The sequence below is a fragment of the Ambystoma mexicanum genome, chromosome 2q (assembly GCF_040938575.1).
Source record: "Ambystoma mexicanum isolate Mex_15411 chromosome 2q, UKY_AmexF1_1, whole genome shotgun sequence".
NCBI classification, from domain to species: domain Eukaryota; kingdom Metazoa; phylum Chordata; class Amphibia; order Caudata; family Ambystomatidae; genus Ambystoma; species Ambystoma mexicanum.
The window spans coordinates 1,335,501,379-1,335,645,557 of record NC_090924.1 but is presented as its reverse complement, the minus strand read 5'-3'; positions in this window follow the sequence as shown (position 1 = coordinate 1,335,645,557).

The following is a 144,179-nucleotide window of genomic DNA, read 5'->3' as shown; positions in this document are numbered from 1 at the left end:
CAAAAGGAGTAAAAGGGCAAGTTTGACTTTGTCTTTTAGATCTTCAATCTGTGTTTTTAGATCTATGAGGGCAGTTTCAGTGCCCTGACGTGGCCGAAACCCAGATTTCCTAAGTCCCAGAAGTTTGTTGGATTCAATGTAATCTTGAATTTGTAGATATGCTGCACGGTCGAGGATTTTTAGTAAAAACGGGACCGTGGTGATTGGCCTGTAGTTTGTGGGAATGCTAGCGTCCAGGGTAGGTTTTTTCAATAGGGGGATGACCCACGCATCCTTTAGATTGTCAGGTACAATCCCAGAGCGAAAGGAAGAGTTGATGAGCGTAGTGATGAATGGCGCAAGGTCATGAGCTGCTTCCTTAAAAATGGGCGCCGGGCGGAGGTTGCCTTGGCAATTGGACGGTTTAAGGCTGGCGATGATCTTTTCCACTTCGGAAATGGAAAGTGGAGAGAAGCTGAAGGGAGTCAGAGAATCTAGGGTGGAGTGGTTGAGGGTGGGGATGGGGTTGGGTTGTGGGTTGGATTATAGGCTTGTTTGTTTGTTATTGATTTTGATTTGGAGAGTGGCAATCTTACCTAGGCGAGCCTCTTGGATTATGGTGCACTATGTGATGTCTTTGATGCAGGTATCTGGTGCAGTGACAGGAGTTTCAAGTTCTTTTAGGATTCTAAACAATTCTTTGGTGTTGGATTTGGCTTGTTCGATACGTTTATTGTAAGTGTCTTTTTTGCCTGGAATATGGCGCCCTTATAATTAAGGGTGGCCAGGAAGAGACACGATTTGTTGGCTGCGAACTGGTTGCTTTTCCAATGTGATTCCGCAATTCGTTTTTCTTTGCGCAGGGTTCTGAGCTGGGGTATGAACCAAGAGTTCAGGTGGGCTCGAGGTTTGGGTTTTCTCAGTTTAGATGGGGCGATGATGTCTAAGGCTTTTTGCATAGCGAGGTTAAAGGTGTCAACCATAGCCGTGGGGTCGGAGCATGAGCGAACCTGGTCATTGAGAGCAGGAAGGAGGAGGGGGAGGAGTCTGTCACAGGTGATGTCGCGTTTATTGCGGGTGGCAGTAGCCGATGCAATGATAGGAGAGAGGCTGGCAGGTTTGGGCTGAATGTTAAACGTAATTAAATTGTGGTCAGTCCATACATACTGTTGCTTAGAGATGATATGGATGGGGCAATTGTGGGAGGCTAGCCAATCGAGGGTTCTGCCTTTAGCGTGGGTGGATTGGTTGATAAGCTGTATGAATCCTGCATTCATAAGCATATTATCAACAGTTGTGGCAGCAGTGTCATTGAGATCAGTAAGGCCAATGTTAAAGTCCCCTAATATTGAGGCTTGGGATTTGGTTTTGGTATTATGAGTGATGATGTTAGAGAGGTCCTCAGCGAAGGTGGATAGTGGTCCTGGTGGCCGGTAGAGTAAATGGAAGGTGATGAAATGGTTGGGGGTGACAGCTAGTTTGGCTGTCAGTGCTTCCATAGAGGAGAAGTGATGCACAGAGGAGAGGTGGAAGTTTAGAGCACTGGCCCTCATTATAAGTTTGCCGGTCTGTAAACAACGGGCACCGTTGTTTCTGGACTGGCAAACTACAAGTCTGTCTGCTGGAGCCGCTGTGCCCGACTGGTCTGACCCTGCCGGGCGCATCGGCCACGGTAGGCAGACTTGTCACGTGAGCACCGGCCCCGTTGTTAATAGTGCCGGTGCTGCCGTGTCCCCAGTTCCATAGGATTCTAAAGGGAATGAGTATTAACAAAATTGACGGCGCTGACTTCCCAGCTGCCGGACTTAGAATAGCCCGGTGGCACAGGATAGTCAGGCACTGGTAATTAATTCTGAGTCCGGCGGCAACCTGCATGGTAGCCCCGCCATGGTTACCGCCGGACTCGGAATGAGGTCCACTATTGTGAGCGGAGAGGAAGAGGACGGGAATAAAAGAAGATGAGAATAGAGAAATAAGGATAGGCTAGACCATGATAGGATTTAAAAACAAAACAAGTTGAAAAGGAGGTGAGAATCATAGGCGAGTAGAAAGAGTGTTCAAAAAGACAGGGTAATAGAGGAAGGTGGGGGAAGAAGAAAAAGCAAACAAATAGCAGATTTAAAAGCTGAGCGTAATGGGGTGAGGTGAGAGAGGTGAGAGGAGGGTAAACCTACAAGGAGAGCAGAGCAGTAGTTAAGGCGAGAAAAAACAGAGATGATGAGAAGTTTTACAGCATGGTAAGACAATAGTGGGTGAATACAGTGAATGTTATTAATGTGGAAATGACAGATCCAAGCATTTTGTGAGATGTGAGAGGAAAAGGAAAGTGAAGGACCAAAGACTACACCGAGATTTCGAGAAAGAGGTTGAACAAGCTAACAAAGACAGAGGGAAGTAACGATTTGAAGGGTAACTGAAGGGGTGTGGTATGAAGGACAGAAGAAAATAACCTTGGTTTTAGAAGGATCTAGATGCAAAGATTTTGATGACACCCAGGACTGAACGACAGAGAGGCAGGATGAGATAGAGGAATGGAGAGAGTCAGAAAAAGTTGTGAGGGAGAAAAACAATCTGGGTATCGTCTGCATACAAATGGGAAGGCAGCTTAAAAAAATCAATGAGGGAAACGAGGGCATAGTCAAAACGAGAAGAACAGGGGACCTAGAACTCACCCTTGAGGAAAACCATAATAGAGAGGAAGTTAAGAAGAGGAACTACCATACCAAGATACTGAGTAAGTGCAGCCAGAGAGCAGAATGATGCAGAAATATAAAGAAGAATAAGAATAGAAGAGCAGAAGTTTTATTGTGACAGGATGCGAGGAGTAAGGAGTGAGTTAGTAACATGTAGAAGAGGACTTTCCGGCGAGTGCCAAGGGCAAAAACCAGATTACGTTAGTTGTAGAAAAGAGTGTGTATTCACATATTGAGAGATTTGCATGTGGACAACTTTATTGAGAAGTTTAGCAAGAAAAGGGAGAAGGGAAAACTGTCTGAAATTGGAGAGCACAGATGAATGCAGGAGAGACGTTTTGAGCATAAGGATAACAGTGGTGTGTTTGAAAAGTGCAGAGAATAAAAAGCTGGACAAGGAACAGTTAAAGGGGGAAGTTAAGAAGGCAATCAGCAAATATATATACCAAGGGAACAAAAATGAGTCGATATGGTTGGAGAGTATAGGCAGTAGGATAGGAATGGGCAAGGATAGACGCTGTGTCAGAGAGAGTTGAAAAGGGAGGAAACCCGGGGGTTGCGAGAGTGCAGGAAGTGAGGCAGAGGAGAAAAAGGGTGTTTTGGGAGGAGCAACTGGAGAATAGGCAACACACTGACATGAAGAGCGAAGTGTAGAGACCTTGCAGTTGAAAATGTCAGCAAAGTAGAAGAGGAAATGACTGCTGAAGCTGAAGGCTTGAGAGAAGTAGAGGAAAGCAAGTAGTTGATAACTTGATTGAGGCTGTAACAGTGTTGGGAAAGAGAAGAAGTAAGGGTATTGAAGAAACTCTTTTTAGCACTAAGAAGTGAAGAATCATAAAAGAAGTGGATAGCAGATTGATAGGCTAGATCAATGTGATTCTGAGTTTTCTTTCAGCATCCTTTGGCATGGAGCAGAGAGGAACGAAGCGTGCAAAGCATGCACAACTCAACGACAACAGGGGTAGAGGGATTTGCAAGAAGGCCAGAAAGGAAGGGTTGTTGGAGAAGAACAAGAGGGTTTACAAGATAGACGTGGAGACAAAAGGATGCTTGGTCAGAAGACAAGGTAGAATAAAGATCAGGAGAGGGAGGAGAGTAGAAAGTGAAGCAAGGAAGGAGGATATGAGATGGTTCAGAGGTTGGGATGTAAAAAACTCACAGGGGAAACAGAAGGGGCAGGATTAGTAGGCAGAGAGAATGAGAAAGAGAAAAGAATGTGGTCAGAGGTGTAAGGTGCAGAAGGAGGAGACTGACGGACAGGTGGCATGGTAGTTGGCAGAACCCTTTAGTATACCAGAAATAAAAGAGAAAACCTATCCCTAACTCTAAAAGGGGTTTCCCAACCTCAACTAAAATACTATGGGTTCAGTCAGCATGTCTATGTAAATCAAATGTCCACCATCATGTGTCAAAAATCTATTTCTGTCTCTTACACTAATAACTAAACTAAAGACGTAGAGGATCCTCTTGGTCCAGAAAAATGGTTCTCTTCTTCTGAACAATGGATCACAGTTCCCAGTCTTTGGTGGGATTTTTACCTGAGGGAATGACTCTGTTCCCCAGGTATCAATCCCTTTCCAAGGCACAAAACAAGGTCACTGGTTGAAATGTTATAACGCAGTAAGGTTCTGAGTTCAAACTCAAAAGGAAGACCTGGTTCACTCTCCTGCCAGGAACTGCCACAAAGAAGATTCATTGTGCTGATCTTCTTTTGTGGGTGCAGGTTTCGTGTTTCTCTTTGTTTTTCTTCTAGCAGACTTGGCTCAATCCTTTGCCAAGTACTGCCACGAGGAAAATAATTGTCGATGATCTTCCTTTTTGGTTGAGGATCCCAGACCCTGTTCTCTGTGCTTTCTTCTGCGTGATTATTAATGTTCTTTGATGTACTACAGGAACGTTCCCTCTTTCCCTCGTATTGGGAAACATTTCTTTGGTTCCTCTCTTGCCTCAGTGACCATTTTGGGCACCCACCACCATTCCAGTAGCCCATGTACCTTCATGGTTGGACCCGGAGTCTCCTCGTGAATCTCATGATTATCGATCTCTGTGTTTGGATCTTGCGCGGTTTCCCTGTTTCCTTGGCGTGAAGCAGCAGCTTATCAGTTGTTGGTCCCTTGCAGGCAATGCATCTTCCTTCGACAGCGCTGTCAGACTCCTGCACTCGCCTGGACCTCTGCTATGCCAGCTTCTTGCCCGGTCCATCACTGTAGGCCTGCATGTGGACTCTCTCTGGGGATCCTGATCACCAGCCTCTTCTTCCGACTCTGAATCGCTGTCTTGTTCTGGGCTCCTCTAGGGAGGGACTGACAATATTGTGAGGCCTTCCTTTATTTTATGGTTCCTGTGCTCAGATGACTAGAATGCTAATTGAGGTATATCCATGGTGCTTTTCATTGCTCCACACCTCCCCATCATCCTAGTACCTGTCATAGATAGTCTATGCTATTCTTCAGTTTAGTACTTCTGCTTTGTCTACATGATACATATTCATGAGATGACAAGGCAAGGGTGGGGTAGGTGAGGGGGATTGAAGTGGACAATATCGCAATCTCCTTGGATAGTCATCACTCCTCCCAAAAGGGGTATCCCATCCCACAAGATCCTCCCACTGAGTACCAACACCTGGGGGACTATCGGCTAGCAGCCTCACCTCCCTGGTCTCATGGGAAGGGGCTCTTATTCAGGGATTACTCCATACATCAGAGTAAAGTAGATGGGATAATCATGGATCAATGATCAATGATAATAGAAGCAAAGAAAATATCCAGAGAGAATCCCGATATATGGGATGGAGGTGTAGGTAGTGTAAAGGAAATTGCAACACAAAACCTGAATGGTAAAACTAATCCAAAATGCCAACTAATCTCTTTACTACTTTGCAGGGCAAAAGAAGTTGTATTATATGCACACTGACACAGTACCGAACTGCCACAGAGCTTGTCAGTTCCCATGAAGTTATAGGTTATAAAGCGGTAAACTACAGAATTTGAATTCATATTTTACAATGTTATCCCACTACCCTCATCGGCTACTGCCTATAGAACATGCTAATACCCTGTATAGTCCCCGGACCAATTGGCCACACCTTATCTAAACACATTCCCCATGACACGTGGTCCAGTAATGGTATTGGTGATTTGAACTTTTTGACACATTAATGAATCTAGACTGCTACGTGATGTGCACCTCTCCAATCCAGATGCACTAAAAGTAAACCTTCCAAGGCCACCTGTGCTTTGATAAGACAGTAGGCCTTCTTATTATACCAGACATCATGATGTACACAAGCTGCCTCCCCAAGCTTATACTAAATGTATTGGCATCAACTCTGCTTCTCTTATCCCAAATCATGGAGCATGCCAGACACTGCTCCCCCTTATCTCCTTGATACCCGTTGCCCACTAATGATGTGACTGGGGCACCACTCTTTTTTGTATTTAAAAAAAGAAAACATGTTTCTTGCCAATTCTGTTTTAAAACACAAACTGTTCCCCTCCCTCCCTTGACTCCAACTACTCCCCTAACTCCCAGCCTCTGTCCTCACCTGCATACAACCAGATTAATACAATTCTGTGGACAATACCACCATACTGTTTTTCCATAGTTCAGCATATAAAGCAATGCCCAGTAGGCACAGTTTTTAGGGGCAATACTGAATGTTAAAGGGCCTCATTACGACCCAGGCGGTAAGTTACCGCCTGGGCCGTGACTTTACCACCATGGCGTAAACTATGTTTACGCCATGGTGGTTGGCGGATTTACCGCCCCATTCCGACCTTGGCGGGGCGGTAAATCCCCATTTTCCCATTTACCCTTCCCCATTCCCATTTTGCCCCATAGGGCATAATGGGAGTGGGGAAGGCGTTAATTACGCCACCGTAAATTACGGTGGCGTAATTAACTCCATGGTCCCTTAGCGCCATGGATTTTAACACCTGCTAAAAGCAGGTGTTAAAACCTCCATGGCGCTAAGGGACCTCGTACTCAGGCGGTAAGGGTCGGCGCTGTTTACGCCGCCCTAAAACCCTTACCGCCTGAGTTGTAATGAGGCCCAAAGTCTTTATATAGAAAATGTAGAACAGCCTTCCATTCTTCGATAAGTAAGGAGTGAGGATTATGTCATCTCTAGTGACAGGAAGTTCCATACGTTGGAAAACCATTCTGTGACTTGAGGTGGGTCTCTTTGTTTCCAGTTCTGAGCGATAACAGGTAGTGCTGCTCGTTGCAATATTGCCTGCGCTTTATGAATGGCTTTCATCCTTCGTTCGTCTTTATTAGTAAACTGGCTCGTAGAGAACGGGGTGAACGATTGGAGAACATTTCATATGCGTTCAAATCTTCCCAGTGCTTTGTCAATTTTGTACAATTCAGACATATGTGTGCCCAGTTCCCCACATGACCACATTCCCTCCAGCATTTATCAGATATAGTAGGTTTCATTTGAGCAAGGCGAGCTAGTGTGTAGTGCCAATGCATCATGAGTTTGAGCCAACATTCTGTAATGTGAATTGATCTGGTAAGTTTGGGAATTGTTTTTCACAGTGTCTCCCATTCTTGATCGGTGACCTCGTCACCCAGTTTGGCCTGCCAATGTTTTTTTTATAACTGAACATCAATTTGGGTGAAACCTCATGCAATATATTATATAAATTAGCGATAAGGGCTGTATTCCCTGGATTAGATGTCACACATTGCTCAAAGGATGCTAATTCCCTAGTGGCCACCACCTTGATCAGAGGAGCTAGAATCCAGTGTCTAACCTGGACATATTGAAACCTAGATTTTTCATGGAGGCCCAATTCCTGTGAATGGTTTTACTGTTTCCACCAGAAACATATCTCGGAGCTTCTTGCACTCAACCACCTTCCATTTCCTGAATATTTTTGTATCGGAGCCCGCAATGAACTGGGGATTGTGGAATAGGGGTATGAGAGGTGAGGGAAACGTTGTTATACCGTGCTTGTTGACTGCTTCATCCCACGTTTTTTCCACTGTATTCATAATCGCACTCTTGTGTATGTTGGCCGAGAGGTCGGATTTCGGTAACCATAGTGCCTCACTTAATCTAGGTCCGCCCATAGCTAATTTCATGTGCACCCAACGCTTCTCGAGTTTACCCGTGGACCATTCCTTAATCACCCGAATTTGAGCCATACGATAGTAAGACCAGAAATTAGGAACTCCCATCCCTCCCTTATTGGATGGTAACATTAACTTAGTTAAAGCTATCTGTGGGCTGTCGTTTTGCCACACAAAGACAGAAACTACACTGTTTACTTTACAGAAAAAAGATTGTGGAACCTTGATAGGTAATGCCTGAAATAAGTGGAGTTCTCTGGGGAGAGTAACCATTTTCCCAGAGTTAATTCTGCCCAGCCATGAGATCATAAATTGGGCCCATTTTTAAAGTTGAGATTCAATATCTTTTAATAGGGAAGGATCATTTGCTTTGAATAATCCTTTGAGTGATGGAGTGATTTTTACCCCTAATAATGTTACTGCTTCTTTTGCCCAACCGAATCGTGTCCTTGCCTGCAAGTCTAAGGTTTTCTCGAAAGATAATTATTCATTTAAAATCTCAGATTTATGTATATTTATTTATTTATTATTATAGTTGATTTGGTCGCAAACAGAATTCGAGACCTTTCAACTTAAAACACATACCACATCTACAAACATTTACAAAAATGGTATATGAATAAAAAGTGTATATCTATTTTCAAACCCGCCACAGACCCAAATTTTTCAAATGCATATGGCACCTCCCGTATTGTGTTTGATGGTTCTGTTGCCATAAGCAGCATTTCATCAGTGTAAGCCATTATTTTGTGTTGTACTCCGCCGAACGTGAACCCTTTTATTCCCTCGGTTTGTCTAACTTTGGCTAATAGGGGTTGAAATGTAGCGCTTATAACATAGGGGAGAGAGGACATCCTTGCTTAGAACCATATAGAAGAGACATTTGAGAAGATAAATGGCCATTTATTGACAATCTAGCTGTAGGATTCTTATAGTTTTCCCTGATCCACCTTATGTAGTTTGGTCCAAATCCCATTCTCTCTAGGGTCAAAAGTGAAATGACCATTACACTCATTCAAATGCCTTTTCAGCGTTTATGGAAACAAGAATTGGGCAATAAGACCGGCAGATTGTTGGCTCCTTGCCCGGTTTAGTGAACACAATTATTTTTGCTTCTTCCATGGTGGGTGATATTTGTCCCATGCCCAAAAAGAAGTTGAACAATTTGGTTAGGATGGGGGCTAATATGTTACCATATGTTTTGTAAAACCTGGCCGGAAATCCATCCATGGGTGCTCCCGGATAACCCCTATCACTTTGTCTGAAGTAATAGCTTTACTTAAAATTTGAGCATCTGTCGGTGTGAGTCTAAGGAGTTCAACCGACTCCAAGTATATTGTTTGTATAAGCCGGTCTGGCATGTCGGATTTGTATAATTCAGAGTAAAATATATGAATTGTTTGAGATTTCCGTTAGTTTCAGAGACCATCTCCCCTGAAGGCAACTTGATTTCTTGTATAATCCTAGAGGCCACCCTTTGGCAAAGTTTAGCTGCCAAAAGGTGGTCCATTTTATTAGCTTTAATTTAATACCACAGTTTAAGTAATAGGAGGGATTTTTCACATTTCTTTGTCAGGTGAAGATTTAACTTGCCAGAAAGCTGCCCTGAATACTTTCTGCAACGCAGGGCCTGTATCGGTTTCCCTTGTTTTCATAATGTGGGATAGTTCCTCCTCTAATTCTAACTTGGGAAGCATGAGCTGTTTAGCTCTTTTGACTTCTGTGGCTATAAGGATATCTCTCGTGGTAGCTATAAACACGTTCCAGATGATATTTACTGTGGTCTCCCCCCATTGATTTAGGTCAAAATATTCAATAATAGACGAACCAATTTATTCTCTGACAATTTGGTCTTGTAGTAGACCTAACAGGAATTTCCATGACCAGAGCTTCAGATTATCTCTTGTGATTTCTAATATTATCATGATTGGGGCGTGATCCGAGAGGGTGATTGGGTGTGTTGTAATCTGTGTTATTATTCCCAACAGTGGAGTAGAGGACCAAGCATAATCTATGCAGTAGAATGACCGGTGCATATGTGAGTCGAAAGAATATCCCTTGTCCTCTCCCTTGAGGGTAAGCCAGATATCTACTGAGGACAGATATTCAAATATACTTTTCAACCCACTCGAGGGGGAAGGTGAAACGCATTGGGTACCCTACTTCTGTCCCGTATTGGATCCCAGGTTAAATTGAAGTACCTCATTATTATTAGTTTGCCATCCATGAATAACTCCAATAAGCCCATAACATGTTTTAGAAATCCGTCTTGGCCTGTATTGGGGAAATATATTGATGCAACTGTTAGCTTGATTGAGGATTCCTTGAGGACCGCAAATGCATATCTGCTCTCCCTGTTCATTTTGGCACAGATTATTTGAAGATAACATCCCTCCTTTATTGCTATCAACCAGCAGTTTTAATCACTGCGCATGCCTGTATTAATGTGGCATAATAGCATAAGCAGAATTTGCTTCTGTCTATTTTACAGATGTGAGTTTCTTGAAGCGCCACCAAATGCCTATAGTATACATGCAAAAAAGGCATACATTTACGCTGCAGGAGAGACCCACCCCCAATCCAGCTTCCCCAACAAAACCCCTAATAGCCCCTTAACATAACTACTAACGAGTATAGCTTGCCCCCAGCCCCTTATTACCCCACTTCCAAGTATTCACAGGTGTGAATCAGTTCCTAATAATTTCTGGGGCAAAATCACCTGCCTGCGATCCATCTTTGAACCCAGGAAGAAATGTGGGAAGTCCTAGCTTCGCCATCTGTAACTAAGAATAGATAGATTAAAAAAAAGAAAGTTGTGCTTTGTGTAACTGCGTATCAGAGATCCACTGATCCATAATAATTCCATCCGGAAGAAGCTCACGGCAAAGTCCAACCAATAGTAGCCTTAGGGTGATGCTTTAGGAATCAGCTCTATCAAATGCGAGTGCCAATCCTCTTTTTGCAGATCCCTGCGATTCTATTTTTGCTGTTTGTTAATTTGCCATTCCCTGGATTTTATTCCTTTTGTTGATGCGTTAAGTTGGGTAATTTCCGAGGATGCCCCCATAGAGTCTTCTTCTATTTGTAGCAGGGTAATTCCTGCCTCCCTGTACGTTATTCTTTGATGCCTTCCCTCCCGAGCAAACAATAGTCCAAAAGGGAAAGTACACCTGCATCTTATACCCAGATTTGGAGGGCTCTCACCACTTCCTGCATATCACAATGCTTTTGGAGAGTATCCTTGACAGATCTTGATATAATTGGATTTCTGCACCGTTGTACAAGATTGTTGCTGATGCCCTCGCCGCTTTAAGAATTTGTTCTTTTTGATGATATGATGCACAATCCACCAGAACATCTCGGGGGCATGAGCGAAGATCAACCCTCCTCGGTCCGATTCCGTGGACCCTGTCGAGTGGTATATCTATGAGTTGTGCTCCTGCAATAAGGTTTGCGAATATCTGAACCTTTAGTTCTGAGACCAGAATTGTTTCGGGAAGATTCCTGATCCGGATATTAAATGGACGTGATCTATTTTCAAGATCCTCATTTAGGTTCCAGATTATGTGTAGTTCTGGACAGTTCTTCAATTGCAACTTCTGTTTGTTTACAGTCTGCATCAAGAGTTTGAATGACTTGTTTATTCAGATTACCTTGTTCAGGTAAGGATGTGATTTCTTTGCTTACTTCAGCAAGTGAGCTCCTAATGTCAGCCGTGAATGCCATAAATTGTGTTTGGAAGTTCAAGGTGAACCAGTACTGAAACTCCTGGAAACCTTTTGTAAAGTCTTCGCAGAAGGCCACCATATCGGGGGTTGTTCATTGCTGTGTTAGTGAGGTGGGCTGCTTTGGTGTGGTGGTGGACCAAGGGAGGATTTTATTACTTGCCCAAAGTAGTTCCAGCATTTTTTGTAATTTTTTCTGAGGCAGGGTTTGCCCAGCTTGACTATGTTTATCTTCACTTCCCGACATATATCGACTGGTGTGAAATGCCTTGTGCTGTTATGTTTAGGCTGTCAGAGCACTTCTTGGACCCTCCGTTTTTTTTTTATCACCGTCCCTGGTGCCTGTGGAGGTGTATACCAATAAGCACTTAACCCGCTGGGGGGGGCACCTTTACTGTCCTGATTACTACGGTATCACACTCCCTCAACTAATGTGCGCCAGCCCAAATATTCCTGGTAGCAAATTGTGCAGCTTTCTATTTGACACAAGTTAGTGCCTTGCTTTCTAGGGATCAGATGGCGAGGAGTGGCCAAGTTGTGAAGAGCAGTAGTTTCTCCCCCACTGGATAGGGTTCTAATTATTCATATAAGTGGGTCATGATTAAAGATTCAGTTGCTTACTGAATAATGGTTCCATGTGGGGCTATTTTGGCAGTGTGCTTATCCGGCAGTCAGGTCCCTGTGCCTGAGTCTCCTGGGAAGCCTCATTTTGCTCCGTATCTTTGAGGTTTATTACCGTTGTGGAGCCTGCCTGGTGAGCGCTTTTGTCTTATGGCTGTCCCTCACCGTAGGCTGGTATGGATAGTATGCATGTTTTGTCTGCTGATTCCTATCAGGGTGCCCATATCTTTTTTGTGGTAACGATGTGGCTACGTGATCCTGCATATACGGGCGTGGTCAATCTTTGTGCTGGGTTATTCAGCAGTTGCTGGTTTATCCGGCAGAAATCCGCTGCTGTCAGCAGTGTCGGAGGGAGGTGGCAAGTATCCCTCGCTACAGCTACCCGAGCACTGGAGAGTTTTTCTGCAATGAGTTCTGGCTAATTTCTTTTCAACGGAAGACGGAGAGTGCTCCAACACATCTTGTCTATGTGCCGGGCACTTTGGATTCCTCGGGCACCACTCTTGACTCTGAATTGAAGGGATTTAATTGTTTCGGTTTTACGTTTGTTTGCAATTCAAAATTAATGACCACTCTTGGGTGAGGGCTCTCAAACTTCTCCTTGCCCATTAGCATCACAAAACCTTGTGCCATATTCTCATGAATTTGTACTTCAAAGGGTGCATCCCTTCCTGCTCTCCCCTCAGTCAACATTCCATTCACACCATGTTCAGGGCCTGTTTCATGGATACAATTAGTGTTTATCTGTGCACCGCCAGTGCCTCTGGCCTCAGCTTTTCTCCTGGGGAATGAGAAAGGGGATTACATTTTGGAGCTGAGCTCCACAGATCTGCAGCGCCACTTCAGGGCCTGCATTCTATTTGGTTCATGGTATATTAAGCCTTAACATCCAATATGGCAACACTTCAGCCATGTTAACACACTGACCTTGATTCTACCACAGTACCAGTCTGACTCCATTTTCCACTTGTTTCAGCTCTTCCTGCACACCTCGCTTCAGATCATAACTTTGGATACAACAACTAAGCACAGGGCCTATAATAATTGCCTACCTATAACCTCTCCAACTGCAACAGTAGTACATTTGTTGCACTTTCTGTGTTTCTATATGTGACTATATGTGTCAGACCTAACTAAAAACAAGCTCTGTTCCTTCTGCTGCACAAAACTCAGTCTGCTCCCACCATGGTACCTGCTAATAGGTTTTTTTGAAGCTGAACATTTTTGACTAACTGGGATGCTGTACATGTATCTCAACAACTCACTTTAGTTAATACTCCATTAACGAACGCTGCTGCCTCCTTACTTCTAGAGTCATCATCCTTGGGTACCCGTGCCCTGCACACATGATGTAAGTTGCCCCCCGGGGCATATTCATCCAGGATATCTATCATAAAACAACTCCCTCCATCTCCTGCTAAATTAATCTAGTATTCTACGAAGTTCTCTGGGTCTGGTGGGGGTCTGGTCAAGGTACCCGGGGTTCCATGGCTTTCTCTATTTTCACCATCCTCGGTCTTTCAACCACGTCACATCTATAAGTCTGGGTGTACATGTGTTTTGTGAGAGGAGGAGCTTTACCCGCTGTTATTGACACCATCATCATGGCACTCTTCGGCAACGTCTTCGTACAGCATGCCAGGATCAACTGAGATGAACAAAAAAGTACGAGCAGAAAAACCACGATGGGAAAGGGCAATTGTACAGATATTTCTAACCATGAAGGGGCCCACAAAAACATTGAATCCAGTCTTCAGTACTAAATCCTGCTTCTACCTCATGCCAATCCTTAAATTGTGCACGGTCCCTATCATATGGGTCAAAGATCCATGGTCTGCACCATTTGGGTGGGAAATACCTGCAGCAAGACGGACCAATTTTTTTGCACACACCCCTTCCATAGCCATGCACAAAGCCAGAACGTATCTGTTCTGGAGGGTCATAAGCCTGATTGCCCATAACTTAGTCTTTATTGAATTAAGACCCTGCTCTGTCTGGTTAGCCAACTGCAGAGCAGTGTCTCCCACCTGGTGATCTGCAGCCACTTGTTATTTGCTGTTGTTTGGGTGGTGAAAAAAGTCTCAATTTTAGCAAATAGTTTGTATTGTTTCGGGATCGCTTTAGTTTATTGACAGATAATTTGATCTTGTCGGATGGGGGATTGGTTGGTTCAGGGGATGGCTCAATTATAACAGTCAGATGGATTCAGCAACTACCAGAACTGTTGAGTGCAGGTTGGTCAGTGAACTTACGCACCTCCAGGATGGTAGGAGGTGTAGGTATGAGTGTTTCCCACACACCCAGTACACATCCATCAACACCTCTGTGCTTTTGGTCCGGTCAGGGATGAAGAGGGTTTTATTACAATGAATGTTTGTTCCTAAAGATATACTGACATTTCTTCAGAAGCAAAAGGAATACTCAGCTGGCCTCTGTATGTTTGCTGGTGTTTCACTTAACACGATCAATTTACCCATGTCCTACCACAGTCCTGATTCACATGTGCCATTACAACTTCTGAAAACCCCAGTAATCCCACCACTGAACAGCTCACTACTCCTTGGACCCATCTATTGCCAGAAAACAATGCTCCTTCCATCTGCAGCAATGGCCTTATTTTACAACGGGCCTGTTCTTTCTTCTTGACACATTCTTTATCATCTCTGTCCATTATTGCCACTTGGACCATGTGCCCTTGGGAAAGACTTATGACTCTGCATTGGGCCAAGTGTACAAAACACTGGGCTAAAAGAGGTGGTATTTCATGAGGTATAAAAAACTTGGGTGTGTCCCATCACTTGAGGTATCAAAGAGCATACATAGCAGCTCTCATATGACCTCTCCCTCCCCACTTCACACAAGTGATTATACCACAAGCCCGATTTGTGGTGGCGCACATCCACCACAGTGTAATGTATTACCCCTTTTTATTGATTATATTCTATCTTTGCCTCCGTTTCCCTCCTGGTTCTTATCATCCACAAAGATAGATCTGTTTCGTTCCCATACCCCCCTTTATATGCATCAACCATATAAAATAACCACACAAGACACTATACCTACACCAGAAAAGAAACCAATATATACAACATACCATACATATATTACATGACACTTATAGAGGTGAGCCTGCAGAGGAAGAGAAAAAACAGACACCCATGAAATAAAATGCAAACTTTTCATCATGGAATAAGGATTGACCAACTGCAATATCATAAGGCAACGTGCTGCAACGTATACTTTAATATCACTCAATATTGTAGTAATTCTCGTGAAAAGGTGGAGTACTGTGGGGTGCTTTTCAAACATCAGAAAAGTGGACACAGTGCTGAAACTCCTTGAAACCAATTGCCAATGGCATGGCATAGCTAACAGTGAATGGCCCCTGGAACCCCTGATCATCCCACTTACTGAGCAACTCATAGTGATTGTTGAGGATTTTTCAATGGCAAAGGCTGCCGCGGTGAAATTCACGGTTTTACCTACCCACAGGAGGGCCTTTAATCACTGCTCCTTCAATGCTCAGCGTCCCTAATTTCTTCTGTACTAACTTCGCTTCAGCCTTCTGCTCATTGTCCTCACTCCCTTCTCTTTCTCCTGCCTTCGCCTATAGTTATGTACTATGATTGCCTTAATCTCTGCCTATCCCTTAGCCTCGATCCTCACTACCTTATCCAAATCATTCTGCACCTCCTTCTCTTGTATAGAATATTGCTACAGTTTTATTGACATGGGTCTCACCCCTCCACATCACTTGAATCTGTAGTATGGATTGCGCGGGTCTTCAGCCTCTTTCATAGTCCGTGCCATTATCAAATGTTTGTCCGGTGTATTTGGATATGCTGCTCTTAGGGCAGCTCACACTTTAGCCTGACAATTGTTAAAATGCACCCCATCATGATTGTCATCACACATTTGTATCCCTGGATAATTCGCTCTTTTCAAACTATCATCCGCTTGATCTCCTAATAATGCGGTGAACAAACCTTTCATCTCTCCTATCACTTGTGTAATGCCTCTGGTCTGTTTTTTAAGTGCATATATCCATCTGTCTGCTCCTGCTGCGAATGATTGCAAGGCCGCCATCAAATTGTTTCTGACATTGTGTGGCCAGGGCACGTAGGGTGCCATGCCGGGACCTTTATGTAACAATGGAAACTGTGTTCCCATCTGATTAGCCAGTGATTTTTTCCCCACTCACTTTCCCTTCACCACCTCCATGTGATCTGCTCACGCTCTCAGTCTTGGAACACACAACCCCTCTACTCTCGGTGACACCGTAGGCAGCATCTCATTTCCCTATTCCTCATCTGTGCCCCATTCCTTCTCCTCTGCTGTTCTTACATCAACATCTGATCTGATTGTCTTGTACTATAGACTGTCTGCCCGTGGGGATCCCACTCAATACCTCTCATCGTTGTGACCCTCATTCTTCTTTTCAACATCAATGTCACTAATCGTGGTGCTATCAACCCTAAATAAAATATCAACGGCTCTCCATTCATTAGTGCCTATCGGCGCTCTTTGCCAGTCTTCCCTTTCTTGCTTTACTCGCCAAACTCTGCCTCTGTCCTTGGCAGTTGTAATTCTAAATCACGTGTTGCCCTGTTTTCAGTTTCCGTCACTAATGGGTGGCACGTGGTATCTGCTACTGGGGGTTGTGGGACGTTTTCATAGGTTGCGGGAATCTCTGTCATGGGGCTGCATGGGGCACATACTCAGTGTAACCTCCGGCTGCTTGAATAGATTAACATCCATGTGTGGGGGGTGTAAGACTATAACAGGTATCAGGGCTACACTAGGTGTGGGAGTGACACAGGGTGCTTGTATTACAATGTCTCCCTTTTTAGTGCTCTTAGGGACATCTTCCAAATCCTCAATCATTCTACAAAGCTCCAACATGCCTTTGTATTCTTCAGATTTTTCCCCTTATATTTCATAGCTAAATATGTTTACATGTGGCCCAGAACATCTTTATTACTCATTCCTTCTTCGGGCCACATCTTTTACATCCCTCCTCTCATATCAGCGACCCACCCCCTTGGTACATCATAATTTTCTCCCGGTACAGCGGCAACACTGCACCAATATATTCAAGTGGGGTAAGGGAACTCAAAGTTGCGTCTGATCCTGCACTCCCTGGCCTCTCAACACTGACCGTACTCCCAGCTACCCACATTCTCTTTGCCTCACACACTACACACTTATTACACCACCACTCTCTTCACACCACTCACACACCACCAATCCAAACTATAAAATCTCTAAAACACTGTAAATCTCAAATCCATAATGCTACAAATATATAAACAATGGTTAAGACCCTTCCTCAGTCTCCTCATCGAGATGTGGGAATTTACCTGCTTATGCCCACTTATGCCAGGTGAAGGGATACCAGGCCCGCCATATAATGGGTCTACACAACAGAATCACACTAATTTACACAATGGGATAGACCATTCATCTATTCTATTGCCTCAGGAATCGGAAATGTACCTCCTCACACTCCCTATGGCCAAGTGGAGGGATACCCGGTCCTTCATTTACTGGACCTGCCTTTTCTCCACAATGGAGTAGATCCAGTTTCTTCTCTCTTCTCTTTTCCTCACAATATCTACTGTGACTTCACCTTACCTCTCAATGGAGGAGATCTCACTGGCCACTTCTATATATATAAAAACCACTATATATTGCCACTTGGCCATTTACAAACAACACACTCACCATCAATTCACTCCATACATACACACTCTCCCCTTGTTTCTCCTGCAAAGGTGCACTTACATCTATGCGTTCCAAGGAGCAGGCAGGGCCTCTGGCAACACAGAGCCTGCAAACCTCTTCAGCCCGTGCACAGGGGACTGGTCACTGTAGATGGGTTCTACACCCAAGGATGCACGGCTGGGACACACCCAACTTCAGGGAGAGTATGGGATCCCTTTGGGGTCACCAATTTGTAAAGAAATTAGCAACCCAAAACCTGAGTGGTAAAAATAATCCAAAAGACCAAATAATCACTGCACCTCTTTGCATGGGAAACAAGTTACATGCAAAAAAGTCTCAGACTGTCCCATAGAACCAAACTGGCATGAAGCTTATCACTTTCCACAAAGTTATAGTTTATATAGCGGTAAACCACATAACAATTTGTATACATAGGTTACGATGCTATCCCAACACCCTCTTTGTCTACCGCCGTCCTTTAAACATGAATACATGAATACACCCTCTTGCTTGGCTTGTTTTTTACATGCAGGGCATGGTGTGACTTCATTTAGATAACACTTCTTGATGGAATGGACATGTGTAAAGATTGCTCATAAATTGAGTTGAGACTAAGGTGATAATGTCACTGTCTTGTTCCTTTTATATGCCAAGCCACTGAAAGGATGGCAGCCCACACAATGTAGAATAAAAACAATCCAAACAAACACAATATTCACTGCATTTCTGCAAGAAAAACTAGGTTTATTACATGCAAAAAGGGTCTCAGATGGTTCCATAGAACCAAACTGACATGGAGCTCGTCTTATCTCAAGACGTTACACCTTTAATAGCAGAAGAAACGCAGATTTAACAATACTATGCATAATGATGAATACAACATAATCCCACCACCCTCATGGCTACCACCCATAGAACATGCTAAACCCCCACTATAGTCCTTTGACCAATTGGCAACACCTGCACTATCCCCATTCCCCTAGACATGTGGTCCTACATCATCACTGCTGAACCCAAAGGTGTAATTGGCAGGTTCTCATCAATAAGCTTGTAAATTTAGGACTGTCACTTGATGCGCACCCTCCTGTTCCAGACGGGATCAAAGAAACTTGTGAGGCCAACCATGCTTTTGATAAGACAATAGGCCTCCTCATTAACCCAGACACCATGGCACACACGAGCTGCACCACCGGCCTTGTGCTAAAATTATCAGCATCACCGCTGCTTGTCCCATTTCGAAACTCTAGATGTTCCAGAAACAGCTCCCCCATATCTCCTCGCTACCCCAGGTACCCAGGGATGACATGACCAGGGCACTGCTCTTGAGTTTAAATTTCGAGGATTTGTTTGCTTATGTTGTGTGTCTAGGTGTAATTCATATGGAGTGTTGGCCCTGGGATGAGGGCAGTGGTGTTCTAAATCTTTGCTTGCCTCATTGGCATCACAGAGCCTCATGCCTTATTCTCATAAAGTTGTCCTTCAAAGGGCGCATCCATTCCTGCTCTTTTATCAACTAGCATTGCATTCCCATCACACCCAGGCCTTGCAGATACATACAATTAGTGCTTATCTGTGCACCATGGGTGCCTCTGACCTTGGCTTCTCTCCTGGGGAACAGGAAAGTGGATTTGTTTTTGAAGTTGAAATAACAAAGATGCAGCTTCCCACCTAAGCATGTGTTCTCATCTGTTCATTGTCTACTAGGCCTCAACATCTAAAATAGTGTTACTTCTGTCTAATGGACACACCAACCTCACTGTTGCCATACCACCTTGTGACTGCAGCTTCTGCTTATTTCCATCCTTCCCGCCCATCACGCTATCCTACGTCATATTGTTGCCCTCTCTATAACCTCTGGAACAGCAACATTAATACATCTGTTGCTCTTTCTGTGTTGCTACATGTGGGTATAAAATAAGTGTCAGACCTAACCTCCTTAACCTGAACTGCTTTGCCTGGCTAGGATGCTGTATGTGCATCCCAACACCACACCCGCATGCTCCACAGGCCACCACCACATCATTCTGAGAAGAAAGAGTTAAGCCACTATCAAAGAAGAGAAACTATAGACATTTTCCGGGACTCTCATGAGACATTTAGCAAAGTCAAAGAGAGTAGAGTGTTGGAGGAGAATCAAAAGTCTATGATGTAGGTCAGTAAACAGCGGAAGTCCAATATTTTGAGCTACAAATCCCATGATGCCTTACCATGGACTATGCTAGAGCTAATGGAAGTTGTAGTCCAAAATATCTGGAGGACCAAAGCCTGCATCAACTTAGTTTAAGGCCTAGATCTTGGCACTGTTGAGTGAAAACAGTTGACTTTCAACACTCCTAAATGGTAAGCATAGTTATGGATTGCATGACTCTGCCAAAAGAGGCCACTCCCTCCAGGTCTTTGAAAGGTGTCAATCCTTGTGTTTCACCTGCATACATTTATTAATACAGAAGTGCTTTATAACCTCTTCCATTGTTCTGGATGCAGTGGGCATGTGCAAGGATGATGGAGACGCCACAGGAATACGTGGCTAAGATTCAGTGCCAGTTGAAGATCTTGGTAGGTTTGACATTGTGACCTTGGGGTTCTAGTTTGGAGTTGGTGGAACAGGTTGTGCCACTCACAATGAAAATGATGTTAGGTTTTGCTGTATTGCTTATAATATTATAGGGCATTGAAATGTTTAGGATTTGATGTACTATTTAGTGTGGCAAAAGAAGATATGTGTACTACGCAGCATGGGTTTACCCAAGCCCTTATCCAGAAATATGACCCATCTGGCCCATCCTAGTCATAGTTTGTGATGCGGTTAATCAGTCACCATGATGGATGCCTTTGATAAGCAGTGAAGGAACAACCTGCCCAGAGTAACAGTAGGCTTTTGGTTGCCTTATGTGTGGAGTGGCTGTGATTTGATTGGAGAGCGGAGAGTATAACCAAAGGGGGAGCTGGAAGAGGACTCTGAGAGGCGGTTTCAGTGATTGCTTGGGGATTATGTTTTTGATTTTGTCCAGCATTTGACTCAATAGCATGTATTACTGCTCCTGTACCAAAGTCTTACAGTTTGAGATAGCTGCTTAAAGCTATTGTGCATGCATACACTGGCAATTGCGGAGCTTGTAGATGCCAGGTTCTGATTTGAAGGTGGCTGGCCTTAGACTAGAGTCCCTCTACTACACGTGTCCCCTGATGGGGGCACCTCTGGCTTGGACTATGAGTCAGCGTGTTGCCCCATGATGCTGATGGTAGTAGGGCTGGTCTGGCTGAAAGTAGCCTTTGCATGACTTCCTAAAATGGCAGCATAACGCTGTAGAAGGATAGTCCCAGTTACACGACTTAACATGTCAAGTGACACTTTTTCAACTGAAACATGGTGTCCTGTTGATGGTAAGGTCATGTTGTGGAGATGCAGGATAGACGTCTGAAACCCTTGGCTTGCCTGGTGTTCCGGACTACAACTCGCATCTGCTCTAATCAGCAGAGACAACAGTGAGGGATCCCAGAAGTCAGAGTCCACAATGTCTGGGGAAGAGCAGGTGGCACCAAAAAGGGTGTGACTAATGCAGTGTGCACATGACTTCCATGCGGACTGCAGAAACATGCATTCCCTGCTCCTGTCCATCTGTGACCACAGCAAAGCAAAACCACTCTGCTTCTGCTGGAACTAAACCTGGGAGGATAGCTCAGGGGCAACGTGCTCGCCTTGGAAGCAAGACGACACAGGCAACACAGGTTCGATCCCCGGCTCCCCATTTAGAAACTTCTGGGTATTAAGCGTGTTATAAATATCATATCAAAAGCATTTCCTACAGTGGGACCTTGGAGTTTGAAAACGTGTTTGTAAATCCAGTGAGCTTGTAATAGTCTAGAACGTCAAATCCTGACAGGCCTATTTTGAACTTTGCCTCTATTTTTGTAACTCAAGCGTTGATGGGAGTTTCCATGGCATAGCTGACCAAGGGAGTGATTTCCTGTTCCCTGCAGAGACCATAGACAGGGCTCCTTTGGTGAGAACAGGTACAAAAATAAGTCCAACTTTGTTTTATCACATTTTGAAAAACAGGAAATCGAAAGAAAAACATGTTCAGAAACCCTAGCTTTGGGAATAGCCCTATTCTGAAATATTAATCAACCCGTTCTTTAGAGCCGTCCAGTACAGTTAGTGTAGTCTTGATGGCCCACCCGAAGGCCGAGAATGGAATTCTGCGACTGAGAAACGTGCATGTTAGGGACCCATTGTAATTACTGTGTTGAAGTAGTGCAGTATACAACAGTAGCATACTCAACAAACCTAAGACTTTTGCTTGTTTCGTCTTACTTTCTTGACATGCAAAATACATGCACATGTCAAGTGAGCACTGCTGTATACTTTACAATGGCACCAACGGGATGTGCAAGGACACCTTCTTCTGTAGATTTAGTGTTGCCTAGACGTAGGGGTGCCAACTTTGGATTTTCACTGCGAGGCCAGAATTGCCCCCACCTCTGTCCCCAATATGAGCAAGCGATGAAGCAAAAGGCGGAGCTCAACTCTTCCCCAGGTTTAAATGCTACATTTTACAGCACATTTTGTAGAAGGAATTGAAAAAAAAGGCCATAGATTTACTGGTAGCTCTGAACATATAACATTCCAGAAACAGTCACTCAATCTGCTGAGCAACATTTGCAGTTTTCTGCTTCAAGGGGCATCACGCAACTTTCGAAATCACTGAATTGCCAGCTTCGCAGTTCAGGTACATGCAGCCTGGGACTGGCCTATAGGGCAACGGAGCAATGCCCGAACGAAAGCAAAATGCTAGTGTGGGCCACTTTTGTGGGTAAAATAGGCCACTTTTTTTGGCCAGAGTGTGCTAGTCTGATGAGTTACGTAACTATGCGGCTAGTAGTTTTGACCAGTGTTGCTACATAAATATTCTTTAAAATCAACAATTTGCATCACATTGTTTCAGAAACTCCCCCTTTGATACTACCCAAACAGACTGTCACAAAAGGAATAAATTCACATTTGCCCCAGTCCGACTCTGCAAGAAGCCAATAGTGCTTAATCTCCAGTAACATTGACACTGTGCACGGTCTCATTTAGGGTGTACAGTAGGATACTGAAATGTGTGTACATCACTACACTACAGAGGTTCCAACCCCCTGGTCGAAAAGGGAATCAGGAGGCCGTTTCCACCTTCAACCTTGCGTATATGGCGCCTGTGTCTATACAAACCATGAATAGCAGCTTCAGCACCCATTACTGCTATCCTCTTCTCCCTTTAGCCGTCATTTTATTGGTGCTGGTATCAGCATCACATATGTCAGGTTTAGTGCCATCAATGAGCTGTCATGTGGCGTGCATTGCATAGGGTGATGGTTATGGCTAGATTGAGAAGCCTGGCTGGCACGTTTTAGTCCATCTTGGGCTTTACATTGAAAGCAAAGCTTCTTTTTTTTTTTACTTGTGTATATCTAAATCAAATGATTTTACAAGGTTCTTGCTTTTGTTTGTGGTGAGTCTTCAGTTTTCAGTTTTCAGTTTTACGGTGAGTCTTCAGAGGCCAATCTTCATTCACTTGATGGTTTGCTGCATTTGACCAGATCGGCTTGAAGTATCTTGGCTGTTGCAATGGTCCAGGATGTTCTAGCGCCACCAATTAGGCGCGGCAACCACTGCTCTTCTTCGGGGTCAGTGAGAGGTCCCAGCACTTGTCGTACGTATGCTGATCGCAGGGCAAAAAACCTCGGGGTCATCTTCTTCTCCACACTCTCCTTCTCTCCTCACATATCCGACGTCTCTAAGAAGTCACACTACCAGCTACACGTCCTCAGAGGTATCCTTCCTTTCCTCTCCTTCCCCAGAAGCTCACTGTCTCTAGAGCCCTGGTTCTCTCGAAGCTGGACTACTGTAAAAACCTCTATCTAACTCTACCTGCCCCTACTCTCCGCCCTTTGCAACTCATCCAGAACAGGACTGTGAGACTTGTCCTTGGCCTCAAGCCCAGGGACCGTATCTCTCCAGGACTGAAATCACTACACTGGCTCCCAGTGACGGTGAGGATTCAGTTCAAAACCCTCTGCATTGTCCACAAGGCCTTCTGGGGCCTTGGGCCAAAATACCTTCAACTCTCTCTTCCTAAATTTCTTCCTTCTCAAGCTCTTCGCTCATCCACCTCCAACTCCCTCAGGGTCAGCCGCTTCTCCAAACAACGAGTTGGGGGCAGATCTCTCTCCGCTGAACAGCCTTCCTGCCTCCCTGAAACTTGAGGAGAACCATTTCCGGTTCCGGAAGCACCTCAAAACCTTCCTCTTCGCCTCTGCTTTCTCTCCCCCTCTCCCCTGCTAAAGTTACTGAAACTGCACTAAATCTGAAACTGGTGCCACTCACCGTTCTCGGTCCTTGGCCCAGCCACTCTCCCCTGCACTGCCTCCCTGGCACCCCCTGCACTACGGGACTGTGTCTGTATCCCTACAGCCCCCCTTCCCAGCAATTGTCTGCACTTACCTCGCACTTGCCACCAGCTGGCCCTTGTTATTTATCCTGCATGCTATTAACTCTGTACTGCACTTTCCCCTCTCCCTTTCCACTTTGCACTTTCCCTTCCCCTCTACCCTTGCACTTGCGCAATCTGAATGACACCTGGCCTAGTAGGATCGCTATTTGTCACCCCGTTTTCCCCCCCTGCCTTGTCACGCCTCGAAACAATTGTGTATAGGCGCGTTACAAATGCCATATCATATCATATCATATCATATCATGGTGGCCGTTTCCTGGCAGCCAGTTAGCAAATGGCTCACATTTTCAATTTGGTCTGGTCTTTTGCACAATCTGCAGATTTTGGTTTCTGATTGGCCTCTGATTTGCAGAATCTCATTGGTAGGTAATAAGTTTAAATATACTCTTAAAAAGAGTTGACGAAGAGGTATGCTCGGGAATCTTCTTAGGAATTGGGTAATTTCGTTCCGTTTTAGTGTGTGAGGTGGGAGCGTTTTTCTGTACAGGGCGATGCTGTTGGATTCTACTATTGCTTTCAGTGAGACCAGTCCCAGTTCCCCCCTTATACCGGCCATTGCCCCAAAGCTTAAAAAAATGGACATTCATTGATTATTTTTGATGGTTTGTACCCATGCCCTGAGCTCTTTCCACCTACCTCCAATTCGCACAAGCCCTGGCCACTGGCATCCACCTATGAGTGTTGTGACTTCAGCACCGTGCAAAAGGGCTCATGCTGAGTCAGGCGTTTTGGGTCACATGTGTGACCATGTGGTTAGTTGAATAAAAAGGCAGAGCTGTTTCCCGGCCTTCAGTATGAAGTCCATCACCCTGCCTGGAGTGCATCATTTCGGCGCTGCGCCAGCACCACCACTTAAGCAGCGAGTCTTCCCAGCAGAGGCCTCACAAGAGAAGGCCTGCCACCCTGGGCCACCCAAAAACTGGTGATGAAGGTTGGATACGACCCCACCTATCTCCTGACATCAGTGGACACAGCCTTGCCCTGCCCTGACAGCGAAGCTCGCTCCTGAATGGGAAGTTCACGCATGGCTGATGGGGATGTGGCCTTGCCCCTGCACTGCAGCACTACAGTTCCCATGCTGGCCTTCCCAGCGACCATCGGTCTTCCCGGCGATACATTTGTTACGTTGGACTTTACCTAATGACCGTTGGCTCCTCCTGAGAGGTCCTGTGACCCATGGGCTGCTGCTGCCAGAGGGCCCGGAATGTTTTTGGAGACTGTCCGCTCCTGCATGGGTTAGAAGAACTGCACATCAAGGACCACCATCGCCGCAATACTGTGTATAGTGAAATTCTGACTGGGGGGTTAAAACGCTGCAAAGAAGACTGCCACTAGAGTGACTCTACAAAGCTCCCAACAATGACCTGCCTTTCCTCGGGCCTCTGCTGGGCAGTGTGGGGGTGAGGAGTTGGTTAGTCTATGTGCCCGCACCACGTGGACCTTGCCTATCCTTGCAGCCACGCAGCACAGTATGGGTCACAAGCATGTCTGCATCTTCAGTTCTCACCAGTTTGGCCCTGGCCTTCCCTGCGGCCCCACTGCGCAGCATGGGCCTGGAGCAGGTCCTGCTTTCTGTGTGCCTGGAAGGGCAATAAGAAGAGAAAGCCCTGTCGCCTGGACGGTGGAAGAGCGGACTCCGGTGATCACCACGATGTTCTACTTGCTGTGAGTCCGACTGGAGTCCGTCATTGCCTCCCCCTGTTTGCTGCCAAGGCATCGGTATGGCCTGTGTGCCGCCAGCATCATCAGGGATTGCCATGGTCCAAGACTGACCCTGCAGAGCAGATGTGGCCACCAGTGACGTGGGTGTGGCTTTGCCTGCATGCGGCCTACGGACATTTTGCGCAAGGACTAACAAAGATGTCAATCCTTTGAGATGTGAGTCCCTTTAAGGGAGGCATGGTTTCAACAGAAAGATAGACAATGGTGTTAATTGAACTTCAACAATGGTGTGATAAATGCCTATTTAACCCTAAATCTACAGGCGGGAGCAAGCTACCACCGTAAAATAATAATAATGCAGTCATAGTGGAGTCTTGTCAAAGTAAAAAGGCCTATACAAAAATAAAAACTATTGCCAATCTTTACCACTAAATACAAATAGTGTGGGGTAGTGTTCATGGAAAAGAAAGAAGTGTTCTCAAAATTATATGTCAGGATATTTAGGCCGTTGGCCTCCCTGCCCCATGTTTTCAGCACGGGACAAGGCAGTTCACTCGAGTAAAGCACACTCTGACTTCTTCAGTACAAGAATACAGTTTCATTATCAGCATTAGGGCCTTCTGTACCCAAGACTCTTTACTTCAAAGTCTTCTGATTCAGAGAGCCTGATGTACCAAAACAAAACACAAAGTTAATTTCCTCCTATGTGTAATCAATACTTGTGATTCACCCTGGATCCCCTCACCTGGGCTCAGATCCCTTTTATATCATGATTGTTACTGTGATCCCCCTCTTCCGGGCTAAATTCCCCCTTTTCACAATTTTCCTTTCTCTTAAACAATTAGTCTCCCTCATTCGGGCTCAGACCATTTTCAGTTTGCATTAAACTATCGAAGACTGTCCAATGTGCACAGGGTTTAGCTTGGCCTGTGCAGGACCACTTTGATCTTCAATTTCCCTTTTTACAGTTGCCAAACCGTTGGACACCTAACAGAGACCTTTGAATGAGCACCCACATGGCACCAGACCACACTGTCTGCAGTATCTTTCTTGGCTTCCAAAAGTTCAGTCACTCCTCTGGTTTTCAGTTATATTTGTGTAGCTCGTTACATACTTTTCACCCACAGTTCTCTTTAGATTTCTTCATACAATGTTGCTGCTTGCAACCTTGGTTCTAACACAGGTTATGATATGATATGACATTTATAACACGCCTATACACAAGTTCAAGGCATGACGAGGCAAGGGAGGGGGAACAAAGGGAAGACAGATAGCGATCTTACTAGGCCAGGTGTCATTCAGATCGTGCAAGTGTATGGGAAGGGGGAAAGGGAAAGGTGCGAGGGGGAAGGGAGAGGGGAAAGTGCAGTACATGGGATAGCAGAATAAATAAGAATAAATAAAATGGCCAGCTGGTGGCAAGTGCAAGGTAAGTGCAGGCATACGTGCAGTTAGGGATACTGTAGGGATACAGAAACAGTCCCCAGGTGCAGGGGTTTCCAGGGAGGCAGTGCAGGTGAGCAACTCAGATCAGAAAGGGTGGCCAGGAAACCAGTGCAGTTTCAGCCAGGAATTCAGCAGGGCACAGGAGGAGAGAAAGCAGAAGCAAAGAGGAAGGTTTTGAGGTGCTCCCGGAACTGGAGATGGTTCTCCTCAAGTTTCAGGGAGGCAGGAAGGCTGTTCCAGATTGAGGCACCTGCCGAAGAGAAAGGTCTACCACCAACTTGTTGTTTGGAGAAGCGACTGACCCTGAGGTAGTTGGAAGTGGATGAGCGAAGTGCTCAGGAAGGAAGATATTTAGGAAGAGAGAGTTGAAGGTATTGCGGCCCCAGCCCTCAGAAAGCCTTGTGGACAATGCAGAGGGTTGCTCTGGTATCAGTCTCTCTGACTCACTGGCTCAGCTGTCTTTACTGGCGCTGCTTTGTTTTAGGAGCAAAGGACAGAACCACTGCAGCAACCGTTCCTCCCTGCCTTGGTTATTGACATGGGAGAGGCCCGGGTACCTCCGATACACAATGCAGGTTTCTTCAGTTTTAGTCACCGGTCTTAGGTTTCTTATTTTCCAAGGTGCACATGAGTAACAGTCTAAAAAGGTCAAGGTCACTTCCCTCCTTGCAACCCTCTCTGGCCTCACCGTCTTTCTTCTTGTATTAAACTGCCATCTTGGAACTGCTGCTTCATTGTGTGCCTTGCCTTGCTCAGAGTGTGCTTTTGTGCTCTGTCTTTTATCCATGTGGGGAAGTGTGATGTAAGTCAGGTGTGCATAATGAATAGTAATTAACTGACCTTGCCTGACCATTGTATTAGGACATGTCAGGTATATGGCTCTGGTCTTAGTTGGTTTTCACTCATGGTGAGCTGTCCATGAGAAAGTGTTCATGTCGGGAAAAGGGACGGGGGTGAGTTTCTAAGTATCCTACCTCTCAACATCTCATGATGGTTTGGTGTCAATCTGTCGAACGTTTTTTGGAGTAGGTGAGAGCAAATATTACCTATGGAGATTTATTTGTATTTGAATGTTTTGAAACTACAGACTAGCCTGTATGCGATGAAACCTAGATACACACAGACACACACACACAGACAAGCACACTTGCATGTTTTTATCAGCAACCTATAACATTTTTTTTTTTAAAAACGCTGTTACTGATACTGGCTAAAATGCATGTTAGAGTGTTGATATCTGAATGTATTCACTGTCATATCTTTAACATACCATCCGGTTCTGGGAGAAATCCTGTGTTTGTATGGAAATATTTCCAGACAACGACAACCAAAGGTAAATCTATCCGGCTGTCTGCTGAGGATGCAAGTTCTGTTCAATAATGTTGTTACATCACTAAATTACCAGTACACTGTCTTTCTCCTCTATACTATGAGAAAACAGGGGGAACACAAACTGCCTCCTACTCCTGCCTTGAGTGTGCAAACAAAACACTAGTGATTCAGTTTTGGTGAACCATGTCAGGGGGAACCACCCGTCATTTTTGCGGGTCCATCATCTGCCTTACTGTGCCACATAAAATTAAATTAAAACACATAGCCTTTTTTAACATACAAGAAAGGCAAAAAACACACTGTGAGTGGTGAATACCCCCAGGTTACATATATTTTTATTTGCCTGTTCTGGTTTAATTCCCATTCATCAAAAAGAGGTAAACAAGTGTCTCTTTGTTCGAGACACCATTACACAGAGGTCAACATTTATAACATATAACATCTAAATCAGGGCGTATACTAATATACATACACAAATATACCAAATAAAAATGTATCACAACATTGATTGAATATATTACTTCTCAATCACTCAAAGTTTCTGACAGTTTTCAGAGTAGGTGGTTGTTTGTAGGTTTACTCTTAACCTCTCTCCTCTCAGGGATGCTAGTGGGGAGTGGATGAGGCTGCTAGGTAAACGTGTCAACGTGGTGAGTTTCGGCCCTACTGGCATAAGATAGACCGCATCCATCCGTGGTCTTCTCCTTTAATGATGCCGGGCCTTCATCAGGACGGGGAGTAAATTGTCTAGCGCTCTTCATGGTGCTGTTTCTGATTGCTCAAGCAAGATATTTTAACATATGATTCTAGTACTGGGAACCATTTCCAATACGACACAGCTTTGAGTTTAATAGAGTGGCGTTGTTCTCCACCCAATCGAATGCTTTTATTAGAGATTTAACTTTCATTTGTTTATCTTTTAGGGTTTGTAACGAAATGTCTAGATTTAAGAATGTGCATTCAACTCCATCATTCAACAAACGCATAAAATAACCAGCGTTGTCATCGGCTAAATAGCGAAATATGTTTTTATTTTCACTAATCAGACATTTCCTAAATAAAGCAGCTTTTTTCCATAACATACAACTTTTTAGTGAGGACAACACAAGCTTGTACCAAATTATTTATAATGGAATACATTTTGGCATGAAAAACAATACATTTCTCCATATCTTTGTTTCAATTAAATTTAATTATGGTGTTAGTAAATCCGGGAGAAACTCTATACCATAGCTAAAATGAGGGATATTTTTTTAACTATAGAATTCAATGCATGCGCACATGGAATAACTCCTGTATTTTCTTTCAATAACTTTCAGCTGATTTGCAGCGTCAGAGGCCTTCTGCTTCAAGCAATTTTTAGTGAAGTTATTCGATGGCACACTTGAAAAAGCAAAGCCTAAATATTTCATCATTTGTGCTGCTTAGTTCCAGCTCCATCGCAGTACCATTTAAAGGCCACAGATTTTTTAGTACTATGGGCCAAATTAATTATCAAAGTTTTTGATGCATTTATTTTCAAATTCAATTCCTTTATAAACGTGGCAAATTCGTTAATTAATCGCTGCAGCCCAATTTTTGTGGTATCGAATAACAGGAAATCATCTGCATAAGCAACCCATTGCACGGTTATATTACTCAATTTTGGAGATACTAGTCCCCTCCCATCCAGGTACTTCCCAGCCAAAGAAACGTATAGATTGAATAAAATTGTGGCAAGCGCGCAGGCCTGCTTTAAACCATCACAGGCCTTCATTGAAGCTTACACGAATCACAATGTTTGAGTATAGATTTACCAATATGTCCAATAGATCATAGTCAATTCCCAACTCCATGAGTCTTCTCCAAAGAGTTGGTCTATCGACCATATCGAAAGCCGTAGATAGATCCATTGATGCGGCTTAGAGAGCTGTTTGCCCCTTAGAATGTGCATTTAGTTGTAACTGAGTCACTAGCATCCATCCAGCATCCGTACCAATACCCTTTCTGAACCCGATTTGTCTAAAGTCAAGTATGTCATTGTCTTTAATCCCCAGGAGTAATGTATCCAATACGATGGATGAGAAGATATTGACATCGACATTCATCAATGAAATAGGACGATAATTCAGGGTACTCATTCTATTGCCCTTCTTAAATACCACCAGGATAAAGGACAATAACCAGGACTCATGTATTGTCTCCTTAGCTAGCACAACACTAAACAGAATGTGCAGGATACGTGCCCATAGCACCACATTCTGCTTTAGTGTCATAAAGGACAAATTATTGGGACCCGGAATATTAGATGCCTTTGATTTTAGGATGTATCCCTTTATGCTTTTAATGGATACATCTAATTTCCATTTTATTTTATTTTTTTCCAATTCAATTTTTGCTGAGGTTGATTCCCTATATAAGTTTTCAAAGTGCTCAGTCCAAGCCTTAGCATTTATTGGATTCGTTGCTAGCTGAGTTTGAGCTACTTCCATGCTGTTAATTAGTGAACAGAAAGATCTGAAGTTTGAATCCTTGATTGTTACAAACAGGGCTTCCGCATCCTTTTGTTGGATGACGACTCAGTGATTAATAGACCAGTTTTTATAACGTTGCCTACATCTTTTCAATTGCATTTTAGCGATCTCCACTGTCCGATTTTGTTTTTTTATCTCTCAAATTTCTTTATTTAGTAAAGCTTTTCGATGCTTTGTTTCTTGGTCGTATATATGCTTATGAGTGATTTTTGTCTTTACTCGGGCGGAGTCATTCATACAATTTTTAAGCAACACATTCTCCAGGCGGTCACTAAATTTATCAGCTGTATGGGTCTTGAATTTACTCTCCAGTGTCAGAGAATCATACTCATATAACAGCATAACAGCAAGGTGTTACGTTTTTCAATTTTACCCGGGTTCTATTTTATTCGTGGACCTTTAACATTCATTTCAACGTTCTCACAATAAATATTTAATAGATCACCTTTTTTGTCGATGGGAAAATACAAGAAATTCTTTAGGGAGAACCTCCATGTTATCATGTGTAAGGTATAATTCAGTGCTGACAAACATATAATCTATTATGGAGGCCTCTCCTCTTGTCTGCCATGTTGGTTTCAAATTATGCATGATATTGGGGCCCCAACTTTTTGCAAACACCAACCATAGACTACCTCTATACATTTTGCTTCTATCAGAATTGCGATCACCCTGGGAGGTCAGTGCCCAAACCATGCCACTATTTGCCATGTTACAGTCTGCATTCAAATCACCAGCAAGAATGTTTGATCCACCCGGTTTCAACCCCAACCAATCGTCTATTAGGGTGTCCAATTTTCCAATAGCCAATTACAAGTTACTGTCTGTGTGTTCCAAAGCATTCCAATAGGTGTTAATTAACATTGAATACAATGTACCCATTTCAGTTAGTATTTTAAGTGCCACAATCATGATCGAATCAAAAATGTGGACTTCTGATTCCACTATTATTGATTCATCATTTCGCAGTGCAAGGGCACGACCTCCTTTTGGGCGACCCCTAATTCCGGATTTAGCTTGAATACACAGAACCCCAAATCCATCCCATACCAAGTCATGATGTGCCAAAATTCACATAGTTTCTTATTTGAAGCAAGATGGGAGCTTCCTCTTGAGTTCCATGATACTATACTGAAGGTACCCTTTGTGCCAACGGGATTTCCCCAAAGCCTTCAATTGCGCGATTGAATCTTTTAAAGATAATGCCAATGCACGCCATTCAAGCATATCTTTAATGATTCCACTATCTGGATCTTGTGTTTTCCAAGTTTCTACTCTCAAATATCCCGGCAGTTCCATTCTTTCCATATTTCCGGTTCCGTGTACAATATTGGAGGTGATATGCTGATAGTTGAAAATATAAAAGCCTATTTTCTGTAAGGTACCGGCTTCTTTCAGTAACAGAGCTCTTACGAGAGGTGATGGTATCACCAGTCGTACATAATCAAGTCTATATGCATGGATGTAATCTACAACTTTATGTCTGCTGACATAATTAGATTTAATTCTGGAATGTCTGCGAACAGACTTAGAATATATGGGGGGTCATTCCGAGTTGGGTGGCAGCCATGGTGCTATCAGACCGCACGTCCTTTACGGTTCCCGCTAAGGGACCTCGGAATTGGGCGGCAAGGGATTACCTGCACCGGTCTCCTTACCCGTGCCCGGTATCCCTTACCGCCCAACTCAGAATGACCCCCATGGTCTGTTCAGTGACCAGGGATGAGCCTCATCAAATATGTACTGTAGTATAACACTTGGTTCTTGAGGGAATGTAACTTTCTGTAAGTAATTTGCCTGGTCATTAGGGAATCGGAACTCATCAACTTTATAGTCAAGTATTTTTTTCGCTGTTCATCTCCTTTTACGTAGTTTACATCTAAACTATTATTTGGTTCCTGACAATGAAGAGGTACAGTTTGGGGCGGCTTTATGCCATTACTGCCTGTATGAGATGATATAGGGCTCCTATTGTTGCTAATTGGTTTTACTTCCAGACTCTTTCTATTCAAAATCTCCTCAATAATCATTTGTACTGAATTCTCAGTCATATGCAACTGTCCTATGGGTTCCGCAATGGTACTTGCTACATTAGTGTTTAAGCTTTGTACACATACTTCTGCATAAGTTGTTTCTTGCTGTCCGATTAACCCAGGCAAATCTCATTTTGGGGGTACATTACAGACTCTCTGTGACTGTTTATTTATGCAGAAGTCACTATCTTGCCCAGGAAATTTAAATCGAGTTTCAGCTAAGCTACTGACTTTCTTGCTTAATTTATTTTTGTTCCTACTTTTTCATTCTAATTGAGTGGCTGGGCCTGATTGTGCAACGGTTTCAATTAATTCAGAGCCAGATGTTGTTAGTGAGTTCAGGTGTTTATCAATCCAAACCACTGCTTTGCAAATTGCCCACCTGCCTTCCCATAGGGCTCCATGGCGGGATTGCCAGTATTACCACACGGCTGGAGGTCAATCAGTCAACCCCCACCGGCAAACTTGTTCTCTGCCAGTCCGGAAAAGTGCCGGTATACAGAAATACCTGCACCTTTTTTTCCGGACCGACCCTTTGAATCTGCCATTGGAGTATCTTTGTCAGTTCACGTGTTTTTTTCGGTTCGGTTTCTAAAATTAACATTTCAGATGGCCTAGGTTTATCACATTAAACGTAAGTATTTGTATGATACTGGCATACAATTCATTATTTCAGTAATCCATTGCATACTTCCAAACATGTGCATAACCTCTTCTTTTGATGTACAATTTTAGAACGTTCTAAAGTTTCTTTATTACCTAACTATGATAGCAAAATAAAAATACACAATTAGTGATATCTCTTTACAAGGTCTAGAGGTTGCGATATACCAATTTATCTAAAGGTGCCTCTTATCCCACAACAGAACTTATTTATTTGCCTGACATAAACCAAACTTCTCTGAAACGTTACATTCCCAAGTTACTGTACATATATTGAGCAGGAATCATAAAAAATGTGGGCTTCCGAGCATTGATTGAAAGAATATCTTCTCAATTATGGTAGCAAATAATTGTTACACAACTACATAAAAAATGATGAAAGAGAATAAAGTGCAACATGATTTCTACTGATACATTATCATGGGACAAATATATTTTGTTTTTGATTTTCCACTGCATCTTCCATGTATCATTTTTATGGACAGTTTGTGAAATATCACTTTATGAACACATACTCAGATTGAGGGTTCTTTGTGTTATACTAAATGAGGTTACAGACTTTCATATTTTTTAATTTGCAAAAAAACATGCATCAAAGGGACTGTAGTAACATGCAGCCATTAATAATGATTTTCAACTCTTTAATGAATATCTTTAAAAGTCGCTTGGCTCCCTTTCCATCTTTGTCTACTTATCTACACAGCAATGGGATTTTCTCACCCAGTCCAATTCCAATTAATATATATTAAAAGAACAGTCAGTCACTTTTTGACAAAATTGATGTAAGCGTTATTATACCACTTTGGGCTTACAACATTAATGGGGCAAATTTCAGTAGATGGAGTAACCACACAACACCTGAAGAAGCCCTCAATTTGAGATCAGTTTCACCTTAATAACACTTGCATTTTCTGTATCTCCTTTTCAGGCGGATAGTCAAGACTCAAATATTCCCACATTCATGAAAACAAGCTATAGTCATCCCCATCTATAAGAAGGGCATAATATATGATCTTGCAAATTACCAACCTATTGCCTTAATGGATGCCAATAGCAAAATCTTCACCAGGCTTGTTATGCAGGACCTTGAAGCTTGGGCACAGAGTAAGGAAACATTGTCAAAATTTCAGGTTGGATTTTGTAAGGGTCTCTCTACACTGCTCAATGGTTTAATCTTTAACACCCTAAAGGCTCAGTCCCAAAAGAAAAATTCAAGACCTACATTCATTTCTTTAATCAATCTTTACCAAGCTTTTCAACTATTAAATAGGTCAAAACTTTGACAAAAATTAAGATTGTGGGACATTCCCAAATATTTGCTGCATATCATCATTGCCCTACACACAAATACAACAATCAAGATTTGGTTAAATGAAATAGGTGACTTATCCTCCCCCATTTCAATTGCAAAAGGAGCACATCAAGGTTTGCCTTCTTGCTGCCTTCCTTTTTAATTTATACCTTTCTGATTGAGCTCCTTCTCTAAAAAAATTCAACTTTTGTATCTCCTGTCATCGGCAAATGTAAAATCCACTTCTTGGCATATGCCGATGTATTAGCCCTAATTGACAATACTCCAGTAGGGCTGCAACATCTTCTTAATGCTCTAGAGGTCTATGTAACTAAATACAAGCTTGTCATCAAGCCAAACAAAAAAACTCGTAAAAAAACCCACCTAATTCACATTGGTTATTAACTGTCCAAGTAATCCCAATAGAGAAAAATATCAAATATTTAGGATTTAACATTCACACTAATCACTCAGTAATGGACCTTACTAAGGAGCTGGATGGTAAGGTTCTGCAATTCACATGCCAAATGAAAAATTATTCATTTTGTAGATTCTCCCTCATTTACCTTATCAGATTCTATAAGGGTAAGATTTTCCCCTCAATCTTATATGGCTTGGAATGCATTCCCAGCGCCAATAAAAATCATTTGACCGGCTTGAAGGCCGTATTTGGAAGAAGTGCTTATCTTTAACACCGTCTCTCCCTATTGCAAAAATAAGGTATGAGTCAGGCCTTCACTCTTTACAGTCATTGGAAGGTCCTTGCTCTTTATAGAGTTATTCCTATACCTCAAGATCAGTTGTTATATGTAGATATCAATGCTGATCTCTTCATACATCAGAATTCAAATTTGCCAACTATACACACTGCTGCTGAACTGATTTTACAAAATTGTGATTGCAATAGTGATACTCTGCTAGCCAATCCGGACAAGGTAAAGCATGCCTTGATGCGTGCTAATTGGATTCAGACCAGAGCATTGATCAGCAGCCTGAAACGCACCAAAAATTAAACACAACTTAATTTGCTTAAGACTAACGAAAAGCAATGCTTTTAGCAAAAATTAGATCCTGCAGCCTCTGAATGTACTCTGTGTGGTGAAAGGTTTATACACGATTCACACCATTTACTCATATCCTGTTCTGCCACCTTCGCACAGCGATTAGAATACTTTGAACACTTCATCCATGATCCCTCTTGGCTTCTCACCCAGTCCTTTTGGCATAGGATATCTTTTGGGAAAGAGATTCCGCTATCAATTGCTCTGCTAAAATTCTTAAATGAATACAATTTTATAAAAATATCCTTATGACTGATAAAAACTGTGATATAATGATGTTTATATCTTTTAGATTATGTGTTTACCTGTTCGACGGAAATTAAATGATTATGTGTTTATTTTGTGAGATGAGAAATTATTGTTACCTTCTTGATTGTTGTTTATATGTCATTTTAGGTGTCATGATTTATGTGAGAAATAATGTGTAAAAAGGTCATTTTTTGTGACTAATTCACAATAATACCCCACCTCTCTCAAGACACATGGAGCATCATCACGAGTTCGGCTGCATTCCCGGCGTAATATCCTCCAAGCGATATTTGCGTTTACGCCACAATGTGTGGCATAGAGAATGCCATATCAAGAGTTGGTGTGATTGCGCACATGGCCTTGGCGTTAACGCAAATAGGTCCAGTGGAAAAAGTCGCTGTGAACCCAAAAACCCAGCGTGCATTATGCTACCGTCGGGATAACACGGTATTGGCGCGTGCTGTAAGCCGGAACTGGAAATAAAGTGGCAGACATTTTGGAAATCACAATCCACGGAAAATCGCAGCCCCTGTAAGCCATCCACTCTTGAACATCTGTAAAGATGCGACAGGAGCGTACCAGGGGAAAGTCAGCCTTGGACAGGGTCAGAAAACCCAAGTTCTCTGACCAAGAACTTGCTATACTTGTGGAGGAGATCATGGCCCATCAAGATGAGCTGTATGGGCCACAGCAGCGTAAGACCAGTGCACAGTGGCGAACACAGAGCTGGCAAGAAGTGAGCCAGAAGGTGACAGCGGTGCGCCGTGTGCCCAGGGAGGGAGAGGACTGCCAGAAGGGGGTCAATGACTTGCGGGTCTGTGTCTGTGGGCTCCTGGCCCAGCACAAGAGCATGAGCATGGGGACTGAAGGAGGGCCAGCACCACTACCACCGGAGCTCACACAGTGGGAGGAGCAGATGACCACCCTAAAAGACATGGGTACAATTGAGGGAGTCAGAGGAGCGGAGGCTGGCACTGGCACCCAGGAGGCTGCAGGTGAGAACCCTCCCGCCCCTTTGATAATGCATTATTTTTCCATGCCGGCCCTCAATTCCCAGTGTGAATGTATTTGTTTGCAATGTCTGTGATGCACCACAGCCACCCATGAGTGCTCCATTGTACCAGCATATCTTAGCACCCCCAGGTATCCTGAATAGCCTGAAGTACCTCCAATGTATCAATGTTAACCCCAAGGAAAACAGATCGATGGCCAAGCCACAGCAACGTGATGTGCGCATGCTTATCAAAGCCCCCCCCCCACGCACAGTACCAAGGGAGCTGTGCATTCACAACAGACATCAAAAGATGACACACCAACATATCTGAGCAGTTTCCCTCCCCTGTAGCACGTTCCAGTAATCACAACATGGTGAATAACAAATATGTAATGGCCAAGCATGATACAAAAGTTTCGCTAACCCTCTGTAAAGCATGAATTGCATGATACAAATTTAAGTTGCCCTCTCCTCATACCACACACTATGCACCCTACAGGCACGCAGCAATCATCGCAGGGCAATGTTGATGCAGAAGAAGCAGGCAAATCCAGATGCACATCGACCAGCACCACCACCCTGCAAAGGTACCATCCTGAGAAGTCAAAGCGCAGGACACCTCCCAGGTCACCCCACCGCAACCCAGTCAGACTGGCTTAACGTCCACAAGACACCAGGGTTTCACTGCCTCAAACGCCCGAAGCCACCAGGGGGTTGCAGGATGTGGAGGTAGCCAACAGTGAGACAAACACAGATGAGGGCCACACATCCACTGAGGAACAACACAGTGCATCGTGTTCTTACACATCCAGAGTGGCAATCAGGATATGGGAACACCCCAAGGGACCCCGGAGCAGGTGACAGTGGAAATGCACACTCCCCATGTACCTGCACGTCAACGTCATGCCCACACACCATTGACCGATGTTGACACCCCTTCTTATGGCTTCCCTGAAGGCAGCCCATCCAACCACGGCAGCCCCACCAGACAGGCCGCCATGTCCACCGACAGCTCCCCTACCACCCCACGCAGACGTGGCAGGCCAATGAACACCATACCTGACAGACCCAGAGTCACGGGTCCTGCTGTAATGGGACAGCTGGACATCATAGAGGAATACCAGAGGAAAATTGAGGCCATGGTGGCTGACCACAACTGCCACATTAAGGCAATAAGTCGTGCCATTTGTGATGCAGCCCAGACCATGGTGTGTGACAAAGCCCGTGCCTGTAGAGTGGTTGAGGGGTGTACAGCAGCCCTGACTGGATATGGAGAGAGAGTCTGTGAGCTGTGTGAGGGCCAATTTGCTCATGCAGAGCAGATGCGGGAGGCGAACAATCTAACCCACCAACAGCTGCAGTTGGCAGGAGCAATCCCATCAAGCTCTGCGACACCCACAGAAGGATCCCTGCAGGGTTTTCCCAGGTGACGTTCCATGCGCAATCTCCAGCGCTGCTCACCAGAGGGACCCCGACGTGGGAACCGTCCACAACCATCATAGATGGACATAGCACAGTTGGGCCGAGGCCTGTACACATGGACCCACATGCACTCTTTTGGGGTGTTGGTGGGGTGAGGGGGAATTGTGTGCTGGGGTTTTGGTGGGTGAGTGGGGATTGTGTGCTGGAGTTTTGGTGGGGGAAGCGGATTGTATGGTGAGGTGTTGGTGGGGGGAGGGAGGATTGTGTACTGGGGTGTTGATGGGGGGCATGGGGTTTGTTCCACACAAAATAAATGTGGTTCATACTTCATAGAAAGCTTGGACATTCTTGATTGTGTTAATGTTTTCTTTTTATTTCACAAGTGATGTTTGTGACATGTACCCATCCACCAGATCAAAAATAATTGTCAATCAACACCTGTCTGGCCAATCTCCCCTCCGTCTCCCCATCCCTATGTGCATTTGCCCCAGCTACGGGCACATGCTCATCGTCACTCACATCCCCAGGTGGTTGTCCATCAGTACCCGGGGCAGTGGCACATGCCTGCGGCAACAGATGTTGTGCAACATGGCACAGGTGAGTACAATTTTCCCCACTTTCTCTGGTGCATACACCAATGCCCCTCCCGTATGGTCTAGGCACCGGAAACGTGCCTTCAGCAATCAAAATGCCATTTCCACACAGATGCGTGTACACGTATGGGCAATGTTATATGCCAGCTCTGAAGGAGTTTGTCGATTACGCCCCGGGGTCATGAGTCATGTGTACTGCGGGTATCAAGAATCACCTGTAGGGGACAACACGTTTACAGTAGGCCTAGTTTGGTTCTGTGGATGTGCAAGGGTTACACTTCAATTCATTAAGCACTATGGTCATGTATGTGTGCAACAGGTACATGCTATGTCATTACAATATTGGTATACATCCATATTAATTAAGGACATGCATGTGGTGCCCTATACCTGCAGTCTGTGTAAATGAGTAAGGTGTTATGTGGCAGGTTGAATTTGGATGCACTAGGTGCCAATGTACATGCAGCAGTGTATCAAAGACTATGTTAATGGATATGTGTGACACTCATGCTGAACAAGTACGGTCATGTTTACATTTTGCATTTCAATATGGTGTCTTCATGTGCACTGTGTGTGGTCTGCAATGTGCGCCATTTGCCTTATGGGAAACTCAGTGCATGCACCACCCCCTGTGTCTCATTGCGACAGTGGTGCACCCTTTACTTCAGGATGCAGCTCCCGTCTTATCTGCCTGTTCACGTTCTGTATTGTTAGCTGATGGGTTGTGTCCGCTCCTATTGCTGGTGTTGCGTGTTATACTTTGCACATTATCAACATTTGGCCAGTCATGTCAATGGCCATTCAGGGGTCACTATCTCAGAGATGTTGTGACTTCACCTGTCCATCTACAGTGGTTTTGTGGATGTTTTTTCAATTGGACTCACTTAGCACTCCTGTGTGGTGCACAGGGCAATATTGTTCCTGGATGGCAGGGTGAGTAGCAGCACTGCAACACAGACAAGATGCATTGTGGTTGTTGTGTTTCCATATGTGATTGAGCATTCACAAGTGTGTGGCATTTACCTTCTGTGTGTTCTGCTGTGTGGAATGTGTGCATGAGTCCTTGTGTGACTCACATGCATGGAAATGGTGCTGTGCTAGTGCTGGCTGTGCCTCCTGGTGATATGCAAGGATTACTGTGGGTCTGTCCCCTCCACCCCCATCCGGTGAACATTGGCATGAATTTCATGCAGGAATTCTACTCACCTAACATCCATGTCTGTTGGCCTCTGTGCCTCTCCATGTATGCTGGCAGGGTAATGTTTTGCAGCATCATGAGGTCGTGGGTAGAACCTGGGTAGCGGACTCAGCAGTGGCTGAAAATCAGGTCAGGGTTACAGGTCATCTGCATGTTGAGGGAATGGAAACTCTTCCAGTTCCTGTTAGCTGCTTCATGGTCCCGGGGTGCTACAATTACAACATGTGTGCAGTCTAGGGCTGCAATCATGTTCGGGACTTGGGCAATGGCATGGAACGGTGCCTTCACTTGGTTGACCTGTGCCTGTGTGCCTGGCAATGCAATGTGCTCATTGACATGGAGCAGCAGTGCATCCAGCACCTGTCCCAGCACAGCACTGAAGGTGGACTGTGCCATGCCATGATTCATGGCAACTGTGTGTTGGTAGCTGCCAGTCCCGATGTACTGTAGGACGGACACAAGCTTCAAAAGTGGGGGCACAGCAGTACTGATGGATATCCAGCTGGCTATGTCACCCTGGATTGTGTCCAGCAACTGGGTGATGGTTGCCCTGTCCAGCCTGAACTCAGACACCAACTGCCCATCTGTCAGGGCCCAGGGTGGTGGCCTGACCCTGGGGATGGCTGGCCGCCTTGCTGGTGCTGGTCTACACCTCCTCATCCTCCTCCCCACCTCCCCCCTGTGCTCCCAGGCACCTGGCTGGTTTTCAGGTCTCTGTAGCTCCAGGTGCAGCATGTACATGTCCACATCAAGGCTCCCGGGTCCAAATGGAAACATAGTGTTGGGGAGGGTGTGTGGGCCATGGGTGGGTCTTTTGGAGGCCTCTTGTGTACATTGTTTCCACCTAGGTCCTTATTGCTGTCTCCTCCCTGCTACTAAATGGCTAAATGGTGTTGGGGAGGGTGTGTGGGGCATGGGTGGGTCTTTTGTTGGCCTCTTGTGTGCATTGTTTCCACCTGGGCCCTTATTGCTGTCTCATGTGTTATTTTACCTCCAGTATTTGGACGGGGGTATTTTTAGCGGTATGAGCGCTGGTTTTCCGGTGCTATGTGCTCCATCGCTGTAATTGTGAAAGGTCTCCAATGGCGCATTTGGTTGCCGGCGCTATTACAGCCGGCGCTATCACAGCCGCCTGTTTTTTCTGCCGGCTGTAATAGCGCCAGCAGGTTTTTACAGGCGTGATCCGGCGGAGCGTTTTTTTCAGTGCTAATACCGTTTCCGCCGTATTTAAGGGGTGCTGCCCAACTCGTGATAAGGCCGTTAGAGTAAAAAGAAGTGGCATTAATACACATCCCATATGGACTTCACTCTTTAAAGGAAATAAGGAGGTTTGTTTCTATCTTATTGATTCCATGCAGCAGCAGTGACAACACCCTTTCTGTAATCATGCCCATAATCAGCTTGCCATACCGCCTAGCTGTCCTTATAAATGTCCAGTGTTTGTTGTCCTTAATCTATGTATGCACACTTATGCATTACCCCTCGTGACTGTTCCATTTACTCCCCTCGACAACTTGGTCACTAATGTCCTTCGAACTTAGCCCATTCGAAGAAGCTCACTGCTTCCGGAGAAGTCTGATTACGTATCTATTGTACGTTCTTTTGTGATCAACAGAACATTGTCCCTCCTGTATTTAAATAAATAAGTAAATTAAAATCTTGCAAGAGCTCATCCTGGCTAAAATTAGATAACAAAAAGTCAGGATGTAGATAGAACCTTTGGTGTAGTGAGCATCTGATGAAGGTGTAATTCTGTAGAAATGGTGGTTCCTGAGATAAGGAGCCGTTCATAAAGAAATTGATGGAGTTTTAGTGGTGAATTAAAATGTTTAGTTTAATAGTGAGTAAAGTAAATAGACAAACTAGTAAATTAAATGTGGTTTTAATTTGTAGTGTTTAAATAACAATGTTATCTTTATAAGAGAAGTATTTTAATTGTTAACATAGTTAAACTGGAGTGGTTTTAGCATAAGCATGCATTAGACATAATGTAAATATAAATGGTTTATATATATGTGAAGGTGAAAGTAAAGCAAGTACTATGTTTTAGTTTTTCTATCTGGTCTGTTAAATAGTATGGTGCCACGAAAAGAAAAGTCCTTCCAGAAAGAAATGTCTTGGTGAAAGAAACCTTGCCTGAAATTCCACTGTGGTTTCCCTGTCTTCATTTGATGTCAGAATATTCAGAATTAATTCAATATTAATAGTTATTGACTTCACTCTGATTGGCTGAGAGGAGGTAAATAATAATCTTCATGTGCTTATATCCATAATGGCAAAACAAAATATTCTGATGATAGCAATTACATTTTGGTATATACTCTGGACGTTGAGTTGAGTTGATTGTACGTTCATTATTTTGACATTCAGCCAATGAGAAGGCTGAATTAGCATTTTTATCGTCAATTGGTGTTACTTGTATTAATGTAGATGAATATGGGTATGCTCATTATATAATTACTTTTTATGATTCTGAGATTGTTGAAGTAGTATATTTATATGTCAAAGACCTACATATTTCTTATGCATGCAAATTGGAGGTTCCATCCAAGGATAAATACAATTAACATGTTTATAAATCTAATATATAAAGCTGAATGTAGGAGTGTGTGTATGTTTGTCCGGCTATACAAATCCACACCGTTGAACCTACATCTACCAAATTTTGCATGGATTCCTCTTTTGTCTGGGGCAAGATCGTGGTCTATGTTTGGATGCAAAAATCTTATATGCAAAAATATTCTGGTATGTGTGTATGTATGTTTGTCCGGCTATACAAATCTACATTGAACCCACTGCTACCACATTTTGCATGGATTCCTCATTTGTCTAGGGCAAGATTGTAGTCTATGTTTGGATGCAAATAAATCACTCCATAGACACCCTCCTTTACTGATTCTCACCGGATTCACTACAGTTGGTACTAGATAGAGCAAAGTTTGCAAAAGTGGCTGAAGCAAAATGTGCGATGTGTTGGTTATGCCTTTGAAATGTATTACTACATTTCAAAAGTGTTTATTAAAGCATCTTTAAAGGGAATTAAACAAATTTGGAAAATGGCAAGGTTACAGTTTCATTTACGAGAGGAGAGCACAATCAATCAATCTTTTTTGGATATTTTCTCAAATATGCTGAAGCCACTGAGTGACAAAAACATGCCGCTCAAAAAACGAATATCACTGGAAAAGCTCCATCTGATGCAATGATATGATATGATTGTTTATTTATATAGCGCCTATACACAATGTGTTTCAAAGCACTTCAAGGCAAGGGAGGGAACAAGGGAAAATACAACCACATTCTTACAGGCCATGAACAGTAAGGATGTGAAATTAACTATCGTACTCGGCCTGACGACATTTCAGATAGTGCAAGAGCTAAGACATAGATAAGGAAGGGAGGGGGAGAGTGGGAAGGAAATGGAAACAGACAGGCGACTACCGTACTAGGCCTGACGACATTTCTGGTAGAGCCGGAGAAAAACAAAAGGTGAGGGACAGGGGTGCAGAAAGGAAGGGGAGGAACAAAACAAGCGACTATCATCCTAGGCCTGACAACATTTCAGATACTGCTGGAGGGGTGGTGGGGAGGAAAAAAACAGTAATGGGAGGGTGGAGGAAACAGACAAGGTTGCTATCATATTAGGTCCAGGGACAATTCTGATAGGGTAAGTGCATAGAAGAAAGTAAGGGGAGGAGATAGGAAAAGGGAGAAGGGAAAGGAGGAGAGAACAGAGAGTAAGCAGTCAAAAAGAGTGGAGAAGCAAGAGTGGAGAGAGAATACAATTGCAGAAATCAGTAGTAACACATAATGTTGCAAGCCAGGATACAAGATGAAGATGGGAACAGCATGATTCAGGGCCACCATGAGTACAAGATGCAAAGGAAGTCAGGATGAGAGTTGAGAAAGAGTGACACACTGTGAATGAAGTCCATAAAAGTCAAATCCAGCATTGGCCACAAGACGGTGATGGTGAAGGAAGGCACCAGGTGGGCGGGGCTTGCTAAGTGGTGAAAAAAAGCAGCAGGCAGGAAGGCACCAGGAGAAAATCAATATCAAGAGGTTCTGAAACACACAACAACAAAAAACAGCAGCGCAACTTGGCGACCAGAGGACAAGAGCAACTTTCTCCAGGGCAAATGAGATGCCAGAGCAAACTAAAGCAAGACTTGCTGATATGCGGATACGAGCAACATCCTCCAGGGCACATGAGACTCCATCAGAACACGGGCAATGCCAGGTACCCCAGCTAGTTAGATATAAAAGTTTAATGAAATAATATCTCATTGCTTCATGCAGGATTCCTCTTGCTTCATGGTGTTGCAAGAATGGGTGTTATTACCTGATCTAATGGTACTCAGTGTGACGACCTTAAAAAGGGAAAAGGGATGAGGTGAGTATAAAGTGAGGATTCTAGATTAGACAGAGTTCATGTAGTGTTTCCAGGAACAACTCCAAATACTAGGTGGTCAAGGTTCTATATCTAGGAGCTGTTCATGCCAATCTGTGCTGGGCATTGGGGCCAAAAAGCCATGCAGCCATAAGTACAATGGGCTTCTGTGGCTAATAACAGCAAATCAACGTAACCTAAGGTATCTGGCAGCCAACTTGCAGTAGTGCACGAACTACATTAGGTACCAGTAGGCCAGGCACAATGGGCACTAATCAGATCGAGCATCTAGGAGCAAATCGCAGTAACAGATGTTGGTGTAAACTCCAGTTCTCAATACATGGGATGCCTTGGTCTATTGAAAAGCCAGGTCTTTAGCAATTTCTGGAAAGTGAAGTGGTTCTGAAGTGTGTAAATTCCCTTTGGCCGAGAGATCCAGACTGGGCCATGATGGTGGAGAAGCCCAGTTTCTCACCTCTCTCCTATACGCAAGCCAGTGGTTTATTTGGGTGAAGACTGACATTTTACACACTGCACAGGCCCTCATCCCTTGAAATTCATGGTTTCTACAGACAGTTGAGGGGCTTCAGGTCAAATTTTCCAGCATCCGCGTTCATTTCGTACTTTGCACTCAACTTTGCTGCCCAAAAGCAGATCGATATCTTATTTCACTGGAAACTTTGGAATTGTTTAGAAAAGAGGCTAGGCAGTGCATCCTCTTCATTGTGAAAAAGAATGACAAACGCTTTTACCCTCTTATCAGTCTTTGAGTTCTAAATGGCTTTGTAGTTTGACAAAACATCCCATTTGAGACCATTGCACTTTTCAGGGATATTGTAATGCCTGTACATTGCTTCACTGATATGGATCTGAAGGATGCTTATCTGTTCCAATTGATCGCCCTCACAAACATATTTGTTAGTTCACTTGTTTTATTTGTTTGGTTGACTTGCTTTCTCCTTGTGCCCTTTTTAGATCTTTTGTGCGTCAGCTTGAGGTCACTGAATACCATAGAGCGAATGGCATTCACCTATGGATTTACCTAGGTAACATCTGGAACTTGGAATACAATGTGGTTACTTCCCAGCATGTGGCATTCTAGGGGTTTTGTAAATAACTCCAAGGAATCATCTTTCAGATGTTTAGGTTGAAGAACCTGTTCAAACCCGAACTTCACTGCTAACTTGCTGTCGCCAGTGGTTTTTCTTTGGGCATCCCTCCAAACAATCTTCCCAGAGTCCCTGTTTTACTGGGGTCTTCAGCATCTGAAAATGTTTATGGAAGGGTCTATCATGTGCAAGCAAGGACCTTCTTTCGGGGGAAACAATAAAACAGATCCTAGTGGTATCTTGTTATGCCTTTTCATGCATTGTTCTTCCTTTCAATAGTTTGCTATGCATTTTATGCATTGTCATTCATTATTATGCCTTGATGTTCCATGTCATGTCTTCCCATATAGTGTCATTGATATTAGGCTATACTGTTGAATACTAACCTCTGCAGTACTATGTCATGGCAGGTTATGCCAGGGTGTGGATGTGGGGCTGTGACATTTAAATTAATTGGGTAGTGCCTTCCTCCTGACTTCCCACTCACATCTTCTTTGTTTATTTATTTGGTGTTTTATTAGGGTGCCACACTTGGGCACCATACTTCAGAGCACACAGTGCACATCATGGAAAATCTGTTATGGTTGCCTGTTCTCAGTAAATTGGTTATGTACCTGTTTCTCAGTAGGTTTGTCTTATGACGGTAAAGCTGAAATGTGGAAGTCCTTGGGCCTCATTACAAGTTTGGCGGTAGCCTTGCTGGTGAAACCGAATTTTTCCAGCACCCGCATGGGCAATTACCGGGTCATTACGGCCCCGCCGCACTCGGTATTTGCCTATTTGTGGGCGTGGGAATAAAATGCTCTCCATTCCCTTTTGAGCCCCATAGGGCACAATAGGAATGTGGAGGCCGGATGCCCCGGCACCGTTAATAATGGTGTTGGTGCATCCGGCATGGTCTGCTCGCGGGTGCCGGTCCATCCGCCAGGTCTGGAACTCATAGTTTTCTGGTCTGGAAACTACGGTACCGGCAAGCTTACCAGTACCGTTGTTTCCAGACCGACAACCTTGTAATGAGGCCCATATTGAATGGTAGAATCTTGTTTCTTCACGAGGGTCTTGGTTTTTGCTGTTTTCAAGGCAGCAGGGAGTCAGACCGAGGTTAGAGAGGCATCATATATGATTGGCAGATGAGTTGGCAATTTAACCCCTAGTTCTTTGACTAGATCGTTGGACACGTTTAAATTTGCACTTTGGAGGACATCATGGAATTCAGCGTGTGCAACCTCTCTTCTACTTTAATGGGTCTAGCAGATGTTAAGGACATTATAGGTTTCCCACAATATGCTGAGGGACTGTAGTCTTCATTTACCAAGTAATGTAGTTTTGGCTGTCTTTGATCTTAGAGGTAAGGAAGGTTTCCAACTCCTTTGCCAGGGTTGGAGAGGGTTGCCAGACTGATGGCATGTGGGAGGGGCAGGCAATTCATTGTAGGTGGAGAACCCTTATTTATGGTTTTTTTGGCTGAACTAATGCAGGTGTAGGACATCTGCCTTTTTTATTGGAAACCATGGGCTTTGTCACCCGGCTTTCCTGACTTGCCCCAAATTCTCTCCAGTTTTCTATCTTTTCGTTTCATTGGGATAGTTGGAGGTGTGACCATTTGTATTATTCCAAACACAGCGTCAATCAACCTTATGTGGGGTGACAATAAAATGCAGCGGAACATGCAGATTGGACTGACATAATCAACTACACCCAAAACTTGCATGGGCAGAATTACCATGATGTCAGACACTGATGAAAGGATATCCTGCATCATTCCATTGATTCAGTGTGCTCATCTGCATGAAATATTGTTATTGGCCATTTGCAAAAAAAACACATATTTGCCAAATGCCTACCATTGTCAGTGACACTGAGAAAGTCATTGCAGAATGGTAGGCATTTCAACCTGGTAGATTATTTGTAAATGGCATGTCCACTGTCAATCATATGAAAGGCTCCCTTAACTTCGGGAAGTCTCCTGACCAAGCGTGAAGGCAGTTACGATTAGTCCTCTATAGATGAAGCAAGATGCAGATTTTACCATTTTATTTAACATCGCTCTGACTGCTGCTTCTTCTACACTGCTTCTTGATTGATGCTGCATGTATACTGAACCTTGACGGCTGCATATTATACATTGCCCTTTGAATGTTGCCTCATGTGTGTTGATCCTTGATCGACCCGCTGCATACAGTTCCAGAAACAATGCACATTGATTGATCGTTCCTTCTTGTCTCTGACTTTCCTATTGTTTGCATCCCTCACTACCACTAAACAACACACACTCACACACTGACTAATGCATCACACTGACTAGTCACACACAGCAGGTGAGCACCTGGTAGTACCACGCGTGCACACACTAACACCATTCATACTCTAAACCTCTCACACCAGCTTGTCACACGCTCAGCCATTCAGCAAATCTTGACCCATTCCTATTCTCATTATAGACTTCCTTAGTAGATAATCAAGCACAAAACCTACTTCTCGGGCTCCTTTCTGGATACTGGGACAAATTACAATTTTAAGGAAACATGGTGGCCAGGGGAAGCCACTTGCCATTAAGGTGAATAATGTTTATTCGGAAGTCAAAATCTATTAACATGTATAACAAAAGCAAACAATCCCACCACTAGCTACCCTGCTTCCCAAAACAGGTTGCAGATGAACAACTCCCCAAGTTGTTACACAAGGCTATTTACACAACATATGTATTAGCCAGAAACCAGAAATCATGAAAAAAACATATTTGAATTAATACATAGCGACATATCACAAAGTGCTTTTTAAATAATGAACTTAAAAGCCATTTACAGAGCTAATTCTTGGTTGTGTTTGAAGAAAAAAGAGACACAGTGCATAAACCAATCTAGTAATATAGACAAGAATGCAACTTTTCATTTAGACCAATGTGATGTTAGTGACAGAGGTGACTCATTGAAACCATGTATAGATTGCTATTAGAACATGGGGCGTCAGCGATCTATACATGGTTTCAATGAGTCACCTCAGTCACTAACATCACATTGGTCTAAATGAAAAGTTGCATCTTTCCTTTACCGAAAACAAGAATTTTCATTTTAAGGAGTTTCAGTTTAAGCCCATGTTTCAGGAAAAGTCCATGGGCTTACTCTAAACTCTGCTCTAACCCTCTAGGCATCCATCAGATCCTTCAAGAAAGTATCATCGGCATACAATAGCGTACTCGGGAGCGTGCTCTGGAGGATATCTCAGGGACAACATGCTTGCCTTGGAAGCCAGACGACATGGTTCAATTCCCGGGTCTGCGCTTAGAAACCTCTGGGTATTAAGTGCGTTATAAATAACCTATCATATCATATCATACTTGCCATTGATGGATCCCCTGGAGGTGACATATAGGGGACCCCTGAGCAAACAATGTCTACCACCCCTGCAGCATACACCAAATGCATGCCTTTGTGACTCCCTCTAAGATGTCTTTTGTGGGCAGCACAGAAGGATTCCCCATACGAACAGTGATGGGAATTAGCTCCAGAGAAAAGACAGACATGAAACTCCAACTTGTGAGAATGTCAGTCTGAGAACGAAGCATGCTGCTTTCCTCTGGTCCACTACACAAACTCACAAACAGATTAGACAACGTTGGGGGGTATATCACTTGTTTGCAATGTATACTGGCTCCCTTAAGTGGGTGTAATCTTTGCTGAGATTATTTATTAAATAAATGACTTGATGGCTGCATACCAAAGTTATAGAGCTTTGATATGATACATATTTGTACAAATCAGCAAGCAGAGTGAGTGAACTCTCCCGCCAAAGTTGTTTTACACCCACGATATTGATTTGAAATAAGATGTTACTCCTGCAGTAAGAGTCAGGTTTCTCAGAGCAGTGTCTGCCCGCTTCTCACCAATGGCTATCTGACAATGATAGCCCACAAAATGGCCACCCTCAGAAGCGGCCAAGCTCTGACGCACGCAGCGTAACATTTCCATACAGCGCTGGAGCCGGATTCTGGCAATGAAGAGACTCTTTATAGGCCAAGACAATTAAGTCTTTATTATCAGCCAACAATGGTCTTCAGAGAGGCAAGCCCATGCGCAGAGGCAGGATAATGCATTCACCAGAGAGAGAAGTCGAGATGCAAAGAAGAATGCGTTCCTCGGACAAGGCTCATCTCTGCGGAGCGGCTCGATTTTTGATTTGGAAAATGGCCGAACAATACACAGAATGTTTTGATTGCCAGATCATTTTACATACATCAAGCCCATAAAATATATCTTTGTTTCTTTGTAACTCTCCTTCCATCCTCTCACTGTGGAGCTTTTGTTTAGATGCCTTCTGCCAACTAAAATATTCATATTTTCCACCCCTCCTCGCGCATTCCTTTCAACTTAGTCACCATTTCTAAAAGGAGCCTTTATAGAATAAATACAACACAGAAACCGGCCAATTTATGGTGTTTCGGGACACCCACAAGGACCTTGCCCCAGAAAATAATCCTCTGTACCTTCAGTGTCTTTACCTACAGGTAGGGTGACCGGAGGTCCCGGGTTTGCAGGCACTGTCACAGAATTAGACCCTCTCGCCCCCGTCCAAGAGGTTTTTTTCTTTAAAAACCTGTACCGATTTTGGGAAATGTTTGGTGACCACGGAAGAGAAGCAATAAATCAAGGGGACATTCATTAATAATAAACCCTTTCCCTGCTTTGTTATTATATTTCTCGCTTCCGCCCCATGATAGTCTCGAACCCCAACCTTTCTATGTACTGCCCTGATTGCTGCCACAGGAGTGGATACGAAATACTCATTGCAAAGCATGGAACAGTAAGCAAACCAAGTCTTTTTTGTTTTTAACATGCTTAGGGCCCGATACATAGAATATTTCTCCGGTTCAAAATGACTTTGCACAGTTGAAAAGTGACTTTGCACAGCTGACGCAACCCCTGATTCTTGGAACCATGCAAAGTGGATTTTTGCAGGCATGCAATTTTGTTCTGCAAAAATGACTATGCACTGACTTTGCCCAGACTTTGCACTGAAAAAATACACTTTGCACGGTTCCATGAATCAGGGTTTGTTTCAGCAGTGAAAAGGCACTTTGAACCGTGCAAAGAATTCCATGAATCGGGCCCCTATGTGTCACAGCCGAATTTGCAGTTTATATGGAAGTAGAAACGTGCTCGAAATTGTATTTATTTTAATGTGCGATCATCCTACCCAGTGGGGCGTGGGGCGTTGGGTGGGACGGAACTGGGGCACTGGGGGGGGGGGGGTTCAATGGGATTGCAATTCTAGTCCTACTTTTAAGTTTGTGGCCTGTCCCGGTTTATTATTTTCAAAATCCGGTCACCCGGTCACCCTACCAACAGCGGGCATTCACATACATGTCCTTCTGTCCCCCGCCCGTCCCCCCCACTGTGTAGGAGTGCTTTGGGTCCGTTTTAGCTCCTATAAATGCTTGCACCGTTCCTTAAACATGGTGTACCAAAAAGAAACACTTCATGCACTATAGACAAATGTTACTGAAACAGACTTAAGCACCCAATAGAGTATGGTGCCGCCACATTGAGAAACGCTGTTAAGCATTAATGCTATGCCAGTACAAGCCACACTGCTTTTAAATATTGCGGAATACATTGCACTCACCCAGTGCAATGAGGTATATGGCAATGCAAGCCACCATTCCTGTACTGGTGATAGAATGCACATCAAAGAGGTGCAATCACCTGCAAACATTCTGGCACCACATGCAGATTACTTCCCAATGATATCGGAATATTGCTGATGTAATCATGGATTCCTAAACAATATCAGGTGGTTGCTAAAATGTTCCACAGTTCATTGAATGCTGAACTTACTAAGCCGCTTGAGAGTGCGGCTAAAGCACACAAGGGTACTCAGAAATAGGTCCCCATTCAGTGCAATGTGCCATCCTGTCCATTAAATATGTCCATGCTGATTTCTACATTACCAATCCAGCTATATACTGCCCCAGGTATCCACATATTACTTTCATATATGACACCAGAGGTATGCCCCACTTAAGAATAGTGTCATGCTAGCCTTCCTGTGAAAAAGGGCACATACCTTATCCCTCTTTCCTTTTTATTCAGCTCCTGTCTCTCTGTCCTTTTGTGTCCCTCAGGGCTCTGCCTTGTCCCCTATTTCTTTTAATGTATATATGCAACTTCTGGTGGGTCTCATTCACTCCTACGGCTTCAGGTGTTATTCACATGCAGACAACACACAGATTCTTGTAAAGCTGAATCGTCGGCAAACTGACAGGTCATCTCAGTTCAGGGGCCGCCTGGGGGCGGTGGCTGTGCTCCAACTGGCTTAGGTAGAATTAGGGACAAGATGGAGGTCATTGTGGTTGGACCTTTGTCTGCTGCTTCCCTGTGGACCCAGTCTGTCTGGCCTCACTCTCTGGGACCTTTTTCTTCCCTAAGGACAGTCCAGAGGGATCTAGAAGCGAAGCTGTCCTCCTCTCTATCGATGGAAGTCCACATTGGATATGTCTGCAAGGGACGACATCTGCAACTCAAGATACTCTGGAGTGTACTTCCTTTCCTTCCCAGACATGTGCATGCACTGGTGGTTGCCTCACTGGAAATGAGCTGCCTTGATTACTGTAACTCCCTGTATTTGGCGCAACCTCTGTAGCTTATTGAGTGCCTTCAGCAACTACAGAAGCTAGCTGCTCCGGAGGCTACTGCCTCACCTTATGGCATGCATACCACACATATTCTGCAGAATCTCCATTGGCTCCAAGCGAAAAAGCGCATTGAGTAGCACTCAGTGTAGTTCATCGTGCTGTACATGGATTGGGAGCTAAATACCTTTCGGTAAAATTCCAGCTTTATCTTCCCCCTCGGTTTCACCGTTCTCTGCATGGTTTTCTTCTGGTCATTCCATGCTATAAATTGGTCATAACTGGCGGCTGTGCCTTCTCGGTAGCAGCCGCCAAGCTGTGGAATGCATTACCAGATATTGAAAGAATCATAGGGAACCAACTCATGTTCAGACAGGCTCTGAAAAGGCTCCTATTTGAACTGTATGGCTGCACTGGCGTATTTGGTTGGATCACAAGCACCAAGATGCCTCTGGCGAATGCATGCTCTATACATTTTATAACATAACATAACATGGTTGTTTTGACATTACCACCAGTGCATTGCCCTTATGCCAAAATGCACATTGACCCAGATAATTGGCCAAATTACACTTCCATAGTACCCTATATAATTGCATCATGCAACGCTTAAATTACCAAAGAACATTGCATTGTGCTACTTTAATATTACTCCTAGGATGTTACTATATGCTACTATCACAGTGTTCCTAAATAATGGCCCACGCCACATTCAAATTTGTATCAGAGGATTTACAATGGCATATTCACACACACAGACACACACACACTGGATCTAGTGCAGGTTCCAGGCATCTGCATGTACAGGTATGGCAGGGACAGCTAAGGAGTAGAATGATGGTGGGTAGCTTCCCTCCTGGGGAGGGCTAGAAGACTGTCCTTTCCCAGGCCGGAAGTCAACCAATACAGAGTGGTGCACTTCTTCCCATTCAGTTCTTGCGTATGCCTTAAAAGTGGGGCAATTAGGCTGCCAGTGACCGAAAGGAATCAGGAGGTGTGGAAGAGCGTCTTTCCCATCACTAATCACAGTATTTAATGCTCAAGGCAGGAAACTGTGTTTTTAATTTCATCATCTACAGCCCTTGACTGCCTGGTGTTAAGATGGTCCCAAAAGATAATAACAAGACAAACTCAAGAAAACTTAGTAATAACAAGTGCATGAGAACAGCCAGGTTTATTCAAACATGAACGGACAAGAAAACACATAAATGCATTCTCCATCGTCATAATACAAACACAAGCTTTTCAATGAAAAACAAGTCGTAAATGGTGCCATGGTTAATGATGAGAACATTATTTTATGGACCCATCCGATTGGTTAGTAAAATATAACACCTATATGTTCCATAGATGAAGGCTACTACTATTGAATATTCTGTAACTGATAACTCCTCCTAAGTTTGTCCTACTAAACAACGTTACATTTCATACTATCATGTCTTTGGTTGGTTCTATACTAGAGCAGCCAACCTAGCAGACAGAATTCTAACATTGGTTACTTTAATATGATGCCAAAATGTGCAGTGAGGAAGGAGAGCTGTACGGGCTGCTATAATCCAATTTGAAGAAGGTACTCCCTTCTCATTCCCAAGCCTGAGTCCTTATCTGCTAATTTGTTCATGACCTTGCCTTGTCATCCCTGTGTCTGAATGTACCAATGGAGTAGCAGATGCGCCATCTAGTTGAGCCTTGAATAAATTAACGCTGTTCCAATCACGTGGTAGAGGACAACTGTCCAGAACTCATTTTGTGTCTATTTATTGAGTTTTCTGCTATTCTAACCCATGTGTGCCACGCTGTGTGTTTATTCATTAGGAGGCCGCTTGGCACAGTAGTTATTTGCTCTTGGAGATCAAGGCTATCTGTACTTTTTGACTGCTGCCAATAGAAATTAATTCACTTTATGGTTGCATGCTATGTGCTTCTGGAGAATGTTATCTATTATTATTAGTACTATTAGGATATTTATTGAGCACGGACCTAGCTTTGGGAAGCAATGGTGCACTTTACAGATGTATAAAACAATACAAGTACATAAAAGAGTGCTTTACAGAGGTATACAATGGTACAGGTGCCTAACAGAGCACTTTTCAGAGGTAACAACAGAACAGATATACAGTGGGGTGTAGGATACAGAGGGTCACAAAGGAGGCATACAGCTGTGCCAAGCGGCAGGTAGGGGAGTAGTGGGCGGCGTCTATCGAGTCAGGTGGCATGAGGGTTGATGTGATGGCCTAGGTGTTGAGGAGGAGACATCCCTTGAAGAGTTGGGTCTTGAGTTCTTTTCTGAATTGTTGCAGTGTGGGGGCGAGTCTGATGCTAACGGGGAGGAGGTTCCATAGTCTTGGGGCGTAAGCAGCAAAGGCTTGTTTTCTGGTCCTTTCCTTTTTGCAGCAGCGGACTTCAAGTTTTCAAGTAATTGTAATTGTAATTGGTTATTTATAACGTGCTTAATACCCAGAGGTTGCTAAGCACGGACCCGGGATCGAACCCGTGTTGCTCCATGTCATCTTGCTTCCAAGGTGAGCACGTTTCCCATGAGCTATCCTCCTGAGTCTGCATGTGTCCTGGCTTCTAGCAGTGTGCTCTCTGCTGGAAATGCTGAGTTTCTCCACGAGGTTGCTGGGTGACCTAAGGATGATTGCCTTATCAATGATGAAGCAAGACTTGAAGGTCATTTGTGCATGCAGTTGGAGCCAGTGAAGGTTGATAAGGGCCGGGCGATGTGGTCGTATTATCATAGACCCTTTATGAGGTCTGCGGCTGCATGTAGGACTCTTCTCAGGGGCAGTAGGTTGGACAAAGGGAGGCCTTCGAAGAGTGCATTGCCTCCATCCATGTGGGATAGGACCAGTGCTTGAACAGTGGCTCTAAAGCTGTCAGTAGGGAGGAAGGGCTTGACTTTCTGAAGGAGGGAGAGCTGATACCAAGTTGTCTGAGTTTTCTTATCTATGTGTATCTTGAAAGAGAGGTGTTTTAAGATGTGGAACCAGGGGGACTTGGTGCTGGAGGTGAGCTTTGGTGTGAAGCCCTCAGAGTTCATAGTTGATAGCCAGGTCTGTATGTCAGGGTGTTTGGTGTTATTGGTGAGGAGTAGGAATTCAGTCTTGGAAGGGTTGAGCTTCAGGTATGCACTGGACATCCAAGACTGGATCAGTGAGAGGCAGGTTTTGAGCCTAGGGATATTCTTGATGGAGTTGATCTTGAGGTATAGCTGTGTGGCGTTGTCATGTTGCTGGATGTGGATTTGTTTTGTGTCTATCAGAGCTTCCAGTGGCTCCATGTATAGATGGAAAATCCCTGGGCAGGATATGGAACCCTGTGAGACTCCACAGGTGACGAGTAGCATTGGCATTCTTGAGGAGTTCCTCTGAACAAACTGCTTGCGAGCGTAGGACAAGGTTGCTGACCCCCATGAATTGATTTGGGGTTTCCATAAGTTCTTGGTGGTCTGCTGTGTTGAAAGCATCTGAGAGGTCAAGTAAAACCAGGAGGCAGGGGTGGCCATTTTTAAGGATGGCATCTGGGTCTGAACCCGGATTGGTAGGTTTGGAGGAGATTGTTGGTGTTGATGTGTTGCTGCAGTTGTGCAGCTACTGCCTTCTTGATGATCTTACCTAAGAAGGGAAGATGGGTGATGGGGCGTTAGTTACCTAGGTTGTCCGATCTAGTGTGGTTTCAATTCCCTGTCGGGCCCCCTTCCTGGCCTTGATGCCTGAGTGACTGTCTGAGCATCATGTGGCTTGGGATTATATGTTTAGTTTGATGACAGAATGCAGTATTTCAGAATAAAGGCCTTTCAAAGTTCTATCTAAACATGGCAGTACATTGGCTCAATCTCCACCACATTAATGTTCTTCGTGTCTCGTACATTGTATGTTGCCACATATTATTCCCTGCTCACGGATTTCTGCAACCTATCCCCGCCTGCACCCCTCTTTATGCTACTTGTATAACCCTACGTCTGTATTCTACAACCATTAACTAAACCTATGAGTGCACTCTTCTTCTAACCCTACTTGTGTGGCCTGACCTATTCTACTCTTTATGGCGGTTGCATTAAAACTAATGTATAAACTGGCTGGTTACATGTTACTTGCTCGCTTGTACCTTGGTTCACCTCAGTGAACATCTGGAGGCGCGACCAATATTTGTGTTGATTTGATCTGCATCATCACACTGGCACCCTGCATTGTGCCAAGCATGCATCAGTAGTGGGCACCATTGAAGTGTTGCCTCAGTATATGATGCCCAGGGAGCCATCAGTCTCAGCAAAAAGTCTACAAGTCTGAAAATTCCTATCAAGAGCAGAGATAGCAGAGAGTGGACAAAAACGTTTTCTAAAATGTGGATGTGACACAATAGCAACATAGATTGGCCTTGGAATCACAAAGTCATGTGTCTGCAACATCCTTACGGTAATACTAGGCCCTTAACATCTTAAGAGTGAACTAGTACAAACACTTGATATATTGGCTGCATATACAAGCAATTAACCCTAAATCATCATAGACACCGACTAAAATATAAACCTGGCCAAACATGTTTGGGAATTTGCTGAATCACTTGAATTTGGAGATGTGGTGCCACAGGAACTTATAGAACTTCCCAGGGAGATACAAATTCACCCATGGATGGAAAATGATGGCCTTGCAATGGACAGCAAGTTGATGCTACCCCCAATGATCCCCATAAGATGCCCCTCAGCTCCTCCGATGCCTAACAGATCCTAGCTGGGCAGTCGAGCATGTAAAACACTTTTCCCAATCAATTGCTCTTATGCTCGAAATGGAAAAATTGATGTAACTATTGACAGGGTGAAAGGTAGGAGGAGAGGCACAATGAAATAATGGGGGTACGGGAGATCTCTGGCATGCTATGGGGTGATGTTGAGGTCTGGCTGTCTGGTCCATTCCCAAAAAGTGCCCTTTCATTATTTGCTGTGCACTGAACATGTGGGACAGTGAACCCTGAAAAGCTGCAGGTCACTTTTGAGAATGTTAGCCCAGCCTCTCTAATACATGGTAACTGACAGCTAGATAGACTGGAAAGAAAAGGAAGACAACTGGAATGTAACTGGAGCACATCCAGTAACCGAACCAATGCACAATCTTACAAAAATCATGACAGGAATATCCATAGGAGTACAAAAAAAACAATTATCTAGTCCAATTGACTAGGCATCTACCATGACCAATGACACTTTCAAGATAAATAACAAACTCTCTAACAAAAGCCAAATCCAATATTAGCCCATCTAAAACTGTGTCAAGCGGGATGAATTAACTCTACTATTAAAGAGCAACCACCAAAGGTGAATCAATGACCACCCAAATCATTTACAACTATTCCCAAAATTGAATCAAATAACAACGAAAAAGATGAAAGAATATATTATGAATTATTTATCAAATTTTTACATTCTCATAGATGCTCGAAAAACAGTTTATATGAACATACATGAACATATAAAATAATTTTCTGACCTATTCTTAATCATTAAGATTTTTTTAAAAAAGAAAACCAACCCCAATTAAGACATCAAAGACCAACTATGCAAAGAAAGCATTCAAATAATAGAAAGAAAAAAAAACAGAGGAAGTCATCTAGTAAGAACAAAAGCTCTTTAGAAGAACTAACATTGTCATGTCAAGTGCTGTGACCTATTTTTTTAATTTTATTTTTATGACTGGTTTATTACAAACATTTCCAACATCTCATAAAACATAATTAAATCCATTATGATTCCACCTTTATCATTTACAATACATTAATTAAAAAAAGAATTAAAAATATCAGCATTATCTTCCCTCTTGATCAACCTTTAAAACGTGTTCCAAAAATGTCGTAACTGCACAAATCAAGCTTGGCTTAGCTCCAATTAAAAATAAATCCCAGCATTCCTGTGCCAATAAGGACCTCTCTGATATACGGCTCTAGATATCTGTTTCTCACCACAATTAATTCCCTTGAAGCCACCACCAGATGGTTTAGCAATCCACTAACAACAGTTATTTCTTGATATCTGCAAATGGCATGGGTCTTCAGGATTTATTTACGAGTTGTTAATACTTCTCTGGTCAGAACAATATTCAGCCGTAGTCTCATAAACAGATCTTGATAATGAGCAGGTGGGAAGTATGACAGGTACACAGGCAGTTGATCGATCACCCTTCTTTCATGCCTCAGATTTAGCAACAGTTTGGATTTACTCCTAATTTCCTGTGTGTTCATCCAGTCCTGAGCTCTCAATTTCTTCTTGACCATCCCCGGGTTCATTATGAGCATTTCAATAGAGGTTCAGCTGATTGTAAGCATCCAATACATCTCTGTTGCCAGTTTTCCAGCAACCAATGCAATTTAACATTATTTACATTCCATACGATCTCAAAAGGGGGAAGGTGATCTAACACAATGCATTTTCTAAGTAGGGAAATAGATTTCTATAGGAAAATAGACTCCATAGACTGCAACCCCAGTTAATATCTAACAGAAGCCATCTGTAACGCTCACCTGATTCCCGCAGAGGCGCCGGTCTTGACTGGGTGAATGCCGTATCATCAAAGGTGATGTATAACACACGGTTAGCTCTTTGGGCTGGACCTCTGTGCACTGTATGTCTGACTCGAAGAGTAAGATGTCTGCAGATAGAAAATATGGGATTAATGAACTGGGGTTATTGGGTGCCTCTCTCCTCTTCCCTTTCTTTTCTCCTGTAGAACCCCTAAGGTTAACGCCCTCACCCAGGGTGCCGTAACCAGTTTCTTCACTGGATAAGGGTGCAGGCCTCTTGACCTCAGAGGACTGCTGTCCGTCGTTAACTGCACGAACGGTAAGTTCTGGGCACTTCAAATGTCTTAAAAGTCTTTTGTAATGATATCTCTTGTTTTGCAGGGTTCCGGCGATGGCGGATGGCGGGCTGATGAGAGTTGAGGATCGAACCCGCGTGAGGAATAGAAGCGCCTGGAAGCACGTAAGTAAGCGCTTGTAGCCTGCTTCACGATGCGCACTAACTGTCCCTTTTATCTTGCAGGTACAAGTTCGGAGCTTTAGAGAAGCTGAAGGGTGCTGGAATACCCACTGGATTTGGCGTGGGAAGGAGTAATGGCACGTGAGTAATAAAGTTGCCCAATGTCTTTAAACGCACCTTCTTTTGTCTTTCAGATGCGGGATGCAGCGCCGAAAGCCTCCGGAGCATGCGAAGAGCTGGTAAGCTTTTGTCTTTCAGATGCCGGAATGCAGTGCAAAGACCTCCGGAGCATGTGAAGAGTAGGTAAGCCTTTGTCTTTCAGATGCCGGAATGCAGTGCGAAGACCTCCGGAGCATGCGAAGAGTAGGTAAGCCTTTGTCTTTCAGATGCCGGAATGCAGCGCGAGGCGTTGGTGACAGCCGATGGACCAGGTAAGAGATGCGCTGCCACTGAAGACCGTAGTGCTAACCTGTTCTTTCTTTGTCTTTACAGGTGCTGCTGAAGACTGGATTCCAGGATGGTAAGCCTTTGTTCCCTTAGGCCCAGGATCAGAAGCAGAAGACACGATGAGCGTTCTGCTGCAGAGAATGCAGAATAACGCAAAGCAAGATTCATCCATCGGGTGTGGTTTAAATAGCCTCCTGTAGTGCTTAGGTGTCTCCTTCCACAGCCACGCCTAGGTAAGAAAAGAGTTCTTGCTTTCCAGAAGAGTTCCAGTGTTCTGAACCTAGGGAGTGGCTCCTGCCCCACCCAACAGGAAAAGTAGTCCCAAACAGAAGAGGATCAGGGGTTCAACTGGCAGGTAAGTAAGCAGCATGGTCTGCTGCAGGTAAGTCCACCCAAGCATTATGAGCCCGGCGCTTCCAGCGCTGGGACTGGGCATCTTTATGAGCCTGGTGCCACTGGCGCCAGGACATGGTCCAAAAGGTCCCAATTGGGACTGGCTGGCACTCGGAACCGGGGTTATGGGTCTGCTTCCAAGGGAGTCGGACAAGTCCTGATCTTTTGGAAGCAGAGATCATGACAGCACCCCCCCTCAAGGCCCCTCCCAAACCGGGCTTCTCCGGGGGTTTGGGCTTGTTAGGAAATGTTCGATGAAATCTTTTGATTAGACGAGGCGCGTGGATATATTCTGCAGGTTCCCAGGATCTTTCTTGGGACGTAGCCTTTCCAGTCAATCAGGTAAAATAGTTTAGATTTGGAGATCTTGGAATCCAGGATGCTTTTGACTTCAAACTCGAGTTCTCCATCAACTAGAATAGGTTTTGGAGATGTAGTTAGTCGGGTTTGAGGTTGCACGGGTTTTAATAGAGAGACGTGGAAGACCGGATGTATCTTCATGTGAGGGGGCAAGTCCAACTTGACCGCTACTGGATTTACTATGGTAGTGATGGAATAGGGACCAAGGTATCTTGGGTTGAATGTGCGTGGTCCTTTTAAAGGTAGATATTTGGTGGATAACCAGACTTGATCTCCTACTTGATATTGGGGGGCTTCCTTCCGATGTTGGTCTTCTCCTTTCTTGTATTGTTCTTTAGCCCTTTGAAGGTGAGAAACGGCTTCCTTAAAGGCTTGGGTGATTGTAGAATGCAGGTTGTCTATTGCTGGTGTTCCAAGATCTTGGAGTGGATCCAACTCCGAGGTTCGAGGGTGACTACCGTATAAAAGAAAAAACTGGGTCTTCCCAGTTCCCGAGTGGACAGAGTTATTGTAAGCATATTCGGCTATCCAAAGGATATCTTTCCAAGTTTTTTCAGTTTGTTGTAGCATGCAGCGCAAATACTGTTCCAGAGTTTGATTGGTCCTCTCGGTTTGTCCGTCGGTTTGAGGGTGGTGGCTGGTCGAAAGTCTCACATCAATTTGAGCCGACCGACAGCAGCTTCGCCAAAAATGAGAAATAAATTGACCACCTTGATCCGAAATTAGAACTGAAGGAAAACCGTGCAGTCGGACGATGTTTTCGAGAAATTCTCGGGCCAGAGTTGCTGCTGTTGGTAAGCCTTTGAGTGGAATGAAATGCGCCATCTTGGAGAATAGGTCCACGATTACTAGGATCGTATTGTATCCGGAGCATGGAGGTAGATCGGTGATGAAGTCCATAGAAAGCGTATGCCAAGGGCGAGGCGGGATGTCAATAGGGCGTAAGAGGCCGGCTGGTTTTTCCTTTTGACTCTTGTTTTGGGCGCATACTCCACAGGACATTATAAAGTCTCTGATATCTTTTTTCCAAGACGGCCACCAGAAGTAGCGCTTGATCTTTTCCGAGGTCTTGGTCATACCGGGATGTCCTTCCATTAAAGAATCGTGATAACAAGAGATTACCTTTTTCTGTAAATCTGTGCTGGGCAGGTATAACCGTTCTTGGAAATATAATAGGTTGTCCTTCACCGTAAAGTCCTTTCCCTGCAGATGCCAATTCTGTATGTCTGCTGGAGTTACCAGTAGCCTGGCTTTATCCTTAACTTCCTCTATGGATTGTGTGGCGATTACACCTAGAATTCTTTGTTCGGGAATGATAGGTACAGGTTTAGGATTGATCAAATGTTCTTCCACTCCCATCCGAGAAAGGGCATCAGCTTTTCCGTTTTTTGTACCAGGTCGATAGGTAATTATGAAGTCAAACTCGGCAAAGAATAGTGCCCAACGGAGTTGCCTAGAGGATTGAGCTTTTGCGGTTTTCAAATATTGCAGTTTTCGGTGATCTGTAATCACAGTAACGGTGTGTCGGGCCCCCAGAAGATAATGCCGCCAAGCCTTAAAGGTGGACTTGATAGCTAGAAGTTCCTTATCAGTAATAGTGTAATTGATTTCAGGAGGCGAGAATTTGCGGGACCAAAATGCCACGGGATGCAACTGATTGGTTACTGGGTCCTTTTGTGATAGAACTGGCCCCATGGCAAGGCTCGAAGCATCAGTTTCAACGATGTAGGGGAGTTCTGGGCGAGGATGTTTTAAGATCGGTGCAGAGATAAATCTAGTCTTCAAATTCTGGAAAGCTTGTTCCGCCTCGGTAGACCATTCAAAACGTTTGTTTTTCTTTAACAAGGCGGTGATGGGCTGGACTATTCGAGAGAATTCGGGGATAAACCTGCGGTAAAAGTTAGCGAAGCCTAACATGCTTTGAACACCTTTTACGGAGGATGGCGATGGCCATTTGAGAATTGCATCGACCTTCTTTGAATCCATACGCACTCCGCTAGGTGATAATATGAATCCCAAGAATTCAACTTCAGTCACGTTGAAAACACATTTTTCCAACTTAGCGAAAAGTTTGTGTTGACGCAATCTCTCGAGGACCATTTTCACGTGTTTCCGATGTTCAGTTTCCGATGAAGAATAAACGAGGATGTCGTCAATGTAAACAACAACACACACATCTCTGAGCTCTCTGAGGACATCGTTCATAAAATATTGAAAGGCGGCCGGGGCATTGCAAAGTCCGAAGGGCATGACCTGATATTCAAATAGCCCATACTTGGTGCGGAAGGCCGTCTTCCATTCGTCGCCCTCTTTTACTTGTACCAAGTGGTAGGCTCCTCTAAGATCCAGCTTTGTATATATGCATGCTTTTCTGACTTGGTCCAGGAGTTCAGGGATCAAAGTTAACGGATATCTATTCTTAACGGTGATCTGGTTCAGGGCGCGATAATCTATACAAGTTCTAAGGTCCCCTTCTTTTTTTGGAATGAAGAACAAAGCTGAGGAAGCAGGGGACTTGGAAGGACGAATAAACCCATTCTCTAGGTATTGATCCAGGTATTGTCGGAGGTGAAGATTCTCAGGCTCGGTGAGGGCATAAATTCTACTACAAGGAGGAGTAGATCCAGGTATCAGGTCTATCTGGCAGTCATAAGACCTATGAGGAGGTAGAGAGTTAGCCTGATCCTTCCGGAAAACATCTTGGAATTCTAGGTATTCAGGAGGTAACTGGGGAGCCTCCGAGGAAATTGCTGCCATTGCAACACCAGGTCGAGGGTGACAAGTAGAGACACATTCTGGAAACTGAACCGTTCTTGCTCGCCAATCGATCTGAGGATTGTGCTTCTCTAACCAAGGAATTCCTAGAATAATCTGGAACTGAGGGGCCTTGATCACATCGAACACAATCTTCTCATGGTGTCCATCTTGACTTACTAGCGTCACTTCTTGGGTGGTATGCGTTACTGGTCCGGAGGCTATCTCCGTACCATCCACCGTAGTAATGACGTCCTTTACAGCCTTTGGACAAAGAGTCAGATTCATCCTCAAAACCATTTCATGATCCACATAATTGCCGATGGCACCGCTGTTGACGTAAGCTTCAATCGCATGTAATCGATCCGGATGTTCAGGGCTAATGAGGACCATAGGTATCACGAAATGCGAGGTCACGGAACTGGTTTTAACGCTCGGCAAGAGGACCTCTATTCTTGTCGGGCGAGGTCGTTTCCCTGCTCAGAGTTTGTGACCCTGGTAACTGCAGCTCCTACTGCCTTCTTGGCTGGTTTCACCGGACAGTCTCAAAGAAAGTGCCCCGAGTTTCCGCAATAGAGGCATAATTGCAGCTGTTTTCTCCTTTCCCGCTCCTTTTGTGTTAGTGGTCCTTTCAGGCCCCCTATTTGCATGGGTTCCCCGGAGTCTACTCCTTTGGTAGGAGTTGGTGGTTTGGAAAATACTCGAGCATCAAACTTGGAACGATCGGCCTTCCTGTTCTGCAGTCTGTGGTCAATTTGAACGACTAAATCAATATAGTCCAAACAGTCTTGCGGGGGATTCACTACTTGGGCTTACACATCTTTGAGCTCTCCACGTAGACCTCTATAAAACAGCGTAATCCTTTTGTCCTCAGGCCATCGAGTTTCCACTATCAGTCTGTTGAAAGACGCAATATAAGCCAAAAGGTCTTGATTACCCTGTCGCAATGAAAGCAGCTCATTGTCCAAGGCCTGCTCCTGTGAATGTCTTGCAAACAGTTTTTCCATACTGAGCTGAAAAGCTTGAAAATCATGGAGAACCGGATCATCTTGATTAACTAGAGGGATCGACCAGTCTGCCGCATTGCCACTAAGGTACGAAAGCACGAAAGCTACCTTAGCTTGATCAGTTGGAAAGGCTGCTGGCCGGCATAAGAAGTGCAACCGGCACTGGTTAATAAATACTGCAAACCTCTTTGGGTCACCAGAAAATCGTTCGGGCGGAGCCAGAGGTACATTCCCAGGTAGGTTGATCTGCACTGGGTTCGTAGAGGATGTTGAAGGAAGATTTGCCCCTTATTCGGGTAACGGAGTTTGTCCGGCTTGTGACTGTAGCAATTGTCTAGCGAGATCGTCTGTTCGCTCCTTGGAAATAATCAGTTCCCTTCTTAGAGCATTTGTTTCCTGACGGGCTGCATGCACTTCTGCTCTTAGTTCCCCAAGTAAATGGGCTAGCTGGTCGATATCCGAGGTTTCCATAGCGCCTAGGTGGGAGTTTTGCGGTAGGCTTTGCATTCTGTAACGCTCACCTGATTCCCGCAGAGGCGCCGGTCTTGACTGGGTGAATGCCGTATCTTCAAAGGTGATGTATAACACACGGTTGGCTCTTTGGGCTGGACCTCTGTGCACTGTATGTCTGACTCGAAGAGTAAGATGTCTGCAGATAGAAAATATGGGATTAATGAACTGGGGTTATTGGGTGCCTCTCTCCTCTTCCCTTTCTTTTCTCCTGTAGAACCCCAAAGGTTAACGCCCTCACCTTAGGTAAGTGAACGCCGAGCTCTCCATCTGCCTCGGGGCAGGGTGCCGTAACCAGTTTCTTCACTGGATAAGGGTGCAGGCCTCTTGACCTCAGAGGACTGCTGTCCGTCGTTAACTGCACGAACGGTAAGTTCTGGGCACTTCAAATGTCTTAAAAGTCTTTTGTAATGATATCTCTTGTTTTGCAGGGTTCCGGCGATGGCGGATGGCGGGCTGATGAGAGTTGAGGATCGAACCCGCGTGAGGAATAGAAGCGCCTGGAAGCACGTAAGTAAGCGCTTGTAGCCTGCTTCACGATGCGCACTAACTGTCCCTTTTATCTTGCAGGTACAAGTTCGGAGCTTTAGAGAAGCTGAAGCGTGCTGGAATACCCACTGGATTTGGCGTGGGAAGGAGTAATGGCACGTGAGTAATAAAGTTGCCCAATGTCTTTAAACGCATCTTCTTTTGTCTTTCAGAGGCGGGATGCAGCGCCGAAGGCCTCCGGAGCATGCGAAGAGCTGGTAAGCTTTTGTCTTTCAGATGCCGGAATGCAGTGCGAAGACCTCCGGAGCATGCGAAGAGTAGGTAAGCCTTTGTCTTTCAGATGCCGGAATGCAGCGCGAGGCGTTGGTGACAGCCGATGGACCAGGTAAGAGATGCGCTGCCACTGAAGACCGTAGTGCTAACCTGTTCTTTCTTTGTCTTTACAGGTGCTGCTGAAGACTGGATTCCAGGATGGTAAGCCTTTGTTCCCTTAGGCCCAGGATCAGAAGCAGAAGACACGATGAGCGTTCTGCTGCAGAGAAAGCAGAATAACGCAAAGCAAGATTCATCCATCGGGTGTGGTTTAAATAGCCTCCTGTAGTGCTTAGATGTCTCCTTCCACAGCCACGCCTAGATAAGAAAAGAGTTCCTGCTTTCCAGAAGAGTTCCAGTGTTCTGAACCTAGGGTGTGGCTCCTGCCCCACCCAACAGGAAAGGTAGTCCCAAACAGAAGAGGATCAGGGGTTCAACTGGCAGGTAAGTAAGCAGCATGGTCTGCTGCAGGTAAGCCCACCCAAGCATTATGAGCCCGGCGCTTCCAGCGCTGGGACTGGGCATCTTTATGAGCCTGGTGCCACTGGCGCCAGGACATGGTCCAAAAGGTCCCAATTGGGACTGGCTGGCACTCGGAACCGGGGTTATGGGTCTGCTTCCAAGGGAGTCGGGCAAGTCCTGATCTTTTGGAAGCAGAGATCATGACACCATCAGTAGGCCCTTAGTCAACCTCAAATTCCCTTTGCAAAAAATAACCTCCAGGAGCCCCCATCTTTGACAGGCAGAATTTAGCATTGTTTCTGCTCTGTAGGTTAGAACCAGAACAACCCTTTGTTTGTAAAAGGTCAGCATCGGGATAGCTGTATATTCCCTGTATCATCTGTGGGATATATTGACCCACTCAACAGTATTTCCCCACATCACCAAACTGCATGTGCGCAGAAACAGCAAAATGGCTGTGCTAGCTCCTTTGGGCGAAATGGCCTCAAAACTGCATTTTCTGCAGCAACAAAAATATGGCTGCACCTTCTTTCCAAGCACACAGGGGCAGGATGGAACATGGGGACACACTAAGGGAGTGTGTCAGTGGGTTCTTACCGGTACAAAAGAAATGGAGTGCAAAGGCAGAATTGCTTTGCTGAAACCCCAAGATCTCCATTATGAAGGAAACGTTTCACCTTTAAAATAATAATGCTGATGCTATTTCCATCTGTTCTTCCTTAAATCACTGTGATTAATAAGGCCCTACCGTGCCCAGTATCCCAATGTGCCTCAGCAAAACCAGGCTTGATTTCTGAATGACAGGCCGTGTCAAACCAACTCTGAGAGAAATCAACAAGGAACTTTACGCACGGGAAAACACGTTCATTTAATAAATAAAATATCTATCAATCAATTTCTTTACAAATGTATCAAAGCTCTGTAGTTCAAAAGAGACTCCAGCTATCCGAGTCATGTCAGTTTCAGTGCATATGTGCTTCAAATAAACTACGACCTAGAAGAAAATAACTATGGCTGCAAGGCAATATTGGGAAGTGATATGGCAAAATCGAATTTGAAAGGAAATGCTAGCAGTTTTCAAAACATGTGTAAAAATGGGCTTTTTCAAAACTAGACGAGAAAAATGCCCAACTTAAAAAGTAAACTGTTGAAGGAAAGCCTGCCATTACATAGCAATGTGAAGGGGTTTGTAGCTGGTGAAAATACATACAAGGGCAATTCTATTCCACAGGTTTGTTTTAATTCAGGACCAAATGTCAGAAAATAAAGGTTTTAAACCACCTTGGCTGGATTTGTAAGCTGCCAAAAACAGGTTATTCTGGTTGGCAGAGTTAGAGCTTCCCCCTAGGAAGGGAGCCACACCAAAAACTTCCAGGACACAAAAGTGATAATTGCCAGCTTGAACAACTTTGCATGGGTCAGGACAATAAAAGTTCACACGCTCGTCAAACATTCGTGTGTGCTCCAGACTGGGACACTAACCTGTATAGTGAAGGGGACCATAAAACCTTCAATCAAACTGGGAACCCCAACCCCACACAGGGCTAAAGTGACAGCTGATGGCAGCTGAAAAAGAAAAAACTCGTCCAGTGCAAGACAAAGGACAGACATTTGCTTCCAAATACAATTTTCTAAATAAACTTGAAAGACTTTTTATCTCTGCAGCAAGAATTAGTAAAAATGTAAAAAGTTAACAGTTTTAAATATAATTTTATGGGCTTTCATTGAAGACATGGTAGAATTCACTGACACTTCAGCGACAGAAATGGCAAAGTATTGCGGATTACAAGAAAATCATCCATGTTGCAAATGCGAAATTTTGTACATACATCCCTTATAATGATACACACATATGTATAAAGTTATGGAATTTTAGGCCGTACATTTCACACTGAAAATGACCAAAGATTATTAAATGGGGATTGGACGGCTGTGCTCTAAAGAAAATATGTAACCTGATTATGTCATGTATTAAGGTGCAACAACTGCACACGTGTAATTTTTGGTATGACAGATTTTTGGCAAAAAGTTCTATGGGAAGTCTTTATACATCATAAAATGCAACCTCCTGAAATGAGTAACATCCCAGGGAGGCAACCACCATTGTCCAATCCAGTTGTTTAGAGGTAGGCTTAGCTAAGCCGGCCCAGCCATATAGTCTATGATGTCACTATGCATTATAAATAAGAGTCCCTGACAAGACTCCAGACACACACTCTTCCTGATTTTCCTGCGCCAGCGTCCTGTTCCATCCATCCAGATTCCAGATCCCAACTACAAGGCCAAAGCATTGCTGACCATACTCCAGGACCCACTGCAAAACCCAAGCATTGCTGATCCTATCCCAGCTAGGCCTCAATTCTGAAATCCCACTAAAATTCCCAAATAACCAAAGGGGAAAGCTGTGGTGTTTTTGGGAAGCATCCTGATACTCCTAAGTGCATGTTCGCTGCAATCCTGCAATCCAGCTGATCTTTAGTATCCGGTGACCAGAATTGCCAGTCCAGAAGTGCCATCCGGTGACCAGAACTGCCCAGCTGTTTGCCAGGTGTGCTGCCATGTAGGGACCAGAACCGTTGACAGTCCAAAAATCCCAAAACTAAAAAGTGGGCTTTCAGTATAATCGCCCCCATAGAAACCCACAGTATATCGTGTCTTGCATTTGTCCTCATCATACTCTCTAAGTCATCCTATCCTTACCCAGCTAACTTGTTAAAACTGTCAGAATCATTCTTGCAATTCTGCCTTTGATTTCTAGTGCTAGCGCCGTCTCTTTAGTAATTTTGTCTTGTGTAATCCTAAGCCATTAGTCCTATTTCGAGTGATCGGACTGGTTTCCGCCAGGGTTGGGCACTGCGGTTTTGGGGTTGAAGTTGCAAATCAACCCTGGTTCTTACTGTGTCCATCTATGGTGGCCTAGCCTGAATTCTCTAGTGTAAAGTAAAACTGTCCTTTTTATATCTTGCATAACTCATCCAATTTAGCAGCTAGAGACTTAATTTCACTTCCATATTGTTCCTGTGATATACCTCTGTCCCACAACCAAAAACACACTCCAAATCAGCGTATTTCTCTCGTTTTTATTAAAACCGGTTTGGATAATTTCAGGGGGAAAAATTGCAAAGTTTCCAAGGTGTCATTTTGCTGCAATCTGTTTTAAACTTTCCACTCATTTTTGAACTGTATGTTTTTGGCAATCCATTCTTTGTGATTGTTAGTGTCTTTGCATTGTTGCTTTAGTAAGGAATTATCTTTGTTTCAAGGTTTTTAACACACATTCATTATTTATTTGTCCATTTAAAATCTGTTTTTCTCTCTTATTTGGGAAGAGAAGGTCAGATTTGGATCCCGTTTCCTGTTTCCTATTCCTGATTACCTGCTGCTTCAGTTTATCTCCTCATAATTGATTATTTTTGGGTTGAGGGAACATTGCATGGGGACATCCTTACTGGCATGATATCTTTCCTAATCCAAAAAGTGCTCCTATTCCGCTGTGCTGTGTCTATGTTCAACTAGCAGGTTAAACCCAGTGCATTTGTCTCATTGTAATGATCACCCCAATGGTGATTGCTGCACCATATTAAAAGTGTATGATCTCTTTTGAATTTTAAAATAAATAAAATAAATAAATATTGTATTTTACCAACCAGCCTGGTTCATGGTCCATTGTGACCCGGGGTGTTTGGAAAGGGGGTGTAATATGAGTGGTGTATCATCTCAATATTGAACCTATATATATATATATATATATATATATATATATATATATATATATATATATATATATATTACATGGCCACAGTAGTGGCCATGTAGCTATGGTTAAGTTGGTGTTTCCATAGGAATAGCACTTTTCGGGCGGCTTATAACTTCCCTCTCCCTGGACGAATCCTCACCAAACTGTGCAAAAAAAGTATATGGCCCGCTCTGAATTTCTTTGCAAAGTTTGGTGAGGATTCGTCCAGGGGGGGAAAAGTTATAGGGGGGGGTCCCAAAACTTTTTTTTTTCCCACAGACTGAATGGAAAAAAACTTTGCGCACGGCTACAGCCCAAACCGCTGGCCTGGTCCCGAAAGCGTGCTTTTGCAAATTTGGTGTAAATCCGTCCAGTAGTTTTTAAAAAAATGACCAAAATGTAAGGCAAAAAAATTAGTGATATCTGTGTTCACTTCGCGGATGGACTTCTCTGTTCGCTCCGTGGACAGCACCCCGATTGGCCCATGGCCTTGCGTCATGTCCGCGGACATGTGACGGCTTTGCTGATTGGACGGCGAGGGGCGTGGAGCGCGTCAGATTTTCTGTGGCACCCGCCATCTTGTATTCGCCGCCGACCGCGTACAGCGCAGTGAAACGTGGATAAAAAATTGTATTTAGTGCCCTGTGTTGGTGTGTAAGAGTGTTTGGGGAGGGTGGGGGAGTATGAGATAGGTTCAATGTTTTTTTTTTATGTGCTAGACGTTTTTGTTGCGTTTGATTTGTCCGCGGAGAACACGGCTGTTCTGTCATTTTGTAAATAAACTAAATGGTGCGGTGTTTAGAGGACAGAGTATGTGTCATTTTTGTTCGCAAGGAAGGTAAAAATGAGCTATGAACACTCGCGGTGTACTTAATTGTTCGTAAATACACAAACTGGGGGTGTCCTCAGGACGCTGTCCGTATTGTAATCTGTCTAGTTGAATGTGTTCTAAGAACACTTGCGGTGTCCCGAAATGGTTGCAATTACACAAAATGGGGGTGTTCTGAGAACGTTGTTTGTATTGTTCGTTGTCAGGGTGAAAGTGTTTTAAGACCACTCCTTTTGTCCGCTAATAGTACAATTTCCTATGGGCGTCAACCGACTTTTTGTCCACTAAAGAAACGATAAATCCGGCTGGTGTGCGCCGACATTATGTGATAATCCTATGACTGGTGCTATTGACCTGGCTGACTTGCTTTTGCGACACTAAATCATATCTCCCGCCCCTAAGCCTGATATTATCAAAGCATTCATATTCCCCGCCTCTCTCCGTGACGTTACAGGGTGCGTCATCAAACGCGCCCAGTCCTCTCCAGTCCTAAGTGACTTTACACAGAACCCGGAAGACAACACATATTATGTCACAACACAGCGCGCCACAATTCGGAATATGAAACAGTGATTTAAAAGCAAACAGCAAGATTGTAAATTTTGTAAAGTACATTTATTTGACATCAAATGTTTAGAGAATATTCAGCAATTTGCATTTGTCTTTGTTGTCGATCCGCAAAAGTTCATGTGGAGGCACGCGATGTTCCTTTGCGGTACAGAGGGTGTTAGATCAGCTTACAACTCAGTGTGCCACAATTCGGAATATGAAACTGTGGTTTAAAAGTAAACAGCAGGATTGTACATTTGGTAAAGTACATTTATTTCACATGAAATGTTTAGTGAATATTCAGCGATTTGCTATTGTCTCTGCTGTCGGTCAGCAAAAGTTTATTTGGAGCCACACGTTGTTCCTTTGCGGTAGATAGGCTGTTGGTTTATGATAAAAGCAGTAAATGGTTGCTCTGATAATCGGAAGGTTGCTCCAAAAACGAGCCATTAGACCACTCTATTGGTTGGTATGTTGTTTGTAGCCGCTAGTACTGCGTAAGGGCATATTGGTCCTTGGCGATTGTCCCATAAAATGGTGAGGGTCATGAAGTTGCATATTTGGACCTGCACCTGGCAGTTGAAGACCCCATCCGCTGGAGTCTGTAAATCGTGACATAGGCAAAATGGGGCCACATACCTGTTTTAAAAAACATAAATTAGTCTCACTAGCCGATCTTCATTAAAAATCATCATTTTATTTATTAGGGCGTGAAACTATTTGCTATCGAAGATAGTGCAACGGAGTATGTTAATAATAAAATAATAATATTTTCCCATTCATATAGCGCTAAGAACCGTGAGGTGTCTAAGCGGTGCTTATTATTAACCACGGTGTGTGGTGCTCATTTATCGACCACAGAAGAATGAAAGGCTGAGTTTGGCCTTGCAGGGATTCGAACTTGCGTTAGCAAGCTGTGCACGGATGTCAAAGCGAGTGTTGTACTCGCTGTGCCATTTGACAGGCTACAGTGAAGTGGCACAGCAAGTAGAGCGCTTGACCGCCTATAGACCGGTTAAATTATTTCTATTAACCCACCCTGTATCGTCTGCCTTTTTCAGAGCCCTCTAAACAACAGGGGATCAATTTGGCGGTGATAGTGCGCGGTAGAAAACATTATGCCACTTTCAACTAACAAGTTCAACTTGAGCGGTCTTTAATGCTACGCTATTGTAATTATATTTGGTATAAAATAATCTAAAGGGTTACTTACAGTACAATTGCAATTTCCATTGTCTATGAGTAGTGCAGTCCCAAAATACGACTCTGCGTGTGCCAACGATCTTTCGCATAGTGATAAAACATATAAAGGTGGTTTCGTTTCATAAATTTCATCCTTATCTTCTCTTACGTTTTAGCAACACTCCTTCAAGAGAAGTCTTTCATCACAATCTCTGTCTGTCAAGGTCAAAACACAATACAACCTTATAGTCCGCTTCGTGAGCCTCTCCGGGGCCCGAGAAAAAAATGGAAGCAGCTGACCTTCACTGTGAACGAGCATAAAATCTTACTTTGCAACATTCTGTGTAAAGCCATCTGTAGAAGTTGGTTTTTGCACGCCATGTTTATATATTTTTTGCGTGATATTAAAAAAAGTTTGTTTAAAGGACGTTATGGTTTTAAGTACAGCCGAAAGACCCCTGAAAATCGCAAGTTATGGTAAGCTATGAAAAATAACTCGCGCCACCACCGTGCACTGCTAAGACTAACACCCAGGACATCAAAGATGACATCGCAAATGTCATTGATGAAATCACTGATGACATCACATGTGTATGTACTTTTCATGGAATTTGTGTACTTGCGATTTTTATTATAATGTTGCGAAAAAAGTGTCAAGGATATTGCAATAAATATCATACCGTTATTAGTGCTTTGAACGATGCATTGATATAAATAGCATTGTATTATGGGATTCTATCTAGTATACTGAGCTACTAATGGAGTACGCTGAATGCAGGCATGTTGCAAAGAACTTTTATGTGAAAGGAGTGGAGGTGGTGTGGTGCTGAGAACTGATAAAGGGCCACATTTTGTCAATGAAGTATTTGAACGGGTTAGTAAAGATATGGACCCGAAGAAGCATTTCTTCAAGAGAAGAAAGGAAGATCTGGAGACTGTTGAAAGAGTGGTCAATGAATCAACCAGAGGGCGGAGTGTAGAGGAGCAGCTGAGTGCCCCTACAGGAAGTCCCACTCTCTTCATGCCTATATGCTGGAAGCCAGAGATCATGCCATGTTCACATCAGTGACTCTAACTATTCTGAGGAGAGTCTTTGAGAAAAGGGATCCATTGAGGAAACCTTACCTGATGTATGCACATAGAGATGACAATCTCTTGGAAGAAATCCCCAAAGGAATATGAAGAATGAAAGAAAGAGAAGTTGGGGACATCCCAAGAGACAGACGTAATGCACTGAGAAGAGTGGCTGAAGAAGAGGATGTATAGTCCTTATAGAATCTGATGGCGAAGTAAAGAACAGAGTAAACTTTCATATGCAGAATGATGATTGCACGTGTGAGAAGCACTGCAGACAATGCGAGCCGTTTAATAAGTGTACAGATGCAGCAACGCAAGTAGACTAAGTGATCAAAGAAGCTAGCTATATGTAGTGAATAGACTCCAGGCAAAGCCGCCATTATATCGAATCTGGACATTCGGTGTCACAACTTTAGCAAGCTCAAAGCCCATGGAGAAGGTGGCTGAAAATAGTGTTGCAGCAAGAAAGCAGCTGGAAATCGTGGAAAGACTGAAAAGGCTGTCTGGCCTAGTGCCAAAGGCTGGAGCAGCCAAGAACTGGTTATCTTTTCCTGTAGACAATGAACCTGAGAAGCCGAATCATATCTCGTCAAGGTGCAAAGAAAGAACACCATGCCTTCCAAGTAAATTCATTTCATACAATTAAATACTAGAAAAAGGGCTGAATTTTGGTCTCCTGTCATGAGAGCCAAGGATGGAAATCAGATTTCCAAGAGCATGCTCACACACCCTTATGTTCTTAGAGGCAAAGATACATTTCAAGGCCAAATTCAAAGGCAATCTGCATAGCAGAATCCATGGATGATGCAGGATGTTGGGCTAATTGGGTGGGGAGACATGGTCAAGTCCATCTCCTGGCACCTGAGGTAGAGCATTACGTGCTGCTAGTGACCCGAATGTTCCAGAAGTGCACAAGCATGCCCACCAATTGTAGAGGGCCGTATAACAAAGAGCCTTATAGTTTGATAGCCATTGGTATACTGTGTATTTAATAGATGTTGAAGATGACTTGCACTAGGGGTGGGCATACGTTGTCCACCTGACTGTAGAGACCCAATCACAACCCGATCCCCTACAAAAAGTATACTTAGATGTTACCCTTAAGCCAACCACAATCCTGCGTAGATTTTTCTTGTTTGCCACTTAGTATGACGTCGCATATGGTGATTTATTACTATATAAGTGTATTTTTTTATGAAATGCTTCGAACTGAGCGGATTGAAATTATGCTATGGGGTGTCCGTTGATGTCCATTGTAACTCACTCTTTTAGACAATTGATAATAAAACCTAGTAAATGACTTTGCCTTCTTTTTGAGTTGGTTTATTTAGTGTACGAGTTACTCTGGATCCCATCTACTGCACAATCTGCTATTCATTTAAGGACCATAAACTCCAATCAATATCCACAATAAGACAGCCCACAGAGCTACCTGATGTGTTCAGTAGTATCTTTGACACCAGACCCCAAAGACGAACCAAGGGTCAAGGTGACGATAGGAGGCAAGACATTTTTATTTCTTGTAGACACTGGAGCAACTCATTCCTGTGTCCAAGAGGGAAGATATCCAATGTCAGCCATTGCCATGAATGCACAGTGATTTTCTGGGGTGATGAGTTTAGTTCCATTTACAGACAAATTACCAATCTCTAGAGGAGAACACGACATGTCGATGCCATTATCATATTCTAGGCAGATGCCAGTTAACATATTAAGGTGTGACTTAATGATGAAACTTAACATGACAATCAGCCTCATTACGAGGTTGGCGGTAACCAGCCGGTGCTACTGGTGGGTTGCTGCCAACCCTGTAACACCGAATTTGGCCCCTGACTTTCCAGCGTCACCGGGACATTACAAGTTCCTGTGGCACGGGAAGTCAGGCCTTGGATTTTGTAAGTCCCCATTCCAGTGGAGTCCCATAGGGGTTCACGGAAGCGCCAACACCATCACTGACGGTGTGTCTGTGATAACTCTGACTACTGGGGCCATTTGTTTACAGACCAACACACTCATAATGAGGCCCAATATCTTTTACTGATGAAGGAAGAGTGTCTTCTACCCCAGGGATACATGATATGAATGTGAGAGAATTTATATTAGCCTTCACAGGCCAGAAAGCATTACAAGGAGTTCCCTTAGATTCATGGAGTGACTGTTTTATTATCATGGTGCCCAGGTTGTCATGGTTGCCCAGGTTGATAGGTAACTATTAAGAATACCAGATGAGTTTTCGTTTAGACCAGAAAGCCCCATGGATGATGAAGAAGGGCAGATTATCCCCTTGGAGGTAGAACCAGCAGTGGTAAGAGAGGAAAGGGTGGTTCTTCATGGGACAGACATTGAGGGAAGAGGACGGAGAACAGTGATAGCCCTCAGTGAAGGATACAGGTTGACAGATTTGATAGATGAATAGTGATTTAAGGATGAGTACTTAGGTGATGAATTATTATTTTTCATAAGTCTCACTTATTGGATTAAAGTAGAGAATAGAGAAATACTGCAGAGAATGGCACTAGTAAAAAAGAAACCATTATTTTTTCAGAAAGATTTAGAGAAAGTGCCATATTTTCTATGGACCACAATTCCATATGATATCAATCTTTTGAAAGGAGCAGGAGCAGTTAAAATTAAACTTAAACCAGGAGCCGTTTGGCCACGAGCAAAGCAATACCCCTTGTCTAGAGCAGCAGATTAAGGTATATTGAGTCTATTTCTACTTTAATGAAGCAATGAATAAGGGCGCTTTCCAATTCTTCATGTAACACTGCAGTGTACCCAGTAAAAAAATCAACGGGGTGTGTGGAGATTCATGCAGGACTTTTGCCCTCTAAACAATTGATTCGAAGCTGAGTCTCCTCTAGTTCCGAATCCTGCAACAATATTGCGCAACATCCCATCTATAGCGGAATTTCTTGTCATAGATTTAAAGAATGCTTTCTTCTTAATTCCCCTTCATGAAGACTCACAAGGCTAACTTCCTTTTCATATAGAAATATTCACCTAAAACATAATTGCCACACAGGGACTGTGAGTCCCCTTCAATCTTTAATAGAGTCCTCCAGATGCACCTAGGTAATGTTCAGCTTGAAAATGCAATAATCCAATACATGGATGACATTTTGGTGTGCAGTGAGACAGAAGAAAGATGCAGAGACTATTCAGTTAAGCTTATGACTATACTCTCAGAGAAAGGGTATACGGTGGACAAGGAAAAGTTACAATACAGTCAGAAAGAGTTCTTGTATATAGGACAGTTGATTCCTCATGAAGGAAATAATTTGACACCTGAGAGAGCAGAAACAATTATGAAGACCTCGGACCCTAAAGCAGTAAGAGAAATGCAACCATTTCTAAGCTTATATAACTATTGTAGGACCTGAGGTTCCGTTTACAGTACATATATTTAACTCCTTTTAAAAGGACTTAAAGAAGCACAGGTGGTCAAGAGTAAAATAGCATGGACAGATTAGATAACTGAAGGATTTCAAGAATTAAAAAAGGCAATTAGCGCAACCCCTATGTTAGGAATTCCAGATTATCATGAAGAATTTTACTTATTTTCTCATTGAAATGGAGAAGTTATGACAACAGTCCTCACACAGAAAACAACATTAGAACATGGACATTTACAATTTGCATACTATTGTGGGATTTTAGATCCAGTTCTGAAAGCTCATTAATCTTGTGAGAAATCTTTAGCTGCTGCTGCATTTGCAATTGAAAAAGCCCCAAGTATAACAATGCAGTGTTCAGTAACATTATTTGTGGAACACACTTTATTAGCAATGTAAGAGAAACCCAAAAGTGTGTTAACCACACAAAGAGCATCAGGATAGAAGGTGATTATTTTGAACCATGCAATTAAAATTTCTAGATGCAAGACAGTAAACCCAGCAACGTTCATAGCAGAACCAGTAGGGGAGGATGATTATGTAAATGATTGCACAACGTATGCAGAATACTATGATGATATTCCCCAAGCTAGAGAAACTGCCATCGGGAGTGAGGACGTTCTCTTTATTGACAGTTCTTCAAAAATTGACCTAACTACTGGTGAAAGGCATACTGGATCAGCGGTAGTAAAGCTGAATCGAGGGGGTGAATTTGAGGTAGTGACAAGTGCAAGATTGCCTTTGCATTATGCAGCAGATGCTGCAAAATTAGTGGCTCTTATCGCTGTGCTTCAAAGATTTGAAGATGAGGCAGTGTCGGTGTACTCTGACTCTGCCTATGTGATGTCAACTGTACACACAGGTTTCTCATGCTGGAAAAGGTAGGGCTTCCTCCACGCAGATGGCACTCCAGTGGAACGGCAGGCCCTAGTGGATAAGCTTATTGAAGCATTAGGACTCCCATTGACGCTCGCAGGCGTAAAATGTGCAGCACATTCTACAAGGGAAGATGTAATTTTGTGCAGAAATGAAGCCACAGATTTAGAAGACAAAAAGGAAGCTATTTCCAAACCATTTCTAATTTTGAAATATAAGGTGTTAAATAGATGGCAGGACAATGCATGTTGGTAAAGGAGGGCCTTAACATGCTGCCTATTGTTCAGTTAATAGAGATACAAGCCAAGTGCCACAAGAAGAGCAGAATTTATGGAGGAAACAGGGCTGATCTTTATCCCCCACAGAGGCAATTTGGAGACAAGATAGCACTGGAAAGTCAGTTATGCTTCTAGAATTACTGAGGGTAGCGTTGAAGCAGCTCCACTACCCATGCATACTAATCAAGAGATTATTGCTGCTACAATTGCAGAAGGTTGGTTTTCATCAAGTTTTTTGGAGCATGTGTCACAGTTTATTGTAAATTGGATCATGGGCCAGAAATGCACTGAATGGCACACTTTGCAAACAGTGAGAGGAGCAATCCCTAGATCCAATGGACCATTTCAGCACCTACATATAGATTATGAGGATATGCTGCAGACATGCAACGGCTGCAGATATATGCTGGTCGAGGTATGTCCTATTTCTAGATGGATCGAGGCAGGTCCATGCACACACCCTTATGCCACATACGCTGCCAAGGTCCTTGTGCGTGAGGTGTTCCCAAGATACTGTGTGCTCGAGGTTTTGCAGTCTGACAATGGACCGCATTTTATAAATGAATTGTTTGAACAAATAGTTCTTCTCTTGGGCATTAAGCACAAATTTTCATCAGCGAACCATCCACAGGTGAATGGCATCTGTGAGAGATAACATGGATTGTTAAAAGAGAGGATTAAAACAATAAAAATGACTTAAAAGAAGAGAAGGCTACATTGCCTAGCCTGTGCCTTATGTGTCCTAAGAAATCAGCCTGGCTTAGACCATCTAACTCCTCATGAGTTGGTGACTGTATGCCACATGAGAACCCACTTTGCTGCTCCAACTATGTTAAAAACTGATGCCAATAGTGTAGCGAAGGTACTTGGTGATGAGTACCTAACAAAAATGACTGCAAGTGTTTCTTTCATGTCTCAACAGGTCAAACACAGGAAAGAGGGGTCAAAGACAAGCAACAAAGTCAGTCAACCAATTGATTCAGAAGATTTATTAAAGCAACCCAGTCTATATCCAGGGCACCAAATGCTGATACATATGTTTATATGCACTTGGAGTATGCCCCATTTTGAAGGACCTTACGAGGTGGAAGAAGTCACCACCACAACTGTTAAATTAAAAAGAAGGCGAGCCTGACTGCATTTGAATGGCATCAAACCATATAAAGGAGAAACCCCAACCCCTCCTGTAACTACCGACGGTTAAGCAAGAGAAGAAGTTCCACACATGCAGACTCGTTTGATGGATAAGAGCAAAGATAAGGAAAATAAAGAGCAAGGAAACACTTTAAATTAAGCACCGATATATTTTAAATTTGCTAAGGAATAAATAGACTTGCAGTTATCCTGGAACCTATTCGGATAGGTCAAACAGACAATGGGCCTCATTACGATTGTGGCAGTAAGGCATCAACGGTTATTACCATACCGCCACATTACGAGTTCTGCTCGCGGGTGCCGCTCTGCAGTCTGGTCAGACCAGGCATGCAGAGCGGCACCCGCAAGCAGAACTGGATGTAGCAATGGTACAGTTATGAACGGTACCACTGCTACCATCCTCCCCTTTCCCATTGAGGGCTCAAATGGGAATGGGGACATAACGGCTCCGGTGCAAGAGAAATTACCGGGGCCGCCAAGGTCAGAATGGCCCGGTAATTCCCCTTTCACGGGACCAGAACCGGACCCGAGTTTGGGGGTAGCCATGCCGGTAAAAATGGCATTGCTACCTCCAACCTCGTAATGAGGCCCAATGTTTTGATGTACCGGAGCCGAAAGAAAAGAAGCACACTTAATTTCTTATATTACCCATTGTAATAACAATACACACATTGTTTTATGCTGTTTTCACCTTTTTATTACAGTCTTATCCAGCTTTAGTAAGAAGAAACATGAATATTGTAATGTTTTTGGGCAATCCTAAGAACAATCACATTATTTTCTGAGTAATTATAGCAATTATCTTGCATTTTCTTTAAATAAAGGCATGATCCATAGAGAATGATATAGTTATATATATATTTAAAGTCCAAGCAAGGATGAGGAGGTTTCAGAATAAAAGTGGCTCGTTATCATCAAGAAAAATCAATGAGTTTTCATGGAATAATAATTGTGATATCATTCTGTATTATTATTTGTATTTTCCTCCTGATTATTATGCCGTTTAAACATGTTATAAGAAACAATACAGACATGTTGGGGGACAATTAAACATCATTTACTATTGTCCCTGATGAAAGTACAAACAGCATCCATTATAATCTTACTAGCCAGCTATTTCAATTTAAAAGGGGTGATGAGGAAGATCATGAAGATATAAATATATATCTTGATAATTCGGCTAATTAAAAAAATTATTTAAGGTATCAGCACATGAAACAGATGGGAGAGAGAACGTCAGATGAAAGCTACTATGGATGTTCCTTAATACCCTACGCCATGAATACAGCAAGGACATTTATTGCCAAAAAAATGCCTGCACTGGATGCAAAATGTCTCAGACATCTAGTAGCGTGTACAATCAGAGGGCAATTCGGAGGAAAATGGGCAACTTTACAATGGCGATCCATATGGACATCTCCATATGAAGATACTTATATGAAAAAAAGGAGGATAGAAAGTGGATTGGGGTGGACAAGCAAAAAACAAATGTATCCATACCAGATTGGAGAACAAATAAAAATTGGCGAGATGACTGTTCAGATATGACTGAAAGATCAGGAGGACCAGAATGCTGGGACAGAACTCAGCTATTGGTATATGGGCGTGTTGCCGTACCAGTACCATATAGGAAGAAGGACTATTATCTTGCCTTGTACACTTATTAAAGAAGGAAACAGTAGGCATAGTGCAAATAGTTCATTTCAAATGCCTAGAATCATGGGCCAAGTACTCTAAGTTACTAACATGGTTCGACAATGAAGCAGGACCAGTACCTATAACACCACTAAAGTATGCAACAACATAGAATAAACGCCTGGTTCTGGTGTCAAAACTGATATAATATTGTTTCGTCCTCATTGTATATGTTGGCCTATGCCCAGTCGCTTTGCGAGGAAATCCGCATCGCAAGGTCGTGACCTTAAGTTAATCAAGCCTCCATTTTAGGTTCAAGCTGCCATTTTGGCTTGTCGTGCAAAGTCACCCTGTGGCCTAAAATGGCCGACCTGTGTTCTCTTGTTCTTACTTTAACTGATATGCCTGGGAAATTGTCTGCCTGCTTCAGGGCGTTATTCCGCAGCGACAGACAATCTTTGGAAGTTAGCCATCCCGCACCAAAGGAGGGGTTCCCGGCATGTACTATGTACTGTAACAAAGGCTTTGGTAGTATAGCATTTAATGATATTTGGCACAGACAGACCAGACATAACTCTAATCTTCGGTGGCCAACTAATGGTAGCTTTGAAATCCCTCGTATAGAATATTTAGAGTCTGTATTGGTAAAGAAAAAGGCTAGACCTGCAGCATTTGACGCATTGCACAGTTGGAAAACAGAAGCTTTGCAGCAACAAAAGAGTAGAGAGAAACATATGCGTCGACATATGACGAATGCCAAAAAGGCACTGATATATGACCAAAATAAACAATTGGAATCAGTTAGGAACACGGACAGAGCGTTTCAATTAAGCATTCAGAAAATGTATCCTTCAAAAGATTTTCATACGTCTGATGAATTGATTAACACATTTTTGCATGAACGAAGGCCGATGCCTCTGCGCCACCCCCGTACGTCCCTCCTCCTGGTGCTTTGCCTCTTCCTGTCGTTATTCCTCATCCTATAGTCCCCTCGGTCCTTCCTATTGTTCTTCCTGTTGTTCCTCCAGCCGTCGCTCCTTTGCCTGCTCCCTTGCCTCCACTTATTGATATTCAGAACGTGCCTACTCTCCCTCTTCCAAGTGATTCCGCATCGCTTGTAGTAGACCAGGGAACGGGATCAATGGTTGTGACTCGTAATACTGTGTCCCAAGATAAAAAGAATGAATTAATTGCTTGGGCTAAACATTGTATGGAGAAGGGTGAACAAGCTGATGTTTTTTCCACACTCGAAAATCTAAAAAGTATTCCTGAGAAAAATGTTTTTATTGAATGATTAGGAATTCATTTGAGCATAATGTGGAATAGATTAAACGATGTAGAGCTCCCAGAAGGGTTACCGGATTTGAATACCTTAGCGTTGTCTAGGGATACTGCGGAGAAAGTATATGAGCATGTAAAGAGGATTTTTGTGTATAGGAAGGAGTTGGAAGAGGTACAGAATAAAGAAACTAATGGTGATAGTTTAGTTACTAAATTTTTACAGAAACGGTTTTCTCCTCGCCGCGAATTGATAGGTGAGGAAGCGCGAATTTGTACAAAGGATGCGATAAGATGGATTTCGGATATGTCGATAACTCCAGACAAAGTATATGACACGTATAGTCAGTATACGTTAGAAATGCAAAAGAAAGTGATACAGGTTATGGTAGAATACCTGCAGGATGAGTGTGTAAAAAGAAAGATTTGTTGTCCCGCAGAATTATTGGGTGTTTATAAGAGAGCCTTTTCGATTGATACTTCTTCGACTGCCTGAGCGCTTGATTTGGCTCTGTTGCTTAGTAAGCGTTCGGAGCTACCTACTTCTCAGTTGCCTATGAGGGAGGTTCCTCCGACATTTGTCCCAAAAGTTGAGATTGGGGCCGATGCTGCACGAGGTATAGTCGCTGTGGACATTCCTGCACATTACGTATCGCAGTTTGTTCACCTCCCGTTCTCGAGACAGGAAGTGAACACCATAAAGCAATCTATTCCTGATATAAGAAAGGATCCGACGGGGTTCTATAAAGAAATAGAGTCGCTCTTCCAAACATCGGTATTCACCTTAAGTGATATTGATTCATTATTTCACGTACTCCTGCCAGTTGATTTGTGGAAACAGATTAGGACTGTAGATGATGTACCTGGTTAGGAGATACATGGGATAATATGGTTAGGCTCGACAGAGAAAGACCAGCTGGCGAGAGACCGCCTCAAGTGATATTAACTTTGCCTGATAGGATTATTGTAAAATTAAAAACTATAGTTCCTGAAAAAAGAATCATTTGGGACAAGCTTACGGCCTGTGTCCAAGGAAAGTCTGAAGGTGCTACCGAGTTCTTCAATCGGTTCGAATAGGTATTTTCAGATTTCAGTGGACAACACTTAGGCACAGAGTCAGGGAAAAGGCTGTTTGTCGACAAATTTGTACGTGGATTGCAGCCTGACATCTAGTTACAGATTATGTCCCCCGAAAGCGCTTGGCAGGCGAAGTCTCAATCAGAAGTACTGCACATGGCTCAGTACTATGAAAATCGTGTGAATAATGAAAAGGAAAAAGAAAGGGTGACCTGAAAACAAAAGTACTATTACAACAGATCGTTAGAAGCCCTAGAGGGGGTAATACGCAAGTTAGAGGTCAATACGTTCCACAGGGAAGTACGCCCCTGGCTCTGGTAACCATTAACCAGTGTGCCTATTGTCGACAGGAAGGTCACTGGTGCGCACAATGTGCGACCTTGCAGCAAAGGTAATTTGGGAACATGGGTAGAAGATCCAGAGGTCGCCCAGGTGTAGGGGGCCCTGGTAGAAGTCAGTTCACGCCAGAATCACAGCAACCTTTTTCGCAGGATAAACAAGTATCGAGTGTGGATAATAGAAACATTTTTGATCATCCTTCTGCCGCGTACCTCTCTGAAGAACTTCCTTTTGATGACATTCTGTTTTGTTAGGATTGCCCAAAGCAGGATTTGGAACCAACGCCTATTCCCGTTCCTCAGAAAGGTCCCTACGTTGAGGTGGGAAATAGGAAGCATCTATTTTTAGTAGATACGGGAGCACAAAAGTGTTCCGTTGACCATTCACGGGTTCCAAACATTCCCCTGTCAGGGCAATCCAACGTTTCCGTAGGGTTTTCAGGCACAACTGTAGTTTGTCCAGTCTCTTTGCCGGTAGCGATAACAGTGGGTCCCTTCACGGAGCAGTGTCCATTTCTACTTACTACAAACTTTGGGGAGAATTTGCTGGGGTTAAATTTGTTGAAGGAATTGAATGCGGTAATACATTGCTCCTCGGACGAAGTTCGGTTAATAATTTCACCTCAGCAATCACTCGCCTCTCAGTTCTTGACTCGACCTTTACCGCCAGAATTCAGTAACATTCCGGAATGCTTATGGGCAATTGATGATAATGATGTGGGCATTCTTCAAATTGAACCTGTTAAAATTATTCTGAAACATGGAGTAAAACTGCCTCGCATTCCACAATATAAGATCTCAGTTGAAGGCGAACAGGCTTTGAAATGTATAGTTTCTGATTTTGTACATCGTGGAGTAATTGAGCAAATTACAGGTAGTTTGTGTAAGAGCCCGATTTTGCCGGTGTACAAAAAAGGTGATAATGCGATTCCTTTTCGATTTATAATTGATTTGCGTGCTATTAACAAAATTGTGGCTCCTCAATTTCCCGTTGTACCTGATGTAACAATGATACTAACTATGATTCCGGCTTCTGCCACTCACTTTAGCGTTATTGACCTCAAAAATGCATTTTTCAGTATTCCTATACACAAGGATAGTAGGTATTTGTTCGCGTTTACCCTAGGTGGACGCTCGTTCACATTCACTCGTGCACCACAAGGGTACACTGAGAGTCCAAGTATTTATAGTAGAGCATTGAAAGAGCAACTCGATACTCTCGAGTTGCCTACTACTTGCACGTTACTACAGTATGTAGATGATCTCCTCTTGGCTGCTGATTCTGAAAGTGCCTGTAAAGAAGGCACCATGTTGTTGCTTTGTCATCTAGCAAAACATGGCCATAAAGCTTCACTCAAAAAATTCCAATATTGTTGTCAGGAGGTCGCCTATTTAGGCTATCTCCTGTCAAAAGAGGGAAGAAGGTTGACACCTGAACAAATAAAAACTATTTCTGGCATGTCTGTCCCAAATACGCAGAAGGAAGTTAGAGCCCTGATAGGTATGGCTTCTTACTGTAGATTGTGGATCCCTAACTTTTCGTTAACGATTAAACCAAAGCTGGCTTTGACAAAAAAGGGCATTTCCCTGTCATTGCCATGGACTTTGGAACACCAAACAGCATTTGATTTACTCAAAACCGCGCTGTGTTCGGCGCCGGTTTTAGGAACTCCAAATTATGAAAAGGCCTTTGTGTTGTATGTGCATGAACGTGATGGATGTGCTTTGGGTGTGTTAACGCAGGAACATGGAGGGAAGAATAGGCCGTGCGGCTATTTCTCATCTGTCCTTGATCCTGTTGCATGCGCTTTGCCGAGATGTTTGAGAGCTGTCGCTGCTGCTGCTGCGTCTGTAAAACAGAGCGAGGGAATGGTCCTGGGTCATGCGTTAACCCTAATGGTACCTCACTCTGTAGATGTTCTATTAAATAGAACTCAAACGCAACACCTTACTTCCGCACGATTAACAAGATATGAATTGATCTTGTTTGCTCCCCACATTCAAATTCAGAGGTGTTGTGTATTAAATCCGGCTGAACTTTTACCTGTCCCGCAAGATACTGTTGATGGTGATGAAACGTCACACGATTGCCTTTACACTACAGAACAAGAGACTAAAGGTAGAATCGATTTGAAAGATACGCCTTTGAATAGCCCACAAGGAGAGCTATTTTGTGATGGCTCCTGTTTCAAACTTCCGAATGGTACATCCACGGCTGCCTATGCCATCACTACCTTAAGCACGATTGTGGAAACCAAAAGAATTATGCATAATTCCATGCAGGCCACAGAAATTATAGCATTAACTCCAGCTTGTGAACTTTCTGAAGGGCTTACAGTAAATATATATACCGACAGTCAATATGCCTTTGGGGTAGTTCACAACTTCGGTAGACTCTGGAAAGAACAAGGTTTCTTGACCTCACATGGCACAAAAATACAGCACAGCACTTTAATAGTGCGATTACTTTCAGCGCTCACACTCCCTGTTCAGTTAGCCATTGTAAAATGTACAGCACATCAGAAGGTTACAGACGATATAGGAAAAGGGAATGCTTTTGCTCATCAGATAGCTAAACATACTGCCACTGATTTTAGTTCCGAAATGTATGCCGTACGGGAAACTGTACATGATTGCACTTTTGGTGAAAGTATTGATTCTGTAAAAGACATTCAAGCAGATGCTACTGTAGAGGAGACCAAGAAATGGGTCGAGGGTGCAGGGAGATTGGATGGTGATGGGTGTTGGGTGGACAATGTTGAAGGAAAATGGTTACTCCCTGACGCCTATATTACAATGATGGTCATTATGGCTCATGGTCCGACCCATGTCTGGGCGCGTAAATTCACTAAAATGTTACACAGTGTATGGGCCAATGATAACATTTTCAAAATTGCAGAGCGCTTTGTCCAAGGGTGCATGGTCTGTTTGCAGCACAATGTAGGAAAAGGTACTTCGACTCCTAGAGGTTGTTTCGCTCCTCCTTCTGTTCCGTTTGAGGTCATCCACTTTGATTTTATTGAGATGGAACGTTGCAACAATCTTAAATACGTGTTGGTTGTCATTTGTGCATTTAGCAAGTGGGTCGAGGCCTTCCCTGTTAGAGATGCAACTGCCATAACCACGGCAAAGACTCTGTTGAAAGAGTTCTTTCCTAGGTTCGGACTGCCGAGAGTCATCTGGTTGGATAATGGGCCACACTTTATCGCTGCTGTAATCCTACAAATATGTGAAGGATTACAGATTGCTAAACAGTTCCATTCGGCCAGACATGCCCAAAGTGCCGGATTAGTGGAAAGACATAACGGCATTATAAAGAACAAGCTCGCTAAGACGTGTGCTGGCACCAAGTTAAAATGGTCAGACGCCTTACCGATCGTGTTGCTGTCGATGAGAACAACCCCTCAAACTAAGACTGGGCACTCTCCCTTTGAGGTGGTGATGGGGAGGCCTGCTAATATTTGGGGTATGCCAAAGAGTCGCTCATTGCGGGATGTAGAGAATGTGCTTCTTTCAGATTACTGTAACCAGTTGACTAAAAATCTATTTTCAATTTATCACCAGGTGCGAGAGGCATTACCTGTACGGTACGAGGGTCCCGGTCACAGTCTACGACCGGGGGACTGAATCCTCACAAAAGTTTTCGAAAGGTCGTCTTGCCTTGCACCTCGGTAGAGGGGTCCCTACCAGGTCCTGCTAGTCACCCAGAATGCGGTGTGGGTAGCAGGGCGGAAGAACTGGATACACACAACGCACACCAAATGGATCCCGCAGCCCGTGCCATATGATACAGGAGACACAGAATCCCTTTCCAATGCTGTAACCAACGTGCCCGAAACAGCAACAACCGACAAGAGAGTATCAGAGACCGTTCCAGAATTTGTAAGGCCAGGCAAAACGGCCATCTTGTCTCCGCACTCTCCAACAGTGGTACTTCCGGATCATCCATTTTCTGATCCCATTTCCGTTCACTCGCCACCTCCAGTGGGAAGTGACGACACCTTGCTTTCTGATCCTTCGGCACCAGAAATTGTGAAATATAATTTACGTCCTAGAAGATAGACGTACGGCACGGTTTGACTGTGCGATTGAAGAAATCATTTGAGGGCTTGCCTTTTGGCCCGACTATACGAAAGGATTCTGTTGGCTAAGGGTTGTGGGAAAGAAATTAAGAAGACGCGCGACTGGAGTCGCCAGCAAACAAACAATTGGTGTTTTTCGATTGAAGACTACGATGCCTGCACCCGCTACCGCTGGTACCGAACTTTTAGATAAATATGTGACTAGCAGAGACAATGAGTAAACGTCTAAGCGGACCCCGAAAACGTATTGTTGCCTTTTTGTAATAATAACTGGGTTTTTAGTAACTACTGGTTTTGGGTTGTGGTATCTGGAGGAAGCATATCCGCTAGAGGACTTTTTACCTGTTGAAAATGTATCTGTTATACCCACTCCTTCCGTGCAAATGCATACCTTGTCGCCTAGAGATTCTTCGCATAGACGGAACTATCAGAATAATATTCTTTGTTAATAATGAATGCCACTCATGCAATTTTTAACAGGACAAACTGCTGGATCTGCTCGCAATTACTGCAACATGGGGATAAGGGGCTAGGTTGGTACATTCATCCTTTACCTTTGACAACTGCTTGTTATGCTTCTCTTAGAGCATTATTCTTTGGCCGTTGGAATGACAGTATCTCAGGGAACGTTGATGGTACAAATTTGAATAGTTTTGAAAAACGTGTTTTGATGCCCCATTAAGCCAAATGTTGCTTCTGTTAGGCCCTCTGATAGATTGTCTCGTCCTTTTCAGTCTTTGATCTCTTTCAAAATGGCTCCTATAGGCAATAAGGATGCCACGCCTCCATCTTATTCTGTTAACCATAGCCCCGATGTAGTTTCCTTCTGCATACAGAGGAATGGAACACGGTCAATGGGTGATTTTAGAAGTTGCGCCAACGTTGCGAATTTGACTAGTGAGAACAGACCTCTGTATGTAGATGAACCTGTCTATTTTGTTTGCGGTAATGTGGCATTTCCATGGTTGCCCAGGGATTGGCAAGGAACTTGCTATTTAGGGATTCTATTACCTGCGGTATTTATTGCCAGTACTGCAGAAATTTCGAAGACTCGTCCACGACGAGATGTGAAGGGGGATACTCCAGCACAAACTCTAGGAGACATAATGAAATCCTTTGTGCCATTTTTTGGAAAAATTATGAATTCAGAAGATATCAGGGGACTAGCAAGAGTACTGGAGAGAACCATCAACCGGACCACTGACATACTCTATAATATGACGTTAGAACAGAAAGCGATAAGATTAGTAGCTCTTCAGAACCGGATGGCATTAGATGTCATTCTGGCTGAGCGTGGAGGAGTATGTAAATTAGTGGGGTCCGCTTGCTGCGTTTTACGTACCAGACTCCTCTCCAACGATCTTTAGGGTGATCCAAAATCTACATGTTCTTAGTTCAGAAGTGCACGTTCCTGAGGGAAACTGGGAACTTAGAGCATGGTTTTGGGACCACCTACGGTCGTGGGGATGGAAGCTGCTTTCGGCCTTGCTGATTATCTTGGGTAGTTTACTGTTCCTTTGTTGTTGTATACAGTGTCTTCCTGGTATATGTTCGGTATTAGGGTGTTGTTGCGCGCAAGCAACAAATGTATTAGGGCATAAAATATACGCCCCAGATAAGGTTTCCAAGGAGTACGTGTCGAAAGAAACTCTATTGTCTGACCTAATGGCAATAGATATGTCTGATAATGATTCGGGGTGTATAGATGTTGAAATGTGGAGTTAGTCGTAAAGTGATTGGAAGTAGTTTAGCGCTTGGCATAGGCCAAAAGGAGGGTTTGTCAAAACTGAAATAATATTGTTTCGTCCTCATTGTATATGTTGGCCTATGCCCAGTCGCTTTGCGAGGAAATCCACATTGCAAGGTCGTGACCTTAAGTTAATCAAGCCTCCATTTTAGGTTAAAGCCGCCATTTTGGCTTGTCGTGCAGTCACCCTGTGGCCTAAAATGGCCGACCTGTGTTCTATTGTTCTTACTTTAACCTCTTCAACCTCTGTAGGCGAGTTAATGTCCAACCTGCCTGCAGGCTACATGTTAGGGTCATGTAGACCTTGTCCTTTGTTGACCTCGGGATCAGGGGATTATTTGGATCGACGATGTTAACCTACACGTATACAAGAACGATAATGCTAATTAAAACATTATACGTGAAACATCTGTTTGACCTGCATTGAAGCAAATGTGTAAAGAGTGTAAAAAGGTAAACCCAGAGAATAATAGTATTTGTTAATAAATGTATTAAGAAGTAAACTACATGTACGAGATATGCAAATTAGGAATGAACCTGGCGTGAACCCTAGCCCAGTACATGATTAACTCGTAAGAGGCTGGACATCGTTACGAAGAAACTGTATAAATATGCTGATGTCCAGCTAGCAATTCCTGTTCACTGCTCTCATTGAACCTGCTGGTGGTCTCTGTGAAGTACTGACGGCCACATAGCTATCTGTGTACTTTGTTTTGTGAACTGTTCAGTGTTTCAATAAAGATTCTGGGAATCTTTACAAGCCCGTGTTGGTGTATTTCTCTTTGCATGGTGTAAAAGCCTTAATATTGTATTTTCTGATTCCACACTGGTTGGAGAAAACAAAGGATGTGGGCAGATAATGGAGGTTCCATGAATTATACAAATTGGGGAGGAGTATACTCTATTGTAGTAATACATGTTCCAGCATTGGTGATTCCTCAAAGTGACCTCAATATTGATGGATTTCCAAAAATAAATGAACACCAGGGGAGAAAGAGGTCGCACAACCTTCGCTGGCTGAAGAGAGAGATCTATTTTTCATCAAAATCAATAAAGGCCTATGAATATTTTCCAGATGAGCATAAACTGTTCAGCAAGACAGCAATGATAATGACATCTATATTTATGACAGGACTCCAGACTGCAGTAAATGCCAAGTGGCTGCAGATTACAAGATGGGAGCTGTTACAGACGATCAATGCAACAATAAAGGATTTAATGCAATCAGAGAAGACTTGAGAGCCATCAGGCTGATGACCCGCCAGAACAGGTGTGTCCTGGATCTAATTACATCAATGGAAAGAGGCGTGCACACCAAGGTCGGTATTTCTTGCTGTACATTCACACCATCTCACGAAGGAGAAAATAGAACCCTGACTAAAGAAATAACTATGCTCACAATCCTGCATATGAAGATGGAATATTAAACTGATGAGACAGCAGGAGATTATTATTTTTCATTTCTATTTTCATGGATCCAATCCCGGCTGGCGAATGTCTTCAAAATGAGGAAAGTACCCGTGAGAATATAAAGAAAAGTACCCTGGCAGCTTCAGGAAAGAAGTTCTACTACCCAAAGGATCATAAAAATATGTAGGACATTGGGTATTCTGTTCACCATCAGGAAATTGTTGTCAAATGAATTGGAGTGTGGAAGAGCATATAAAGAATGCATGCCACCTGAGGGGGGGTTACAAAGATATGGATCCCAAAGAAACAACAGTATGAAGAGATGATAAGGATATTGAAGAGAAAAATGTGGTTGAGGACTCGACGAGAGGGGGGAATGTAGAGGAGTATGTTGAAGTCTTGCACCTAGCTCCTGCCCCGTCACCACCACCATATTGGAACAACAGGAGAATAGCCGTATATGGAACCCCATGTGCTGTCCCATATTGGGGTATAAAACCTCTGTATAATCGAGTTTGTGTGTGAGTGTGCGAGCATCAGTCTGATGTTTGCCAGTTTGCCCTGCTTTATGAAACCAAGAATAAAGTAGTATTTTGCCATATTCTTTGGGTCTCTCTGGTTATTTGGGCTGAGATCTTTATTGGTAATACCATTTAGCACAAGAGATGCTTCAATCTCACAGATCAAGTGCACTCCCACCTCAGCCTTAGCTTTCTTTGCACACTAATAACAGCAACTACCCTTCTACCCCCAGACATCTCAATTGAACAGACCTTTTGCCTTTTTTACATATTCATTTAGCCATCCAATCTCTTATTTAGCCCTCACATTTCATCCTTTTGCCAGAACCATTATTGTATCCATGTTTTCTCATTTTGTTTCCTTTCTTTTCTTCTCTCGTGTTTTTATACAATCTTTCCCTCAGCTACACCTAACATATTTTGATACAAGCCATATTATAATTCCTTCTATACGTACAGACAAAGGGCTCCTTCCCACTGCATTTCTTTCCACTGATCAATGGTCTTCCATTGTCTTCTCACCGCTTTAGGTGACTCCCCATTTTAACATATGGCCTAGCATGTTCTCTTTTACTTTCCCCATGAAGTAGACCTGGCTGCATTTTTTAACACAACATCCTTCCCTATTCCGCCCTCCATCCCATCATGTTTTATGATGGCTTCATTCCTGAGTTCTTGTAATGCTCACATTAGCAACCAGAGACAGGGGTCTATGCTCTATTCTGATCACCAGCCCAATCTCCATCTCACCCCCCAACAGAGCCTGGTGCAGAGTTCGGACCTCAGTGTTCAGAGATCGGAGATCAAAGTGCTGAGATGCAGTATATCAAATCTTTGGGGAAATTCTCTGTACAAAGGTAGCCGTCTCTATGACCAGCAGCTAGCTGATGACAGAAGAGAACCTCCAGGCGCTTCTGATACCTCTGTGGTTTGGACGTGGGGAGGGGCGTGCTGAGGGTAAGTTGGTGTTTGCTACTGCACTCTAAATGGTGACCCCATCTGGACATATGACCTCACAAGAGATAAGTACCCCTGCCATTTGCTGCATTAGATGGCATGTAGTATCTTTCTCACAGCTATTAGAAAGGCTGAGAAACATGGGCACATTCTTGGCTCTCTACACTGTACTGTAGGTCACCCATGACTATTGATGAGGGATAGGTATCTCAGTGAAGATTCTGGATAGCACTATAAATATATTAACTATAAAAATGGCATAACTAATAATGATATGGTTGTCTTTGTCACAGCAACTAGTTCCCTAATGAGCCTTTTGGAATTTAGAAGTGGCAGTGCACCACACTCTCAACAATATTACAGAGATACGACAAAAAAGCAAGGTGAGGGGGGATATCTATGAAAACCATTCAAGCCTTATGCCTCCGAAGAAGCAAGCATTGTGAAAGCCAATAGTGTGGTGGGGATGACAGGAAAGGCAGAAGGAAACCAATGTGGGGCCAGGCAGAAGGAGTCCATATTTAGTAGTGGCGGTGTAAGGAGAACTCAACAGACCACCCTGAGACCACCTGGTTCAGCCAACAGAGATCGCCTCTCTGTACCTAGCTTCAAAAGGTCTACCATCGTAGGCAACAGCTTCCCTGTGAAAGCAGCCAAATTGTGGAACTCCCTCCCTCCCACACTGAGAATAGACCAAACCTACCATAACTTTAGATCTAACATCATTATGTAGCTGAAATCCAATGACCAGTAATGTTAACTCAGGCTCAGCAAGTGGCCACTCACCCACTGACACAGTACCATATGCCTACATGGAAGGTTCCCCTTCCCTGCCCTCTCGTCCTGCTTCCCTGTGATAACTACAACTGCCCACTCACTGCCAGCACACTTGTAAATATCTCTGCCTACCCGACTATAGTCACAAATACCTTAAACCTGGTATATACTGCTTCTGCAAGATGCCTGTGTTATTTGTACATAATTATTGCCTCTGTAAGATGTCTGTATCATTTGCACATGCCCCTCTTGTATCCTACACTTGTAAATAGATACCATCCGTATATACCCCCTTGCAATTAATGACTTGTATGTTGATTATATTCCTTTCTCTGTAACTCAGCTTTGCATATTCTTGTAACTGCTGCGCTCTGTTACCCATGCACATTATAAATAATAAAACAAACAAACGAACAAACAAACAAACAAACATTTGAAGTAAGGAGGAAGAAGAAGCCAGGAGCTCAAGCGGGCCATGCCATTCAACATATAACAATCTATTAGGTGACATGGGCTGCATTAGACCTCCAAGCCTGGGCCAGGAAAATATCAGGTTTCATTCGGTGGTAGGATGGGGCAGTTACAGATAATATTTTTGGAGAGGATGCGGTGGTGGGTGATGGAAGGGTGGCAAGCAGAATGGGCCTTAAGCTAGGAGATTGTGCATGCAGTCCATAAACTATGTGGTGATAGAGACAGCAGCTTCATGCTCTAAAACTTTGTTCTATTGGGAGTGGGAGCGATAGGCTGAAGAAACTGCCTGGGTTGTGTAGAGCATGCAGCGGTCCGCATCAGCAACGCAGCCATAGAGTAACACATGGAGAAGAACGGGTCTTACCCCTGCAGGACCTCGTTATGAATCACTCACCCTTCATTCAGAGAGGGTGACTTGTAATCTGCTATTTTGTTCCATGTTTGCAGTTTGACCGTCCTAGTTTGTCAACATTCATGGAAAGAAAAGGATGGCAAGTCCTTCTCCATAATATTTGGCCGGATGAGGAAAACGGTGAAAGTTAAAAGTCCCCCGTTGTCGTCCTTTGACCTGATAGCATACAAGTTCAAATTTGTATCACATCACTCTGCCATACTATGATGAAAAATAAATATATAAATAAATAATAAATCATAAATAATAAATAATAAATGAAATAGGATGATAATGTAGCCTTTTCCTTTGAGGGCCTCATTATGAGTTTGGGGGTATTCTGTTGGTAAATCTTCCTAATTACTGTCAAACTCAATTACTGTTACCACCACTTGGTCCTGTGGAGTTTCCACAGGATTACAAGTAGTGGTCATTCCACATTTTTGAAGTGCATAGGACTCTATGGGCACTTTTGGTGGATTTACCGTGGGTGGAATTACCATGCGGTAAATCCACTGATTTTTGGAGGCTAAGTGGAGGATTGATATCCAGAAAAGAAGCTGAAGGTAAATCCTCCTTTTTTCCTCTGAAAATCGGCATATTTACAGCACAGTAATACCGCTAGCGATACATCTGTCAAAAAATATAATGTGGCGGTGTACGAAAAGTGGCGATAATGGAATAAAAGCTACCTTTTTTCCTGCAGCGCCAACCTTGTAATGAGGCAAAGCTTGTACATTGGATATTATGATGATAAGCTGTTTCGCAGGGTTATATTCCTGACACTGCCACACTTGAAATGTTTTAACTATTTGTCAAAATATGTAATCTCTTCACCACGCAATCATTGGCTCTGTGGCCCTTTACAAAGCCGTTTTTGGTGTACTTCTCTTTTTCTCGCTCTTACCCCTTTCATGCTGCATGGTCACGTGAATGGGAGAAGAGTGCTTTTTCTGCCCTTCCAACATCAAATTACTAGGCCGAGGACATCCCCCTCTTTACTTCTCCCTCCCCTCGCTGTGATCACCACCCACCCCGCTCTGGAGGCATTCTTCCAATCCCTCCCCTTTTTGGGAGCCTCTTCCCCAGGTGGCATCTCCTATGCCACCCACCATCATAACTCTACGCACCTCAACCCCACACACCTTTCTGTGCCCCATCCTACTTCCTCCTCCGTACCCTGCAATTTTGAACGGTGCTTTCCACAAAAAAATACCCACGTCTCAACTGCTGCTCAGCAAATATATGTCATCACAAAGGATGCAACATTAACTGGTAAACATCAAAACATTATTGAATCAAACAAGTTTTACTCAAGAACGGTAACAAACAGTAGCTTCAACAAAGTAACTTAGTCTTATTAAAAATGACAATAAATATGGGCTTTATTACGAGTTGGGCCCTAGCCCTTAAATGTGGCGGTAACAGTATTACTGCCGCATTTAAGGGTCCACCCAATCTCGAGTCTGTCGTGTTTAGCCCCAGCTTACAGCTGGGGTTAAACATGCCAGAGAAATGCACATTTTTGGCGCAATTATCACCAGCGGTATTATCCATGAGAAATGGGGAGCAAAGGTTAGCTACCAACCCGTGATCGGGCTGTAATACCTTTGGGCAGGTGGGCGCTAACACAAATAAAGTTGGGCGGTATCTCAGCCGTGATGAGACCCAAAATGTTTGAAGTAAAATCAAGGCCTATGCAATCTTTTAAAATCTTTTCTTCTTGGGATGAGACACACTCTAGGAAGAACCATAGGACGACTCGCATTGGTAGCACAGAGGAAAGGCGGGGGGGGGGGGGGGGTTGGAGATGAGGGGAAGAGGGAATGGGAGCAGAGAACAAAGGTGGTGCCCACAACATCACAGAAAATAATACAAATAGGGAATGATATCAAAGGATTCATTACATTTCAAGTAAGATGCCAGGGGAAGACGTGGAGTTTTGTGTGCTTCCGATTTGAGATGACTTTTGACGTTTGCCTCCTGCTTAACAAAAGCGATACAGACAGTAAAGGCAGAGAGGCACACCACGGGGATGTGGGTGATGATGTATCTGGACGACCTGCTGCAGACGGCCCAGGAGCAGAGCCAGGCAGTTAAACACACTGCTAAAGCAGTGGAATTGCTGGAGGGCATAGTCTTTGTGTTCAACTGGAAAGATCCAGATTGGTGCCAGGACAAAAACCGAAGTTCTTGGGCTTTGTAGTGAATTTACACTTGGGCGAGGTGAGAATCCTGTGCAGGACTTTGAGGAAAATGTGCAGGAAGTTGAGGAAGATGCAGGGGATTACATCAACATCATTGCTCATGTTGACTCGATTTGTAGGTTTAATGGGGATTACGAGCAATAACATAACATGCAATATACGTTTCTGTTATCACTGTACTATTATAATTCAAATTATCAGGCATTTCATCAGACATATGTTAAGAAAATATTCAAAACAAATGAACACACCTTAATAAACTAGCGCCCAGGATAGGATAACTCAAGATAGGACAACTGAACGTAGTGTTCTATAGGTGCTTCCTGCACTTCATAGTGGTCAGGTTGTCTGATATAATGATGATAATAATGTGTTATTTATCTAGCGCTTTCATAAAATGAATTGACCATATTCATATCAGTCTCGAACCCTACATGGACACCTTATTCTGAAAACCAAGGTTCAAAGTTGATGTCCTACTCTTTGAGTCCTTTATCCTCCAGTCGAACATTAAGCTACCGCCAACAAACCTACGATGGGTTTAAAAAAGGCTGCAAAAAACCTACAACCAGAATTTAGAACAGGCCATTCCAGCCAATCACACATGCCAGAACCACCCAGTAGCTATGACTGAAAGTTCACCTCCAGTTCAGAGACATATGAGCAAAGCATTGTTGGAATACAAATCAGTCCAAATGCAAACCTGCAGCTCCAGAAAATAGCTTTGTCTTACAGGACAATTTTGTTACATAGATAACTTCTTTAACCCAAGACATACCGTTTTTAAGGCTACAGACAACTGTACACTGGTTCTAACCTTATAAGGGAACATCAGTGCTGAAGATTCTGACAGCCTTGTGGTTGGAGCATTGGGGCATGTGTAGCAAACACCGGCAAAGTTATAGAAGTAGAATAAGCCATTTGGGCAAAGCCACACATGCCACAACGCAATCCAGAAGCCATCACTGGAAGTTCACCTTAAGTTTGGAAGGCGTGAGAAAAGCATCAAGCTACAACAAAAGAGTTCTTCAAATGTGGCCATCAAACGTGTTCATAAACATATCCTATCCAGATGCTTTCCTGGGTAGTCCCCTCCTGGGGTTACTCATGGTTCTGCCTTCTGCAGGATCTCTGGACAGCACAGGTTCATTTGGCCTGAAGCTAAGGGTGATGGGTGTAAGACATTATGATACAAAGAAAAGGCAGTTTGTGATTTGAGGGCCACAGTAACGCATTTGACCTTCCAAATCATGTTAGTTAGCAGATTGAGACACACCTCAAACCTACCTCTAATAGGCTCAGTGCCCTGCTGGGACTTGTGGTTCTTGGGGGCAGAGCACATAGGAGCTTGTTTGAGATTGATAAAGACAAGATCCAGAATCACTGCTCCTTTCTCTCAAAAACCCGATCCACCTGCTGTCAACTCTAAACATGTCTCAAACAGTCCAAAATCCAACAAAGTCCACCTAAATCCACCAGGTTTTGAGTTGGTTTCAAAGTGATGTTGCATCCTTGCTGGGGTTCTTCGTGATGTAATGAGGAGCAGAAAAGATGGAAAGTGGAGAGTGGATTCCAGTATGATGCAGCACCCAGGCTTACAATGGAGTGTGGAAGCTGCAGGATGGTGAAGAGCAGTATGCTGGCAGTGACAAAAAGGAGTTTTGTGTGAGTTGGATAAGATATACTTTCCAATAATGCTGCAATCTCGTGTTTGCAATAAATGATGAAAGCAGGGCAATATCAGACATGTTTTATTCATCCAGATATTAAGGGCTGTCCTTATAATGGCAGGTAGAGGCTGCACAGGAATAGAGTTTGATGGCAATATCGACCTCTCTAGGACTTCCTTTAGGGAAATAAGGCCTGCACATCATCACATTTTCTTAAACATAATACCCCAAAAAAATGAAATTCTTGTACTTCCTCTATGCCTAGGAACTCAATTGACCAAATGGTGACCTGCTTCCTGCCATATAGCACCATCTCCCACTGCCACCTTCAAGACCTGGTGACACCTTGCAGCTTTCCAAGATCGCTTGCTGATGCGGGTTCTAACTGTTGGCCCATGAGCCTTTTATATCCTAGGCAATGTGTTTTTGCAAGCTGCCCTTGTGAGTGGTCTTCGACAACATACCTGGTCAATGTTGACACCAGGCCCCTTTCGTGCACTGTTCTGTTGGTTCAGTTCTCTGGCCCAGTTGGTCATTATAACCTGAAAATCACCTTTCCTTGCTTTAAGGTGAAACAGAGGGAACAACCCCCATTTGTATGATCAAGATGGTCTGTTGGATCCTATTGATGGTTTCTGTATAATTTCACTTCAAGAGACCTGGATAGTGAACTCTTTTGCCCTGGATGTATGGATCATCATCTAAAAATGTGCAATTAAGGGGAAAAAGGGCAGACCGAAGGGTGGTCCTTTAATGTGCATAAAAAAGCCATATGTGTTTTCCTGAGGTCCATTGCTCTTCTTTGAACACTTTGGTTGGCAAGATGACTTTCATAGAAACTGCTGAACAGAAAGATATTTTAATTGTCACAATTTACTATCCCCCCTTTACTTCAGCTCCTGTGACAGTTCTAAGGGTTCTTGAACAATGATTGGAAACTACTATTATTACTGCCCCTATAATTTTATGTGGAGACTTTAATTCTCACATTCTGAGCCACTACAATCAAGAGTAAATGTTAAATGAATTACATTGTTCTCACCCGGTTGAGGAAACTGGGCTTAACTACACATGTTCTCATTGAATTGATTGGGCAACCCTGCTATATTCTTGAGGGATTTCCATGCTGAATGGAGCATAACCTTCTGACTGCCCCCACAATTTAAAAGGTCTACTGAAATTAGCTCCAGTATTATAGACTATGGGCATCACTACAAGTCTGGTGGTAGCCGTGCCGATAAAACCGGCAGGCTGCCGTCGGACTTGTGTATTTTTCTTGTGCCTGGCTTAATGGAAACACTGGGGATTACGACTCTGGTGTCCCATAGGACTCAATGGGAATGGGGATGACGGAAGCACGGGCACCATTAGTAATGGTACCAGGGCTTCTGTGAAAGTCTGCGGTTGGCTGCCGTCCCGCCCGCCAGGTCAGACTTGGCGGGCGGGATGGCAGCCGCCCGCAGACTCGGAGTGTGCCCGTCCGGTACCAATGGTGCTGGTAGGCTTACTGGCACCGTAGTTACCAGACCGACACACTCATAATGAGGCCCTATGTATTTGAAGCAAATGATTCTTCATTGACAGCAGACATGGCTATAATTCAAAGCCACAAGAGTGATCACTTGCCCATTGTGCTGAGCTTTAACATACAACAATATCATTTTGATGATCAAAACACGGGGACTGTTTCTCTCAATAATGCAATCACTAGCAGACAATGGTCCTCTACAAAACTTGAAGCACCTCAATAATTGCACACACGGTACTTGACCAATTCAGTGTATCTAATTCTTCCCATCCACAGGACATGGACATGGCCTCCAATCGTTGACCAAATATGAGGAGTGTGTTCTGGCTATAAGCCATGCTATTTTCCCTAAGCTTGTTAGTAACAGAAGACAGGCTTCTGGATTGGGAAACATCCATAATCATGGCTACGATAAACTGATTACTAATCAAAAAAAGCTATGCATAGAGAGTGGTGTAGCTTTACCTAGACAACACAGACCAAGATGAATATTGCCCGGCCAGAGAAAAATAAGGGCAAACTATACTAAGTGGCTAAAACAACATCGCCAGTTTTTAGTATGTGACAAAGAAGAATTAAGTTGTTAATGCACAAACTAATGATTCTAACAGATTTTGGCAGATCCTAAACAGACATAATAGTTGATCTGGCCAAGAAATCAACAACTGAATGTTTTTCCCATACATTCTGGAAAGACCATTGATTCAATCTTACATTCAGAATTTGACTGGAAACCATTTGATATGGGACTTATTGCGCCTTAAATTCAATGCTGTCAAAAGTATGAGATTAGTGGGTGTTGAATTAAAGTTGCAAGGAACCATAGACTTTTGCTGGTTCAGTGGTCAAGAGGCCTTGGAATCTGTTTGTCATCTCCTTTTTGACTGCTGTGCAGTGACGGCCCTCTGGCTAAAAGCGACCATAGCTTTCGGACTAGAGATAGTAGTAAGAGTAGTAAGCCCTAACAAGCTGTGGGCCATTTTCATATCTAGGACCCATTAGGGATGCAAAATTTACTTCACTAGATTATGGAAAGAAATCTATGCGATAATAGCTGCTATGAATTAGAAGTTTTAATATGAATACGCTGATGCCAGTTAAATGATATACCCTACTTTTATGATGTGATGTATGTATTAAAAAGTTATTGATGTAAATATATAATAAAACAATGTAATTAAAAAACATGTTTTTGCAGTGTTTCCGTTGATTGTCTGTATTTGTGTGTTTCCATGCCTGATTTGTACCATATCAAAATGCATTTATATACTACAGGGCCAAAATGCCACCATTCGGTAAATGTGTGCACTTTACAAAATAAATCAAATGAAACAATTGGTGCTTAAAGAAGAATGCTTTGTGCTAACTTTGTAAAAGTAATAAGCACTCATTTTTTCACCATTTTTTTCCATCTCCTCTGGTGTCTTCCAGTGTGCTTTCAATGTAGTGGCGTGTTTGCTCTTTCGTGCGGTGTGATGGTCTTTGCTACCATGCACATGTGTTACAAAGGCGAGATCCTCATTCGTTCAGACCTAAAAGGCTAATTAAAATATTAATACATTAAAACGGATGTAAAATAACTCAAATTGCTTGTCCATGTTGAGTGTGGTGGAATAACATTTAGAAATTGTACTTGCTGGCCACAGGTGCTTCTAGATTCAATCAGCACTTTAGAAAATATCAAGATGATTAGAACCTCCCTGGAGAGATTTCTTCCCAGAACTAGATTAAAGATATGTTTAGACTGCATCACCAGCCTACAAAAGGCCTTCACATAGTCAAGTTTAATCCAGAGAGCAACTGGAATTCCTATGATCCATCCACAGCTGGATTCCAGGCTCTCCAGATGTTTTGGATTCTAATCCCAATGATTCCTCACCATTGACAATGCTACCAAGAGTTCATGGGAGTTTCTTTATTTTCACAGCCTTATAAGTCACTAATATAATTCCAGGGAGTAGCGGAGCACAGCACAACATATACAAATGCAAAATCACAAAGTAAGAAGAAAGAAATCCAAACCAAATATATTACAGGGCCTGCAGTAGCAGCTGTGTAGTTACAGTTAAATTGCTCATCTCATAGGAAGAGCACTTCGCTACCCTGGATGAATCCTCACCAAATTTTGCAAAATGAAAAAAGTATGTGGCCCACTCTGAATTCTTCTGGTACGTTTGGTAAAGTTTTGTCAAGGGGGGGTAAAGTTATGAGGGCTCACAAAAAATGTTTTTTCCGTAGACTGAATGGAAAAGATCTATTCCTACAGCTCAAACAACTGGACGGATTTTCACAAAATGTGCAGCATGAGTGGCAGCTCGGTCCCGAAAGTGTGGTTTTGTAAATTTGGTGAAAATCCATCTAGTTTTTTAAAATGGTCAAAATGTAGGTCCAAAAACATTAGTGATATCTGGCTCCAGGCCGTGAATCTGCACAAAGGTTTGCAAAACGATTCTACCAGGGACGTCATTTCACCAAAATGCCAAGGGTAGCAGAAGTGACATCACATGACCCTTGACCCCTGATGACATCACAGAAAGTGATGTCATTTGACCCCACCCCGAAGTGATATCGCCGGAAGCGGTGGAACACAACCTTTCACCCGTTGACAAAACAGGAAGTGACATCACATAGCATTGTACACTACGGAAATTATGGTTACGATATCACTATAATGTGATGTACATTTCATGCAAGAATGGATCGCCATATGTATCATTAAGATCAGTGTGTATAGGCCCATATTACCAAATTACTGTGAATGCAAGCAGACGGCCATGACCAAATGATAATGATGTGTTATTATATAGCACTTACGCTTAAGCTCTTTATATAGAAAAAATATACACCCTGTGTCGGTACTCATTTATCGACTTCAGAAGGATGAAAGGCTGAGCTGAGGTGTTTAAGAACAGACTAAATCAGTGACTCACCTCCTGAAGTGTGCCTGAAATAAACCTTTAATGAGTCTAGCAATTGTATAGAATTCCAGAAAGACACATTATTTGGTATTCCTATTCTTTCTTATTTAGGGTCAGTGCTGAACGTGTTAAACTTGTGGTACTCCTGATCTTATTTTTCTTATTTTTTTTAAAGGGCTTGAACAAGAAAGCCAGCCATTCCAGGAGCTTGCATTACAAAAAACGAAAAAAAAAAACAAATACATTTTTTTAACATTTTCTTTTTTTTGTTGCACACTGAGGTCGCAAGGGAGACCACAGAGGTCGCAAGGGAGACCTCAGAGGTCGCATTTGCGACCTCTGGCGACCCCCAAATGACGTCCCTGGATTCTACATCGAAATATAAATGTTTTTGCAAAGTTTGGGGGATTCTATCAAAAGGGGGCACAATTAGAGGGGGGTCCCAAAATATTACAAAGGTTTTTAAATGTGGTGCCATTTGACAAATGTGTACAAAAGTTTTAAATCTAGATATCAATGATTTTGTAAGATTTGGTGGGATTTTCTCAAGAGGGGGATAAATTAGAGGGGGGTCACAACATTTTTAGATGGCTTTTAACTTTGTTGCCGTTTGACAAATTTGGACAAAGGTTTTCAGAAAGATTATAGACCCAAACTTCAATGTTTGTGTAAAGACTGAATGGATTTGTGATGTCATCTTTGATGTCCTGTGTGTTAGTCTTAGCAGTGCACGGCGGTGGAGCGAGTTATAGTTGCTTAGCTTACCATAATTGTCGAATTTCGTAGGTTTTCAGTTTTACCTGTAACCATAAAATCCCTGTACCAAACGTTTTTCCATTGAATTTCATAGGTTTTTATTAGTGCAACGTAACCATAATGTCCCTTTAACAACAATGTTTCATTGAATACAATATATACAGAAGATGAAAACATTGAAAATCTACCATTTGACCACTCCAGCAACTCATGCACAACCACATATTAATTTACAAACTTTTTATTATTTAAGGGCCAAATAAAGGTAAGTGTCTTTCCAACTAGTAAACACATGTAATTGGGCCTTATTCCGAGTACGGTGGTAAGGGTTAACGGTCACCGGTAATGAGACCGGTGCCATTAAACCTTTACCGCCCTACTACGAGTTCCCTTTGCGGGTCCTTCCTTAACGCCTGCTTTTAGCAGGCGTTAAGGACGGGATCCGCAAAGGGACTTTAGTGCTAATAACGGTACGGTAATTTACAGTACCGTTATTAGTACCTTCCCCATTCCCACTGAGCCCTATGGGGGCTCAAATGGGAATAGGGAAGGGCCCTGGTGAATGGGGAATTACCGGTCCCTCCAACCTTGGAATGGACAGGTAATTACTCCATTCACCAGGGCGGAGTCGGATCGATTTTGGAGGACGCCATGCCGCAAATAGCGGCGCGGTTACCTCCAAAGTCGGAATGTGGCCCATTGTCTTTCTGATTCACAGAAAGTGCCGCCCAGGATATGAAGCCCACAGGCACCCAGTTTAGTATATTTAGCATGCAGGTTGTGAAGTTGGGAGCCTTCTCAAAACCTCACTAGGTTGCTCAGACGCACTGCCCAGTTGTGCCACCTGGAAGTATCACCAGGCTTTAGTCAGCCACTCGGGGCATAGGTTAGAATTCCTGGTCATTTATTTCACTGACGCAAAGCATAATGCAGAGAGCTAGGCATGTGAGGTTCTTCAAAATCATGATCTTTAAAGCAAAATGTTCTTATAAATGCATATCTCGAGAATGGGGAATGTTGGGACTTATTATTTTAAAAAATGCAAGTGCTAAGAGTGGTGCATGCTGGGATTTAGCAATCTAAAAAGGCATACATTCTTTTAACTGCAGGTTAAGAGCAGGGTCATGTTGGGACTTTGCAATCATGGTATTAAAAGGTTCTTATAAAACACATCACAGGGATACGTGGGATTTTGAAAAACATTTATAAAAACGTGAATATTGTCATAACAATAATCTCGGGTGCAGGATGGTCACCTGGGGCCTGTGATCTCTGATCTTTGAAGAGGAATGTTTCCATCATTTTAATTCCAGAGACTAGACAGAGCACCCTAAAAATTTGGAAAGGCGATCTGAAAGAAGTACTTTCAAAGCTACCGAGTAAGAACCTCCCTCTACAATAGCCTCCCTGCCTCCCTTAAACTTGAGGAGAACCATCTCCAGTTCCGGAAGCAACTCAAAACCTTTCTCTTTGCTTCTGCTGTTTTTCCACCTCTCCTCTGCTGACCTCCTGGGTGTTACTGGAACTGCACCGGCTACCTTGACACCCTCTGATCTCGGACTCAGGTCCCTCCCCCGCCAGAGTCACACACCTGCACTGCCCACCTGGCAACCCCCGCACTTGGGAACAGTTTCTGTATCCCTACAATCCCCCTACCAGCCCTTGACACCTGATGTCTACACTTGCCCATTCACTTGCCACATGATGGCCGTTACTTACTTATTGTTTTATCAATTCCCATGTACTGCACTGTCCCTGCCCCCTTCCCACACACTTGCACGATCTGAATGACACCTGGCCTAGTGGGATCGTTGTCTGTCCTCCCTTTGTTCCCCTCCCTTGACTCGTCGCGTCCTGAAACAGTTGTGTATACTCGCGTTATAAATGCCATATCATAACCGTTCATTGTACTTTACAAAATGATATGCTAGGGATATACAGTGCCTACAGTCTCAAAGTCCCTCCAATCTCTTTGTCAGATAGCATGAACTCACTCAACAGGAAAGTAAGGAAAATGAGTGCTCTTCGTTTTACACACAGAAAAGAGCAGTCATTTTATCCAAGAGAGATTACGGGAGAGCAGGAATTCTCCTAAAGCTTGAGTTTGTAGAACATCTGGACTTACAGGGATAAGGCTACATGACTCTCTGGAGCCAAATACACTGAACATTTTTTATATTGGACTGATGTTCATATGCTCTACTTCTTAGCACATAATCACTAGGCCCTATCACCTAATATGTTTCCTACACATTCATCTATACTCGTCCAACTCTGTCAGCTGGCTTGGCAAACCCAGAGCTCTCCCTGTTACAGGTAGTGTTTTCTTAGAAACTAAGCTTGTGAAAGCCTCACCATTACTAGGGTCTGCTTGAGCACCTCTCAAGTCCATCCCGCAACCGAACACCAACCATGGTTAGCACCAGGTATCACTTGGTCTAGGTACTGCCATCACAGTTACGTCTGCTTGTAAAACAGGCTGCACGTTCCTTAAACTTTTTCCCATGCATACCGATAACTAATTACAGTTAAGAAACGCGCATCCCAGCTAATCCCCCAATCCCATCATCTCCTCTGTGTTCAACCCTTCTTTTATATCAACAGACCGGGGTCTGACGACACCCAGGCGGGTGACAATACATCACTTCTCAGGCAAGGTCATGCACTGTAAAACCACTGTTGTGATGATGGGTGCTGTATAAAAACTTAATAACATAACATAAAAGAAAGCAACGATGGACTGACGCATTAAGCCACAAGGAGTAATTCCACACTGTAGGGGCATACTGGGGGAAACCTTGATTGCAAGTTTTCTTTTTCTTTGCACTAGGACTTGAAAGCCTCATTATCTCAGCAATATGTGTCATACGAGGGCCACCAGAAATGTGTAATTTACCTGTCGATTATATATGTTCCCAAGTATATAAATATACAAGCATTCAAGGGAAAGTCAGTAGAGCAAGGTCAACACATGATGACATTTGCTTTTTCCAGTAGCGGCTTAGCAGGGGCATTACATGCAGCGTGCAGAGGAAGTAACATGTTGTAATAAAGCACTGCCACCATCAATATGCACAATCACTGCAGCTTGCTGCAGACCAAAATCCATCTGCTGGCAGGAATGATACCATTTTACTCAGCAAATACAGTTGGTAATGAGCAGTCCATGCCTTTCTGTTCAACACAGGTCTTAAATAGAATTGAGGTCAGTATCCAGAAAGGAGAAGGTGTTGTTGCCCAAAACATTTGAAGAGCCAAAGGTTAAAGGCCCATGCCCTACATGGTCCACCAGCTGGCGCAGTTATCACAATTCTATAAAAATGTACTATGGTGACCTTCTATGTTGACGCAATGGTCTGTGATTTCCACATTGTGCTTGTAGTCTGCGCAACAGGGAGTGCAAATTTAAGGTGGCTTTCGCTGAATTTCAAATGTTTTCTTGCATTAAGTTCTCACCTTAACGTCCTTGCAACTAAAGTTGTTTTTCTTGAAGTATATATATATCACTAACAAAAACATTGTTAAAGGGACATTATGGTTAAGTTGCACTAGCAAAAACCTATTAAATTTGAAGGAAAAATGTTGTTACAGGGATGTTATGGTTACAGGTAAAAACTAAAACCCACGAAATTCGACAGTTATGGCAAGCTAAGCAACCATAACTCGTGCCACCAGTGTGCACTGCAAGGACTAACACCCATGACATCAAAGATGGCATAACAAATCTCATTCATGACATCACTCATGACATCGCATGTGCATTTACTTTTCATAGGAAGTCTCCTCAAGGGATTGTTATGTTAATGGTAGCAGAAAACTATAAAAGAATATTTGAAGAACTATCATGAGAGAAGTATGTCATGGAGCATAGCATTGCTATACACACCATTGTATTACACACTTTTTCAGTGTATATGAAGGAACTCATGTGCAAACATAGCCATTGTCTGCACCATGGCGTAACCTTCAAAATCTTTCCGTGTTACACAGTGACAATAGTAATGCATTCCTTTTGGAGTGGTTGGTACTGTGAAACATGTAAGCAGTAGCTACCATTGCCTTTATAACTTCATATTTGCCCTACTGCACAGAAACCATAAAGACAGCATAATGCATACAAACATGACCATATCCAAGGGACTTAAAGTAAGCTAAAAGACAGCAGTATTACCAGAAACTGTTCATAACATAACTGATTATCTTCATGCACAGAAACCAGTGCTGTGTTTTACGCTTTCCTCTTCCCCTATATGTATATGTATCATATAATGTGAGTGAATGGTTAAGAAAGGTGTGTAAGAACATATGAGAAGGTTGCCGTACTCAAATATAGAACCTTTTCAATAATTTGTTCATGACTGTGACGGCCTCATTCCGAGTATGCAGGTAGTCATGGTGCTATTTGCGCCATGACTACCTCCCATACCGGTCCCGACTCCGGTCTGGTGAAAGGGGGACTTACCGGTCCAGTACGACCTTGGTGGGACCGGTAAGTCCCCATTCACCAGACCATTCCCCATTCTCATTTGAGCCCCCTTAGGACTCAATGGGAATGGGGAAGTAGCTAATAACGGTACTGCAAATTGCAGTACCGTTATTAGCTCTAAAGTCCCTTAACGGGTCCTGTCCTCAACACCCTAGTCAGACCAGGCGTTAAGGAAGGGACCCACTAAGGAACTCGTAGTAGGGTGCAAAGGGTTTACCGGCACCGGTCTCCTTACCGGTGCCCGGTATCCCTTTGCGCCCTCCTCGGAATGAGGCCCTTAGTGTAGAAAAGCACCTGCCCTACTTAGGGTAGTGAACAAAACAGAGGGAGCCACACATGTGATGTAATGAGTGATATAATGAATGAGATTTGTGATGCCATGGGTGTTAGTCCTTCCAGTGCACATTGGTGGCAAGAGTTATGGTTGCTTAGCTTACCATAACTGTCCAATTTCATGGGTTTTTAGGGTTTACCTGTAACCATAACGTCCCTGTAACAACGTTTTTCCATCGAATTTCATAGGTTTCATAGGTTTTTGCTAGTGCAACTTAACCATACGTCCCTTTAACAATGTTACTTACATACTTCCATACTATTCTCGGGGGTATACATGAGAAAAGCACATTGGCAGTAGGAAAAAAGCACTGCACTGCTTTGATCATACTCTTCAGTTGACGGAACACACAGGAACAAGGCATGTAACCCATGAAGAAGGCTCCAGAGTGCACGATCACTACATGTACAGTTGACAAAGAGGCCACGTGTTGACATTCTAGAAGCAGTCCGCTAAAACAGCACAATTCGAGACTACTCCACAAAGCGTCCACTCCCTCCAAACCTAAATTGCCAGACAAGTCTTCTTGGAGGGCATACACGCACAGATCTTCCAAAAAGCCATCACCCACGACGAAAACTGTACGTCTTGCCATGTTTGCCAGCAGCAGTACACAAAGTAAAGGGGAAAGTGAATGCCTCCCTTTCCTGTGATGCACACCCAAAGCACTTGATTGGCCAAAGGCCATAGTCCCATTTCTCTTGGCCAGCAATCTCACAAACGCAGGATGTGGCAAGTGCCTTTCTCCAAGTACCGCCAGGGCCGTGCCCCAGTAAAGCAGGAGGAGTCCTTCCTATTGGCGCGCTTTCCTCTTACGCACACCCTGAGCAGCACATGAAAGGACAATCCCTACAGCCCCATTTCCATAGGCCAGCATGGTGAGGAGCGTCAAATGTGGCATGTGCAGGCCCACAAGTACGTCGAGGCCCAGTCCCCAGTGCAGCTGGAGTCCCTCTTCCTATTGCTGCACATCCTAAGCAACTCATTGGACAATACCCACAGTTCCATTTTCGTGGCCATGACCCGCAAAATCCCCACATGTGACTTTCGTGCTGCTTGCGGGCGTGGGGGAAAAACTTGCAACCAGGGCAGGGGGAGTTCGTAGTAAGGGGAGACTCTTAAAATAGTCTGTTTTTTTGTGTAGATCCTTCTACAAAAACACCTTTTTTCTGTTTTTAGTAGCTTTTGTGTTTTCTTGTACGCACATTAGTTCAGTAAACTCTTCACCGCATCCTATAGAGAAACAAAGAAAGCTGCATTGCCAATGGATGACAACAAAATGCCATTTTCTTGGAAAATCTCTGCATTTCCACAAGTAATAAGGTAATTGTTGCAGAAGAACATTCCATGAGTGGACAAAAAAGTCTACATGCTTCTTTTGATGAGACACCTTCCTTAGTCTGGCTCGGAACAATATCCATGAGCAGTAGGCCATAATCTTCGTAGTAGTATAGATGAGAAAAGAACCTTGGCGGTGGGAAAAAGCATCCTCACGACATCCAGCAACCTCATCAATCTACGGAACAAATGTAAGCAAGGCAGGTAACCTATATGCAAGCCGCCGTAAGGAATTACGTTAACATCTACTACTGGAAACTTGGCGAGGTCTTTGCAAAGTGCATGCATATCGACAAAATGGCACTCATACACAGCGTTCCACAATGCGTCCACTCCTTCCAAACCAAAATTGCTGTCAAAATGTCTTTGTAGGGAATAGTTGTGCAGATCTATTACAAAGGGATCACCTACAGTCAACACAATGGGCCTCATTACACGGAAGGCGGTGAGCCATGGCGCTATTAGCGCCATGGCTCATGCCGGTAAAATACCGGCACCGCCTTGGCGGAAAGGGGATTTACCGCCCCATTCCAAGGTTGGAGGGGCGGTAAATCCCCCTTCCGCCATTGCCCTTCCCCATAGGGCTCTATGGGAATGGGGAAGGCGCTAATTACGGCACCGCAATTTTGCGGTGCCGTAATTAGCTCCGAGGTCCCTTAGCGGGTTGGTTTTTAACGCCTGCAAAAAGCAGGCGTTAAATCACCAACCCGCAAAGGGACCTCGTAGTACGGCGGTAAGGGTTAACGGTCACCGTTGCCATTAACGGTGACCGTTAACCCTTACCGCCGTCCGTGTAATGAGGCCCACTATGTTTTGCCATGTCAGCCACCCTCAGTATGCAGAGTATAATGTGCAACCATTTCACCTCACCTTCCTATTAACCACACCCATACTACCTGATTGGCTAATCCCCATACTGTCATGGCAATTGGGAAGGTTGTGTAAAGGGCAGATTTTGGCACGTGCGCCTCCCAAAGTAGCACGTGGCCCACACCCCTGTAAAACTGGAACAGTCCTTCTTCCCTTTGCACTATCTTCTGTGCAGCTCTACTTCATTAGGTTACTGGTAAATAGGCACACACACATCCACCAATCGCATTAAAGCCGCCATCATCAAAGACTGTCACTGCTGTACATCACTTGAAATATACTGTTACACATTGACAGTACAAATGTTGTGCCTTCCAAAGCACGTCCACTACAAAGTTCAATGAAAGTATGCACAATTTATCCATCCGCATACATCCACATAGCCACCCAGGATGTGGCATGTGCCACCCTGAAAGTACCACGTAATCCACTACCTTTTCGTGATAGTGAAGGTGGGTGGGTGGGAGTTTAAACAATATGAAACTGGGCAGGGGATGAAGTCTTCCAGCGTATATATATAAATTGTTTTTTGTTTGTTTTTTTTGTACGTGCGTACAAGCAATTTCTTTTGTATTTTCTCTTCATATGCATTTCTGTTTCCCTTTCCTCACATTTCTTACAACATTCTGGTCAATGCTTCTTGCACAGTGTGAAAGAAAATGACATTACCAATGGCGCTCAAATAAATGCCATTTCTATGGAACCACTGCATATTTTGCGACCTCATGATCTCATAGTGGGTGGAGAACAAGCCAGCAGTCTGCATAAACTGACGCATAATTCTGTTTATAACACACCTTCTGACCGCTGGCTGGGGACAAATTACACCGTCATGGACCCACACTGCTCTTGGTGTTATCCATGAGAAAACCACCTTAGCAGTTGGAAAAATATGCATCACTGTGGTCAGCAACCTCTTCATGAGACAGATTAATCGTCCACATGACATGTAACCCAAATGTACACTTTCATAGTGCACCACGACACAGTCCACATTCGTGATGGATGCCACATATCTGCAAAGGCGAACCATCCTGCCAAAACTGCAGTCACCCTGACAGGCACAGAAAGCATCCACTCCTTCCAACCAAAATTACCAGACCAACGATAAGCACTGTTGCGTCTCTTCATGTCAACCACCCTCACGACACAGTATTGTGATGAAATGGTACCGCCCCTTCCTATAAACCACGCCCTAAACTCCTAATTGCCAGTTTCCCACAATTCCATTTCCATTTCCACCCTGCTCATAATTGGAGGATGTGCATGTGCGCTTTCCCATCTACAGTGAGGGCCACAGCCCAGTAAAGCTCTGACAATACTTCTTCCCTTTGCACGGTCAATTTTTGCAGCAATCTCCCAATTGGGTGCTGTCACATTTCAAAACACGCATGCACCCATCACACACAAAACCTCTGCATTGCACACTGTAATTTCTATACACCACTCCTTATTTACCTTTAAACACTCTCAGTACACATTCCGTTTGATTGCAAAGCCCCTGCACCAGAAACTTCTGCTAAAAAAGGCACTATTGCAGAACCAACGAACATCCTAACACGCCCCCAGCACACCTTTGGCTTTGCACACAACATTGCAACCCTTTCCACACACACCACAACACTATACATCCAAGCAAGCGACCATGTGGACACCTAACATTATGCACAAACGTTACATACGTAGCGGCAGTTCTACCCATCTCCCCTAAACCATAAAACACCCATTCACGAAAATGTGTCATACTTAGCAGAAGCTGCAAACATAGCACAGCCTGCACCACCCCTACGCACTACCATTCACACACTATTGTGTCACTGACAACCTATGCACACCACCTTCACAACATTGGCCCTACTTCAATAAATCTGCACACAGCAGAGTAACCAACCACATATAGGCTGCCCTTCAATCATACCCACATCCATACTCACATTACGTATGCACTGCACCCTTTTGCCACACTACCCAACTTCTCACTGCACCATCACCTGCTGCACACCAAATACTGTAGCATGTTCCAACTATCACCACAAGCATCAAATGCGCAATACACGCTGTGCAACTCATGTGTGCTGCTGTAGCACATCGACAAGGTGCTCCACACGCATTCTGCAATGATCACCACCCTGTGCCTCATATACTGCCAAACCTGCATTACTCCAGTGGGTCTGCTCCTTGCACACATACCCCCACCATAATTCAACAATACATGTCAGCATATCACCAACTACCACGATGCACCTATATGCACCACTGGCACCAGCACTCCTAGCCAACCTTGACACTGCAATGGACATACACATCATTACATACAACTGTTACCATAATGTATATACATTAGACTGTCTCCGGCACCCCTACGCCCTTTCATTCACATACTATTGTCTTACCCACTTCCACTCAGAAAGGATTATTTCGCTGGCAACGTAAACACAACATGTTTACAACATTGCCCATACTGCAAGCATAGTGCACACAGCACACTATCCAAGCACATATAAGCTGCCCTTCAACCATACTATGTGACATACTGACAGTATAAAAGCATTGCACCCAGTGCCCACACAGCATGACTTTTCACTGCAGCAGCTCTGACCACAGGGCACCGGCATGGAGCTATGCAACAAATTGCAACAATTACCATAATGTACAAAGAAGACACTCTCTCCTGTATCCCTATGCACTTTCAATCACATACTATGGGCGTACCCACTACCATTCACAAAGCATTGTGCCACTGCCAACCTACCCACAATCTGTAACAGTGGCTGATAATGGCTTAAATGTGTTCCACACCCATTCCTTACATGTCACCACCCTCTAACTCATGCACATTGAAAAATGCATTACTGCCGTGCGTGTCCTCAAGGCCTAGGCTCTTGAATGCATGGCCTACGACCTACGGCCTGCGGCCATGCATCCAATAGTCTAGGCCTTGAACACACTCCCGGCAATGTAATGCCACCATGCATGTCTCCGTATCAGCAACTGCGACAATCCACATAGACATCACTGCCACCAACACTCCTACCCAACCTGTACACTGCCATGGCGCTACACAGCAACAAATGGCAACAGTTAACATAATGGCCATGTGGGCAGCTACCATTATGCACAAACGTGTCACACATAGGTATCAGCACTTCACCCCAACTCCCGCACACCATAAAACACTCAATCACGAACACAGGTCGCAGTTACCAGAATGCACAAACATACCACATCCTCCACCACCTCTACCCAGAGCCATTCACAAAGGATTGTATCACTAACCACAACATTTTCACAACATTCGGCCTACTTCAACAATTCTGCACACAGCATAGGCCTTGAACACACCTACAGCAACGTAATGCCCCCATGCATTTCACCATTTCACCAGCTACGACCATCAACATACACACCACTGCCACCAGCAGTCCTACCCAACCTGCGCACCACCATGCAGCTATTTAGCAACAAATTCCAACAGTTAACACAATGTGGAAAGAATATACTCTCTACTGCACCCCGATACTCTTTCATTCACATACTATAGGCATACCCACACCCATTCACAAATTACTGTGTCACTGCCAACCTACCCACATTCAGTTTGCAGCACTAACGCTACTGCAACCAATCTGCTCACACCGCACTATGTAAGCACCACCCTGTACTGGATGCAGACTCAAACATGCCTTCCTGTGGTGTGTATGTTGCAGCCCTATGCTCCCCAGTGCATGCCCGACAGCCTATGGGCTACAGGCTTGGGCCATGCACCCAATAGTGTAATCCTTCCACAGACCCACCGCACCTTCATTCACCCATTCATGCCTCCATGTGCCCAACTACCGCATTCCATCCGGAGTGCACCGCCACCCGCGCTCCCACCCAACCTATATCATGTGCAATTCACTCCCCATCTGCAAATGACCTGTCATCACTCACCACGAAAAGAGTTTGCCGCAAACAGGTCACAGCAGAGGCTAAGGGACCATTACGACAGCTGCCTCCAATCACCACAGACAATACTAGCCTACATATGTCACATATAAACAACTTCTCACTCCCCCAGCCATTCCCTCCCTTATTGGCGCCAACACATTCCGTATGGTACATTTTCCAGACCCTTCTGCCGCTGCACTGTCCTCTGATACACCATGGTGAATTTCACAAAAAATTATGATGCACAGCACGCTTCCCTCCAGCCAACTACCGACTGCATCTAAACTTCTACGACACCACGCCATAGCGCGATCCAATGCCACTTCTGTCTGCGGAGCGAATATGGAAATGGGTCACTGGAGAGGACCCAGATATCACTAATTATTTAGGACGTACATTTCAGTATTTTACAAAGAAATGACTTGTCAGACTTCCACCAAACACACAAAAGCAAGCTTCCTGGCCTAAGCCCCCGCTCCTGGCGCAAATTTGGCAAAAATCCATCCAAGTTTTTCCCCATTCATTCTATGAGGAAAAAAAACAATGTGGGACCCCCTCTATAACTCTCCCCCGCACGAAACCTCACCCAACCTGGCGAAAACATTCTGACCCCGCCATATACTTTTTTTGCAAAGCTTGGTGAGGATTCGTTCAGGGGGAGCGAAGTTATAAGCTGCCGAAAAAGTGCTCTTCTAATGATTTTAGCAACTTAACCATAACTACACGGCTGTTACCGCGGCCGTTTAATTAACTGAACATCCCTGGGAAGGAGCTGTACAGTCAAGTCAATTGTTTAGATTTAAACATCTGCCAGATTCATTTCCCGTAGAAACCACTCACCTCGGGTTCATGGGAGCAAGAAAATATTTTCTACCCGTTTAGTTCTGCTCCCTATTTTCATAACCACTGATTAAAAAAAAATGATTTCATGTTCCAGTAATGACTTCTGTTTCATCAGAACAGTCTTTTATGTTGTCATCATCCTATAAACAGAGGGTTCACTAACTGGATGAAGCTAATAACATCAGAATCCACACGCCAGAAAAACAAGAGAAAATAAACAACTTTAAAAACCCACAAACTTCCTGAGGTCACAGTTCTTAATTGTTCAGCAGGTGCAGCTGCTGCCACAGTAGGCAGTGCATGATGCAACCTGAGGAAGGTGCATATTGCATGCCAGAAGGGAAACATTGTGAACCGCCAACGCTCCCAGACAATGATAAGGAAATCTGCTCTGTGAGGCCGCATTGTTCTCATTCTCACAAAGGGCCTCTGTGAGGGCGAGGGGGGAGAACCTCACACTTGAAAATCTGCCGCCATGACAGCCCGGAAGCCAGTGATTAGCAGAGAAAGTGGTGGCAGTGGTTTATGAAAGAAACTTGGCACTTACTCGCCACTCTGTTGGAGCAGGCTTCAGAAGTGGGAGAAATCAGGCAGCTCGTTCAGGTTGCATGCAGTAATGAAACACAATCCCTTTATCATTGATTGCCAATAGACAGGGATTAACAAGATTACTTCGTCTAAGCAGGCCTTTAGTAGACAGGACAGAACTTTATATGAAGAAACAAGTCTTAAAAGCCCTGGGGAAGGCAGGAAGAGAGAGACAGCCACGTCTCCAATGTGGGAAACCATTCCATGAAGTCGAACTTGGGTCAGTTCAAAGTCGATTTGCAGAAGAGAGCAGCAATGACCGCCTTTGACCAATAGGCTTCACTACTGCCGTGGAGACGTATGGCTGGATTGATTTTGAAAAAATAGCGAGGATCTTGGCCATAGACGCATTCAAAATTCACACACATGGTCTTGAAGACTTGAAGATGACCTGTCATTGGACACAGTGTCAATGATGCGATCACCTCAAAAACCTGGTTTCCAGATTTGCTCCCTTTCATCTGTTACTGTTTACACCAGGGTTGTCCAACTCCAGGCCTCGGGGGCCGGAATCCTGATGGGTTTTCAGGATATCCCTCATTAATATTCATGAGAAGAAATGTGCATACATGTAGAATGAGTGTATCCACATTTATCCCATGAATATTAATTAGGGGTATTAGCTCATGAATATTAATTAGGGGTATTAATCCTACATTTTCCCGACCCTTAAGGCCTGGAGTTGGACCACCCTGATTTACACCATGTGTCTATCTCATGTCTAGGATTTCAATCATGTCAGTCAGATCAGCGTGTTGGAGACTCCTCCAGGCATTCTGCATCCTTGCCTGCTTACATCACTGCTGCTCCTTCCACTCTCGAGCCATGCATTGTTTCCTCTGTCAAAGGAAAAATCCAGCAATAGGCAAAGCATTTCAAATTGGCATTTAGTTCCAAGTCAACCAATATTGGTAGAGATGGAAACCGAGAGAGACAAGAAACTTGCCCCGCATCACACAACGGGCTTAGTTGGGGCAGCTGGGGCTCGTACCGAGTTCTTCTGGGTCCAGAGAAGGTACCATAGTCACCACATTGCCTCCAAAAGGGGCTCTGCCCCTTAAAAAGGACTTGCCAGCCGTTCAGCCTTTACTACACTCAAGGATGCCAAGGAAGCCAATGCCTATGGCATTACCCCTTTTCTAAATGTCCTCTAGTGCAAACAACATCTTATGTACATTTGTTTAGAGTGACATAGTAATGTCATAGTGATTAAGAAAAGAAATAGCATTTATGTAAAGATAAATATCCAAAGATACAATTAAAATTGTATTTAATTATAGTTTCTTTTATTGTTTTGTACTCTGTTCTTACCTCTTTGAACCCACAGAATGGTTGTGTCAAAAAATGGGAGGGAAACATAAAGAGGGTGTGGTGTCCTGGGTGGCAGGCTGAAGAAGTGGTACAACACACAAGGAGAGCAGAATACAGGATGCAGTGCAGGTTAAACTAGCAAAACCTTTATTCACCTTCTTAAGCAATTTGCATCACTCAAGACCAGGAATGACCTGGAGGGTGCGGGTGCATCGCTGGAGGCTTCAAGCACTGCTTTGATAATGAGCGCTGAAGGAAGAAGAGCTCATTGAAATCACGTTTACCACCTGTGCCTAAAGCGACAAGAAGAGGCAGAGTATGGCGACCGATCTCTGTTTGCCTCAAGTGGTGAGGAAGTGGACTAATAGGTTGTGGTCCATGGACAGCAAAAAATGGTGAAATTAAATAATGTACTTGTGGACATTTTCAGTTGCTCATGCACGCGCCAGAATTCCACGTTCAATGACCGAGTAAATGGTTTTGAAAGATTAAGGCTTGTAGACGCAAACACCAAAACTCATCGGCATAACTTCACTTTCATGAAGGCATTAGAATTCCAAAATGCCTAGTTTCACTTGGCAGAATGCATGAGCGCAGTCTTTATTCCACTCAGCACTGGTGCTGCTTTTTTAGGAGAGACCTAAGTTGTTCCATATTTTATTTATTTAATTTGTTTATTTATTTAATTGTTTTTTTATAAAGCGCCTAATACCGAACCTAAGTTCGGTTTCGAAGCGTCGTCTGCGTGGTGTTGCTTCCTAGACCAGCGTGTTGTCCCTGTGCTATCCTGCGTTCATATCTGGGGAGAGATCCCTCACAAACTTTGCATATTACAGATCATGCCCAAAATATAACAGAGCTTGACCCTAGTCCCATTCTGTGGAGCATCTCGAAGGCCATCAGCAGGTTCAATTTTGGAGTGATGTGTTTCCCTGAAATGGTGTAGACCAGACTTTCCACTGTGCACCACAGTCATAAACATTATTCTCTGTCTATAAGAGCATTTTTGCTGATCCTGCATACCAACCTTTCCAACTTCTTTTATTGATTTTCCTGCGTGTCTCGGTATGTACGCACATCATATTGAGCGAACGCTACCCTGGGAATTTTCTGTAACAGATAGGACATCCTCCTTTGTAAGTCGGACACTGCAGAGGAGAGTCCTAATGTCATGCAGGTGAATTGCAACATGACATCCAGGGTCACATATTCAGTGCAGTGTTTTGGATCAGGGTGTAGATGAATCTGGTCACAGGCTTTCCCTAGGTCCACTTTAGAGAAATATTTTGACTTTTAAGTTTATGATGTTAGTTTGAGGGTAGTGCTCTGCTACTGCATTGATTTTCGGGTTGCAGAAGTTGATATATGAACGTACACATTGGTCATCAAGGTAAGAAGTATTGGACTTACCTATTCTGTCACCTCTACGGCCTCGATCGCGCCATCCACTGGAAGTTATTTGAGCAGGGTTTGCAACTCAGGAACGAGTGGGACCAAACTTTTTGTTGGAGAAGACACAATCCATCGCTTTATTTTTTGCATGTATATTTTCCCATGTCTGACTTCTGTTTGAAAAAACGTCGCCATGCCTGTGTAGCATCTCAGCACAGGTAATCCGTTGTACTATCACCATTGGATTGCCTGTGCATAGATCTGCCACTATGTGAAGGGAACCTTGATCTTGCCATCCAAAGATGACAGCATCGGTCAGTGTATAATTTGCCAATGGTATTTTGTCTTTATACTCATATTTGCTGACCTGGAGTCTTAACAAGCTGTTTGTTGGCCTTCATATTTACCATTGTGAATATTTGACTTATGTATGCATTGAATGTCACATTCAAAGAACTCCTGGAGTACTTTTTCCGATATAATGGCCTTCATTATGGCCTTCATTTAGAGTGATCCCGTCTAGGAAAAAAGTGCCAGTAACAACGGTTACCAGCACCTTTGCCAGACCAAGTCATTCTGAGTCTTCCGGTAGGGGCTGTGAATTACCGGCAGTCCCGGCCTGGCGGTAGTTCAGGCCCCTTCAGGCAGAAGAATCACTGAAGAACCGTCTTCAGTGTTCACATTCCCGTGGATTCATATGGCACTCTAAGGGAATGGGAAAGTACTGTTCCTATGCCCCCCCCGTAATATCCTGGTATTACTGGGATATCGGGTGGTTGAAACAGTAAGCTGAGGTTGGTGGTAGGCCCCCGGTTGCACTGGCATCCTACCGACAACCTTGTAATGAGGGTCAATAGGTATCAGCTGACTTGTCTATGCAGTACTGCTTCCTGCTATCTGATATGTTTAGAACTTGTTGGGATCTATAAGTTCATCTAATTTAGTGTTGAGGAATACCAATGGTACACTACTAGCAGCTTTGGGATTGCATCCCTTTGCTAAGTGTCCCTTTTTCTTGCACAAAGTACACTTTGTCCTTCAATGGACAATCGCTGCAGTTCACAATGTGCAACTTCCTACTATACCAGTAGCATTACCCGATGGCGGCATCTGCTTCTGTCTAAATTCTCTAAAGGGTGGCTCTTTTGTGGAGATTCTGCGTTATCTTAGGCCTTTGCTCATGTTCTGGTGTGGGGCAGCAGTGCGCAAACCTCATCTTTTGATTCTGGTGCTTTGACTTTTCCCGTTCATCGACTGTTCAACATTGAAACCAGAGGTTCTGTGAAATCTCCAGCCTCATTCAACCCAGACAACAATAGTACTATCATACTAAAATACAAGAATGTCCAATCAAGGTTCCATAATAGGATCTTTAATTAAGCTAGGAAGAATTCACACAACTAATTAAACCACTGTTGGTCTAACCTATAAGAGAACACACAGAGAAATCAGACTTTAAGTTAAAGGGACACATTACTTATGTAGAACGGGTTGTTCAGGCAATGTTTATAGCAGAAAAATGTCAGTCTTCATGGCTATGTCTTTCAAAAGGCAAATAAGGGCAGTTAAAATTCACTACATTTTACATCATAGCCGGTCAGATAGCAAAGCGAGTAGAGCGCTCGCTTTGACATCCGTGCAGAGCCTGCAGACGATGCAGGTTCGAATACTGGCAGGACCAAACTCAGCCTTTCATCCTTCCGAGGTAGATGAATGAGCACCACACACCGTGGGTAATAATAAGCTGCGCTCAGATACCTGAGGATTCGTAGCTCTATATAAATGCTAAATTATTATTACTACTGTCCTTTAAGACAGACTTGAGGGACCCGGCCTCTTCAAATACCTTATGTTCTTGTCTTTGTGGCTCAACTGCGATGAGCCATTATTTTCGGCATCAAACCAGGGGTATGGGTGCTTTTGGCACAGAGCAGGGTCAAGTCAGTCTACGACTTTCTCCATACCTAGTAACTGTTCACTTTGTTCCTCTGCCAAAACTACTCCTTGTCAATGGACACCATCAAACCGTGTCTACCCCAACATTTCTACCTCCCCACTTTCTTCTTCATTTTTCATTTGCTTTATGGAATGCCTGTTCCATTTGTAATAAGACACATTCCACTCTGGATCTGTTTATTTCATTTAACCATCAATTCCTATGCATCACTGAAACTTGGATCTACCCTTTGAACACCTTTACTCCTGCTGCTCTCTCTTCCTCTGACATATAGTTTTCTCACATGCCCCACCAACATGGTAAAGGAGGATGTGCTGATAATCTCTATCACTCTTCTCCAGCTCTAACCCAGCAACTACTTGTTTCATCCCTTGAATATCACTTCTCCTCTTTCTCAAAACCTCTCTCCCTCTCCTTCCTTATTCTGTACGGTCCTCCTGGTCCTTTCTCTTAGTTCCTTTTAAGACATTAACTCTATTCTGTCTGTACTCTTGCCTATCCCCCTGCCTTTCTGCTTCTCAATGACTTTAATCTCCGTATTTTTCCTAACCATTCATTCTGCCCTCTACTTGACTCCTATCACCTCAGCCAAATGTCCACCCCACCTACTAATACTTCAAGATCCTCTCTTGATCTAAACACTTCTTCTTTCCCAGCTGAGACAGTGATTTCCACTCGCCCTCTATACCTATATGATCACATTGTGCTTTCAGTCTCCACTGACATTCCTCCGGCTCTGCCCTGTGCCTCCACTTCTGTCTCATTCTCTTGCCAATCTTTCAATCCTTCTTCCTTTCTTCCAGCTCTCAGCTCCTCTTCTCCGTCCATTGACACTCTCTCTACTCTCAAGCTACTACTGTTTTCCACTCTAATACTGTATCTACTGTTGACTTTCAGTATCCCTCTTGTCCATTTTTTGATTCACATTGGCTTCCGCAACCCTGGCTATCACCCTCCCTTCTCTCCCTGAGAGCTTCACTCCAGAAGGGTGAATGACATTGGAAGAAGTCTCACTCCCTTACTGATCATAACATCCTCTCTTCTGCATGTTCCTCCTATGACTCTCTTCTACTTAACGCCAAATGTTCAACTTTGATTGCTACTTTTTTCCCCATCATTCCTGCTCTCTCTTTGTTCTTGTATCCTCTCTCCAAAACCCCCTCATCCATCTTTGGAATCCCCTCTCTCGTCAACTCAATTTACTGATTATTTTATATCCAAGGTCTCTATCTTGTGTTCCTCCTTTTCTGGCTCAACTTCTCCCCCAACACAACCTCCAATTTCCTTACCATCTTATTCCCCTTCCATCTATCCTCCTTCCATCTGCCTTCAGACTCTAATACTGCTACTTACTTATGTCTTGCTTATCCAACTGCTACACCTCTTCCTCCTCTTTCTTCTTCCCGGGTTCCCTTCGTTTACCATCATCTCTAACCATATCTTACCTACCTCTTCAATATCTCCCTTTCTTCGTCTCTTGTACCCTCCTTTATCAAGCATGCCATTGTCATGTTAATCTTGACAAAACCTTCTTTAAACCCCACTTCCTTTGCTAACAGCCGCCCTATTTCTCTTGGCCCTTTACAAACTATTGGAATTGATTTTAAATTATCTAAATCTTCACTCTCTACTTCCTCCCCTGCAATCAGGCTTCTGCCCATCCCACTCCATGGAACCTGCTTGTCTTGACATCTCCAACTTTCTTCACTTAGCTCGACATGACAAGCACTCTTCTATTCTAACCCGTCTCGATTTATCTACTCAATTCCACACAGTTGATCATCCCACCTTCTCTCATCCCGCTCCTCTCTTGGTCTTCCCAGCAATCCACTTCAGGGTTTCTGTTTTTATCTCTGAGCTCGAGCCTTTTTAGTTTCATGGACTGGCCACACATCAGCTCCTTGCTCTTCCATTGTGGTGTTCCTCAGGGTTCGGCACTTGTCCTACTTCTCTTCTCCCTTTCTACTAGTCCACTCTTGACTCTCAATCTCTACTTATATGCTCATGATTCTCAAATCTTCTTTTCCTTTTCCTTTTCCATTTCCACTCTCTCTGATAGTGTTCACTCTAATGGGCCTCATTGCAAGTGTGGCTGTCCAGAAATAACGTACCGGCAATTCCAATTACCAGCATTATGAGAAGGAATGCCGGTTAACAACGGTGCCAGTACAGCATCCACTGTGTTACTGTCACCGGTAGTACAGTGAACTGAAACAACAGGAACCTTCGTAAGCCGTGCCGGAAACACCAGAAACACCTGCACCACATAAACAAGGCAGCATCACAACAGCAGTTTTCTCTGAAACACCCGAACAAAAATGCAGGTGACACCAGGAAAACCGTGCCGGAAACACTGGCACTGCATAGCAGGCAGTAACCATGCCCAGGTGTGGTGGAACAGGACAAAGGTGCACACAATGCACCCAGCTACACACAATGAGCACTGGTACAGCTGAAAATGACCACACCCATACTACCCACACTGGCCAACACAGCCATGCTAACCCTCGTAGCAGTAGTCATGGACCTAGATGTAATGCTTGCAGGAGTAAAGCTTTAAGAGCAGGAGCTGCATCAGTGTCAACAGGATTACAGGCAGTGGAGGAGGAGGAGAAGGAGAATGCAGATGAACAATGGCATGCAATTTGCACCATAGAGGTATGCACCAATACCCCACACCAGAGCCACACCCAGGGCCCTGACTGACAGGCAGATCCACACTATACAGCCTGAAAAGGGAGACCATCCTGGAACTTGTTCAGGTCATCCAGTGTGACATCCAGAGCCTCATAGGCATCCGGTCTGCCATGCCACCACTGTTGAAGGTGGCATTGGTGCAGCACTTTCTTGCCACAGATACTTTCCAGCACTCAGTCGCCGAGCTGCATGGCATCTCACAGCCTGCATTTTCAGCTGTTCTGATGCAGGTCCTAGATGCCCTCCTGCGCCATGCGTCCCAGCACACTGCCCTACCAACCACACAGACACAGGTCAATGCCACCCAGGTCCGCTTCCATGCACTTGCTGGCATGCCTAATATATTGGGAGCAGTGGACTGCACACATATAGAGCTTGTGGCTTTCAGTGCCACAGAGAAGGTGTATAGAAATCATAAGCTGTAGCTCTCATTAAATGTGCAGGTTGTCTGTGATGCAGACCTGACAATCACCCACTGAGGCGCTTGCTTCCTGGGATCACCCAATGACTCCATGGGCCTGTGGAACAGCACCCCGCCTACATACATGGTTAGTTATGGTGGACAAAAAACTTGGCTATTGGGTGAGTGAAAGCATCAACACACACCTATATGCATGGGACCCAGGGCACACAGGAGTGGTACGTTCACTGGCACTAGTGCATGACCCACAGCCAGGATGCCAATGTAGAGACACAATCAGCACCCAATAGTGGGTGGCCATGACTGGCATCTACCACATGTGTCAACGGATGGACATGCCATCACAATCTGAGCACGGACGGACAGGCACATGCAATGCACTAGAGGTACCAGAATGCATCACTAGCATGTCACAATACCCATCGTATCCTGACTCAACCCCACCCCCACCAACGCATCCTTGGGAGACAGACCCTACACATGGCCTGACCAGCATTGCCTGTCACTGGGTGCATCAAAGTAAATGAGGGCCTGCAAGTGCACAGACCCAGATGCATGTGCCACTCACTCATATCCCTATATGTATGCACTGTCCAGTCGCTTGAATCTAATGACCCACCCTGTGTCCCATTCCATGCAGGTGATTCCCGTTATCATTGCTGAAGACCACTGTGATCCCCAGACTCAGCAGGAAATGGCATACAATTGTGTGCACATCCGGTCACGGACAACAATTGACCAATTGACCAGACCTTTGGACTGTTGAAGGCACGTTTTTGATGCCTTCACTGCTCGGGTGGGGCACAAATGTACATGCCAGTGAAGGTGGGGAAGATAGTCCTGGCCTGTGCAATGTTGCTCAATATGTGCATCAGGTGACACATTCCCCTGCTCCCGGACATTGACATGCCTCCAGCGGACGCTGATGACGATGGTGACTGGGATGCAGCTGTGCATATGCAACAACACCAGCACAGTGTCAGGGATGGGCATGCAGCCTGCCAGGATCTCATTGAGAACTACTTTTGCGCACCCATCAACTGCACACAACTCATCGCAAACACTGCATGTGATGCAGCACAATATTAAAGCAGACCACTTCACAAATTGAATTTCCAGATATAAATGCCTTTGCACAACTATGTATTTCGAATGAGACAATCATCACAAAATGTGTGACCCACCAGCCCCTCCCCAACTAACCCCTCCACCTCGACCTCCCCAACTAACACTAACCACTACCCCCTCCTCAACTAACCCTCCTCAAAACATGTGCCCAAACACACCGTCCCCAAAACACACCCTATGATGCAGTAGTGTCACATTAACAGTTATAATAGGTCACTTTGGTGACTCTGACAGACGCAGGGAGTGGCGCCTCGGGCTGCTCTGTAGGGAGATGGCAGGCATGGTGATGGTAGAGGGGGGATAGAACCAGCCATATCCCTGCACCTCTCCCAGATTACATTTCTATGGAGTTGGCTACTCCACCTGTGGTCGGTGGCAAACAGTTCCACAGCATGTTCTACTATGGTCTCCGTCAGCACGAACATTTCCTGCTTCGTGAAGCGTGGCTTCTGCTGGCGCACATCAGGAACTCTAGATTTCATGGCTGCTGTCTGAATGCTGGTATCAACGGGACAATATGGCAACAGGAAGTAGGTGATTTTATAGGGATTGGCTTTTAAAAAAATGGCTGCCGTGCTCTTCCAGTTCCTGCGATGACGTTGTTTCCAGTCCCAGTGTTTCCGTTGCTGGTGTTTCTGTCGGATACATGCTGGTAACGGTGCCACCAGCATTTTTGTTGATGGTGTCACCGATGTTAGTGGACAGTGACATTGGGGGTCATTACGGGTTTGGAGGTAAGTAACTGTCCTTACCGGCATTTAGCAAATACCACGTCCGTGTATGTAAGAGCCCGCTAATAGAGGGCTATTACAAACTCACGGGCACAAGCTTTGCGCCATGCCGGTAATGACATTACCGGCATGCCGCTAAAGTCCTGAAAATGGCCCTTAGCGGCATCAAGTAAATCGCAGATTGTACTACCGGCATGAATCAAGATGGCATTAGCGGTCACCGCTATTAGTGCTGACCACCGTAAATGAGCAGAAATGAGTAGCCTCATCGCACAGAAACGGGAAAGAGCACGGCCGCCATGGATATTGCTGTGTGCCAAATCCAATCCACAACAACACTACAATGCTCAAGGATGTGAAAAAGGGCGCCTCCCACCAGCGCAAGGAGCGCTTTAATGAAGACGAGTTAACCATGGAGAACCTGGAAAAGAATGTCAATGTCGCGTTTGCCCAGAGCCTCAAGAGGTAGGCTGTCATCAGAAAGAAGGAGATCTGGACACTAGTGGCAGAAAAAGTCAACGCGGTTGGCAACAACCCCCGCACAACTAAGGACTGCAGGAAGAGGTGGGATGACTTGCACCTGCGAGTCCGCAACATCCTCTCGGCAAACAGGAGCCAGGCCATGGCAACTGGCGGAGGAGCAAGCTCTCCCATAAAGCTGTCCCGGTGGGAGGACATATGTGCAAGCCTGATCGGCATAGAGGCCACTGAAGGCATGGGAGACATGGAGTGTGGCGCCACCTCATCGGCTGAAGGAGGTGAGTGTCCTAAGAAAACACTGTAATGCAGAGTCTGATGATAGTCCACCAATATGTCTGTCTAAAGAGGCAAGCCATGGCCCAATACACACACATTCCCAGCCTATTTGTCGTACGCAGTACAGACACATGCAGATGCTTGCAGCAAGGCAATGCCATACCTTACACAAACCACACTAAGATGTTAATGGCATAAGTCACACTGCATGCAGGCCACAACAAATATGCATGTCACAGAGCATACGTCGGTCCCAACATGAGTGACCCTGACAGATGCCTGCATTACCCATCCATATAGCAAGCAACGTGATCATCCAAACTCCACTGCCCATTACCCTCTATTGGGTAGATGAGCAATTATACAAATGACGTCCCTCTCTACGACCCCCACAGGCTCAGATCATGACAGCGAGGCCCGGGACTCACCCCCACAGCCGACCACACCCCGGAAGAGGGCCCGGGATGAGGGCAACAGGGTTTTAACCTCCAAAGCCCAACACAAGCCTCACCATGCACCGCACATGAAATCACTTCGGGATGCCACGGCACTGGTGGCGCCAAGGGCCGTCGACACAGAACCCACTACTCCAGTCACACTGGCACAGGACACACTTGAAGCTGCCCTCTCAGCAGAGAACAGTTCTGTCAGGGAGGCGGCAGCGACAGCACCCCTGGCTGAGGACGAGGCACAGGAACAGGTGTGGGTGCCCGTGGAGGAAGACTCCTCCAACTTGCCTGGCACACCAAATCCAGCACCATGCCCCCAGCTCAAATCGGTAGACTCCGACCATGGCACCACCGCGGAGCAGTCTGGGGGGGAGTACAACCAATGGGCCATGAGTCCCATAGGGGACCCAATAGAAATTGTGCATGACACTGAAGCACCATCCACCTCCACGGGTGTACCGGCGGGGGTGCAGCAGCAGGAGGTGCTAACTGCCCTGGTGTGACAATTCGTAACTGACAATTCCCAAGCAAGGCAGGAGTGGCACAAAAACACCTCCCTCTCTGGGCAAGATCATTGCCGATAGCACAAGTAGACTGTGCAAAGAGGTATCAGCCCTGCGGCAGGTCCTCGACCGCATTGCTGATGTAATGGTGGCTGAGCATCCGCCCCCCCCAAATGGAGCAGGCGGTCACCCCATCATCCTCGAGCTCCACACATACTAGCCCACTACGCAGGTCGGCGCGCACCCTGCGCCGCCCGGACATGCCGCCACTAGGTGCAGGGAGTGGCAGGAAGTAGACTGGCCAGCCTGATGAAGGCAACAGACACTTGTTTGGACATGTGTGGGGGAGTTGTGGGGGAAGGGGATTGGGGTGAGGGTGTGTGGGGGAGTTGTGGGGGGAGGCGGAGGGGGGAAGGGTCTGTGAGGGAGTTGTGGGAGAAAGGGGAGGGGGTGAGAGTGTGTGGGGGAGTTGTGGGGGGAGTTGGAGGGGGATGAGGGTGGTGGAGGGTTAGTACACTTTCATCTTCATTGGACATTTCAATACACCCGTTGTGAGAAAAAAAAATAACTTGAGTGGGCATTCATCATTGCGCATGTGTCATTTATTCATATACAGTGCCTAGTGTACATGTACTCCCACACCCAGTGCCCTCTGTCCAGCTATCATTTCACCCTCTGCAGCCATGTGTATCCGAAATATTTTGCAATCACTGACTGATGCACAGCACCTCCCCCCGTGCATCGGCACCGCGATGATGTGCAGCTACATCTTCTTCATCCCCTTCATCATCACCAGGTGGCAGCAGTTCAATGTCAGGGGGCAAGGGCATGTTCCATCGGAGACACATGTTGTGCAGCATGACACATGCCATGATGATCTTGGCCACCTTCTCATGCCTGTGGAGGAGTGCCCCACCCAACCGGCTAAGGCAGCAAAACCGTGCCTTCAACAGGCCAAAGGTCTGCTCAATGACTACACGTGTACGGGTGTGGGAACGATTGTAGTCCTCCTCATGCCTGTTCTGTGGGTTGTGGACAGGGGTGAGGAGCCACGGCTTCAAAGGATAGCCACTGTCACCTGCATGGGAGGCAAAAAAAGGTATACGTCAGTTGAATCATGATGGACATCTGTACTAGTCACACATGTCTGCAGATTATTGTTGCTCACGTGTCCCTGGTTGTATGCATGCCATTTTTAGGCCCTCAATGTGTCCTGTGCCATGGACTAATTGTGTGAGTTGCATCTTCAAGATGATACATGGTGTGCACTGCCGTCTTGTTGCTCATGCATTATGTACGCATACAGCTGTGTTTGTGTCTAATTTGTGAAGTGTTGTGTTCTGTATGATTTTCTGACTGGGAGCGTTGGGAGTTGGCTCTGCAATGATAGGCATTCAGCGCTGATTTTTCCCATGGTGACATGCTGCATTCCTGTGGTTGTGGTGGCCTTGTGACAGACAGTGGATTCCCTTGGTGGTTTTGTTCAATGTACTCCCATGGATGCTTGTCCTGTGTGGTGATTTGCTGGACACAGCAACATAGTGCATATTCACTGCATGTTGCCGGATGGTGTTACAGAGGGTGAGGTCCGCTGATGAGTGGTGCACGGGTTGTGGGGTGGTTTACTGTTTGGCATGTTGTTCTAGGTGTCGACCTTACTTCAGTCCTATGGGATTTGGGTGTCATATTCTGTTTGGGATACTTTGGGGCACAGTGTTTAGTGATGTGCACATCGTGCTGTCACATCAACATTGACACCATGGTGGTGTGTGCATCTCTCCACCCATTTCAGTGCCATGTGCCTGTCATGCAATTTACCAAGCAACCAGGCACGTCGTCCAGCATGTCGCTCCATGAAGCATGGTAGCGTGGAGTTCCGCAGGACCATAGAGTCATGAGTTAATGCGGTATATTTGGCACAACAATGTGTGATGATCTTGCTGGTGTCGCATACCATCTGTTCATTGATGGAGTGGTATTGCTTGCGGTTGCGGTACACCACCTCCATGGCATGCGGGACCACCAAATCCATGTGGGTGCAGTCGAGGGCACCTATACAATTTGGCAAGCCTGCCAGTGCATGGAAGCCAACATTTGCATCAACAATTTCCTGGGGAGTCCGTGGTAGGGATATGTCGTTCCTTGTGTGCTTGAGGAGGGCCTGTGGCAAGGAAGTGGAGCATTGACACTACCTTCAGTAGAGGGGGGATGGCGGTGCGTATTTCAATGAGGCTGACAATGTCGTCTTGTATCATGTGTCCCGGTCCAGATGGTACAGGGTGTGGATCTGCTCAGGGGTTAGGTTGAAAGGACTGGCTCTGATGCGAGGGATTGCAGGCTGTCTGCGTGGTACCGCTGGCTGCACTGGTGGGGCATGCTGGACCTGTCTCACCCTCCTTCTCCTCCTGCGTCTCCTCTGTGGTGCCTGCTGTTGCTGTTGTTGCTGGTGTAGCAATGCAAGCATGTCCTCCAACCCCAGTATTGCTACTACTATTGGAATCATCTTGGTGTGGGAAGGGGTGTGGTGTTTGGGTGTGCTCCTTTTGTGCTGGCCCAGACTCCATTGCCTCCACCTGTGCTGATTGTGTGCACCTGTGGCAGTTGGGAACACTGCACATATCATTTTACGGTTGGTTCACGATGCCGGTATTACAAGAATGCCGGAATCCCCCATTAGTGCCTTCATGATGCCAGTATTTCCTTTACCGGCATCGTTTTTCCATTACCTCCAACCTCGTAAAGACCCCCACTGTTTCCATCATGCCGGTTGTACCATTACCGGCATACCTGATACCGCACTGCCACAGGGTTGTGATGTGCCAGCGATTCATTGTTTGCGGTTGCCGGAAACAGTGCCACCGGTTCCACGGAATCACCAGCACATTACCGGCAAACTCGTGATGAGGGCCAATGTCTCTTCTTATATCACCAGTGTTCAAAACTAGATGCACTCTCACTTCCTTCATCTAAATCTTTCTAACATTGAGCTCCTATTTTTTGTTTTATGTTGTTTAAATGTATTTCTATATGGTTTACAAAAAACATTTACAAAGAGGAAGCAGATAAAACATGTTTCCAAAGGTATACAAAATATTTTTTTAAACATACAAGAAAAACGTTGGCTGCACAGTCACACATGATAAAAGTAATTACCCGATAAACCCTTCCTCCTAATACCAATAAAAGCAACCCATTTAATTACTAAAACTTTCTATCAGTATCCACCATATACAAGGTTCTCTAAAATACTACTGAGCTTAAAAGCAGAAAAGAATCAGTTCAATCAGTAAAAAATCAAAAATACAAGTCTAGTGTTTTCAAAAATACTGCTACAGCCAGCCCATCCATAATATTCTCGCTTCCCAAGCACTATCTCCATAGGTTTTCTTTGTCATGACATTGGCCCTCATTACGACCCTGGCGGAAAGTAACTGACATGACCGCCATAGCGTAAATAGCGTTTCCGCCATTGCGCGATGGAGCAAAGTGCGGCCAATTCCGACCCATCGGGCACGAGCACCACGCCATGGCGGAAGTGCAAAGTCCGCGATGGCGGAAATGACCCCAAAACGGCCCATTCCGCCGTCGTACGGCGCCCTAGGTGCAATTCCGCCACCCATCTTAGCGGTCACCGTAATGAGCGGTCAGCGCAAATTACGGTCACCGTAAATATACGGAAACGGAATTAAAAACATGGGGCCGGAACGGGAAACAGGACGGCGTACACCTATAAAATCAGAATCCCAACACAACCATAAAAAACCAACCCTGAGACACTTCCCAACCCGTTAGCCACCCCATAATAAAAAAGAAAAATGGGAAAAGTTGCTAAAAAAGCGTGCAATCGCAAGCGGCAGGTCCACTTCTCCCATGAGGAACTCACCGTGCTCACAGAGACCCTCCAGGAGAACGCTGCCGTCGTCTTCTCGACGCAAATGACCAGGACGGCACTTGCGAACAAGAGGGACACATGGGCCCTGGTGGCACAGCGGGTAAGTGCGGTGGGGACCGCACCCCGCAACCCACAGCAATGCAGGAAGCGATGGGACGACTTGCGGATACGCGTCCGGAGCATACTTTCAGCCAACCGCAACATTGCCACAGCTACCGGGAGAGGATCTGATTCACCCATCAAGTTGACCCCCTGGGAAGAAATCTGTGCCTCCACCATTGGAATGGAGAGCATAGAGGGAGTCGGAGGGATGGAGAAAGGAGTGCAGACATCCGAAGAATCAGGTAGATGGGCCAAATTAAACAACGCTAAATCCACAAAGTCCAATCATGTGAAGCACCATGTGTCCCCATAGTGCAATAGAAACACATGTCCAGGAGAACGTCCACATACATTGCCATGATAGCGCCCTGTAAATGTCAGATTAAATACATAAATAAGTAAAAATCCTAAAAACACCCTCTGCATGTGCAGCATGCACACCCTAACTGCAGGCTGCAAAATAACTGCACCCTCAATCCACACGAAAATGAGACCTCCCCCAAAGCCCTGACCCAAATCACCCTCAGGTACCACCCCAATGCATGTGATACATTGCCATTCCAATTACAACAGACCCATAAATAACGCTTGCCCTCCTTTACTCCACCACAGGGTCCGAATCAAACGACGAGCTTCAGGACACCCCTACCAGCACACCTGCAAAGAGGGCCAAGACCAACGGCCAAAGACCCTCCACCTCAGCTGCACGGATCAAGACACGTCAGCAGCACGAATCGAGTGGCAGCACACTGGAGGGGACATCAACAGGCACCCCAGCAGCCAGCATGTCCACAACAGCAGCACCACAGGTCCCCCCAATGGATGCCACAGAAGGCACTGCTTCTGGTGGCAGCAGCACCATAGGTGACACTGCTTTCATGCCAGCATGCTCCGACACAGAAAACGGTGCTGTAGATGTAGGATCCATCCATGACCTGTCCCAATCCCCCTGTATGTTTCATCCCGTACACCATGAGGACACCACGCAGGGGCACCCACAAGACAACGACTGGCCAACCCCCACAAGGCCTGTGGCAAGGCAACATGAGGTGATCAGCCCCTCTGTGACACCACCGGAAATGGGCATGGCCCAGCAGAGGCAACAGTCCCTCGAGCAGATGATAGTGCAACAGCAGCAACTGGCCACGCTCCTCAAGGAGCATGCTGATGAATGTGGGGGTTCTAAGGCAGCCATTGAAACATCTACTGAGACACTTAGGGCAGAAATGGAGCGAAGTACAGAGACACTAAAGGCACAAATTGAGGGAAGCACCGAGAGCCTGAGGGGACAAATGGAGAGAAGCACCGAGAGCCCGAGGGGACAAATGGAGAGAAGCACCGAGAGCCTGAGGGGGGAACTGCATGCGACTTCCAAAGATGTATGTGTTGAACTTGCCGCTGTGCGCCGTGTGCTCACTGAGCTCTCACAAACCCTTAGGGACATGCATGGACGTGAGCAGGCAGAGACATCATCCGTTGCAAGTTCCGTCCAGGGCAGCCCCCAACGCAGATCTGGGAGGAACCTGCGCTCCACAGGCAGGGGTGCCCCTGATAGCCGGAGAGGGGGCTTGCAATAGCGTCTGACCAATGACAATGAGCATCTCTGGACACTGGTGTTCTGGGGGGAGGTAGGAGGGTGGAGGGGGTGTGTAGGGTTCTTCCGGGTGGTGGGTCGATTGGGTGTGTAATACCATTTCACATTTGCAATACATATATACACATTAATCCAATGAGATGTGTGGACATTGATCTTTGTGTACGAGGCCTTTCTTGGCGTACAGGCCACATTGTGCATGTTCCCGACACACACAGTGCCAGAAGTCCTGTGTCCATGTAACAGCCACCAGGCGTGAGTACTAGAAGCATGCATCTATGATATTCTGACGAATCTCACGGGCCTCCTGTGCCTCGCGGACTCCTTGAGGTGCTGCCACATCCCCACCCTCATCATGACCATCTTCAGGTGCTTGCAGTTCTGCGTCAGGGGGCATGGCCACATTTCTACGTACGCACATGTTGTGTAGCATTACACATGCCATGACCATCTTTGCAACCTTCTCATGGCGGTACAGGAGTGCCCCGCCAGACCTGCTGAGGCAGCGGAAACGAGCCTTCAGTAGGCCGAATGCCTGTTCTATGACTACACGGGTACGTGAGTGGGCATGGTTGTAGTCCTCCTCATGCTGGTTCTGTGGGTTCCGGATTGGTGTAAGGAGCCATCTCTTCAGTGGATACCCGGCATCACCTGTATGTGGACAAAGAAGGATGTTTGTGGAATAACATTGCTACGTACGCACCCACCCCTTCCTGCCACGTCATTGACGCATCACCTACCCCACATTCACATGCATTAAATGAGACTCACCGAGTAGCCAGGATCGGTGCCCTGCGTTACGCTCCATGTAGCGTGGTACTGTAGAGTTCCTCAAGACCATAGAGTCATGGGTTGATCCTGGAAATCGGGCACAACAATGTGTAAAGATCCTGTTGGAGTCACACACCATTTGTACATTGATAGAATGATATTGTTTCCGGTTGCGGTACTGGACCTCCATGGCATGTGGGACAACCAATTCCACATGGGTGCAGTCGATGGCACCAATGCAACCCGGTATGCCGCCAAGTGCATGGAATCCCACTTTTGCATTTGTGAGCTCCTGCTCCGAGCGTGGTAAACAGATGTAGTCGTCTGCGTGCTTCAGGAGGGCATCAAGCACTTGGAATAGTGTCCGTGACAATAGTGGCTGTGAAATGCCATGCAACTGTCCGACTGTGTGCTGGTAGGTGCCTGTGGCCAGGAAGTGGAGTACAGACACCACCTTCAGTAGGGGTGGGATGGCGGTTGGGCTATCTATCATGCTGACAAGGTCAGCGTGTGTCATGTCGACAATGGCGGTTATGGTGTCCCGGTCCAAACGGTAGAGGGTGTGGATCTGCTCAGCAGTGAGGTTGGACGGATTGGCACGGAGGCGTGGGATTGCGGGCTGCCTGCGTGGTGGTAGTGGCTGTGCTGGTGGGCCTTGCTGCCCCTGCCTTGCCCTCCTCCTCCTCCTGCTTCTCCTCTGTGCGGCCGGTTGTTGCAGTCGTTGTTGTTCGTCTTCTTCTTGAAGTTGGAGTACTTGCAGTGCTATCAGGTCCCCCAGGCCCAACATCGCTAGTCCTGTCGGTAGCATTTGGGAGTGGGTGTGGTTGTGGGAGGGGTTTGGGTATGCAATTTATGTGTTTTCAGGCTGTATAGCCTCCACCTGTGGTGATTCATTTCACCTGTGCCAGCTGCAATTACTTTTGGGCGAGCACGTCCTGCACACAACGCTGCTATTTGACGCATGGCATCTTGCAATTACAATCATGTATGTGATCCCGATGTCAGTGAAATATTGGTTAATATGTTGATTCTGCTATGGTCCCATTGTTTCACATACTATTTTTGCAGTCGCGGACGAACTTGTGAAGGGTCAGTGGAATGTAGTACTCGATCAACGGTGGACCCTCATGCAGCACTGTACCGACGTTCACCGACGGGTGGGGAGTCCCATTAGTGATTGAAGCCAGTTGCCATTTTCACACACAGCCGCACTACATAGATGTATTTGTGAATCCAAGCGTTCACAGATGCCTTTTCGACGTGATGTTGCAAATGAGGAATTCGAAGGACAGCGCTTTTGCTTTTCAACTAGCGGCGAGGAGACGCCCACAGGTCTGACTGGAAATGTGACGTTCTATTGTTGAATGTCCTTGGGACAGGGCCCATGACGAGAATGCAATGATTGATGTGAATTGAATGGGATGCGCAATAGCGTAGTGGACGATGAGGCAGGACGTCCCCAAATACATGTTACTTCACTACACTAGTGAACCGGGCAGGAGCACAGTGGATTTTGCAGACTGCATTCCGCACAGACTCAATGGAAATTTCAAATGTAATGTGAGTAAATATTCAGGCGTTTCTATTCCGGGATGAGGGAATGATGAATGGATGCATGGACAGATGATTTAATTGAGGGTTTGTCATGTGCATGGCTTTTTGATATCTATCCCCTTCCCCTGCGCTATGTGATGCAAAGCTGCCATAGTGGGTCCATCATCTGTCTGCCCTTGTTGAACCCTCCCTGTCTCGACGCGCCTTCAAACACTTGTGTCTGTGCACGTTACTAATCACATCTAATGGATTCTGTTTTGACAGACGCATGCACACATACACTCGTTAGTAATAGTGTATTGAGCTCGATTTATGTTGTTATGATTCGAAAGTGATTTTTTGGTGACATTAATCCTTTTGAGTGTGCTAGCATGCATATGGTTGTATATTTAGTGTGTTGAATGAACTGAGTAATTCATATGAAGTTCGGATGCCCATGCTATTATTTTTTTCTTTTGGGTGACAGGTATCTCCTCCCCTTTTGCCGCTGCCATCTGTACGCCACTCCTGCAGATGGCTTTTACACTCGACACCTGCAGCTTTGAGTTAATCAGTGGAGCACCATTACGATCTTATGGGACGATCGCCAATGGGCCACATGCCCTTACGCAGTACTAGTGGCTAGGAGCAACATATGTACCTTTCAGCTGGACTAGTGCCTACTTCATGGGACTGCCCTGCGGTTCTAGGCGCTTCCGTGTTGCCTTTTTGGTCGTAAATGTAGGCCCTGTGTACCATGAAGGAACAGGGCGTCACACAAGTAGAAGCTGGTCATTCATTGCGGATGCAGCCCACAGTGATGGAGATCATTTGGGAGTTAGTTTGCGAATAGCTGTATGGCCTTGGTGATTTGGATGTGCATTAAAATTATGTTCAGATATTGACCGTGTGGCCTTATTCTTTACTAGTGATGTTGCATATTCCGATTTGTGGCGCGATGTATTGTGAGATGATCTGCATTGGGTTCCGGCTTCTGAGTGGAGTTGTGTGGTACTGTACTGGCCGCGTTTGCCTACGAGGAGTTGTGCAATGTGGGCAGGGAGTGGAGTACAGGCACTCAGTAGGGCCATGTACGGTTGGTTCGCGATGCCGTAATTCTCACCATGGCGGAAAGGTACTTTCCGCCATGCTTGATGGCGTTGAGTACATGTCCGCTAGGGTCAGAATTCGCGTACCGTTGCGCCATGGCGGAAATTACGGTTTTGCAAGGCGCGCGTGCGCGTGCTTGGTGCAGTTAGCGTTGGCGTTCACTACGGTGTCGCTAATGGCATCGTACTTTACGGTGACGGGTCATGATCGCAACGAGCGGTATTCGATGGCGATATTTCATTTCCGCCTTCGTTTTTGGAATTCCGCCAGGGCCGTAATGAGGCCCATTGTATTTTACGCAGCATTCGGTCTAAGTAGGCTGTCCTCTTCACGCTCAACGCGCTACATTGCAAAAATAGATGTTTAACAGTTTCCACCACATCATTTTTTATACAGAATGTGCACATTGCAATATCTGCATTGATCGATCCTCTCCTTGGCAGAATGTCCTTAGTCAACAACAGGTTCCAGCGAAATCTTAAAAACATAGTTCTGTAGAAATGTTTCAGAAACTGAATTAAATAAGAGGAAATGGAACCTTTCTTGTTGTGCTCATGAGCCAAATGTGTCACTGAGTGGTAGGAAAGATATCAATTTAGTGTGGGTTCCCAATCCCCAACAGAGAGAGCATATTTTACTCTGTCCGGGTTCTGAATGAGATCATCCTGATCGTAACCCAATTTGGATAATAGCATCAAACGCGAGTCTCTCAAAGGAGCACAAAATGCCCCCCACCTTCCAATGTTCTCTTACCTTCCATGTATACATTCCTTTCATTGTACAGAGAGTTCTGTAGTGAAGAGATTATTTTACAGAACAATGTCAACAATCTCCATTGCACACAAACCTTTAATGACAGTAAGCCTAGCTCAAATCTAATTGCTGACAAAGGAACAGCATTAGGGACTTTAATAACACACCTCCATATCGAAGCTTCCAACAAATCCTTCCATTGTATTCAAACTGCTGTGTGCAATTCCAATCCATAAATTAATTTAGGGACCACCGTCCCTTCATAGAATTTAATGGCTGGGATAATCACAAAACGTCAGAATTTCAGATCTATTTTCATCAGTTGGTTTGTAAGGGCGGAAGTCTTCTGATTGTGTGCGTGTCAAAAGTTCCCATAAACAAGTTGAGCTGAAATATAAAAACCCAAATAACTAATGCTATTGGAACTTTTGATTGCAGTGTTTTCAAAAGACAAAGTAAAAAGTGCTATGTTTCTTGACCCTCAAAAGAGAAAGATTTCTGTATTTTCGACGGATTCATTAGTAGAACGCTTCGGCTGTATATTCCGACTTGTTCCTTCCTCTATATTCCTTGCTCTGAACGTTATGTAAATATGTGTTAAATGTCTATTGTTTCTATCTGCTGTAACCTGTAACTTCCTCTTAAACATGCGCCCGATGAGCCTCTCTATTCAATACTCTGAACTCTATGTAAATATGTGTTAAATATACATTATATCTATTTGCTGGAACCTGTAACTGCCTTTTAAACATACGCCCAGATGCCCCGGGGCAAGGTGCGCACTACAAATAAACAAAATACAAATACAAATAGACAATTGTCTTTCACGTACACTGATACGGACACAGAAGCCTCTGCAGCCCGACCCAAGAGTTACCAAAATGCAAGAAATCATCTGCTTAGGCGATCAAAGAGATTTTTAACTTCTCCTATTTAGGGGGAGAAATACAGATGACATTAGATGTTCGTTAATGTCTGACACATATAGATTAAAGAGGCAGGGGGCCAAAATGCATGACTGCCTCAAACCCGATTGCATTTCAATTCCACTTGACATTCACCTTCCTTATTCAGGCGTACCATAATACCTGAGTTCTCGTATAGACCCCTAACGAGGCTCAGTAGAACGAGCGGCAGTCCGCGAATTTCTAACTTCAACCAGAGTCTTCTCCGATCCACTCTGTCAAATGCTGCTGAGAGATCTATTGTTTCCACATAACTGCCTCTAGAAGTGTCAGCCCATGCCTTATCCTGAATTGCAGCATTGTAAGCCCATTAATGTTGGTAGAGTGACACTTATAAAAAAATGTCTGTAATTTGTTTAACCTATTTACAGAGACAGCCCATTCTTCTAAATGTTGAAACAGGGATGCAAAGACCTTACTATCAGCATCGATTAAAGAAATTAGCCAATATTTCTTGGGGTCTGTCCTTGTGCCCCGCTTGCAAATAGGAATACCAAATGCTGTCTGTTTAATGCAGTTGCCCAATTTTTAGGCTCAGCTTTCAGAGTATTATTTGTTAACCCATGTCGGCTTGCGGCTCTTGAACGTTTAAAGGCTTTAATAATTTCCACAACCATATTGGTATCAATATGAAAAAATCAAGGGGTCTCTGGGCACTTTCCTACCGGGGTAAAATGGTAATAGAAGCGGCTTCCCCACTAGTAGTAGTGGCATTAAGGTCTATGAAGAATTTAACCCATCCTGACTCGGAACAGCATAAAAGGTTGCATCTTGCACATTCACCAGAGCCCAAAATGCCTCCACATCCTTTTTTAGGAGGATGTGTAGCATAGACTCTGCATCATTCTGTAATTTAAAAAAAGCTATCCGGGATTTGCAGTAATTTCTGTAACTTTGTTTTACACTCTTACATGTTTCAGTTTTACCTTTTTTTGATAATTTGAGTAGTTCATATCTCTGATGCTTTTCCTCATGGCCCGCCCTTCGGAAGCAAGCCATTTGTCTTACTTGTGATGATAGCGTTTCCCCCCCACCTTGGACCTAAGAACAAAAATATCTAAAGCTGTGTCCATCAATTTAATCATAAAAGATTGTTGCATTCGAAATGAGTTTTCCTAACCCTGTTAAAATCTGTGTTGAGCACCCCTATGTTCTGTGCCATCCAATGAATGTAGTGTCTACCCCCATTTATTCTCAAATTCGTTGGAACACCTTTGGTTTGAGCATTCAAAAACAGATTAATGTCAACTTTCATAATTGAAAGATCGCCCTGCTGTTTTCCACTGCTTGCAGCTCATTACAGCTATAAATAAGGAAGTTATCCACAAAGATATGATCTAGAGTTAACTTCCTACAACCTCTGTGCCACAGATGTTGATGGAATTCATCACCCTGTATGGGTTCCATGTAATAATGTACCCTCATTATTACATGGACCATCGGGGGACACCCATGCAACTCTCAAACCCTTTTTTTTCTTTCAAGTGGTGCGGGGGACACCCCCGCGCCCCCTGTTCCTAAATATATGGTCACCTATATAATGTCACCAAAGCCTTTTATCGGCAACATTATATATGGCGACCATATATATAGGGATATTATTACCTGATGCCACTGTACATTGCCATTGACAAGTTGGAGCCCAATAGATGTCATCGCGAGAAACCATTTCCTACCAGCTTGAGTTTTAAAGTCGGGAACCACCATATCAGATCTTATATCCCAGGGATCTTCCTCTTGGTCACCAGGAAAACAGTTACCATTCACTTCTCTGGCCAGGATAATGTGCCCATGTTTAACCTTCGACTGCCAACATAAAATACAATCCAGAATATTGGTTACAAAGTCATCCAAATCACTGACTGCCTTATGGCAATAATTATTATTGAAAAGCAGAGAAAATCATGATTCCGTGGTGGTCAATGAAAGCAACAAAACACCATGCGGAAAGTTAGGAATTGTTTCTGCAATCAAACTATGTATGGATTTGAGGGAAATAATCAAACCCCCTGAGGCCCTACCCCCGTAGCTAGACTTGGCTAATTGAGAAAAAAACATGAACCCCCAATTACAGGAGAGGCAGTGAGCCACATTTTGTGTAGGAGTTTAAAATTAGACTCTTAAAAAGTTAATTGCGGTTGCATTGGACAACGTGTGTGTACTACCCCTCAATTTCCAAGATTTTAGTGACAATAGAACTTTACTAGTAGCGTCAGCACTGCCTTTAAGATAATCATGGGTCTGCTCTTTGCCACAGAGTCAATATTACTAGTGCCCCATCAATTTTACTTGTGTATTTATCATCTGGGCATTCTCTCACTTCTTGTGGGCGATTACTGTCAATATTCATAATAATTTGAAAACTGTCCCGCTCGAGGGTACAGCTGTTTCGACATCTTGTTCCCTCAAGTGGTCGATAGATAAACCCAGATCAATTAGTTTCAAATACTCTGATTATATTAACTTCTTCAGTCTAGACTGGAAAGGAAGGATGCATGTATTAGTATTTCTCCAGTCTGGGAATTCAACTCGATCAAGATCAGATGAAGTGAGGGCAGATAAACTCAAAAACTCAGAACAAACCAACAGTAAGTTAGTTCTATTTAAACACACCGGAACATTTTCACTGAGTAAACTGGTCACCAACAATTTGTTTGACACTGTAGAATTCAGATAGTTTTTCCATGACAAAATTTAGCTTTAATGTGTGTTGCATTATTTTCTGGTATTGCCCCATCTAGCAATACATCAGTAGTACTTGCATGCAATAAAATGCTAAAAGGTGTATTATGTTCATTACCCCCCACTGTTAGAGGTAGCCTCTACAGGGTTGCCAAACCTTCATAACATTTCATTAGAGACAAGGCTACTAGTGACCTTGCATTGTTTATCTATAATGGGCAGGGGCAAAGGCTGATGAACCCCCATACTGTTAGATGTATACAGATTATTCATATCACTTTCCAGAGCAAGACTGATTGCAGGGAGGGTAAGTGTAGAAGAACTCTTAACATTGGGCCATTTGGAAATAACTGTTGTTGGGCCAACCAAAGTGTGTAGCCCATGGGCAGATGGAATGAAGCAGCTAGGGGATTTGCACTATACAGATATATTCTCTGAAGTCTTTTTCTCAGTATCCCCCCACCCATCGGATTACCACAAAGTAAGTCAGTTTGGGCCCCTACATAAAATCTTAATCATCCATTTTGGTTAGACACTACAATATTTTGAGTTGGATCTGAGGTAACAGTAACCCATTCAGATCCCAAACTTGGTTCAATTGTAGTTGCTCCAGCCAATATATCGATCACCGGCACTGATCCAAAAGTCGCAACAATCCCAAACAGAGGATCACCTTGAACTCTCATATTTATGTTCAGTTAATTGCAATTTTTTTTTTAATTTACATTTTTATAAAACTATCCTTCAGGTACCAGAGTCATGAGTTGGGCAGTTGATGTTTCCTATTACCTGCTCCACTCAAAGACTTGATAATAGTTCGATTTCTCCAAAGGATTTGTGATGAGGCATTGTTCTTTTTTACCAACTTTAAGTTTTTAGGTTTTCGTTTTCAAGTTCAACCCCAAAGTAATCACGTGTGTTAAAATCATGCCTCCTCTGGTATTTAATGATGAAGGGTCAGTACAAGCGTAGGATGATTCTACCCCACTAATCAGGCCTTCATCATTATCTGGATTAAACCTCAAATGTATCCCTATTAGTATTAATGGGGGAGGCAATAGGAGCTCCTTCTCCAGATTCTTCAAATATAAAAATTGGATTGTTGTTTAGAACTCTGAGATTAGCAGTGGGAGAGGAAGAAAGGTATTGGTACAAAGTAGGTCAGTTTACTTTCAGACCAACTAATTTGATGTTCATTGCAGTAAGTATAAGAGTATATGCCTTACTTTCATTCCAGATATTGTTATAAAGACTGACAAAAGAACTGAGCACCATGTTGAGTGCAGACACTGTAGGCGAAGTAAGGCATATACGCTCATCAGCCGTGCAGAGATGAATCAGGCCTTTTTCCTGGAGGACTTCTTCCTCCACTAACCTAGAAAGAGAGCACTGATCGACAAAATGTGTTAGCTCTGTTGGATTACCACCACAGGATGCATCACAAGTTTGTTGCACTACACTTTCTAAATGACAATCCAAGTAAAACAGATTCGGCAAAACGACAATAATACTCAGATCATTCAATTTATTCAACTCAGTCATTTGGGAGTTGTCAAGCCGAGCTATTCAGCAAATCAGGGCTACAGTTCTTATGTCAGTACTGGTCCCTGTTTTTTTGAGGAAAAAAGTTATCCTCTGACCCGCAACTTGCGGGCTAAAGAAGATATCCCAGAAAATACTCTTCTGCTTACTTAAGAGCAAACTATAGAAGAGTGGTCCAATAATGCCAATACTGGATTGTCCAGTAAACGCATTCTGTGCTCAGGACTAATCATAGCAGGCCTGTTAACCCCTAAATTATGCATCAGAGCAGTGACAATTTCAGTTTCAGCTGAGGACAGAACTCAGTGCTTCCCCTGTAACACTGATCCAGACTCGCTACGTAGCCAAGAGCAAGAGGCCATAATTTGCCCCGTATGTCTGAGAATATTAAATATTGGTTTCCTTAATGAAAATAGATTTTTGCTGATCAATGAATAAGGCCTCAGCTTCCTGGCGCTACCCACAGATCAAAGAGTACATACCAGGCACTCTCTGTGACAGTAGAAAACAATATACAAGAACCGTTGTGATTAACAGGTGCAGGGGCAGATTGATAGCTGATTACTCCCTGCTCGCCGCTTCCCAACCTTCAATGGCAGCAGTGGCACTCTCCAAACGGCACTCCGCTTCTCAATGCTCCACGCTGGGGTGTGGAATAAATAGCAACAAACCAAACAAAATGCATACAGAGTGCTCATAGCGTCTCGACAGCAATGGCACTCTCCACACGGCACTTCAATTCTCAGTGCTCCGTGCCAGGGTGCTGAATAAATAGCAGCAGACCAAACAAAATGCACACAGTGTGCTCACAGCATCTCAGCAGCAACGGCTCTCTCTGGTCTATCCTTTCCACCTGTATTTCTCCCATTCTCATCCTCAGCCCACATTCTTGGGGTAATGTTCGACTCCTTCCTATCTTTCTCTATTCACATCACTATCACTACTCTTACTTACCTCTTCCATCTCTAGAACATTCGTTGTGCATGACCCTTTCTCTCTTTTAATTCAACAAGAGCTTGACTGTTGCTTGGAAGTCTCTGGGCCTCATTCCGAGTTTGGCGGTAACCACGCCGCTATTTGCAGGATGGCTGCCTCCAAACTCGTTCCTATTCCGCCCAGGTTAATAGAGTAATTACCGGTCCATTCCAAGGTTGGAGGGACCGATAATTCCCCATTCACCAGGGCCCTTCCCCATTCCCATTTGAGCCCCCATAGGGCTCAATGGGAATGGGGAAGGCGCTAATAACGGTACCGTAAATTACAGTTCTGTTATTAGCACTAAAGTCACTTTGCGGGTCCCGTCCTTAACGCGTGCTAAAAGCAGGCGTTAAGGAAGGACCCGCAAATGGAACTCGTAGTAGGGTGGTAAGGGTTTAACGGCACTGGTCTCGTTACCGGTGACCGTTAACCCTTACCGCCCTACTCGGAATGTGGCCCTCTGTATTTACTTCTATGTCAGATGATTTTGGAATAGACTGCATCCCCAATAGAGTGCCAAATGAATCCTTCTTGTCTTAAAGCCCAAAGATGAATCAACTAAGGAGAGGGTCTCCCCCCTTATGTAAGCGAAATAGGATCGCAGTAATATTCTAAAGGTGGTGGACAATATTCTCATGTATTGCAGTGTATGCAGTTTCGAAATATGAATGGATAATACATTGCAAGAAACAACATATACAATGGACCACTGGATGTTTATCAGATTTTGACTTTTGCTCGTCTACATATACTTTTTAATGTACGGGGCAGAATGGCTAAGAGTTGAAGAACATTTTAAGTACACAAAAGGAAATGTGAACATTTGTTCAAATGGAAAAAAGAATTGCTCGTCGCTGCGTTGATTAACAATCCACTTTGATTGTGTCAGTCAAAGCCACCATGCAGCCCCTTTTACCACAAACATATGCACAGTTAATTATCTTAATACTACCATGAGTCATATTGTTTAGTCTTTTTCAACCTTAACTCTAGCAGAACCCAAAAAATTGGCTCTCTGTGGTTTGATGACGTTGTCAAAAAACATTGAAATCTCTGCAGCTAAACACTACCACAACG